At 39.7% G+C, this 136,303-nt stretch overlaps 2 protein-coding genes across 2 annotated transcripts; both read left to right on the top strand.

The window, feature by feature from the left end:
* Positions 1 to 1,709: 1,709 nt before the first annotated feature.
* Positions 1,710 to 57,747, top strand: TDRD9 (tudor domain containing 9; the record flags this gene model as incomplete). Its single annotated transcript, XM_082000804.1, has 33 exons — positions 1,710 to 2,384; positions 3,511 to 3,633; positions 5,903 to 5,983; positions 7,536 to 7,700; positions 14,747 to 14,850; positions 16,008 to 16,048; positions 23,309 to 23,363; positions 23,520 to 23,604; positions 24,299 to 24,356; positions 24,974 to 25,078; positions 27,030 to 27,127; positions 27,515 to 27,646; positions 29,126 to 29,288; positions 29,369 to 29,432; positions 29,897 to 29,960; positions 34,144 to 34,188; positions 35,088 to 35,141; positions 37,279 to 37,395; positions 38,360 to 38,467; positions 41,300 to 41,400; positions 42,159 to 42,332; positions 43,292 to 43,403; positions 44,745 to 44,957; positions 46,710 to 46,799; positions 48,793 to 49,053; positions 49,515 to 49,664; positions 50,743 to 50,813; positions 51,183 to 51,292; positions 51,449 to 51,545; positions 52,043 to 52,181; positions 53,286 to 53,395; positions 56,312 to 56,384; positions 57,652 to 57,747. The coding sequence occupies exons 1-33, from the start codon at positions 2,136 to 2,138 to the stop codon at positions 57,745 to 57,747; spliced, it is 3,708 nt and encodes a 1,235-aa protein (XP_081856930.1). The 5' UTR covers positions 1,710 to 2,135.
* A 24,315-nt stretch (positions 57,748 to 82,062) lies between these two features.
* ASPG (asparaginase) lies at positions 82,063 to 128,894 on the top strand (the record flags this gene model as incomplete). Its single annotated transcript, XM_082000022.1, has 15 exons — positions 82,063 to 82,374; positions 89,492 to 89,621; positions 93,123 to 93,234; positions 96,002 to 96,127; positions 97,596 to 97,679; positions 98,745 to 98,871; positions 105,489 to 105,601; positions 107,081 to 107,266; positions 110,227 to 110,340; positions 113,374 to 113,493; positions 114,599 to 114,694; positions 115,578 to 115,741; positions 121,991 to 122,077; positions 128,419 to 128,518; positions 128,841 to 128,894. Exons 1-15 carry the CDS (start codon positions 82,191 to 82,193, stop codon positions 128,892 to 128,894), a joined length of 1,797 nt encoding a protein of 598 aa, XP_081856148.1. The 5' UTR covers positions 82,063 to 82,190.
* Between the last annotated feature and the right edge of the window lie 7,409 nt (positions 128,895 to 136,303).

The raw sequence follows: 136,303 nt of genomic DNA, 5'->3' as shown, positions 1-136,303 counted from the left end.
AAGGGCTATGTTGTTGTTAGCAGGAATATGCTGACACTGGGATCTTTTTCCCTAGCAGCTTGAGATTTCTTGCAGCATTGGTCAAATCATGCCGAGCTGCTGATGTCTCAGTAGTGACATGTTTGTGCCAGGGGGAAGCCAGTCAGCCTTTGTAGAGCGTTGCTGTGACAGAACGCTATATATGAATTTTCCTGGGGAATATATTTAGAAACTTGACCAAAAGTATTTTAAAGAGGACAGTTAATATTTTCCAGGGATGCTCATAATATGTTCTGTTTCATTTGTTTAGTAGTGCTAAGTAAATCACTGTGCAATGATCACCTATAACTGTTGGATTACACAGAGTCTAGGTAAAGAACCTTTCTTATTGGAGAGTGTGGCTTCAGGAGAACTCTGTGTTTTAGTGCTTTATGAAACTCTTTTAATGAACTGTCCAGCTTTTGGGGTTTTGTTTTAGTGTGGGAATAGCTCATTTTGTAATCCTTGATACTTGAAGACAATTTGGGGGGGTTGGAGCACATTCAGGTATCGTACAGAGACAAAAAGTTGTTTTGCCTGCTTCTGCTTCACTGCTGTGTTAGATTGTTAGTAAACCTTTGAAGAAAGGAAGCTGTAACTGTGTAGTCAGTCAGTTAGTTTATAGCCTTTTTTTTTTACAGTAAATATTACCTTTGTAAAAAGAATACTAAATTTCTTTCCCACTACTATATGTATTTCATAGTTTTTATTATTTATATGCAAATAAGTAAGTAAATTTCACCACAGTACCTGGTGAAACTCATTTGAAATAGAAAAGCATTTCCCCTTTTCTTTTCAGTATAGTGGGGTTTTTTAGCCAAATTGTTTAAATATAACTTGCAAAATTGTTGCTTACCAAAGTCTTGTCCTGGTTTTCCCATCTACACCTGCTTTCACACCTGTTCAGTCACTCTTTTGTTTTTCATGGTCAAACTGACAGCAGGTTGCTGAGCAGAAATTCATGGTATCACTGTAAGAGTTTTGTCCTGTGTTATGTAGTGCTGATGGTGACTAACTTCTGCCAAGAGACTGCAGAATGTAGTATCACATTGAAGGATCATCATGATACTTACCACATGGTAGAAAATATATTTAAATGCCGCATGGTAGAAATATAGAGGTCTTTGTATCAAAGTATGGGTTACTTTGTACTGTGGATCCAATAAGCTTTAAGGCAAACAGCATATGGCTACGTGAATAAGGCATATTTTTTTTTTTTTAGTGTTGTCAAAAAAGTTCTTGGGAACAGGGGTAGATCTGGCAGTTGTAATAGAAACTATGCAAAAATAGTTTTTTTTAAATTAAGATAAAAGCATATAGAATTACAGAATTATATACATCCTTGATACTGACGGTAACTTATAAGAAGAAGCAGTGTCTTTCAGAGCTGCTGCCAGTAAAACAGCAGTTGCATAAACACAGAATATCTCTTCAATGTATCAATATTTAAAAGTATTAATTCTAATTGAGTATGTGACTCAAATTTGGTAGAAGTTAGGTTTCCAAATACTGTGACCATATTTTCCTGCTGTTCTTTCCCTTTCTCTATTGAAATAACTTACTCTTGGTTATTTGTATGCCTAGATACTTCATTGTCTCAGTGTGAAACAAGTGATTGGTCGTCTATACCAATAACTAACCATAAGTATATGGATATGCCTATAGCAAAACACAGGGAAGAGGTAATTTAATTGTACTTTCTCTCATTATGGATTAAAGCTGAATATTGTGTTTTGTTTTGTTGGTTTTTTTGTTTGGTTTGTTTGGTGTTTGGTTGGTTTGGTGGTTTTTTTCCAGAAGGAAACTTTGGTTCCTGTTTTAAGCATTGTACAAAACCTTTGTTCATTGTACAAAACCATTGTATAAAAATTCTTAGAGGAGGAAACATTGCTGTTATACTTTCTGTTTATAAATACTATTAAAATATGTCCACGAGTGTGTGCCCAGGTTCTTTTTCTGTGTCTTCTAATGTGTTTTAGGAGTCCAGTTATCTACAGATGCCTAGGAGATGACAGAAAATATATCATAGTGTTTTATAGAGATTTTATATGTGGCCTAGAAGCTATTGATATTTCAAATCTTCTCGAAACTTGTTTTACGTTTTTTTTTGTAGACTTATGAGCTTTCTTGAAAAATTGTTTCAGATAGTGTCTGTGATAGAAAGCAATTCAGTTGTGATTGTACAAGGAGCAACTGGCAGTGGTAAGAGTACACAGATTCCACAATATATTTTGGACTATTGCATTCAGCAATCTGTCTACTGCAACATCGCCGTTACCCAGCCTCGGAAAATTGGTGCCAGCAGCATTGCCAGGTGGATTAGTAAGGAACGATCGTGGACACTAGGTGGATTTGTAGGATACCAGGTATAAGAACATTTCAAATTCTATTTAAAAATACATAAAGAAGTACTATATCTTCTTTCTTCATTACCTTTAAGCATATCTAGCATATTACAGAAGTGTCAGAGAATCTGCTTATAAAATGGAATTTCAGGTTTCTAGCTGTCCCCTGTTAAACATTCATAATTAAGTGTTTAAGCTTTTGAAGTTGAACAACTGTAAATGCTAGTGAGACTCCAACAGAAATATTTAATTGTCTGCATTCTGATAATCAGACACATCTATATTATTCATCGTTGAAATTGTTGCAGGAGAACCATATTCTGTCACTTTGCCTTTAAACTCTTTACTTAACATACTTGATTTGTTTGATTTTTTTTTTGACATATCTGACAGATAAATGCAGTACTTTCATGCATTTATGGCCAGATTGTTTCATGAATGTCCTGTCATTTCCTCTTAACTTGTGAAAAACTTGAATTAGTTTCTCCTCCTGAGTTTATCTCCTCCTTTTGTTTTGTCAAACTTGACTTCAAACGCAGTTATGTCCCTCCATTTATAAACTTGATGCCACTTTCATTTTTTGACACAGATACGATGCTTTAATTGGCTCTTTGTCAATAATCACAATAAACTGCTGTGATCCTTGTGTCACTGGTAGTTTAACAGCAGTCTCTGGACTAGCTTCTCTGGGTCCTAAGGCCGAGGGGTTCACACTGGTGGTGGTGGTAGGAGGATGCTTATGGAGAGTTGTCTGCTTCAGGAGTCCTTTGCTGGGAGGAATACGTTTGTTTCTTCTTCCTCTCCTCTCTTGCTCTGTATATTAGTGGAAAGATCTGTGTGTGTACCTTTTAAAAGCCTTTGAAGAATTCTTCTCAGGCTAGAGCCCCCAACACGGAATTTTGATCTTTTACTTTATAAACTTCAGGGGTTTTAAAGTTGTGGGGTTTTTTAATTTCCCCCAAAGAAAATGTTTGCGGTTAACTGGTTTTGGGCTTTCAAGAACACATTTGTACAGACACTTTTACAAGTTTGAGTGAATAATTTTGGTGGATTTATGCTATGTTTCATTTTGGAGTTTTTAGATGCCTGTTCCTGTAAGTACATTGAATATCTTTTCTCATCTTTATTATTTTTCTCACTGTGTTAGGTAAGCTTAGAGAACATTTCCACAAAGGAGACAAGGTTGCTGTACATGACAACTGGAGTTCTTCTTCAGAAAGTAGTTTGTGCCAAAAGCCTAGCTGAATTCACACACATTTTCATTGATGAAGTAAGTTGATGGAAATAAGTTTAAATTTTGTATTAAGAAAACCACCTTCTCTTTTGTCTCTCTTACCATGCTAGAGAAAGAAAAATGCAGACATCTCCTTGTAAAGGTGCTTTGTAGAAATTGTGTAAGCTAATATTTCTTGAAATAGACTTGTCTCGGTGATCCTTTGAGCAACAAAGTTTAGAACTGAGGGTGTGGGGAGGATTTTTGGGAGCGCTTAACTTTTTAATATGAACACCTTGAAATGTTTTCTGAAATCCAACATGTGGATTTCAAGAACCTTTCCGGGTAGGCCTATTAGGAGGAGGCAGCTAGTTTTTCTCACTTGGCTATACAGCCCTTAGAAAGAGTCTTTACTCTTCAGGGATGTCCTGAAAAATAAAATAGCCCTCTGAAAATTCTCTGTTTTCTGGCTGGATTTACAGTCCACTCATGTGGATTCATTATTACTGCTGTCACTTCACTAAAAAGATGAAGAAAATACACAAGTTACAAAAAACCTACAAGTATATTTTTACATGTTTTTGTGCTTATTTTCTGTGGTAAGCAGTATTTGACTGTTAAACATAGTCAGATGTGAAATTGTGCTTTCACAAACCATGAATGCAAATGACATGTAAGGTGTAGGACTTAAATCTTGGGATGTAGAGTGACACAGAAGAGGATTTACAGTTTGGTTTTGTGGTTTTTTTATGCTGGTTTTCATTTTTATTCTGTTACGGTATTGTAGCTGAGAGTGACTTTGATTCTTGGATATTTGAGAAGCAGGGAGGCAATACTTGGTATACCATTAGACTTTCAGTAATAATGAAGGCTGTCATGACTGCGCTTGAAATGGCACATTGAAAACCTGGAAGAGCTTGAGCAAATATATATACTTTTGTATGAAGAAATTTTAGGACTTCATTCAAACGGACAAAAGAACCAAAAAACCTCAAATCCTAAGGAATTGTACCACTTGCCTTCATGGGCAAGGTTTGAGACTACTCATCAGAGTCTTGAAAACCTTAACATTTTTACGCCAAAGATAAGGAAATGCAGATTGGATGTAAGTTTAACAATACAAGATACATACACAGAGAAATGTTAGATTGTCCCTTTAGTTTTAAAAATTATTAATTGGATAGGAAAATTAATGAGTTAAGTTTTTGGGCCCCTTATGCAGGAGAACAGATTTATGCCGAGATTTTTCAAAGCTTGTGTTCTTGAGTGCTGTAATTTGAACTGATAGTATCAGCTTGTACCACTTCTTTCAGCAGTTACTAGCTTTCAGGACTGTGTTTTTTGCTTCCCCAGCCAAAACTCTAGTCCCTCTTGTTCCCCATATGCTACTTTTTTCTGCACCTCTACCTCACAGATTATGATCTTGACCCAATAGTAACCATTTTAACAACCACATGTTCTTCACTGCGTTCTTAATTGCAGGTCTCAGCCCTCTTAGGGTATTGCGCATATTTTGGAACATACCTAAACAAACCTAGGTCAAATAATCATGACTTCTCACAGCAAGACCATGCTGTCAGTCTGAAAACTGCCTTAGCTGAATTGTTTTTGTAATGAGGCAGTATTGAGTATATCTTTATGTTAGAATATGCTAATTACCTTACAGAGAATGAATCTTGACCTTTGAAGCTAGAGCTCCAGAAAAAGCTGCTGCACTTAAATATATTTAACTGTAATTCAAGAAAGGGATATGATAATGATTGATAATGTTGAGAAGAAGTATTTATTGAACTGTAAGGAGCAGTCTGAAAAGTCATGTGCTAGGATATAGAAAGAATTGAGTAGAAAATAATGTTTTAGAAAGCCTTTGTGTATTTTTATCGTTGCTAGAAGCCATTGGGAACAAGAGGTATCTATTCAATTTGCTTAGCTTTTAGACAAGTCAATGTAGTCCCTGCCTGAATCATTTGTGATCTTACCAGTACAATTGACTTAACCAACTTCATTATCACTTCAGCTGTTATTGTCAGCTCTAGTAGAACTAGTGGCTAGAGCTCACAATTGGTTTTCTAGTCATTATTCTACAATTTTCATTACTTAATATTGACATACAATTTTCACGAAGGGTGCTGTAGTCATGTGAACAGCTGTGTTGGGATTTTAAAATGTGATTAACACGCATGGTCTTAAAAGGTAAGTTTTCTTCTATGACAATGTATTGCTGTTCCAAGTTACAAAAATAAAACATGAAATTGAGTAGCAAAGGAAGAAATAATCAAAAAGAGCATAAATTAGTTATAATTAAATTGTGGCTAATGTCTTCCAGGTGCATGAGCGTACAGAAGAAATGGATTTTTTGCTTTTGGTGATCCGTAAACTGTTGCGTACAAATTCACAGTCTGTAAAGGTAGGTTCAAAGCATATTCTGCTACTTTTTCTTGCAAGAGTAAATTTTTACATGTTTTTGAGCTACAGAGGGCATGTTTTAAAGAACTTACTATAAACCTGTCATTATGTTTTACTAAAATATTTTGTTTGCCACTGTTCGTAAGCAAGCCAGCTAAAGGGCATTCTTTTCCTGGCTGCTATAATGTGTTCTGAGAGACTTTTTTTTTCCCCCTCATGTTAAAATGCATTAGTTTCTAAATTCTGCTTAAGGCTAAAAAAATGCAAGATGGATATTTGACTAGAATTGCATATTGGGTATTGAGGGCAGTGCTTATCCTTGGTTAAATAAGGTAGCATTAACTCTTGGAAACACTGAGCTTTTTTTTTTTTTAATGAGACAACATATTTGGAAAAAATAGCAAAAGCCAGTAATGCTGTATTGTAATCTCTAGGCAGAACTGGTAATGAAACGCAGCTGAGATTTTTCCATGCATGTTAGGTAATTGTGCTTTGTACTAAAGCAGAGTTTGCAGAGGTTTAGCATGACATATTTAGTCTTTGTCTTGAAGTAGTGGACTCTTGAATTGTGAGAAATTAATTACAGGTGATAGGCTAACTAGGTATATTTCTGTGCACCTACTTGGGACTGCAGAAATTTTGTGAGACTCTTAAGTGTTCCTTACGTGCATCGGTTAATTGTTCAGTTAATGTGAACTATTCTGTTCAAAACAGATATAACCTGAATCTACGCTGGCTATTTTAGTTGCTACTGGAAGAACATCTGTTTTCTTCAGTAAAATCCACTACATTGATTCAGACTCAGATAACTTGGTCTTTAGATCTTCCAAACATGCTCTCACTCACTGGAAGTGCCCTTCCAGTTGGCATAGGGCATGTCTGTGCACTTTACATCTTTCACTTTCTATCCCTTTTTCTTGCCAATAAGAAGACTCACTTGTCTTTCAATACAGACACAGTAGTGTGAAGCTATTCAGCCTTTCTTAGCACTTGGGTCTGCCTACGGAGAATACCAAATAATTTGATCATACTCAGTTTGAAGAGTTTGCATAAATTAGTTGAAACCAAGAGAAAACTTATTTGACCAACTTCAAAATTGGTACAGTAACATATTTAAAGCTGGGTTATAATTACAGTTACTGCTTTTATAGGAGTAAGCCCATCTTTTGATGGAGTTGCAGGCACTGATATCTAATCTGAGTTTAAAATACTCAGTGCACACTTTCTTTCTTTTGAAGACCGTGTAGAGATCATAAGCTTAAGGAAGAGTACAATAAGTTTCTAGGTTGAACTTTTACCACAGGAGAAAATTTTCCGTGTTGTCTGCCCTAGGCATCTGGCATGATCCATTCTCTTACAGGTGCTTACCTTTCTCCACATGCTACCTAGGGAATCTTAAGCATTTAGCTTTGTTTGTCTTAAATGTGCTTATGATACATACCTGTAGTAACCAAAATTAGACCATTTCAGCATAAAGAATAAGTGGAGATTCCAGCATAGCATGGCATTTTGTGTTAAAATTTGTTTTACATTTACTGTGCATTTTTTAACAGGTAATATTGATGTCTGCTTCCATCAACTGTAAAGAATTTGCTGATTACTTTGCACTTCCAGTTCATAATGGTCTGAATCCAGCCTGTGTATTTAAGGTAGAAGGCAAACCTTACGCAATTGAAGAATATTATCTTGATGATTTGAAGCACACTGTTCATTTCAAGGTATTGTAAATATAAATATATTTCTTTGGACCTGATAAGAAAGAAATTGGAATAGTCAATTAAATGCTGTGTAATAAAATTACAAATAATCAATTTCACGTTACAGTTCTAGAATTAATATATGATGATAAAACAGGAGTGTCCTTACCAGCAGCCTAGTTTTTCTTTTCATGTAACAGAAATGGAATGTAAAGGGCTGGGAATTTTAAGTAATAGGTGGCATTTTGTTTTGTAATTTGCATCCGAGATGAACAATGTCAAAATCTGTGCACAAAGTAATGTATGAGGATTTTTATATCTCTTTGAATAGAGCTGACAAACTCAGGGAATATTTCCTGGATTGGTTCATGTTGCTGTTATATATCAAAGTCAGAAAGAGTTAGGAAATTAAGAGGATCATCAGATCCTCTTATCAGATCACCAGATAAAAGAAGCATTTATTATTAGAAGTTTGATATTATGAAGTTGGCTTCTCTATCAACTGAGGCTCACATGCTTTGTATTTTTTCTTTTTTTTTAATAGTCCCGGCACTGTTATGTGGTAGTTTTGAACATATTTATGTTGTAGCCACATAGGCCACAGTGGCAAATGTGTAATTTTGAGTAACAAAAATATGTTAGAATCATAGATACCCACCAAATACTTGGTGGCCACTTAACAGCCTGTATGGCTGCACTAGAGAATTGCTGCTCTAACACCTAAGGAGGGTAGTAGTAATGGCTGAAGATTCATTTGCTGTTCAATCTTTAGCCTATAGAATGCATGGTGTATTTGTTTGTAGAGCACCTGACATGCTGTTGTAGCATGTGTCTGCATAGACAACAGATAATGAAGGAATAAATGTAAGTTTGAATTAATCTGCTATCTGTGGTTTTATAATAGGAGTTTGTTTTACAGTTGAGAAACAGCTGTGTAGGAATTTGAGTGTCTGAACTCCTTCAGTACTATGGTCTGAGGTGAAGTAAACACACTAAAGCAAAGTAGAAAAAATGCACTTAGGCTTTAATCGTAGCAATCACTCTAAAAATAACAGGGGTATGGGAGTAATTATTGGTCAATATTGATAATTCAGAACACTGTTGTAATGTTAATACAATGAAGAAAATGGGATGTACTTAAAAAGTGGCAGTATATGAACATTCTGTTATTCTTTAAGTTGCATCCCTCAATTCTGCAGAAGCTAAATTAGAGAAATAAAACAAATGTGTATTTCATGGGAAACCCAGAAGAAAATAATTGCTTATGCTGTGCACAGCACAAGCATTGGTTATGCCTGAACACAGGCAAGCTAAAATAAAAGGCTGTGAACTGTTGAAGTTTTAATGCAGCCAAAAAAATAAACTAAATGCAGATAGCAGTTGGCACATCAGTTTTTATACATTAGTATAGCAGCTCAGATAGATAATATGGAGGAAATTATGTAATACATGATTTTTGTAAAAAATTTTTGATGATAGATGACAGAAAAAAAATAAGCAAGAAATTCAGCAAGAAGTCTACTTCAGTCACGTTGCATTTGCCATAGCTGCACTTTGAGCTGAATGTCAGCTGCCACACCTTTCGCCTCAAAGATCACGAGCAAAAGCAACTGCTTTCAGGGCTTACACCTTTTTATATTTTTTATGTTCTCTGTGTATACGAGCATTTGCCTTTGATTTCTTTTTTTTAAAGTGTTCATCTGTTTCTTTGTGTTGTGTGGTGTTAGTAGCTATAGCCATTCTGTTGTGTAGGAGAGGAGTATGACTGTCCAAGAAGTTATTTGTACCTTAGGGCAACAAAAGAAGTACATAAGTGCTCTTGATTTTGATTTGCTGTTGGTGGGGGTTTTTTTGTGGGGGTTTTTGTTTGTTATTAATATATATGAAAAAAAGAAGAAATTGAATTAGAAAGCACTGATGTTTGATCTCGCATCTTGTTTCTTACGGTGCTATGTGTGAAGATTTTGTCTGAATAGTAGTTTTCTTTAAAAAAACACACTTAAAAACATGGAAGGTCTAAGAAGGTTTATGTAACATACTAATAAAAATGAAACCAGAGCCTGAGTGTTAAGGCAGTTAATGAGTTAACACTGCCCTATGGAAGCAGGGGCACATCTGTCATTACACTAAAATCAAAATCGGATAGATAGCTGCCCGAGGTACAGGCTTCAGGCTTTAGCTCTTAATATTTTATTTTTACCTATAAAAGCCTGTAAAATTCGCATAAGAATACAGAAGTTAAAAGAAAAAACAGTCTTTGCTTTTTATATAGAATTTTTCCAAATTTCCTCCTGATTTTAAAATTAATAACTATAAAATCAGATAACATAAATCATAATTCATTCCCTAAAGCATCTTGATCAGAATCAGTTTAGTTGTTTGTAACTGTCTCATTTGCTGTAAGGTACGAAGCTTTGTCCCTTCTCAAAAAAAAATCTTAGAATAATTGAATGTTACTGTATAAATGTAGGATTCTTTTATGAATCCTGCAGAGCTCTTGGCTTGGATGTGTCACTCTGTTATTTCTGTAGGTGATGTTTTAAAACTGTTTGAAAATAAAAAATTTCTTTGAGCAGTTCTGACCTGGATAATTTGGGAATTAACTGATATCAGTTATGATTTGGAAGATAAATAGAAATGTCAGTCATTATTTTTTCTTCTGTTTGCCTGTTTGCAGTAAACCCTTTGCTATGGCTAGGGTTTAGCTTCAGCTAGACATCTAGCTGAATCAAAGATAAAGCATTCCACTTAAATTGTTTTATTTGTAGGAAAGAATAAAAATAAGAGGGAAGGAAAGGAGAAGCACTCTTCAGTGCAACACTGGCTTACCCTTGTCTAGATAATTGTGTCATTTATAGGTTGCTACTGTTTAATTTTTGAGTACAGACTTATTAAAAGTAGTTTATTTTTCTTTTGGGTTAATGGCCTTTGGAAGCACATTGTTCTGGATATTTAACTGGATCATTGGTTAATTCTGTGAGCAGGGGAAGTCTAGATGTTAGTCTTTGGCAGTAGATCTGTGAAATACCACGTCTCTACTTCTTACTTAAGGCAAGAGAGTCACATTTTTGGCTTGCAAATGTAAAAACTCCTTCATATCCATAGAACTGAAGTCAGAGTCCAGATGAAAGGCAGTGAACCGCTGTCAAAAGCCATTCCAATTGTGTTTTATTATTTGTCAGCTCTGACTGGGCTTTTGGACATCGTTACCTTTTATTAGGAGTGATGTGGCAGCCTTGCAGCGTTAAAGAATACTAAAGGTACAACTGATAACAAAACTGAAAAGATAAATTTGACAGTTACTGAAGCAGGGATAATCTAAAAAGAAAAAGCTTATGTTCAAGCAGCCCAGAAAAGATAAATTCCTTAGTGTATCACATGTATTAGAAAATAAAAAAAGTACTACTGTCATGGTTTAACCCCAGCCAGCAATTAGGTACCACACAGCTGCTTGCTTGCTCGCTCCCCTCCAGCAGGATGGGAGCAAGAATTGGGAGAGTAAAAGTGAGAAATGTGGGTTGAGATAAGAACAGTTTAGTAATTGAAATTAAATAATAATAAACTGTAATTAAAAGGAGAATAACAAAAAGAGAGAGAAATAAAATCCAAGAATGACAAGTGATGCAAATAAAAAAAAAATGCTCACCACCAACCCACTGATGCCCAGTCCCTGAGCAGCAACCCCCTTGCCAACTTTCCCCCAGCTTATATGCTGACCATGATGTCATATGGTATGGAATATCCCTGGGGTCAGTTGTCTCAGCTAAGTCCCCTCCCAGCTTCTTGTGCACCCCCAGCCTCCTCGCTGGCGGGGTGGTGTGAGAAGCAGAAAAGACCTTGACTCTGTGTAAGCACTGCTCAGCAGTAACTAAAACATCCCTGAATTACCAACACTCCAGTACAAATCCAAAACTAGCCCCATACTAGCTACTATAAAGAAAATAACTCTATCCCAGCCAAAACCAGCACATCTACTTACCAAAACTGCTGGAATGGTGTCTGTGCTTTCTCATGGTCTAATCAACCTTCCTTGGAAAAGCATTGTTATAGTGGCTGTAAAATGCAGTTAAGCTCTGGGATTCAGAGAGTTGTATGCCTGAAAAGTCTCCCTGGCTGGTTGATTCAAGGGGGTGAGAGAAGTGGGAAGAGTATTGTCAAGTTCTTGCCAATGTCTTTTTTGATCCTCCAATCCATTGTCTCTAAAGTAGGTTAAATTTCTTAGGGTTTTCAGAAAGGAGTCTTTCTGCAGACACCAAGGTGACCTAGAGTTGACATGATGTGGTTGTTACAAGTTGGCTGTTCGGGTAAAGGTTGGAAAGCCAAGGACTGAGGTTACAGTAGCAAAAGCTGATCTAAATCACTGTTGGCACATTAATGATAGCAGTGGTGCTTTTGTGGTTCCATCATGAGCTGCTTTAGAAAGGGAAACTAGTAGAAAAAAAACTAACTTAATAGTTCAGATAGTTCAGTTTTCTGTGGTTTTAGCTCTCTGAAACATCTCTACTAGGTCAAATGTGTACAGCTGCAGGCAAAGGATTTTGGATCAGGTTAAAACAGTCTTGTCATTGAACATTGAATTTGATGTGGATATGCAGTCCAAGTGATGGAGCTGGGAAAAGAGCAAGTGAATGGACACTTCTTCCTATTGCCTTTTCTCCCAAGAACACTTGGGGAGACTGTGACAGATTATAGCCAGCACTGAGGCGAGGGTTTTTAGCTTAAAATAACTCTTTTCTTTCCCACATTCTTATTTATTCTTGGGTAGGTTTATAGGTAGCAGTAATACCTCTTTCTGGCTTTCATTTTGCTTTGTTAGATAAGGTAAGTCTTTGATATTCTCCTTCTACAAGACAGTCTCTTCGTTCTTCTGGTCATTGAAGTACTCATGATTTGCATCTGTTCAAGTTTCAGCTTAAAACCTGGTAAGAACTGCAGATGTATTATCAGTCCCCATTGGTTTCTCCAGCATCACAGGCTCAGTACGTGTTGGCTTCAAGTGTTCTTTTGCTTCAAGGGCTGACAAGTGTGCTGTCTGAAAACTTTGACAAGACTTGAGTCACTTCAAAGCGAAGGGGAAGTTTTGTACAGTGTCACCAACACATGACAGTCTTAGAATAACTTTTCCTGATTCATCCTAGGGTCATGTTTGCCTTTCACTCAGCAGCATGACATGGAAGGTAGTTATGTTCTTATGATCAAAGTAGCTGGTCCAGGTGATTCTTTATTTTCAATGAATATACCATCTGCTTGTATCCAAAATTGTAAACTTGGATGCATAGGTTTACATTGTCTTGCTGGATTTTATCTCGCATCAGACAAGTGAAGGACACATTAGATTAGTCTTATCAGTACACATATGATGCATTCCAATTTTATGTATTTCAATTGCTTTTTTTACTTTTGACCTCTTTTGCAGAATTTTCCTTTGCTTATATATAAACTGAATTGGAATAAATGTGTAATCCTAATTTTGTGCTTGGTTAAAATCAAAGCCCTTTGAAATGGACAACTGGTAAATACCTTCTGCTTTTTTTACAAGGAAACCTGGAGTATCTTAGTTTTGTGTGTAGAAGCCTTTAAGTTTAATTCTTGGCCATTCAGCTTCCATTTTGAATTTATTTCCAGGAGAGGCTTTTTCTTTACAATTTATATCCTTGTTAAATGTCCCTGGCTACATCTTATCTTATGGTGGTATTTATCTGCACATATTTACTAGTTACTACTGCCTACTGCTTTTTTATTGTTATCATGCCATCCAGTTATTATGGAGCGTTATGCTTAAAGCACAGATGCTCTGTTTTCACTGTCACTTCAATTACAGTACCATTCCTTAAAAGTGAAAATGAGAATTCCAACCCTAAATAAAGATGTATTTGAATGCTAAAATACTATTGTAGTGCATCAAGCAGCAGGTGAAGGCATCTGATAGGCTAGAAGAGATACATGGTATACATGTAAAAATGGAGGTTTGTTAGCAAGTGAGAATACACGTGATTTCTTAAAGCATCCATATACAACCTGCATAGAAAGAATGTAGACACTGATCACTTGAACCTATTTTTTTGGGGGGGAAAATTTTGGATGACCTAACTGTTAGATTTCAGCATAAAAGTAAATAAAGTATTTCACTTGTGGGTGGAGGAAGGGAAGAAGAAAGAACTTCGAAGGCATAATACAAAGGAGAGAAGTGCGGTTTGACTGTAGGATTTCTAATCATGTGAAGTATGTGGAGGGCGGATTACACTGTGTAATACAATTCTAGAAGAGTTAGAGATAGCAGTTAGTCCAGTAAAGAGCTTCCACTAGAATGAGGAGAAACCCTGACAATGAAAGGTGAGCAATGATCAAAAACCGTTTTCCCTACAAGGGAAAAAATGTGTAATACTATAGACCATTCCCAGGATATTTCTAGTTCATTAAGCATTTTCTTTTTAAAACTGAAACATGGTTAAGTTATTGTCCTGTGAAGACTTGATGGTTTGTGTTCTTAAAGCCCTGAGCTTGTGACAGAGTACTAGAAAACAGTGTAGGTACAACTCATCATGGTTGTATTGTGTACAACAGAACTATAGTTCTTTGACAGGGTATGACCTAAAACACAAGATCCATAAAAGGCAAAGACAATTCAAATGAGAAAGAGGTACATGATTTATTTACCAATTGGGTAGAGACCTGCATTGTAGCACCTGTGAGAAGGACTGTGCCTGCTTTGTACAAATTCCCCTCCTTGTCATCCTGTTCCCATGGGTTGCGCTTAGTCTCACGTACTTAACACTTCTGGATAAGGAGTATGTCCTGCAAACATTAAGGGATAGAATGTGGGCTAGTGCTTGTCTTAAGTAGGTAAATATTAGAAGTATTTCTTTAGCATTAGAATGCTAGGATGCATGAAGGAAAGTCATTATTTAGAAGGCAATGAGTGTTCCATATAGTTAACTTCTTTGTACAGCATCTGTGTTGCATCAGTTTTAATTGAAAAGCACTTGACCAGTTGACACACATGTGTGATCTACAGTCTTTTTAGCCTGTTAAATTGTGTTAATGTCAATACTTTTTTCTCCACACAGCTTCCTTCTCAAAGAATTGAGGAACCAGTGATAGTAAGGGAAATGTATGAAGTAGCAGTGTCTTTGATTCAGTCGTTTGATGAATTAGAGATGAAGGGCAATAGGTAAGATACAGTTCAATATCTGGAATCAGTGGTCCTTCGGAGAGGTGAGACACTAATTAAGGAACAGCAGCACCCCATGTATTATAGCTATTAGTGGTAACTTAATTTTCTGTGCATCTCTGCTTTTATATATTCGTGCCATTTCTACTCAGGTTAGTCATACTAAGACTACGTGTATGTCTTAATGAATGCCCTGTGTTCCTGAAATACACATTTTAAGAAAGCAGTACTTAAGCTGACCTGAGCAGTTATCAAGTGAACAACTGAAGTACAAGTGTTGATGGAGGTACATAAATATAATAAATTTGGCACTAACTTTTTAAAAATATAGTGAGTACTCAGCTTTTTTCTTCATGATTTCTTTTGATCTTTTCAATTAAACTGTTTTACTGTAGTTTAGAATAGATAAATTAAACTACTTTTTACTAATAAGCTACCTTTTATAAGCAGACATTGAAAGCATTAGCACTTCAGCTTTCAAATACTAAAAGGGCTATTGCAAACATCCACTGTTATGAACATCCATTGAAAATTATACTTTTCATTCATTATGTAATTTGAGAATAGAGACTTTCAAGATGTATGAAAAAAAATTTGTATCAGGAATGATTACTACCAAAAATGAGTTCTATATTATATTAAGGTGATTTTTAGCTTCTTGACTTGTAATGGGTAAACTTAGAGGGAGACATCTTCAGTTAATGTCATGACCTGTAGTTCTTGATAATGGTTAGCTTTCTTACATGCTAGGCTTCTGTTAAAGGTGTCTAGTGATATTTTTAGAATGCAAGAGTATTACATATACTTGAGAAGTTACTGAATAAGATTGCATAAAATTCTGCTGTAGTATACTGTCTTTTCATTTTAAGATCTTTGATAACATAATTTTGATTAATTTCATTGGTAAATAAGAATGTTTCTGTTTCAACATAATTTTGAAGACAAAACTAAGCCTGAAAATCTAGTTCAAATTTTTACATAGTGTGTTTTTCAGAAAGCATAGCTGCAAATATTGTTTTGAATTCAATTTCTTCATGTTACAAAAAATGTGCAGTTCTGCTTTTTCTTTCAAAATAAAATATCTTGATGATAAAGTAGACTGAGATTGTAAAACTAATGAAACTGCATATTCTTGTTAGGGAGAAAAAAACTTTAAGTGTTACATCAGAACGTGGAAGTGTGCTAGTTTTTTTACCAGGTGAGTATATGTTTTAATAACTTTCCCTCTTCTTATTTGTCATCTGACAATCTTTCTGCTGGTGCTTCTTCCAAGGATTTCCTAAACACATATTTAACTGGGGTTTGTTGGTCTATTTCGGTATTTTTCTTGCAAACTTGTTTAAATATGGCAATAATTGGAAGAGCAGGGAGACAAAAATTAAGACTTTGTGCATTTTAGAAATTAAGTTACAGTAATAGAATTAATTTTACAGTTAAGCTACAGAAATGCAGTTGCTCAATTTTTTAGATGAGTTATTAAATACTGTATGAAGTTCCTAGGATTCTTTTAGAGGGGTGTTTTTCTGCATATAATGTAGTCTCTTCCCTAGATTTTATTTAGATTCTTGTAGTAAATGTTAAAATTCACTTTTTTTCTTTCCATATATGTTGGTTGGTGTAGTAGGAATGCTCAGAAGCACACAGGGCAACATTGTATTTAATGATCAGAGAACTAGTTATATATAGTTTTAGTCTTCTTTAAACAGTAAACCTAGGTTATCTTACACAGCCTCTAAAATCTAGCTAAGGGGTTCAAGTAAGAATGACTACCAAAACAAAAGCATACAATCATTTTTGTGTAACTAGGCTGCAGCCTCAGTTTCCTGAGCGTCACAAACCTATTACCTGGTGCTTTTACATATTCTTTTACCTTATGGATGTGGAAGTTTGCTAGTTGAAAACTTTGAAAAGACTTGGGCGCATTTTGGTGGAGAGTCACCTCGGAGTCAGGAGCCTCTATTTCCTTGGGCATAGTGAGGTCTGTCCCTACCACGACATTCTAATGCTCTGTAAAATCTTTCTGGATGTCATTTCCCTGCTGTGTTGAGCTTAGCAGTAGACATGCTAGTGCTAGGGCTGCAAACACAGCACACCAGCACAAAAATGTACTGCTCTTGCAGGGTGGCTTTCATTGGTGGGTGCTCCCTGCCAGCTAAAAGGTGTTAGAGCTGCCTTTCTTAGTTACCTCCACTGTGAAGGTAATGGGTAGAATCAGTGGGACCTTCATCGTGTCAATGTAGGACACATTCCAGTTTGCCATTAATAAAGTAGGGAGACCATCTCTGTTGCCTCTGGCCTTCCATATTGGTGTTTGGTGTGCTTTCAGACTTCCTCAGGCCCTCTGAGTCTTCAATTCAGGCTGAAATTACTCTTCAGCACTTTCAATTCCCAAATCTTTTTTGTCTTTCACTTTGAGGTGGGTTTTTTACTGCACTGCTATCCCTGTTGCCTTATAACTGCAACTGATAAATTTAGCAAATGTATGTAAACAAAAATTTTCATTTTATGAAAACCTGTGTAGATAGTGCTTTCCGAATGAACTGGTACTCGGGTTTGTTTTTTCTTCTTGTTGTTCAGTGCTTGACCTTGGCCTGTTTTATAACTGGATACTCAAGACTGATCTTGAACACAGGATTAGCAAATAATCTCTTGAAATTTTCTGGACAAATAATCTGAATAAATCTGACAATTACAGAACTGGAGAAAAAGGGAAGAGAACGTTCAGTTTACAAGACGGCAGCTGAGACAGAGGTTTGGGTAAAAATAACCTCCCCATTTAGGACACTGATTTGAGATGCCTAGATTTTTTGAGTGCTTAGAATTACATAGCTTTTTGTACATTCAAAATAACCGTCCCATTGACATTTCAAGATGAGTAGGCATCAGGAGCCAGAAGGAGTAGTGCTGTGCTGAGGAGTACTGTTAAGTGATTTTTGCCCGCTGTCTTTGTGGAACTCAGTGATGGGGCAGAATCCATGTCTATAGAGCAGCTGCAGCTGTCTTGAGTAGGATGCCATGTTTTCCCTTCCTGTTTTAATTGTCTTGTTCAGTTCTTAAATTATTTTTTTTGATGCTACGGAGTGATTCTTTACAGATAAGTCTCCTCTTCGAGGAGTTAGTCAACAGGACCACCTGAGACAAGGGAGCAGAACAGAGCTGGCAGATCTTTAAGGATGCTTTCCATAGAGTGTAAGAGCTCTTGATCCCTAGGTGTAAGAAATTGGGAAAAGAAGGCAAGAGACTGGCATGGCTGAGTGGAGACCGGATGGGCAAACTAAAGGGCAAGATGCACAGGCAGTGGAAGCAGGGACAGGTATCCCACGATGAGTACACGGACACTGTCTAGTTATGGGACGGGATCAGAAGGACCACGGCGCAGCTAGAGGTGAACTTGGCAAGGGACACAAATAATAAGGGCTTCTACAGGTATATCAGCCAGAAAAGGAAGGTCAAAGAAAGCGTACCTGCCCTGATGAGCAAGACTGGCAGACTGGTAACAATGGATGAGGAGAAGGCTGAGGTACTGAATGACCTCTTTGCCTCAGTCTTCGCTGGCAGTGTGTCTTCCCACAACTCTTGAGAGGATGGACTGCAGGATGGGGACTGGAGGAGCAAAGTCGCTCCTACTGTAACAGATCAGGTTTGAGATCACCGGAGGAACCTGAACATGCACAAGTCTATGGGACCTGGTGATATGCATCCCAGAGTCCTGAGGGAATTGGCTGATGTAGTTGCCAAGGCACTCTCCATGATATTTGAAAAGTCCTGACAGTCAGGTGAAGTCCCTGGAGACTGGAAAAAGGGTAACATTGCACACAGTTTTTAAAAAGATAGCAAGGAGGACCCTGGGAGCTACTGACCCATCAGCCTCACCTCTGTGCCTGGGAAGATCATGGCACAGGTCCTCCTAGAAGCTATGCTAAGGCACATGGAGCACAGGGAGGTGATTTGAGACAGCCAGCATGGCTTCACCAAGGGCAAGTCCTGCGTGACCAACTTAGTGGCCTTCTATGATGGAGTGACCACATCAGTGGACAAGGGCAGAGCTACTGATGTCATCTGTGTGGACTTCTGTAAGGCCTTTGACACGGTCCTCCACAACATCCTTCTCTCTAAATCAGAGGGAGATGGATTTGATGGGTGGACTGTTGGGTGGATGAGGAATTGGGTGGGTGGTTGCACCCAGAGGGTAGTGGTCAATGGCTCAATGTCCAGATGGAGATTGGTGACCAGTGGTGTCCCTCAGGGGTCCATGTTGGGACCAGTACTGTTTCATATCTTCATCAATGACACAGCAGGATCAAGTGCACCCTCGGCACATTTGCAGGTGACACCAAGCTGAGCGGTGCGGTTGACATGCCTGAGGGGCGGGATGCCATCCAGAAGGACCTGAGCAAGCTCAAGGAATGGGCCTGTGTGAACTTCATGTGGTTCAAGAAAATCAAGTGCAGGATCCTGCACCTGGGTTGGGGCAACCCCTGGTATCAGTACAGGCTGGGGGATGAAGGGGTTGAGAGCAGCCCTGCTGAGAAGGACTTGGGCGTACTGGTGGCTGAAAAGCTGGACATGAGGTGGAAATGTGCACTCGCAGCCCAGAAGGCCAGCCATATCCTGGACCGTATCCAAAGCAGCATGGCCAGCAGGTTGAGGGAGGTGATTCTGCCCCTCTACTCCACTCTGGTGAGACCGCATCTGGAGTCTGTGTCCAGCTCTGGAGTTGTCAGCACAGGATAGACATGGACTTGTTGGAACAGGTCCAGTGGAGGCCACAAAAATGATGAGAGGGATGGAACACCTCTCCTGTGAGGACAGGCTGAGAGAGTTGGGCTTGTTCAGCCTGTAGAAGCGAAGGCTCCAGGGAGACCTTAATTGCAGCCTTTCGGTACTTAGAAGGGGCCTATAGAAAAGATGGGTACAGACTTTTTAGCAGGGCCTGTAGTGACAGGATGAGGGGTAATGATTTTAAACTAATAGAAGGTAGATTTATACCAGATAGAAGGAACAAATTTTTCACAATGAGGGTGGTGAAAGACTGGAACAGGTTGCCCGGCAAGGTGGTAGGTGCCCGATCCCTGGAAATATTCCAGGACAGGTTAGATGGGGCCCTGAGCAACCTGCTGTAGCTGAAGATGTCCCTGGTCATTGCAGGAGGTGTGTGTACATGACCTTAAAAGACTCCTTCCAACCCAAACTATTCTATGATTCTGCATGTATTGATGTATAATTCTTTAGACTTTTTAAAAAACAAATTGGAAAAAGCTGTCAGACCATGTTGACTGAATCATCAGTGAGCTACACCTTCAAGTAGGTAATGTGCTTCTGCCAGACCAGCTGACAGGCTTATGAAAGCAACAGTAGGTTGTCATCTACTTCAGGAGCTTGCAGAAGGTAGGGATGGCCAGATTTCCGTGTGCTTCACATGCGCTTGCTGATGGCAAGAATTGCGTGACCTAAAGCTTTATGGTTTTCTTTCAAAGGGATTCTGTGGTTTGTTCTCCTAAGCTTTTCTGTCTTCTGCTGCTGTCAGTCTCTTTATCTGTTTTGTATTTTCTTTTCACGTCTCCATGCCCCGCTCTCCTTACTGTTCTGGTATGTTTGCCAGGCAGGTTTTGTTACTAGTTAGTTTTTGATTTCAAGATCTGTCTCTTCTGGTCACAGCCTGTTTTTCTGTAGGCATCATGATCAACTCTTGCTATTTCCAGAACTGGGCAGCAGATACTGCCTGCTGTGTCTAGTCAGTAATTACTAGACTGATTAATGATTACTACTAATATTGGTTATGCAGAGTCTGCTCCTACCAGTCATGGATCAAGCTTCTCTTAATTGTTTTTAAGCATAAATTGGATTCAAGCCTTAATGATTTACTCAAATATGTAACCAGGCAGTACAGCAAATACAAAGCATTAGACAGCAAGATAGTCGAGCAGTACCTAGTGAGATCGAGTAGGTCTGGCAGGCTGTGTCCAAACAGACCATATCATGGTGTTCTTGTGTTTTCCCTGTATCTTTTAAATACATGCTGTTCATAAACAGACACACTTTTTTGTGTGTTACAATAACCTTAAAAAGTGGTAAGTTTTGTATTTCCCAGTCTACATGTTTTTCTCTACAGTGCTGAAGGTGTTTTGCTTAGAGCCTTAGGTTGGAAAAGGCCTTCAAGATCATCAAGTCCAACCATCAACCCAACCCACTAAACCATGTCCCAAAGTGTCACGTCTACATGTTTTTTGAACACCTCCAGGGATGATGACTCCGCCACCTCCTTGGGCAGCCTGTTCCAATCTTTGACTGCTCTTTCAGGAAAGAAAATTTTCCTAATATCTCGTCTAAACCTCCTTAGGTGCAACTTGAGGCCATTTCCTCTTGTTCTATTGCTAGTTACTTGGAAGAAGAGACAACACCCACCTCACTACAGTCTCCTTTCAGGTAGTTGTAGAGAGCGGTAAGGTCTCTCCCAGTTCCCTCAGCCGCTCCTCATAAGATTTGTGCTCCAGACCCCTCAACAGCTTCGTTGCCCTTGTCTGCATCCCACCTAGAGCCATAGACTTGTGACTGTCCAGGTGGCATAGCAGGCTGTTAGCTGCCTCCTGCTGGATTATGGGCAGTTTATTCTGCTCTCCATCCCTGTCTTCCAGCTCAGGGAGCTGAATACCCTGAGGATACCTGGTCTGGCTATTAAAGACTGAGGCAAAGGCAGCATTAAATACCTTAGCCTTTTCCTCATCCTTGGTGGCAACATTCCCCCCTGCATCCAACAAAGGACGGGGATTCTCCTTGGCTCTCTTTTTGTTGTTAATATATTTGTAAAAACTATTTTTATCTTTTAGAATGGTGGCCAGATTGAGTTCTATCTGGGCTATTGCCTTTCCAATTTTCTCTCTGCATGACCTAACGAGATCCCCATATTCTTCTTGAGTTGCCTTCCCCTTCTTCCAAAGGTCATAAACTCTCCTTTTGTCCCTGAGGCCCAGCAGAAACTCCGTGTTCAGCCAGGCTGGTCATCTTCCCTGCCACCTTGTCTTAGGGCATATGGGGACCGCCTGCTCCTGCGCCTTTTAAGACTTCCTTCTTGAAGACTGTCCAGCCTTCCTGGACCCCTTTGCCCTTCAGGACTGTCTCCCAAGGGACTCTCTCAGCCGGTGTCCTGAACAGGCCCAAGTCTGCCCTCTGGAAGTCCACGGCAGTTATTTGTGTTCTCAAGTACTCTTACTTCATTTGAGCTGTGATGTAAATTGGGCTTCCTGGCTGTCTTTTTTAGGTTCTAGTGACATTGCTTTTCCCCTGTAGTAGCTTTACAGAATGCACATCTCTGACACTTTTAAATTTCCCTCTGGTTGCCCCACCACCCCTGGTTTTTTTACCTCTTCCAACTCACCCTGACTTCTTTATGCCTTATTTATAGTCCCTTCCCCTCATTTTCCAGTTGCAGTCTTTCTGACTCCAGTACTTGACTAATCTCCATGTTTTCCTGCAATTTCTTTTACCGGCCAACCATGTATCACCATATTGGCTTCTTGTTGAATCTGTTTTTTCTTTTCTTGCCCCAGTTTCCCACTTTCTGTCCTGTTTCTCTTGCTTACCTGGACTCGATCTTGTTTTCCAGCCTATCACATACCCTTTTTTTCTTCTCATTTAAGTTATTCTCCCCTGTTCTCTTTCCTGAAAATGCCTCTCTTCCTCCACTTGCATTTGTCTTCCTTTCTTCTCACTTCTGAAGTCAAGTAGCAGTTGTCTAAAGAGTGCAAGAGATTCCACAGCCAGGTGCTCAGACTGCAGCTAGCCTCACTGAAAATTGCAGCAATCCTGTACTGCAGTTAGAGTAATTTTATTTGTTATCCAACCGGGAAAGCCCAGTGTTGGACAGATTTTTGAAAATGGGGCTTTTTGATTTGAAGTCTCAGTAAGAAGTAAACTAGACTGCTCAGAAAGGTTTATGCCTGAAGAGGTATTCAGAAAGACAATAAAAATCCCTTGACTGTAAGACTTCCCCTGGCAGATGTGAAATCCATGACCCCACTGGAACTGCCAAAGGTAAGATGGTTAAGACAGAAATAGATAATTTTTTTTTCCCCTCTTGGCCCTGCTCTTGGAAACAGCTTGTTTTGGCTGAAATATCCAAATTTATCCTAAACCAGACATTCAGCATGTGGTGAGTGTTGTCAGTTGTAAGGTACTGAAACAAGAGCTAATAATGAGACACTGGCAGATGGCCTTTATATCTGATACTGTCACTTTAGTAAGTGTAAAATTATGCAAGATGACTCTTGAGTCATTACTATTTCAGTGTTTCAGTGACACGTTATTACATTTACTGTTTAACTCTCCTGCTGTTTTATTATATGGTGAACAGGAGTTAGTAATGAAAGTCAGTTAAGAATTTAAGTAGACATCAGAATTGGTTTTAGAATTGTTTGTGATTGCTAAAAAGAAAACAAACTCTTGATTACTTTTTCCCTAGGTTTGAATGAAATAAGCTACATGCACTCATGTCTCTCAAATATGTTTAACAAAAGGTAAGTTAGACCATGTTTGTTTCAGTTTAATTGAAACTTGAACATGAATCCTTCATCTGTATTGAGTTCTAAGTACATAATATGATTTATCACAGAGGTGTAATTAATTTTTGTATTCTTGCATCAGTAAATATTTTACTAATGTATTTTCTTTAGGTGGCAAGTGTACCCACTTCACTCACGTGTGACACTAGAAGAACAAAGTAATGTATTTTTGACTACAGTTCCTGGTTACAGAAAAGTAAATATTGTTGAATCATGACTTTTTTATTAAGTATGTGAAACCTTTTGCTAGAGTAATAATAGCAAATAATAATGTACATAAATGAATATTAGCTGTGCCCACTCAAACCATTTTGTGAGGGCAAAGCAGTTTTGTTTCTTTCAAGATGTAAACTGATTGCTTTTCTTACCAAGTTGTTGCTTTAACTGGCATTTAGACCTCAGGAGAAGTGCAGTAACAGGAAGTTATCCTTAAATTACTGTGTGACACTGTTTTTATCCTTCAGAATAGGTTGTGCATGTCAATTCTTGTACCTGCAGGATAGTTGTGTGCTGCTGGTGGCACTGCATAGCAACGTAGCCCTCCGGTATGGGGGTCTCTTACCTGCTTTGTACCCCACATTTTGGCTGGTGTCTTGGTTTTCTTTATCACTGCTAATAGTGTGATGTTTTGTTATGACAAAGGCATAAGGAAATATTTCCATTCTTCATCTATTTTGTCATATACTGTACTATTTTATTATGCTTTTCTGATCTTAGGACAATACCAGCTTTCTTGTGGTATATTGCTTTTTTTAATATGCAGAGCAGAAATACTGTGTTGCGTTACGTTTATATTTCTTCATAGCAAGTTGGATTTTTCATGTAGAAACATTAATGGGAGTAATTTTTTCTTCATGCATTCATTGCTCATTTTTTGTTTCAAAACTCAGATTATTCTATCTACTAACATAGCTGAGAGCTCTGTAACAGTTCCTGATGTTAAGTATGGTAAGTCATCTAAATTTTGTGGTTCTGTATACACTGTATTTGTAATGCTTTCCTTACTCATGCTAGCCTAAATCTCTCTAACATGTCAGTTTTACAAAGTGTTGCTGTTGCAGTTTAATTTTGACAGTTGTTGAATTCTTTCTTTTGCAACAGGGAACAGTTTTAAATCTGAATATATGAACAAATACTAGATCTACTGAGTGGGTGTTGATTTTAATCTTTACTTGAGAGGGGAAAAACAATTTTAAATGCAGTAACAAACAGAATCAGACCTCGTGTCACAAGTACCTTAAGCTTCTTATTCACATTCTGACTATATTTTGAAGTAATTGTGTCAGAGTAAGCAAATTCTGATACAGAATGTCTAAATGCAGAAATGATTGCCTCTTAATGCTTGTCATCTGCACTAACTTTATTATATTTATGTTAAAATCTATTTGCAGTTTTGTTAGTATTCAGAGTATCCTGTCTGGTTTTTTATAAGTGTTCTCCTTACTAGTTTTCAAATAATTGAAACTTTCCTTTTCTGATAACACAAAATCAACCAGTATTTTTTCCACTGCCATGAGGAAAAATTGTTTTGTAATAATAATAGATTTTTTTTTTTGTAATTGCAGTGATAGATTTCTGCTTAACTAGAAATTTGGTTTGTGATGAGGAAACTAATTACCAAAGTTTGAGACTTTGCTGGGCATCTAAAACAAACTGTAATCAAAGAAAAGGTAAGATGATGATAGGTAATGGAAAGGGATTTTAGAAGCTAACCTTCATGGATAATTCTGTGTTAGTTTTGATTTTATTAACAGTAGAAAGCACAGACTATTTTTGCCATGAATAGTTTATACAAAAACATAATTCCTTACCATGTCAGGATATTAAAATGTGATTCAGCACTATTCCTGAATGTTTTATTTTGTTCAAGTATTTTTCCAGAGGAATGTTTTGTATTTTATTGAAAAATATTAAAATTCATGGACCGTAAAACTTACAGGGATTCCTTGTTATTTAATAGTAATTTTTTTTATCTCGAGCCATTTTTAAAAAGAGGAGATAATGTACTGCTAGGTATTTGTTAACTACTTGTGAGTTTCAGTAGTAAAAGAAACTTCCATGTCTATTTGTCACTCTTAAATCAGTTGAAATACCTACAGCAATGTCTCTAATGTAGGCCAGTGTTGGTAGCACAGGGTTAAATAAGATTTCATATCAGCTCTTCTAGTAAGACAATAGTCTTAAATATCAAAATGTTTTTGTTTTGATGAAAAAGATTACTAAATAAATTCATAAATGATATCTTTAAGTATAAAAATACCTGTATTTTCAAATATTGTGAGGACTTCACAATTAAAGCTTTATTTCCATTTCGTTCTGGGTTGGTGTAGGTTTTGAGAATCATCCAATATACAACTGGTGTTTTGTATAGCAGACTTGGACTTATGCATATGACTTCAAAATAAGGCCTAAATCTCCAGTGGACTATCCCACTGAGTGGAGCACCCTTTAGTTTGTTGAAGTGAATGGTGTCTGGAGTCGTGAAGATAGACGTTCTGAATCAGTGTGTTTTCTGTAAATAGTAGAACATAAAGGTGTTTAGCTGTTTGTCATGGTGTAAAAGTTGTTTATATGGAAGGTCATTGCTAGCTATAGAGTCAAATAGGAAATCCAAGTATACTTATTACGTAAAGAAATACAAATGTGAAGCGTATTTACTCTGCTTATAGAATCTTCAGCTTGGGGTTATGTGAAAACCTGCATTGACATTTATCTATATTAAATTTAGATTTGGTAGGACTTTTAAGGAAGTGTATTTTAGGGCAGTATTTGGCCTACAGCATCCTGGCTTGTATCAGAAATAGTGTGGCCAGCAGGACTAGGGAAGTGATTGTCCCCCTGTACCCAGTACTGGTGAGGCCGCACCTTGAATATTGTGTTCAGTTTTGGGCCCCTCACTACAAGAAGGACATCGAGGTGGTGGAGCCTGTCCAAAGAAGAGCATCAAAGCTGGTGAAGGATCTAGAGGAGCAGCTGAGGGAACTGGGGTTGTTTAATATGGAGAAAAGCAGTCTCGGGGAGACCTTAACCCTCTCTTACATCTGCCTCAAAGGAGGTTGTAGCGAGGTGGGTGTTGGTCTCTTCTACCAAGTAACAAGAAATAGAATGATAAAACAAGACAAAACGGCCTCGAGTTGCGCCAGGGGAGGTTTGGATTGGATATTAGGAAAAATTTCTTCACCAAAAGGACTGATCTGTAGATGTGGCACTTACTGTTATGGTTTAGTGGTGGACTTGGCAGCACTCTGTTAGCGGTTGGACTTGATGATCTTAAAGGACTTTTCTAACCTAGGGGATCTATGATTCTGTGTCTTTTCAGCTGAGAAAGATAGATGCTGATTTGAGGCCAGTTATGTCAAAGAGGTATTTGGGTGAAATACTTAAGTAACTCTTCTTTTAGTTACTGCTGCTATGAAAGCAACATGATTTCATCTGATCCTTAGGTAGGAAAGGATAGAGAGAATGTCTCCTCTGGGCCCGTCTGCTGCAAGAGAGCAGAATATTGGTCAGCTTGCAGCATCAGCTGTTGCATGCTGCTCGGCTGCCTTGTAGATGGATGGGTTTTGAACAGCCTCAAACTTTGGCAGTTTACAAATTAGTGATGTGTTCTTTTATGTAAAGGTCGTGCTGGACGTGTTTCCAAAGGGTATTGTTATAGGCTTGTACACAAGGACTTCTGGACAGACTTTATTCCAGAGAAGTCAGTACCTGAGATACTGGTAAGACTTTTGGGGAACATTAAGAATTTTTTTAACAATTTTCTGTGGTCACAGAAGAGACAAAATAAAAAATTTTGCTTTACTTTTCCTGAAGACAGTGTACGGTTTGAATAGTTACTAGTATCTGTAACACTGAACAGAATTCAAGTTGATAAATAACTGACAAATACCAGTCCACATAGTTTTCTTCATTGAAGGTGATGCATTATAGCAGTAAAACAGATATGGATTAGAAATAAGCAATCTGTTCAAAAGAAAAATATCATTAGTTACAGAAAATTAATTTCAGGTTTTACTAAATTGTAAGCTTTAGCTTATTTTTCATGTAAAACACTTTGTTACTTTCCTGCCATGGGAAGTGTGACAATAACATTGTCTTCCCTTCAGCGTTGTCCATTGGGAGCTACAGTCTTAAAAATAAAAAAGCTTGATATGGGGGGACCAAAAGCCTTGCTGGCAACAGCTCTTTCTCCACCCAGTGTAGGAGACATTGAACGTACCATACTTCAGCTGAAAGAGGTAGGCATTCTTTTAATGGGTTAAAATCAAGGTAATAAAAATGTACTGTGTAAGTGTTTTTTCCCTGGTGTTTAAAGTAGTAGAAGCCTTTATTGGAACCCAAAATAAGAACTGTGTGTAGAGAATCTTCTCTTGCATTTGGTTGTTTGGTTATTGTCTTCTTCAGCATAATTTCTGCAGTCACTTCATTAAAACAGTATTATAATTTCATCAGAGTGTAATGATACTGTTTGTGAACTAGCACCTTGGTGAAGGAGTGTCTTAGGGTGGTTTCGAGAATTCCCGAGAAGGGTAGACACATATACACAGAGTACAAGGAAAAAACAGTAAGCATTTTATTAACTACCAACATGTGTTACACTAAGGGTATCTTGCAAAGCAATTGTCTTACCGACCTGAGGACTGCGGAAGATGGCCCATCCGTACATTCTTGTGTTGTCCTGTGCCGCGTGCTCAGCCCAGCAGTCGGTAGGTGCCAGCTTTACGTGGATGTCCCCACGGAGGCAATGATGGCCTTGCCGTACACCGATCCCCCTGCTCTTCGGGAAATCCCAGTATTTATACACTTGCAGAGGAGCGGGTTTCGACACACATGACCAGTGAGTGCCGAAACACGCCTCTGTTGCTGACTCTCAGCATAGGGAGCGTATGGCACATGTGCCCGCTGGTCAGGCGCACTGCACACACCATAGCCATCCCGTCTGTTGGTTCGTAGGCTCTGTACACACAGGATATTATCAATCATGCTTAAGCCAATAGCAAGATGTTGCAAGGATTCCTACCTCCACGTCCTCCCCTAGTATTGTTCAACTTTCTTATCTCTGTGGGAAACCATCTGGTTTCTCTCACGCAGCCTGTTATCTGCTTCTCACCCAGCTACCTGTTTTTCTCACTGTGCTAATGGCGGTGTTCTCATGGGCCAAAAGTCCATCTTTTAACCCCTTTTGCTGCGGTTTTCTCACTGTCTACTTCTCACTCAGTGTCCAACTACAGACCAAAATTCCATCTTTTAACCCTCTGTATACAAAGAGAATGGAAAAAAAATAAGAGAACTTGAACTCTGTAAGTGAAATTGTTTATTAATAAGTAGCAAAATCACACTCTTACACCTTATGATGTATAGGGCTTAGCCTGAAGATCCCCATCTGACCTGTGCAAGGAGGTTGGTGATTTTGCTTTTCAATTATAAAGGTGAGGCAGGGTAGAACACTCATTGCATTAAACTTTTTCTTCTCCAAAGTGCATAAGAAATTATATTCGTATACAGTAGCTTGCTTCTATAGCCAGCATATTTAGTAGAAGCTTTGGTTTTGAAACACTAGGCTTTTAAAATTGATTTAAGAACTTACACTTAATTACAATTTTGATACTAATTGATGTGGCTTTGCAGTAATTGCTTGCTTCTTGTCTTGTTTTCTTACAAACTGGACTTATTTACTTTGTCAAGTTTTAAAAGTGAATACATTTTAATTTCTCTAGCTGGGAGCACTTACAGCTTGCATACAAACAGAAGAAAATCCACATGATGGTGAGCTGACTTTCTTGGGAAAGGTATTGGCACAGTTGCCAGTGGATCTGCATCTTGGAAAATTGATAGTCCTTGGGCATGTCTTCGGGTGCTTAGAAGAATGCCTTATTATAGGTAACTGAAAGATCATGTGAGAACATTTCTGTGAAAACGAGTGATTTGCAGGTTTTCATTTTGATTTGTTTTTGTTGTAGCTGCAGCACTCTCTTTGCGGAATTTTTTTGCAGTACCTTTCAAACAGCATATCGATGGATACAGGTATTACCCTAGGTGTTTTACAACTTCCTGAGCACATTTGGGGGCGCAGGACTAAGTTGACCACTAAATATAATTTTTCATGTCATGAGTCTAATTTTCTGTCAAAGTGCCAAGTAGTGCAAAAAGGAGCTTTTCCAGGGCAGAGATACTGAAATCTGTTTCTGTGTGAACGAATCAGTATCAAAGAGCTAAGTCATCCTTTTCTGAGTACAAGACCTGATTCTTCAGCTTTGCCTTTCTGATGTGAACATGGGGTAGTTTTTTAAAAGAATTTTAAAAAAAATCCTTGGTATCTGGCTCACACAGTTACCTTCAGCAAGAAGATGTGAATAAGAACAAATAATTACAATAAAAGTATTGACCTTGCTTATTGAAGTCCTGGAAGATGTAGCATTCTGAGCTATATAATATATTTGATTTTTTTTTTTTAAGTTGTTGATAATTCTTTTTGTTTTTATATCCAGGAACAAACTGTTTTTTGCTGGGAATAGTAAGAGTGACTGTATTGCAATTGTGAATGCATTTAAGGTAAGTCTTTTTTTCCACCTTGTTTTCCAGTGAAATCTGATAGACCAAAACAGAGCTCCTCACCTTTGTAGGGTCAGTGCAGCATTTGTGCTTTGACGGTGTTAAAAGTTAAAACCTTCACATTACTCCTAGCTACTTACTGATACTTTTTAAAGGCTGTGTCCTACTGTATAACACTATTAGTTCTGACGAGTTCATTTTTACCACTGTGAAGGAGCTGCACAAGTTTGTACCAAAGTAAGGTGCCAAGAAATAGTTAAACAGGGGTTGCAAGGCTCGGTTTCTGGGTATATTCCCTATTTTCCAATCTCCTATGGCTTTTGAGGTATTTGTTCTACTAAGCAGATGGAAAACAGCATGAAGAGTGGAGGAGAGTGAGAGTATGCTGCTTATCTCAGTCTTCTGCTTCCTAAAAGTAGGAGCAGATTTTGAACAAGATAGGAACCAGAGGCTCAGGTTCCCTTGACCCCCTGTGATCCTTTCAATAAAGGAGCTGTTTTACATGGGGAGGCAGATTCTTTCCAGTCCAGGAAGGTTTACCTATGTCATTCCAGCAACTATAGAATTGATGTCTCATTGCCTCCAACAGAACAAATGATGGCTAACTGGTAAGCAGAATGAAGTTTCTGGAATTAATAACTTGAACTGCTGAACAAGTTTCTAATGTAGCATATTTGCTCTCTGTGTGCTGCTGATGATCCCACTGCAGCTGTTACAAATCTTAAGAGATTGAATTCTTCTGAACTGTAATATTTACTAGTACTGTGCCTTCTCATGCTTCTCTTGAAGGTCTGCTTGGTTTATTTTCCTGTGTCTTAATACTTGATCTGCATTTGCACTGCTTCAAGACTTCTTCCCAAATTGTCTCTGAGCCTTTCTATGCGGGATGATAAAATCCCTGTCGTGGACAGCAAGAAATTTCTATTTGCTGCAGACCTGTGTCTTCCAAATTACAGCTACTGAGAACATACAGCCTTCAGTGGTTCAGGAAAGTCTTTGATCATACCAAGTTCTGCTTCCTAATAAACCAAAATATTTTAGGAAAATATCAGAGTTTTGGGGCACAGTGTTTTGCATCAACCTTGGAGGTGTTTAAATGCTGTAAATAATAAAATAATTATTATTATCTAAGTAATTAAAATATGATTTTTTAAAAAAATAAATCTCATAAAGCATTTATTAATTTATCTAGACCAGTAAGCTTGTCTGCTGTAATTTATGCAATTAGCAATAATCAGGATAAAATTGCAGTAAGAAATATTCTAGGTTTTCCAGAGTGTTCCTTATTTGTTTTGCTAAAATCTCATCTTTCACCAGATAAGTCATGTGGATGATGTCACGTTTCAACTCAATAAGAACAGATTTACATGGGGACATTCTTAATGTGAATACTGATTGATACAAAAATCACACTGAGCTGCTGTGGTACAAACTTGCTTCATTGGGCTAGCTAAGAAGTTACACTACATGTAATAGAAGGTTGCCTCTTTTCTCTTATCTGTACTGTTTTGCTTCGGGTCAGCTTATTTATCCGTATAGGCTTGCAGTGTTTGTAAATGATTGTTAGTATCAGCCTAAAGCAGGACTGAGGTGTTTTGTCTCAGGCAGTGAATGTTAATAACCTGATGACTCTTCATCTTTTCGAAAATTACTGTAGTTTTCCTGCTACTGTGCTTTTGTGTGGGCAATCCACTGATGATCGCAGGAAATTCTGGTTTATCATAAGCCCACTTTAGTCAGGGGCTGAAAAATTTACAGGTTTTCTGTGGCATTTATCTCTCTATTGTAATAATGAAAAATAAAATGCCAGAGATGCAGTGATATTGGTAGCTCCCTTTTAACAAAGGACATTGACATCTGGTGAATTCTAGCACAGAATGAGTTTGGTGTCCTTTCTCCAGACTTCATAGCTTTGACTCTGTAATGTTTTATTCTGTCCAAACGGGATTTTTCTATGCGCTTGGCTGTTTGGTAGCCCAGTACCACGGACAGAGGTCGATCCCCCCAGTTACAGCGTAGGGAAGACTCTGCTAGAGTAACTTACTGTTCAGAATCCAATATTGTACGTTATGGATGGTCTGATGTGTTCTGGAGACTCTAAAATCTTCAGCTGCAGATGTAGTTTATTCCATTTTGTGCATGGTGACCTCTTTACTTCCATGAAAGCCGACTTGTTTTTCTGTACTCTGGTGTCAGAATTTTATGAAGCACACATGGGCACATATGCCACATGTACACACTGGTCCTCAGGCTCAAGTGTCATCTTTGCTTAATTCCTCTTATTCTGCTGTATACTATATTGCCCTCATGTCCTATTAATCTGAAGGTCATATTTCTATAAACCAGTATGTTGTCCTGGAGAATAAATGCAAACATTCAAACAGAGCTTCCTGTGCAGTATCTCTATGTGTGAGTGATGTGAAAGCTTTATGTTTGATGGCTGAGTGTTAGAAAATAACAGGAAATGAACTTGTTTTCAAAGGCCCTGGTTCAGATTAGATTTCTTCCAGGGTAGGCTGAAGTTCTGTGAATCATTAGCATGTCTTTCTTAAGCCCTTGCTTATGAAAAGTTTTCGGTGAATTGGAAAACGTCAAAAGCTTTGGTAGTAGAAGGAGGAGAATCCAGGGAAGTAAAGGCTAATCAGCCTTGTTTAAGTGATATGATTTGAAAAATAGAGAGTTTTAAAAGAAAAAATAATGTCAAAAAAGTGGAGTTTATTTTTCTGACATATTATAAGTCTTGGGTATGGAAGTGGTGGATGTTAAAAGCATTATTTAAAATCAGCACATCAGACAGCCTCAATCAAGATAGGGAAATGCAGTCTGCCTGTTGAACTATGCTAATAGTGTCTACAGTAAGACAGAAAATTGCACTATGAGGTGGGGGGTCAAACTAGAAGAAACTGATTATGCAGGCATCTGTTGTAGATTTCCTGCCTAATAATGAAATTATTTTCATTAATATCCTGGGTATGTTAATTTCTTTTCTAGCCCTGTTTTCTGGGAGACATCCATGTCAGAATTGCATCTGAATCAGTCAGTTCACTTAGTTTTGTCTCAAAGCAAGGAGAAAAGAAAGTTTCTGAAAGTAGCCTGCTTTATTACAGCATCAAATCAAAGCATCCAAGTAGTTCTATTTATTTATGAATGTTTGCATGTGTTTTAATACTCAGTCCATCTCCTTTCAAAACTAGGTGGATAGCTTGTTGTATGTTGCTGTGCTGTCAGGTGGCTATTATACCTCTCCCAACACAAATCAGGACTTACTCCTTTAAAGCCTTAGAACATAACATGCTCAGTCTGCTTTTGGAATGTGCCGGGATCACGAATCTCTAAGCTATGTCCAGAAGTTCAGTGACCTAAATGCTATGTTTCCAATTTAGCTGCAGGACCTGATGGCAAGTTTGAGGCAGTATATGTAGTTGCAACTCATCCCATAGTGCTTAAACTCCTTTTCAGTCTGTAGATGTGGCATTACATGCCATAACCTCTGAGCTGACGTGAAGGCAGAATAATTGTCGTATTACAGCAATTCTTGTTCTTTAGCATGTTGTGGTACAACTTTTATAACCCTGCCACACTTTCAGCCCTCCAGTAATGCATTTTTACAATTACATTTTGCAGCCACACCATTTTGTATGCTCGCGTATGAGCAAAGGAAGACCCAGAGTTCTTGCCCTCAACAACATAGAGTAAGACTGTTCATAAGAGTGAGAAGTATTTATATCTGCTTAGGAACCAACCAGGCAAGCATTGTATTAGACTAGAATCATTAAATAATTAAGGCTGGAAAGGGACTCAGGAGGTCTGTAGTCCCATCTCCTGCTCAGAGGAGATTCAGCAAGGAGGTCAGGCAAGGTTATTCAGGGTTTTATGGACAAGATCCTCACAAACCTGATCTATGTTGGCCCTGCTGTGTGGGATGTTGGAACAATTGATCTGAAGAAGTCTCCTCCAATGTAAATTACTGTGATTCAGATTTCCTTACACTCCTTTGAGCTTCAATATTTGTAGTTTCTGTTAGCCCAAGGGCATCTCTGTTTTTTAAACTGGTGTTAAAAATATTATCTTCAGTATAGGTATGGAAAAAGTTCATAGTCTTAAATGTCACACTAATATTTGTAATCATTATTACTAAAGTACTACAGTTTGTGCCTGAATACTACACCACTTCTTTTTTCAGGCATGGCAGGCCTGCAGACAAAAAGGGGAGCTGAGACATCCCAAGGTTAGTTAAACTTTATTTCTTCTTTTCTGTTCAAGGTTGGTGACTTCAATGCTGGAGTATTTTATATTCTTAGTATGGTATTTTTGCTAGCAATCCTCCTTTGTAATAGTTATGACTTTTCATAAGTAAATAGAAGCATGTTTGAGAGAACATGAGTTTTTTAATCCAGTGCTGAGTATTTGAAGGTAATTCCTTATGTAGTTCCTTTCACAAATGGATCAACAGTGGCCAGAGGGCTTGAAATCCAAGCTGAAAAGGGAAAGTGAGCTGTAGTTGAAATATTTTTAGTATGCCTAAGTGTGTCTGTTTTTTTTTAAAGAAACACACAAATCTTTTCCCCCACCCCCTGAAAGATGGAAGATCTTTGTGCATCAGTCACAAAAACCAGTAGTATGTGCACAATAACTGCCTCCAGTCTTTCTTTTGTATGTATAAGATTAAAGCTTTTTTATTTTTCTGCTTCTTTCAGAGTATAACGTGCTTTATGAACACTAGTGCGTAACATACACTGAGTTATAATGAGTAGCCAAGATGGCCAGAATCTGTCTGACAGTTATGTATCCAGATAAAGAAGTTCTGGGGTTTTTTTGAAGGAGTGTCCATCTTGAAATAGATTCTGTAGTAGCAAAACAGAGGAGTTGGGCTTGTGGGTTTATATGAAGAATTTAGATGACCCATAGCTGCAGTGGTGGTAACCAAAGTATAGTTCATTAGTCAAATATATAATTGTCTTCTATTTTCATACATGTCATAATACTGTGAAATCAGATCAAATTCTTCCATCGCTGTATATAACTACTGTTTATGTCTACACAGAAGAATGACAGAAACCTTACTAGCAGTAGAAGAAACAAGTTTCTAACAATACCTGCATTTGCATTTTTCACTTTCTTTTCCAGGAAGAGCTTGAGTGGGGTCGATCAAATTGTATTCATATCAAGAAAGTCAGAGAGGTATGATGAAATAGATAATCACTTTTATAAGCAGAAGGACTTAACTTTCCTTATTTTCTACAAGTATTAAGATTTGTACTGCCTACTGTACTATTATGTATCTATCTATCTATAGATGTATATTTTCTTTAAACTGAATTTTTAGGTTTTGTTTCTTATGGGGAGGAGAGATGGTACTATTTAAAGTTGTCGAAGAATACCGGGACTTCAAGTACAATTTAAGACAGATCAGACAGAAGCTTTATTAACTATGATCATAGTGAGCAAACATAAGGGCAGCATTTCCCCCTCTGCTCCTCTCTTTTCTCTCAAGTGCTTGCAAAGACTCCATTTATTATACTGTTTCAAAGAAAGGAAAGAAGTGAGGAAAATAATTCTAATGTTAACAAAGGCCAGTGTGCATTCTTGTGAAGAATGGACTTCAGATAATCATTTATATGTTAATAAGGCAGAATACCTATGCCTGGGATGGATGGACTCTAAGTAGCTTGTTAACTGCCACAGTTGACACTATGGAGAGATGGTTTTGGTGGACCCTGTAGGAGTGGCACATCCAGTATTATCTTAGCTGAGAAGTCGGGGTTGGAAACAGACTGCTAGCTTTTAGGCAAAAGGAATCTTCCTTTTGTTAGGATAAACTTCTTAGCCAGACCTCTCAAATATTAAATAGTTAATAATTTCACACTACTTTGTGGTGGGAAATTATTAATGTTTAACGTATTTGTAACATTTTTTTAAGAGACCTTCAGTATTATTATTTTCAGATACATTGGTTGTGGTGTGACTGCTGTTACATAATTTTTGTCTTAGGATAATTTTAAGCAAATACAGTTATATAATGAGGACCAGGCTTGAAAATTTGTGGGGCTTTGTTGTTAACATTACTGCAGCAATTAATGAAAACTTTGCATCAACAAAGGGCTTCAAGCTTAATGTGTTATGTTGAGAGGGGAAATAAGTAAAACTCTTGACTAACTGAGATTGGCAGAGCATGGCCTTGCTCATTATTTCAGTGGGTCATACCTTTGGCATGAGCAGTGTAGGGCCTGTGTTCAAAAAGCACCGGGGCGGGCAGGGGAAGGCTTTCTATAGTAAGCAACCAACCATCTGTATAAGAAATGCCAATGGTTTTTTAGCTTCTGTCTCGGATATTAAGGAAAAAAAAGATGAGGAAAAAAAAGCAAATTGTGTAAAAGTGGAGAGCTGAAGGATCAGTCTTATAGGATAGCCTCCTGGGTAGCTGGTGTTCTGTTGGCCCAATTTCAGGCAATTCAAGAAGAGGTTGTGCATGACCTAATAGTTCAGGTGTTTGGACATCTACACTAACACTTAGTAAGAAGTTTTGGGGTTTTTTATTTGCTACACTTTCAGGTACTAATCTTATAATCCCTTGTGTGAAAGTGGATTTGCAAAACTGAGGCAGCCACACAGGCTGGTTTCTTATTATGGTACTTGTTCTATAAGGAAAATAACAGGAGTCCTTAGTATCCTAAAACTGCCAGTAGCAGAAAGGAAAATGTAGATATGAAGCAGTTGAGCAGACTGTACTTGTCTACGTTTGCTCCAAAATCATTTGGGACAATGAAGGCATTCAACTGTGTGGTCAGAGGACCAGTAGCTGCTTATGGAAATTTCTTGGAAATGCTTAGGACTGAAAGCTTAACAGAGCATGTTCTGCTCTAGGACATAAGTTTGATCTCATTTAAAGTCATCACAATTGTCTGCTGAACCGAGTTTGCAGCATGTGTAGTCACTGCTACAGTTAGGTGCAGAAGTCCAGGTTGGTGTTAGCATGTTTTTTACCTTTGAAGATAGAAACCCAAAATTATTTAAATGGAGTATTAGTGTATCATCTTGTAAAAGGGTATTTCAGTTCCCTTTCTAATTTTGTTCCATATCATATATGCATAATATGCTTTGCGACTGCTATAAAGAGATGTCAAGAAAACTGCTTGAGTCACAGTACTGAAATTACTTTCTGAAGTAGAGATGCTAAGCAGTACATTAGGTGAAATGTATACTAGTGTCACCTAAAAAGGAAAGGGAGTTTGTCCACTTATTCAGACTTTTACTAACAAGATTTTATTTGTGGATGATTTTGATCTGTTTAATATGTAACTTAGAGTTCAAATTTCAGGTGGCAGAGTTATTTCACAACTTGAAAAAGCGAGTCAGAGCATTTAACATGTGTATTAATGCTCAGCCATCTGCCATGGATCAGGAATGTGTATACAAACAACGCTTCATTTTGCAGGTAATGCTTTATTGACTTTTCGGGGGGATCCATTATTTACAAAATTTATAACTGGATTTTTATATACTAGTACTGATGAACTAGTATTACACCTGTATTTCAAAAATCTCTGTAGATTTTGAGATTGCAGCTGAAAAAAAAATCTCTTCTTGATAACTTAAGGGCAACTCATGTTACTTTTAGTGGTTCAGAATTCACACTACATTGGTCCTCTGCTTGTCCCTTCACTTCCAACAGTTCATCAAAACAAAACCAAGTCATTCTGAGATGAATTAAACTGTATATCTAGACTAATCTTTGCTAAAGTCATAAAAATACTCTAAAGAATGATGAATTGTGTTGGAAGGCTAAGAACTAACAGTTTTGAAAATGATGTTTTTACTTGTTCTATGTGCTGTACTTGGACCACCACTGGCTTGGTTAGTTCTTGAGGGCAGCAGGAATTAGATGTCTTTCAGCTATTGTACCTTTGTCAAATTTCCAATTAAATTTGTCTTATTTGGACTGATTGTAAGTGATTTTATTTTCACAGACTTATTTATCATTTCAGTGGCAATCGGTTGTGTAAGCAGTGAACTTTTTAGAGCAGAGTTGTTAAATACTGTTAAGATACAACATGAAAATCAAACAAGTTTCACGTAGCTATTTTATGTGAATTTATTTAAAACTGAGGCGCTTGAAATCAAGGCTAACAATTACAGTTTCCATAGAGCAAGTCTTCATACAAAAATATTAGAATGTTGTAAAAATGTTCTAGAAGTTGAACTCTTCTCATGCTAGTATGTTTTTTAAGGATTTGCATGAATTAATGTTTAGTCTGAAATGACAGTAATTCCTGGAAAGAGGCAGGAAAAAAAATCCTCATATGAAGATCGGTCAGTCTCTCTTTATGTTTCTAGCTTATCTCTTTTTAATAAACTGAATATAATCTGCTGTGTTTAAAAAAATATTTTCTTGATTTCAGGTTGTAATAGCTGGTGCTTTCTATCCAAACTACTTTACTTTTGGAAAATGTGATGAAGAAATTGCTGTGAGAGACCTTGCTGGCAAAGATCCAAAAACCACTGTAATGGTATGTTAAGAAGGTGAATGACAATAAAGAATCAGTAATAAAAATATGTAGGTTTTGGGTGGTATTTTCAAGTTTTGGTCTGTCTTGGGCAAGGACAGAAGTAATTATCTACTCTGATCCTCACTTGGTCAGTTGCCTTCTCTCCCATCTCCCTTTCTTCCAATATAATAAACATTGTGTGGGTGGGCAATTTTAGAAGAACTCCTACTGAGGACTGCTTCTATGCATTTGATTGCAAGTCTTGAACAGGCAAAAAACTTTCATAAAACTAATAAAATATTTGAAAAACAGAACAAGACTATCAAGGGTACCTTTTTTGTGAGTATTTATGGAATGTGTTGTTGCAACTTTAATGTTACTTTTTTGTAATCCACTTAGTGCATGGCCTACATGCTTTTTGCTTTAAGGTTACTCAGGTATTGCACTCTGCTTTCTTATCTTCTGCTTTCAGAAATATTTTTTATCTGATTTATGAATAAGTCCAAGTTTGAAATGGCTGTGTTGATTTTGCAAAATGGTACACAATCTAAACTAGGAAAATGTTTGGTGTGGCTGAATTAGGTATAACACTATAAAATAACCATGACCTATGCTTAAATAAAACAAACCTACAAACAAGTAAGACTCAAACAATAGACTTGTACTGACAGAAGAGAAAATAGTTAGATGAAAAGGTAGGTGAGAAACTCTCAAAAGCTTACTGCGAGGGAATTTTTTCATGCTTTACTACTTACCCAAGAAGAGAGGCTAGTTCTATACTGAAGGAGATGCTGGCATGGTGATGTGTGTGCACACATTTGTGTACGTTTTTGAAGTTTTTAACATATTGTTTCAGGATATGGAAGCAAAAAAAAAAAAATCCTGTTTAACAGACTAGACTCAATCTTGTGGAATAAAGACAAGATTAATCTTGGCACAGCAACATTGATTAAGATGAAACTGTTAGATCTAAGGAGCTATTGGCTTTTGATGTGTGTAACTCTTGATCTACTGATATATCAACTGCCTGTTACCTTAAAGGAAGAAGTAGCTGCTGTGTCTTCATCAGTGTAAATGATCTTCCTGGGCACAAGTGCTGCAAGTTTCTAAAGCTCCCAGTTCAAGAGACTCTTCTTATAGCCATATGATGCTCCTAATGGTGTGTGCCAAAGCTATAAAAGACAATTATTCCTCCCAGTCTGTGGTCTCTCTAAACCTGTGTAAGATTGTAATAACCAAAGAGAAGAAAACACTTGTATAGCCCCTGAAAAAGACTTCAACATGTAGAAGTTTAAACTTGCTAGCTCAGAGTTCTGTGATTCCGATGGAGATTCTGCAACTTCCTATGGGATCCCACCTACCCGTTCCCTGAATAAACCAAACTGTGCTGTCCTAGGCTTCAGGATGTGTATTCTGCTACTTGTCTTCCTCATTCTCCTCAGGATCTTGAGCTCCCCTCTTTGCTGGTTGCTCCGGCCCACACTGCTGTTGATTATTACTTCTGTAACAACTTAGTTCTACTTCGTTCGGTAATAGCAGATCTAGAAGAGTCCTGTTTGGCTCATGACTGGTGTTAAGTTACTTTTAACACCCTTCAGAAATCTAGGAGTTTGTGTCCTGCCCTTCTAACAGCTTATCAGGGAGCTTATTGACTCCCTCTAAGATGCAGGGTCTGTGATCTGGAGACCTCTGCAAGTTACCTGAAGATCGTCTGCTTCATCTTGACTGGTGCTTTGTTATGAATTCCCACCTCAGTGGACAACCTTTACTGATTTTATCTCTTATTCTGCCCCACAAAATAATGGGGCAGGATAAGAGCTCTGCTCTGCACTTTACATTTGACCTACTCCACTCACAGGGCAGACCAGAAGGTTGCTCTTTGTCTATCATCCCCAAGAAGCATGTATCCACCCATAAGTGTCCAAAGAAGGGCAACGAAGCTGGTGAGGGGTTTGGAGCACAAGTCTTATGAGTGGCTGAGGGAACTGGGGTTGTTCAGTCTGGAGAAAAGGAGGCTGAGGGGAGACCTTATCGCTCTCTACAACTACCTCAAAGGGGGTTGTGGTGACGAGGGTGTTGGTCTCTTCTCCCAAGTAACTAGCAATAGGATGAGAGGAAACGGCCTCAAGTCGTGCCAGGGGAGGTTTAGATTGTATATTAGGAAAAATTTCTTTACTGAGAGAGTGGTCAAACATTGGAACAGGCTGCCCAGGGAGGTGGTGGAGTCACCATCCCTCGAGGTATTTAAGAGACGTGTGGATGTGGCGCTTCAGGATATGGTTTAGTGGGCATGGTGGTGTTGGGTTGATGGTTGGACTTGATGATCTTGAAGGTCTTTTCCAACCTTAATGATTCTGTGAAGTGCTCTACAGTTGTGCAAGCTGTCCCACCATACCTCAGTAATTCAATACGTGGTAGTTCTGCCAGGACATGCAGGGCTGTAGCTCCTCCTGTTTTCCAGGCTATACACTGCCTAGGATGTAGTTCCCAATGGTGGACAGGGAAGCATATGAATCCATTGTTTTTGTTACAAGCAAAAGGAGAGATACTAGACAGCTTATAAGAAAAATTATCAAAGAAGCATATACAAATGAAGCTGCTTCATTTATAGTTAAAGAAAACATTTATCTAGTGGTTTGAGGCAGTAGGGCAGCATTAGCAGCAAAACTCTGATTTTATTATCTTCTGAGATTTTTAACTTTATACTATATAGCATTTTTGGAATTTGTTTGGGTTTAGATTGCATATCACTATTGCAGCTCAAGTGAAGGAGAAAGCTAAGTATTTAGGTGAACTTAAATAATGCATTAAAATAATTGAATGTATCCGAATCTAACTTCTTTTTCTTAACAGCTGAAGAATATTCCTCCCTATGGATATCTATACCACAGACAGTTGCAGTCACTGTTTAGGCAGTGTGGGCAGGTAAAATCTATTGCCTATGATGGATCAAAGTAAGTATAAAATACTTTAAATATCCTGCCTTTCACATGTTCTCAGTTAGGAATCTAGTAATCAATTTCCTTCTTTGTCAATGGTGCACTGACAAAATTAGTTTATTTCTTCTCATCTCTTTGGAATCAGTAATTTATTTTTAATGTATTGGCTAGAGTAAGAAAGGTGGCTTTGAAGTTTGGTATACGTTAGAGTAACATTAGGTAAACTAGCTGAGTTAGAGACCACCTTCTGTTTTGTCTCTTCTGTTGTCTAACAGTGGACCATAACTGCAGCTGATCTGTCTGTATTTGTTTTTAACTTGTATACTGAATTTAGCTCATTTGTACAGTCAGATGGCTTTGTGCAAAAATGCATGTGTATGTTTTAGCTAATTTTCCAGCTAACTGTGGACTGCAGCTGCCCACAGTTGAATTCATGTAGCCTTTCATATGCCTTTTCCAATTTTTAATTCTTTTCTTATTCAGATATGTTTTCACATCCTTTCTATTTGTATTAAATACACTCAGTAAATTTGGTATGTGCTTGTGAGAATGTTAGAAAGTTTTTATAACCATCATCAAAATTCAAGTTTTAAGGTGCATAAGAGCAGTAGGCAAAGCCTGTGAAGAACATACTTGTTACTGTTTGCTGGCCTGCTAAGATAAAGACAGGGAGAAGAAATGATGGGTTTGTGTTGGGTTTTTTTGTTGTTGTTGGGTTTTGATTCCTCATCATGTATTTATTGCAGTTTTATTTGGTGGGTTTTTTTGAACAGGGCTTTTGTGGAGTTCTCCCGTAACCCAATGGAAGGTTTTAAGATTCTTCCTGCAGTATACCTGTCAGTCAAGATGTCACAGCTGAAAATTCCTCTTGAGTTGAACGTTCATAATCCAGATTACATTGAAAGGCAATTGCAAGATGTGAGAGCTGCAACTGTGGAATCTCTAAGGTAATTGTATTGCATACGGAAAATGGGTTTCTTTGCTGTGTAAAGTTGAAATGAGCTCCATAGGATTCGGTGAGCATTTCCTTGGCAGTATCACCAAGGAAGACATGTTAGGTTCAAAAAACCAGATGTGTAAACTTTGTGTAAGCAGAATGTTTTTGCAGGACTAGAAATAACACGATTGTCTTAAATAAATACTGCTTTATAGTTAAAGGTGTTTTACTGTAGTGAGTCCACACCTGCTTTTGCTGGAAAAAATCTGGCCCATGGGTTTCATTGTTATATACGCTGTCTGTGATTCTCAGCTTCAGGTCATACAAGCAACTTTGCTAAAAGCAGTCTGCCTAGTTCCCGATTGATTTGCAGCCATTTTAATATTTTAAAATAAAAAATCTAACATAAGAACACAGGAATGAACTGGAAAGGTTAAAGTGCAGGTGAATACTTTACTTACAGTTGATTCTACTTAGCTTTTAATAAAACATTTTAGCAGTTTCACTGTGTCCGAAACCACACTTAAAGTCTTTTTGAAAATTAATTCTTGAGGGACCCAAGAAAGAAGTCTCCTAGGTTGGAAGACTAATTTTAGAGTTTTTAACTTTGTCAAGTAAAAGGAACTTTGTATGTAAAAAAGATAGGTAAGCTGAATTCATCTTTGTGCTCTAGTGTACTCAATTTATTAAAAAAAAAAAAAAGCTTAGAAGGCATACTACTTTGGATTTCTAATAAGTTGATGGCACAGTTGCTTCTTGCATGTATCTTCCTGTGTGTGTTCATAATGGAATTCAGACAGTTTCTCTGTAGTATTTTAGTTCTGCGTGGTCATTTTACATTCTAACTGAATTAATATATTTCGAAATAGAACTCATTAAGTACATGCTAGGGAAGCAAATGAAAGCAAAAAACTTCTGAGTTTTCACTTGAGTGAAATATTTAGCATCTTTATTCCATAAACTTTTTAGAGTAAATGTGGACTGTCGGAAGCAGACAGTGGAGCCTGTGGAAATCTCATTTGGTACTTTACACCAGTCAAAGATGATCCCAAATCGTCTTCTGTCCATCAAGATAACAGAGGTAGAAATGTTTTACATCTGAAGTAGGTCATATCTAATAATTGGTACCTAGATAACTTTGCAGAGATTAATATCTGACAAGCTTAAATGAAAAGAATGGGTACTGATAATGTTTTTAGCACAGAGGTATCTATAAGAGGTATGGAGAATATTCTTGGTCTAATTCTTAGTAGTTCTTTGTTAAACAGTACTTGCACTTGACAATTTGTGGGATTTGCTGGCAGTAAATGTTAGTTGGAAATAGGCATGAATGTAAAGAGTATTAATGGGAGAAGTAAAATATTTGCCTACACTATAGAAATGAGAATCAGTAGATATTTGGGCCATTTAGCTGGTTATTATTAACTTTTCAGTTTTCTTCAGAAACTGTAAATTTGATAAATGAGATGAATTAACAGTACTGCATGCTCATTTGGTAAATTTTGCATGCATAAAATACTGTGTTAGGGGAACATTTATATATAAATACTTCTGAATTCTGAAGATGGGAATTTTTGAATCTTGTATTAACTATTGTCTTCTCAACAAATTGAGTAGCAAGCAATACATATGCTGTTGAAATAAAAATAATAATTAAAAAAATCCAAACTGCTGAGTGGAAATTGTAAGCTGAAGTATTAAAACAGCTCTTGATAGTAGTGACATGTTTATTTTCTTCATTTTATTTATCTAAGTGTCTTGGATCAAAAATGTTCATGCATTTGATCAGATACATTCCAATCATTTAGCTAACTATGCTACTTCGGTTTAATACATCGGTTTTAATGGTCGTCTGTATTGTAAATAAAGATTTTTTTTATTACGAGCAATTGATCAGAAATGGTATATGAGTTCAGTAAGCCATTTGAAAAGGTGACTTATTTTATTAAATTTGATTTAAATAGCAGTGTGTTCTTTTCAGTTTCCTAAAGAATGGCTAATCGTAACATTAACACTGCCAATTTGTTGATAGATGTAGCTAACTGGTATTCTTTCACTAATAAAAGTGCACCATATCTGTATGTATATGTCTAATCAACTGTATACCTTGTATTTTCTATATGTTGATTTGCTTTAGAAAAAATGGAAGCAGTCTTTTCTTAATTTTCTGTATTTTAGTAATGCTTATATCAGAGTCTGTTTAGATGAAAAGTGTCTTGCAGTTGCACAGCAAATAAACATTTTAAAATAACATCTAATTATGAGAGAGAAACGCTCCACTGCATTTTTGCAGTATATAACATTTCTCTGTGTGTGTCAGGAGTCAGAGTGCTTTCATCTATTTTGCTCAGATGTGTTTTGTATTTGATGTAGAAGAATAAAATAAATTAAATCTGATATTGTCTGATTTTTATACTTTCAGATAGTAGAAGTTGGACACTTCTGGGGTTACAGAATAGATGAAAAAAACAGGACTGTACTCCAGGCTCTAACTGCTGAAATTAACTACCAGAACCTGATGGATTTGCCAGTGTCTCCACATCCAGAGTTGGTTTGTCTGGCACCTTTCACACATCTGGAAAACAGAGGATATTACAGAGCTCGTATTCTGTATGTTTGTGGAGATTTTGCTGAGGTACAGTAATATGTCATATTAAATTGGTAGGATGTGATTGGGTTAACAATCTTGGAGCTATGCGTTATTTTTTACAAAGTGCTATGTTCATGATAATTACAAATATTCTAGTAAAGAAATCTGTATAACTAGAACTAAAATAAAACCTTAATAGAATGTTGCCAGAATAGATGAATTAGTTTGTTGCCAGAACACAGGAATAGTTTAGTATGAAATTGGGAGGTTGTTGATGCAGTAAAGTGTCTGTGCTGAAGCAGACCAAAGCGAAATAAAGACTAAAACCCACAGTAACTTTGAAAACACGGTAAGGAATGCGTAGATCAGAGTCCAGTGCTGTGTTGCTGGCAGCAACCCCATCACTTCCTCTTCATAAATACATTGAGATCCATCTGAAAAGTTTAGCTTCTTGCTCCCACTGTATTGGTAGTTTTCAGTCATTCATGGCCAGTTTGTCTGAGCTTGTTGTTCTGCCAGTGTTTCTTCCCTGGTTTACATAGGTTTTCTTCTTTCCCTCCTCTTTGCCCTTCCCTCCAGTTTATTGTCTATCTTTTTCTTCCTGGACTTTGTTTTAATAGTTGAAGCAAGCTGCACTGTTTTTCATCTGACATCCTACATTGACTCTCTCTTCACCTGATCTCCATCTCACTCCTCTGTGTTGTTTTGGCCTCAGTTTTCTGAAGCAGCATTATGTATGCTCCGGTACTTACAGTTCTGCCTTCGCTTATGCAATGCTGCTAGTATTCATCTTCCAACACAATGTTTCTCCTCTACATTCAAAAATATTTCATGTGTCATATGCCACATTTGCCTTTTCATAGCTTTTTAGCATGGGCCACCTCTTGGTATCTTATACTCAGTTTTGTCTCCTTGGTAATTTCCATATAATTAGAATTTATAAATAATAATGGAGTGTTTATATCCAAAATTGTTAAAAATTCTAAAGGATATGATCTTTACTTCATGCCATTTGGTTTTCCCCATGCCTGTTGAGTTCTTGAGTCCATTCAGTGTGATCTTTTTTGTATCAGTGTTTATGGTGCTGAGTTCTGTATCATGAGCAAATTCATCGGAACGTTTGGCTTTTTGTGCTGAGATCAGTATTGGAAATGAGTGCCACAGTTCAGGAGTGGTATTCATTTTTCAGGCCAATACTTTTCAGCAGTTAAGGACAGACTGTTTTTTATTTTTCTAAGATTGGCCTTTGCACAGCCCATTCTTCCTTTGAATTTCTTGATTTCTTAATATTGTTGAGTATCCCCACTATAGAGTTAATACTGAGCATGGTAATCTGTTTAAAGTCATAGAAAACTAGTGAATAACAGCGCTAATCTCATCACTTCCTGTTTTGCATTTATAACCAGTTATCCGATCCATGTTAGCATTTGCTTAACTAAAAGCAATTATTAGGTAGTACCACTTCTTAACAGTAAGTAAAGTTATACAGACTTAATTGCTGGGGGGAGAGTTAGAGCCTTTCAGAGAAATTTGCCTTTTCTAGGTTTAGCAGAGTATTTGCATTACCAGTGTATGTTTAAGCCAAGGAATCAAATAATAGACATGATAAAGTTTGACCTATTATTTTTGACATGATTTTATTTGCATGTTTTCCAGACTCTGAATTTGATTCCATATCACTTGACAAGATTGTGTTGTACTGTAATAGTTAAAATTAGGTTGTCGCTTTCCTTTCCACTGAAGGTAGCACTTTTAATGTTGTGGAATCTCTGTGGATGGTCTTGATTCTTTTTCCAGGTTTTTTTTGTGGATTATGGTAACAGATCAAAAGTGCCTTTAAAGAAATTAAAAGAGATTCCAAGCAGTCTTCGAGAGCTTCCTTTCCAGGTGAGAGTGATGGCCTTTGCTGCTTAATAGATATTTTTCATGTCTGGTCTGTCAAACAGAAATGTACTTCAAGTCATAATGCTTTTCAGAATTAATAATGAAGTAACATGTGTTTTGCTAATGGGAGTGCTTACAAACCACCTTCACTAACAGGTAGATAAATGTTTTCTATAGATGTATATCCACAGAGCAGTAATTCTTATGTGTAAGTGAATTGCACTGCATTTCATTGTAGAGAAATGTTATCCAGCCTTTTGTTTTCATGGGCATTTGCTGGTGTGGGGGTGGGTAACAAAACAAAAGAAAAAGCAAAAAACAACCAGAAAGCCTGAACTTGCTGCCTGACTGGATGTAAAAAACATTTGTGTTCGTGTTCTGTTTGTTTGGGTTTTTTTTTTTTTTACAGAATGTTTGAATTAGTCCTGTTTCTGTGGGGACAACATAGTGGGATCTATCTCCCACCTGTAATCACTGGAACAGCAAAAGGAGAGAGGAAATTGCTCTTAACAATTGCCTTTTGCTACTTGTTGCTTTTGGTTATCGGTTTCTTTGCTGTCCATCAGTTATTTGAGAAGTAGAAGTTCTCTCTAGGAGAATGTTGTTCTGGTTCCTTTATGGCCTGCTAATATGCAAAGCTGAGGAGTGACAGACTGAGCAGCAGATCAGCTTTGCTTTAGTCTAAAGAACCTCTGTGCAAATCAGAGGCTTATACAGTCTAGAAAACAGCCCGAGAGGAGAAACTATCAATGACTAGTTTAATTTCTTGCTTTCTGCTTAAACCTAGCTGCTCATACTACAGATAAGTGGCAGCATAGTATCTCTTCCGGTCTGCATGGCACAAGTCTGCTGTGGCAAATATCTTGTGTACAGTTACTGTGCAGAGTATTTTTGCTCCATCAAAGCGCCTGCTCAGCTACACTGTTAGTTACAGGACAAATACATAGGAGGTACCAAATTTAAATTTTGCAAAGCTAGAAGTCCCTGTTCTTGCTTTGTGCTGCTTTGCTAATCTTTGAACTACTGGCTTTACTTGGATCTTCTCAGACAGAATTCTCTTGATATTCAAACAGTGATCTGTAACACAAATCTGAGGGACTTTATAGCTAGTTTTTCAGAAAAATAATTCTATTCAGCTACATTTACAAATAAAGTAGCTAGAGACTGCAAGTGAAATTCAGCTTCTCAGTCCTTGTTCAGGTATGTTTCAGCTAATTGAAACAGGTATATCGTACTAACTTTATCTGAAGTATTTAATGATGACAATGAGAAATAAACCAGCAGAAGTATGGTTTTGTTTTATTTTATTTATCTCTTCTTAGTATTAGATCTTGACAGGGTTAATTTTGTTTGGTTTTCTTTTATAATTGATTTTTAAAAAGAAGTAGAACTAATTTTGGCAAGAAGCATCATTTTTTGTGTTTTCTTCAGATGTATTAAAGGAAAATGTATTTTACTTCTTAATGACGATTTTTAATGATAGGCTAGGAAAAAAAAAAAGTATTTCTGTTGTAAATTCATTGGAAGATATAATTACAGATGGTGATTGTGGAAAGGGGTCAAATGAGAACTTAATTCTCTTGCCTGTCAGGGACAGAATAGCTGCAGAGGTCTTGCCAAGTTTTCTGTTACCTTAGTTGAAAATCACTGTATTGTAAAGTTTTTTCCAGAGAAAATATCTCTGCACTCTTAAAGTTTTAATGTGGATGGTGAAGTAATACCAAATTAACTTTAATTTATGCTCTGTTTGCTCTGATTCATTAGCAATTATGTACAATATTGAAGTGATGTGAGATCTAATGTGTAGCAGCATTGGCAATGACAGAATAGGAATTATGCCAGTAGCTTTACAGCAGTCCTAGGAATTAACATAAGCCACTGCAATAATTATGAAGTCATTTATAGTTATTATTTCAAACAGTTTGTTGAGAAAATGAAAGCTTTTCACGCTGATTCTCTGCTCAGGCAAGTGTTGTTTTCAATGTTTTTGCACTAGGCTTTAGAATTCAAGATATGCAAGATGCGTCCATCTGCAAAATCTCTTGTATGTGGGGAACGGTGGAGTTACAGTGCTAGCCAGAGATTTGCCTCACTAGTAAATGGCTATACTCTTCTAGTGAAGGTGTATTCACTTGTGCACGGTGTTCTGCATGTGGATGTTTTCCGTTACTCGAGGTGCAAAGACCTTGTGAATATTCGAGATGTGCTTATTGAAGAATGTTACGCTGAACTAGCAAAAGAATCATATGAATCGCAAGTATGTATTGAGAAAGCTGCCTCTACTTCTCTTACACTGATTTATTTCAGCTCAGGCTGTCTGAAGTCCTGAGAAGTTGAGCTGAAGTCTTGACTAATGCCATGGGATTAGGCAAGATTAATACTTGAATGGGACAACATACTTTTATGTGTGTGTGCATAACTTGTATTGAACTGTTGGACAAAAGCATTGCTGCCTTGAGACACCTTTTGAAAGAGATGTTTCCCAGGAGATAAAAACAGCAGAGCAGTTCAATTGATGACATTTTGAAACCTTGAAATAATGTAACTGTTTCATAGTTTTAACTGTCTTCCATTTTTATGTTTTATATAATCTGAAAAGTGAGAAGAACATTGTTTTTTTTACTAGTATGCATGTTATTTGTGCAGGACCTTTTTTTAAAATTTTTTTAAACACACACAGGTGTTTCATGGTTTTAACGCTCTTACATTGTTACGTAGCAAAGCCATGATTTGCTGGAGGCATTATTTTCGGACGAAGTAAAGAAAGATGAGAAAATGCCTGCATCTTCAAGAGAGGAAGAAAAGCATCACATGGAAAGATTGTTAAATGTGTTTTCTGACAATAAATCTGGTGCACCAACCCATAAGGTAATTTGAGTGGTTGGTTTTAGTATGTCATTAAATGACCCTGCTTCTCACATTGTTAGAATGGAGATGAAGACTTGAAAGTACCCTTAAAAACCAAAGCATACTTGATGCCTTTCATAGTGCATTCTACCTTTTGTTGGTAGAAAGCTGTAATGTGACCACCATTGCAGACAAGTCTATTGCAACTTCTAACAAAGTTTTGAAGCATCACCTAAGAGCTAATGACTGTTGTAACACATTCTAAGGCAGCACTTCAAACCACTGCAGAACGAAGATAAAATTGAAAAACTGAACATAATGTTTCCACACGTGATAGTCTTCATTATATAAGCTACTGCAAAAAGCAAGATTACAACCCTATAAATTTTTCAGAAAATTTAAACATGGTTTTTACTATACACAGTGTTTCGTTCTTCCTCAGATAGCAATAAGTAAGCAGGTAGGATAGGTGATGCAGTGAACACTCCAGTAACTGATAATAATGAAGCAGTGGGTGTTTCTTCCAGTGCCAATTCCAAAGTCTGAATTTATTCTTATGTATTTTGAGATACCTAGTCACTACTAAAGCTGGAATATAAAACATGAAAACGTGTGTCCTGCTCTGCATTCTGATTACAAGTTAAGCCTTGTCTACATTGTAATTCTTCTCCCGTTTCAGACCTGACAAAGTTTCAGGCCTTCAAGCACCTAACTGTGCTCGATTTACCCACAGGAGTAATCCTGTTTAACTACTCACTTCCATAAAGTGAGGTATTTTGAAGACTAAAGACCTGCTTATGTAAACAAAAATGACCCTATTTTGTTAGGTGCTCTATGAAGTCTAAACTTGTGGGGTTTTTTTAAGCCAGAGGAAAGTCATGAATCCCCAGCACCTGTGAAAATATTTTTGGTTAGGTGCCTCAACAAGCAAAGTTTGCTTTAGATGGATGAAATGAAAATACTGTTTATCAATTTATCAATTCAGTGTTGCTCAATACATGCCAAAATGTGTGTTGGTTTTTATTTAGAAAGTATTTTGTTTTGGAGACATCCAGGTGCTGTCTAACGAGAATATAATTTGTTCTTTCTCTTTTTGAAGGTAACAGTTTTTGGCCCGTTCAGTCCTTATGAGGTGAAATGCTACAGTATGACTAGAGTATCCCAGTTCAGGTATGAGAAGACTTTTACTGTGAAGCATAGGCACGTTCTCAGCAGTTATTTTTGATAAGTATGCAAAAACTATCCTAGTTACTCCTACAGATTTTTACAGAACTTTTATTCATTGAAAAGACTGAAGTAGTCAGGCTTGAACTGCATTAATATGCACACTATTGCCATGTAAAATTTTAAAAGTAGTTTTATTAAAAATGCTTTAATGTCTTAGAGAGAGATTATTTATCGCTAAATGGTATTCAGGTAGTCTTCAGCCAGTAACTGCTATCCATTGTGGTTGTATTGTGAATTTGAAATAATTCTTTTTTTACATCTTTGTATAAGTTTTGATTTTTTTTAACATTGAAAATGTTATTTCTTCCCCAGAAGTGCTTTCATACAAAAGGAGAGCATAAACTCTGTTGTTGTCCATGATGCTCCAGAAGATCCCTTTCAGCAATTGTTGGTTGCTGCTTCTTTATCAGCAAATGCAACTGGTAATGGTTAATAACAATTTCTGTAGACTTTTGGTTTTACATGAATAGTCCTATGAGTAAATATGTCACTGTAGTTCTACATTACATCTTTTTTGAGGTTTCATTTTCATTAGATACTCCTTAGATTATGTTTTTTATTTGTTTGTTTGGTGACAGGTTCTACTGTTATTTTAGAGGAAACATCTTTGATGCCTCCTATTCCTGGCCTGCTTGCACTCCTCAGCATGCTGTTTGCTCCTGCTATAGAACTCAGGTATTCATGCATTTTAAAAAGTGGTGATTCTGTTTTTTTTTTTTTAGGACCTTCACAAATTGGTGGCAGACTTTTTTTTTTCTCTCCTTTCAGCATTTAGTATATTCTTTTCCTGCTCGTGTAATTCTTGTATCTTTTGTCAGTTTCAATGCAGTATGTAGCTAAGGTTCTTGTTTCAGGTACTTACGAATTGGTGCTGCAGGCTTTATCCTCACAATAAGGCAATACAGTTAATTACAGTTTCATTTTGCCCATGTATGATTTTCTGTTTGAGTTTTATGAGTATATGGTTTCATAACCAGAACTTTAGTTTTGTTTCATCACTATATTTAAAAAAACAGCATGACTAGGTGTGAATGCCTCAGTTGTTTCAGGTTCTTTAAAACACACCTGTGTCTTGCTTGGCATGGCTTACACAAATTCATTTAAGTCTCTCTTCATATGAGTTCAGTTTCTTCATCTCTAGGTGAGACTGTTTTCTTTCTTTTTTCATATAGGGTTGATAAAAGCGGAAAGTATTTTACTGGTGTTCTGTGTGGTTTGGGTTGGAGTCAGACTTGTGGGGCTCCACTGCTTCCAGAAAATGACATGGAGCTGACGTTTGATGTGCATTTTGGAGTTGAAGACATATCAGAGGTAAAACATGCATAAGAATTTTTGCTGTAGTGGGAATTAAGTAGAATTCAGTGCATCAGAGCTTGTTAAATCTTAGAGTTAGTAAGAAAACTTGTTTTTAGCTGTGGTTTTGGGTTGTGGTTTTTTTAGTATACTACCTGTTTATGACCCTGGATTCTTGTTGGAAAAAAAGTTACCCCCTCCATATGCTTTGAACAAAATAAAATACTATAAAAAAAATACATTGTACCCTTTTCAAAACAAAAGCATTGATTTTGCACTAGTCTTCTTAGTTATGTTCTTAGAGTTATTGTGGTTTTTACTGATTAGCCTAGCATTCCTGCTTTGCAATCTTCAGTTTGATTTTTTTACAGCTCTGATAAGTCATCTGTATCAAGCTACTTCTCCCAGAGCAGATCAAGCAAACAAGCAATAAAACCCCCTGTATTCCTCATTACGGCCTTTTTGCAACACATAGACAGAGATCTGTCAGAGGGAAGTATGCACATATACTCTGCTATGCAGGACAGTAAGCTGTATGTCACCTGTGCTTCAGATTTAACATGTGCTGTAGACTGTGAAGGACCTCACATGCCGAGATTAGTTCTATGTACAGAGCAGGTACATTAGGTGATGACCAGTGGTTTCGAGAGGCTTTTTAAGGACACAGTGGACATGCTGGTGCACATACGTGTGAGCTATTGTTTTCTGAAAGCACTGACTTGGTGTGTGTGGTGTTTGTATTCATGGCACTAGCCAGAATGGTAACACCAGGCTGTTGTGCATGTGAAAATTATGAACAGATGGGGAAAATCCTTAAAACTTTTACAAAAGGAGTTCTGTGGTGGAAAAAATCTGAGCAAGTGGTAGCCTCTATGTTTTGTGGCATATCTGAGTAACTTGAAGATTGTCATATCAAGTGGCTGAACTTTAATGTCTTTGACCAGCAGAGATGCATCTGGAGGATGAAGTGTTTCTAAAGCTTCAGATGTTTTTGTTCGTGTTAATAATATTCTACTTGAAGTTCAGTGGTGCGACTGCCACGACCACCTTTGTCAGTGTAATATAATACAGAACTAGTGCTGCTTTAAAGTGCTTTAGATTCTGTCACTGGTATTTTTACAGATAAACATCCTAAGGACAGCCATTAATAAGCTGCTCTGTGAATGTACAGCATATTCTGGACAAGAGAGGATGACACAGCTGCAGGAAAATATTCGTCAGAAACTTCTATGGTAATAATTTTGTAGAAATAAGATGTTCTGTTTAACAGCCTCAGCAAAAACAAAATAAATGATTGCTTGAAGCATAGCTCAGATTAGGCTTTGGGGAAGTAATATATGTTCTCATTTAATGAGGCATTTCATTTACTTTATAAATAAAGCAGTGTACTCAACAACTTTAGACTTCTTGTGGAAGCACTGGTTCTTCAGGGAAGCCTGATCACTTAAGAGTCATAAAACCTGGACTGTAAAGCCTGTTCTACAGGATACCAGTTCTGATATATCTTTGCTTTGTGCACCCAGGACAAGGCTAGTAAAGTCCTATGACATAAGAGTGCAGAAGGATTTAGAATTCTTTCTCCCTGTACATTAAAGTTGAATTGTGTGTGCTGCCTTTCCTCCCTCAACAGACCTGTGTAGGATAGGTGTTGGCCAAGTTTTAATTGCTGGAAGCCCCAGATTAATTTACGAACTGAAGTAAGGCCACCTGCACTTTTTTTCCAGGAGGCCTCCCAGCTTCTCATAACTGAAGCAGTGGTTCTGAAAAGACTATTGTTAGTCAGTGCAGCCAGTCTTGAGAATTTTTTCAGCTTGCAGTGAGTGGGAAGTGTTCAGGGGTGCTGGTTCAATGAAGTATCCCAGTAACAGCTCCTTCTAATGTCTGCCACTGCTGAGCATGCCGTGAAAAATCTTCCCTTGTTTGTAAATGTAGTGTGCTTTTTAGTGCTGTGTCATCAGCAGACTTTTCTCATCTTTAATTGGCTCTGTATTGAAGAGATTTCAAAAAGAGCTCTGGCTCAGCCATGAATTAAGAGTTATGTTATGCTCTTGAGTATTGGCCTCATCTCTAGGAGATGTGACCTTTTTCATGAATAGATCTTTTCTAAAGTAACTGTATGCCAAAGTGAGGCACTTTCTCATGCTGATAAAGATCAGAAGCCTTTAAGCTTAGCTGCCCTTACCCTAGGTTATCAAAATGATTATCAGAGCAGCTGTTTATGCTGAGTTTTCAGGTGTTTCTTGGTATTGCCTGTACCTGCTCAGTTGATTTTTTTTTTTCCCCAGCTGTGAAAAAAAACTATTACATTCCGTTTAGTTGAAAGAAAGTACCCATACTTCTTATTTCCAAATTTGAAAGAAAATTCAGTGTGGTGCATTTTATAATAAATTAACAAGTACAGGGAGAAGCCTTACCTTTTGAGGCACTGGAAATGAAATTAAAAGAGCACAAACAATTGCCAGAATATGTGGAGTTACCTATTATATGTTAGCTGACCAGCAGACATGTTGGATACGACAAAGGGAGCAAGGTGATTATTTTTGTTTTGGGCACTACGCTGTGTGTGCCACCAGCGGGACGCACTGCTGCTCTTCTCTGAGTCATGGCAACTTCCAGCCAGCTGTTGCAGTGGGTTGCGTGTGCCTCCAGAAAGCGGTGGCACACCTTCGCAAAGGCTGCACCTCAGAGATGCACGCTGCTTGCGCTTTCAACTTAAGGAGCACTAGTGCAGGCTGATGGTGAGCTGTTTGCATTTCATGTCTGCAAAACTCTTGGTAAAATACCAGCTGTCAAGCATACTGCTGATGCAATATTTAATTTCCCATTTGTGTCCAAGTACCTCAGGCCAGCTGGTGTCTGCATTGCCTTTTGACACTGCTATGTAGTACCATGCTTAGGCTTCAAAGCTGGGTGAAGATGGCTGATGTGATTCATGTGGTAGTAAGTGTAGGGAGAAGTCAAAGAAAGTGGATAGGCAGAAAGCAGAAAAACCACAAAACCTCTCTGGAGTTCACTGTGACAATAACAGGAGCTCATGCTTGGACAGCAACAATGCATGCTAAATTCAAGGCACAGTAATGTCACTGCTATTTCTTTACACATGTGAATACTTGCTACTGTTTTTAATACTGTTTGCTACTGTTTTTTAATAGTGTTTAATACTGGCAACCTTTTTTGGGTTGATTGTTGAGATGTCTCCAGCCAGCTGGGAGGGGAAGGAGCAGCCTGCACAGCTCCTTGGTGCAGGTCCTCAGTGTTGACATGTTCCCCAGTTCAGTCAGTGCTGACTGCCTGACTCAAGTCATTCTCATCAGCCTTCTGGGCTGTTTTTCTTTAGTTTATAACTTTCTGCATTAGTGTCTTCTCTCTTGGAATCCTTGTGCTTTCACTGTTTCTGTTCCAGTGATCCTACAGCTAATTTTTTTTAACCTTTTTGAAGAAAGAGACAATCTGTTTATTGTCATGATGTCGTCTTTTCCCTTGTGTAAAATCTTTCTCTGTTTTCAATATTTTGTTCCGATTGTACTTTGTTTTATGCCTTTAGAAAAAACCTAACCTTTCGTTAATAAGAGCAAACATGTAAAAATTTAGCCTGAGCAGTCTTTCATAACTTCTTTCCATCGAAAGCTAATTTATTTACAACATGTCACCATGACTTAAGACTAAAATCAGTGTTTGAAAAACACATCTAGACAGAATTAATGAACGTCTACTACCGTTGTAGTTTGCACAGCTTGAGGAAATAACTGGAGCAGACAGACAATCTATAGTAATTGAGTTGTCATGCAAAACAAAATATCCTAAAAATAGCTGTATTATACATTCTAGTGAATAAGCATGCATAAAATTACAGAATAAATGACAGTTGCAAATTCTAGTACTTAAATTTTTTAAAAAAATATTTTCTTTAAAAGAAAATACATTCTGATACACTTAACATCCCTGTGACAATTTGTATTTTGACCTCTTGCACTAGAGGGGCAAAGTACAAAGAAATGAACAAATAAGACTAGATTAACAAGGAAATTCTAAGATTCCTTCAGCACAGGCACCTCGTAAATGCCTAGTTGTAACTAATATAAAAATTCCTTTGTATGTATTAATCAAATACAAGTGTATTTCTTAAGGCTATTTTTATGTAATTTCAGTTTAATCTGCAAATCAAAACCTCGAGATATAATTGTTCCTACATGGTATGAGAAGCCATATACATGGAATCAGGTAAGGGTATAAAGATAATTGTTTTGCTCTTTTTTTTATGTATGGTTAGTTGAGAGCTCTAAAAGGGAGAATTTCCTTTGGAAGGATGTCTTTTTTTGAGTATTGAATTTAAAGATACTGAAAGCACTACAGAGTTGGATTTAAGGTGTAAGAACTATTGTGTATACATCAGTCTCTACTGATACCCTATTTTTGTAGACCATTTAGTTTGGGTCTTTTGTTTTTTAATTTTGTGTATACAAATATTTAGCCTTTTCAAACAGAACACTTCATGAATTTTGCGTTGAGAGAGACTGAAAAGGCAATTTTACATTTGTTGGAAATTAAAATTTTGTAGTATTCTATTAAGCAGCCGTGGCCTAAAAGAAAAAGATTGATGCATGTTCCTTGTTTAAGATTTATCTGAAGGCAGTGCATCTTAATTTTATTTTGAGTTGCTTTGCTTTCAGATGGCTTTTCCCTTCTAAGACAGAAATGTGGCTTGCTTTAGAATGAATGTGGTGAGATCAGATAGGGCAGTTTTCTTGAAATAAGGGAGGGTTTCATAAAGCTGAAAAGTCTAGCTTCCTACTCTGTTAGGAATCTTACCTTTCTTTCTGTAAGGGCCTCTGCAGGCCACTAGGTTTCCTGATGAACCAGTACATTTTCTTAAATAAAAGAGCGTGAGGAATTACTGAGTGCAGCAGTAACATTTCTGCTCACATTGTCCCTATGTCTCTCCCACCCTGATGCATATAAATTAGGGGATTAGGTCTCCCTTCCTGAAAAGTTTGACAACAGTGAATGAGCACCAAGGGCACATCTTTCTAGTAGTCATTCACTGAGGGGTTAGTGTGTCGTGATATACTGCCTTGAGCCAAAGTGTTTTGATTTTCCTATTTCAAATTCAGTTGTCCTTGGTCTATATATGTCTATACCTTGTCCTATAATGAAGATAATCTCCTATTCAGTATTATTGATGTTTAGCTTTTTATAACAAGTTAATGTATAGGCCTTGGGTCTGAATCTGAAGTCTGAAGAGTCTCAGGACATCTTTCTTACATCATCACATAAAATACTACTGGTGATGCTTGGGAATTGATTGTGGAGTGGTATTCTGACTCGGGCAATCCATGAGATAGTGTTTTATAGGACTGGCTGTTACAATGAAATCTGTGGCATGGAACTGAAATGTCTGTATGATTTGAAACTGTCAAAACTCTTTCTTAACTACGTTATGTAGGAAAACAGTATTAAGAATGCGTTCTGACTTTCTTCTTTTGATCAGGTGGATTCTCAGCGTATCATTGACCAGTCTGAAAAGCAGCATGAAAGAGGAATTGGTCTTTATCAGCTACATAAGCTTGTTGTGTTGAATGTTTAAATATTTCTAGAAGTCTTTCAGAGGAAGAGGTATTGCAACTAGTCTAAAAATTACTTTTGTCTTCTGTATAATCCTTGCGTGTTTGTTTTGCAAGGCTGTTCAGTAAGATTAGTGTCAGTGTACTAAAATACAGTTTGGAATCTGTTAATGTTTTTTTAAAAAGCTAAGATTTGTTGACCTAGAGCAGACGAGTTTACTCATAAAACAAACTGACTTAAAGAAGGATGTAATTTTAATTTTAATAATACTTCTGAGCAGGTTTATCACAAGGTATGTGAAAGACAAAGCAAATCTAGGTTTAGTTGTTCATTTTCTGCCTAAAAGCTTATATGCCATGGGGCATGGTTTTTTGTCGTTAACTGCAAGTTGCATTTTCCTGTTTTCTTTGTCATTAGTTTTTCAAAAAGCCATACAACAAAGGTGTTTGGGTTTTTTGAACCAAAACCTAGAGGTCAAAGGAAAATGATGATCTAGATTATGTTCTGATACAAAATATAACTTCATAAACTGGGTACAATTTTTTTCATTAATTTTTCATGCAGTAGCGTATAATATATGGTTTATTTTCCTGTATGGCAGAAGAATGCTTTTAAATTACTGATTTATGGCACCTTTGTTTCATCCTTTCCTCTTATTTTTATCTGAGAGATCTTTAGCCCTAAAAATGAGGTCAGTGGCTTCAGAATAAAATGCATAAGTGAAATAAAATGTATTTCTCTTCCCTTGTGCAGTCATGCTTAATAAAAGCTATATTTAGTTAATAATGGTATGTGATTACATTCACGAAATAACATGAATACAAAAACAGTATATGGAGAAGTATTAATCTTTTCACTATTCACGCAACGATTTGAAGATCATGATTACCCAGTCATCCTCTGAAGGACAGAATCAATGGTAACCATAAAAAAACATGGAAGATTTGGGGAAAATAAGGGGATGCTTTTTAAGCTGTACTTAAACAGAGGGGCAATTGTATAATAGGCAACTTTGATGGCTTATTATAAGCAATACTTCCTTAGACCCATTTTACTAATTCTTGTGAATTACAAAACATCATACTTTATATAGAGATAGTTGTAGTAGAAAAATTGCATCTCAAGTGGCTTAGACAACAGTATTTCTTAGCTGAGTGTTGAATGCAAATTAAGTGTTGCAGTTAAACACTTTTGGAGGCACATGAAATAGGCAGAATGTCAAATTTTTGCTTTGCCTATTAATGATGGGAATTTCTGTAGGAAAAGATAACTTGGTAATACCAAAAGGCATGATATAAATAATGTGACTTATCGCAATTCCTCATACAGAACACTGAAATTGAGAGTTGAGGGGAATATTTTCCATATTTAATTTTTTTCAATTCTGTGTGTCCTGGTCTGTTCGTGTTCCTGTGGTGCCACCTGGTGGGGTGTTACTGATGGGCTCCTTGCTCCCTTTCGAATGTCTGCTGAGTGTTGTAATGCTTTTGGTGAAGAAGAGTTACCGTGTAGTGGCTTATGTCATAATAAAACTGAAAGGTTTCTACTCTTGTCCTTATGACGAGAGAATGATAACTCCCCTACAGTCTGGTAACACGTAACCTACCACTAGTCAATTGAGAAATGAGAATGGTGTATTAACTCTTTAAGAGCTCCCAATTTTGTCCTGAGTACATAATATGCCTGCAGACGTCATACATGACAGACTATCCTTGAAGGACACAGAACATCTTACAAGTATGCCTTGCTGGGAAATGTTACTTACTGACAGATGAAAATGCTGTACTGAAATTTAAAAAGCAGCAGTTGTATTTTGTGTCTATGTAAGGTAAACAGCTTCAGGATTTCTCCCCTTAAGGTTAATAGTATATAGCACTGGAGAAAGAAGTATTGTAAAATAGTAGTGTCTTTGTATGGCTATAGAGCTGATCCCAAGTCAACCTTGTGCCTTTCAGGGGTTACTCCCGTAAAAAAAAGGCCATGACTGCTTGTCAAGATTCTTTTTATCTCCAGGTGCTTACCAATATCTAGCAGAATGAATTTTCACTTGCCACAATTTATTAGTGATCATCCATATTTATTTATTTCTTCCATTACGGAGTCCAAGGTAGAAATATTTGAATCTATAAATGGTTAGATCAACCCTCTTGAATGGCTCCAATAGTAATGATAAAGAGACAAAATGTATTGATAGGTGCTCCACAAGTCTGAAAATGTGTGTATTCACTGTTATTCATAACTTCCCCCACAGCTACAATAAGATCAGGTAGCAGCTTTAAATCAAAAGGAATTTTTTGCCATTGCAGGTGAATAATTTTGGAATCTACTGCCATAGGCTGTACTAGAAACCAAATATATAAATAAATATAAAAAGGAATCGGAACTCCAGGGAAGGCAGATCCTTCAATACCTGTTAAAATCAAGGAACTTGAACTTCCTACCCTACTGGATTCTAGAACCTAAGCAAATACACGGAAAGAATGCCTATATGTATCCAGGCGTTTCCTTTTGGCAGATATAAGGGTGGAGTTTATTGTTTACATAGCCTTTTAAAGATGCTGTAACAGGTCAGACTAATAATTCCATCTGTGATTGAAACATTCTGGAATCAGCAATAGTAGAATTACATAGTGTGGATGATCACTTATAGAATGAGATGTCATTTAGCTAAGTCTACACCAGAGAGTGTTGTTCGGGATATGTAGTCTGTGTTTCTTGTCTTACTCTTCCACTGCCTTGTAACTCTGTTTACATAGGAATCTGCAGTGGAAAGGAGGTGGAGGCACAGCTGGTGTTCTCTGCCCTCAGGTCTTCTGCAGGACTTCCAGGATGCAGGTGTGCCATGCAAATACAGACACTCCTAGCCCAGGATTCCAACAAGAACATAAGGTGTATGAACCTCAGTAGCTGTATGTGATTATGGACAATTACATCCTAAAAAAACTCTGGTTGCTACGTGATCAATGACTTCTCATTTCTTCTGTAAATTAGTATCTGAAAAGAACTTGAGTTAATTACAAATCATTTGAGCTGATACTGGATTTGGCAAATAGCCCAGATACTTTTTTTAGTTTACACTGAAATCTTGCGTTTTTCCTAGATTACTACTAATCTGGTTACATTTGGATTAGAACAAATAAGTGAGATTCACAGAAGACTTTTGCCAGCCTATTCATTTAGTCTTCAGATCATTAAATAATAATAACAAAGTGTCCTGGTTTCAGCCAGGGTAGAGTTAATTTTCTTCATAGAAGCTAGCGTGAGGCTATGTTTTGGATTTGGGATGAGAAAATGTTGATAAGGTGCTGATGTTTTGAGTTGTTGCTAAGTACTCAAGGACAGTCCAGCTTCTCATGCTGGCCTGCAGCGAGCAGGCTGGGGGTGCACGGGAAGCTGGGAGGGGACACAGCCGGGACAGCTGACCCAGGCTGGCCAAAGAGATATTCCATACCATATAACGTCATGCTCGGTATATAAAGCTGGGACAAAGAAGGAGGAAGGGGTGGAGGGACGTTCGGAGTTATGGCGTCTGTCTTCCCAAGAAACCATTACGCGTGACGGAGCCCTGCTTCCCTGGAGATGGCTGAACACCTGCCTGCCCATGGGGAGTGGTGAACAAATTCCTTGTTTTGCTTTGCTTGTGTGCGCGGCTTTTGCTTTATTTATTAAACTGTCTTTATCTCAAACCATGAGTTTCCTCACTTTTACTCTTCCAATTCTCTCCCCCGTGCCACCGTGGGGGAGTGAGCGAGCGGCTGCATGGTGCGTAGTTGCTGGCTGGGGCTAAACCACGACACAAAGGATAGTGTTAAAAATTATAAGAGCGTATGAAATGCAATACCTTTTGGAACTACAGTTCAAGAGATGCACTATACGAAATCTGTGACTCTGGAGGAAATTTGAGAAGCCTAAAGTGGAGTGATAAATAAGCTGTATCTGAGAGAGTCCATCAGTTTCTATTTGTGAGGGGTACAGCAGCCACTGATGCGGAATTTGTTGGTGTGGAACAGTTTTATCGTTAGTTTGAAGTCTGTCATTCTTGCCACAAGAGACAATGATAACATTATTATCCCTCAGTGACGAGAAAATGTGTTCATAATCTCTTCAAGTTCTTTTAAGCTATTATGAACACACAGTGTTGGGTCAGCCCAAGCCAGCTGCTTGCATTCAGCATCAATATCTTTCTTCAAATAAGTACATAAATCATTCTTTATCACTCAAATTATCCCTGTATTTTTCCTGTGTCCATAAATGTTGCAGAGTAAGACGGTTTCAAGAAAGATGTCTTCTAAGAAGAGTGTTGGAGACACATAGAAGAGTGTTGGGAGACAGGGAAAATGATGAAAAATGAACAGTGAGAAAGCAGTGTGAATGTGTGACTGTCCACCTCAGCTGGTGGTTGGCACAGGTGAGCGGCAGGGGAAGGTCAGGATTGCTCAGAGATCGACCGCATAGCTAAGCTTCAGGGTTTTGTTTTGGAGGTTCTGTATCTAAGGGTCACCCACAAAGCCTTTTGGGAGAGGTTGATAGGGGAGCTGGGGAACAGAAAAGAATCTGCTGTGGATCTCAGCGTAGAGGGAGTGCTGCTAGTCAGATGGGGCCTGGAGTGCCCAGGCTTCCTCCTGGCCCCAGCTTCCATTTTCAGTTCCTTTCAAGGTGCACTTGGCCTCAAATCGTATTTCTATTAACTACAGCAGCTGCTACTCCAAGGGGACAGAGGTTGCCAAAGATGAGAGAAACGGTGTCTCTGGTTCCTAAATTGCTGCTTTATTGTGCTCGAGAGCACTCGCCCTACGGTTATCTCGGTATAGTTGTATTGTTATGATGAACACCTGTACACAGTGAAAGGGAAGAAGATACCATTATTAAAAACAAGCAACAAACCTGGACAATTTTAGTCACTCAGGTTTGCCCTAGGGAATCACGGACAGGACTTACACGAGCCTTTAACATGCCTCTGCTTGTGAAATCGAGCCATTTCAAGCGTGCTTGGCCTTCCTGGTGGAAACTCGGCACTGATCACAAAGCAGGGTTAGGAGCTTCACGTTTCCTTCCCCAAAAAGCGTGTCAGTGGGACTGTGGGTGGTTTGCATGAGCCCTGCAGATTCCCTGCTGAGACTACGGACGCTTGGAAAATGGCAGTCTGTGCGTTCCACAGTGGGTGTGAGCGTAGAAATCGAGATGAGGATGGATGTCAATTGAAAGTGATTTACTTCCAAAGAAAACAGGGCTGTCCTTTTTTAGCTGTATGTGATTTTAAGAGGCGCAGGTGAGCGCACGTAACTCGTTCAGAAACGCTGATCTTTTCTAGCGCAGTTGGGCTGTTGTGGGCATCCGAGATACCTATTTCTAAAGCTTGCTCGTGGATTTTACCAGAGCTTTTGTTTACAGCGCAGACATAGAGTTGACAGTTAACAGGAAAAGGAAGGCGGGAGACGGAATTTGAATAATGAAGGTATGAAGATGGTATCCTAAGGTGCCTTTATGGAGCACAATGGGTGCGTGTTGCTTAACCCATGGTCAGACGTCTCAGGTTTATTGACACTAACCACCTCACTTTGGCGTAACTCTGACATGCCCAGAATGAGAACTTTGCGAGACAAAGGGCTGTTCAAACGGTCACACGGATGATGGCCCAAGTGAAAAGAACGGCCTTGGAGAAGCTACAGAAATGCTGCAGCTTGCGAAGCGAAGGTGAGACTTTCCTCTAAAACTGAGATTTGTGCGGGATTTGTATTATTTTGGGAAAGAAAAACACTGTTGTTTGCAACCAGTAGTGAGTCATGTAAGTACATGACACCTAAGAACAGTCATAAAAGTATTCCAGGAAATAGTCTTCCTGCAGTCATCCTGGAAGTTTTGGTGAACATTTATTTATGTTGCTTCACAATAGACAAGGTGATTGTCTAGCTACATTGTCCATCAAAAATAATGAATACATTTTTGGATTCATTTTCATGGATGACCTTCTCTGAGGGCAGGAACGATCCATTCCAATGAGCAGGAAACCAAGCAAAGGTCGGAGGCGGCCTACATGGATGAACAAGGAAGTCCAGACAGAAGTCAAGCACAAAAATGAAGTGTACAAGTGGTAGAAGGGACAGGTGACCCAGAAGGAATATAGACTTACTGTCACAGTGTGCAGGGATGTTGTTATGAAAGTCAAGGCCCACCTGGAACTGAATTTAGAGCGGGATGTGAAGGGCAGCAAGAAAGGCTTCTACAGGTAAAAGAGCAGCAAAAGGATGATGAGGGGAAGCGTGGGCCCACTGCTGGATGTCAGGGCACCTGGTGACAAAGGACATAGAAAAAGCTGACCTTTGCCTCAGTCTTTACTGGTAATATTTGCCTTCAGCAATCCCAGGCACCTGAGACCCATGGGAAGGTGTAGGTCAAGGAAGACTTATTCTCACTGGCAAAGGATGAGGTTAAGGAACATTTGAAAAAAACAGACACTGACAAGTCCCTGGGACCTGATGGGCTGCACCCATGAGTGCCAAAGGAGCTGGCTGTTGTCATTTGAGGGCACTCAGTTATCTTTGAAAGGTCACGGCAGTCGGGAAGATTCCCAAGGAGTGGAAGAAAGCAATCCACTTCTACCTTCAAGAAAGGCAAAGAGGAGGTGATGGGGAACTAGAGGCTGGTCAGCCTCACCTCAGTCCCTGGAAAAGTGGTGGAGCAAATAAACTTGGAAGCTGTTTCCAGACATAGGAAGGTCAAAAAGGCAATTTGGAACAGTAGCCACAGATTTATCATGCTTGATCAACCTGATAGCCTTCTATGACTAGATGACTGGCTCAGTGGTGAGGGGAGAGCAGTGGATGTTGTTTGTCTTGACTTTACTATGGCTTTGGACACTGTCCCCCATAACATTCTCATAGCCAAACTCATAACATATGCGCTAGGTAAGTGGACAGTGAGGTGGTCTGAAAACTGGCTGAACTGCCAAGCTCAAAGGGTTGTAGGCAGCAAAACAGGATATCTGGCTGGAGTCACTAGTTATGTACCCCAGGTACATAATTCAGGTCCTACCCAAATCCTATTTCCTATTATACGTCCTAACATACTTCATAGTCCAAAAAAAAATCCTAAGGAGAGGTCTTATCAAAATTCTCTAATCAAGACATTAGGTCTTCGAACTGGAGAAAACCAAGCAACACTCTACTTGAAATACTCAACTAAATTATTATTTGTCATTTTAGTATTTTTTCCCATGGTCAGTCATGTGCTAAATAATATGCCTCAGAGGTAGGATTCATCCTCTTCCTGAATTCAGCTATCTAAAAGACAGGTATCTAGTCTCAAGTAATTAGTTTAATAATTAGTAGTTCATTATTTAATAGTCACCAGAATTTTCTGAGAGGCATAGTGTGCGTCCAGCATTCACAATGGTTGACCAGGAGCTAAAAAAATACTTAAGTTTTTTGTTTGGTTGGGGTTTTTTTTGTTGTTTTGTTTTGTTTTTTGCATTCTGCTGTGTTCGATCTGCTGACAGAGAATACCTAGGTCAGAGTACGTGCTGTGCCATCAGTTCCTCTCAGCCTGCAGCCCCACCAGTCGCTGATTACAGCGAGAAGGGACACAAGAATGGGAAGCAGATGCTTTTAGTTGCATGCAAATGCTGCGGTGGTTACCAGACTGTAGAAACTTGCACGCTGGGTGGTGCAAGTTTAACTCCCCTTTCTTTGACAGGTGGATGGGACCCAAACTTTTCTGTCAGGGCAGAGAGCCCACTGAGATGACAATGGCATTGAGGTATTTCCAGGTTAAAAGGTAGTGGTGGTGAATCCGCAGGAATTGCATGTCTGCCATAGGTGTCAAGTCTCAGAGAAACAGTCAGTAATGCTAAAAGCACCAGTGCAAGCGTGAAGAACAATTCTGATATGATATGAAATACTAGCAGAACTCGTAGGTGGACTACTCTACAAGAGAGGCTGCTTACCTCTGGGTTTTTTCAGAGCATAATAAAGCATGTGCATGCAGTCGTCCCCCCTGAGGACATGGAGTGTGCTGTAAATAACATGCGAGCTTGTTGGCAGGAGGTGAAGGCCAGAGTCAGAGCACTGATAGGGTTAAAACAATTCTCCATTCTTGAGCACCTGTGGCACAAGAAGAAAATATGGAAGGATATATAAACTATCAGTCAAAGAGAAAAAAAATCTGTGAAACATAACATAGCTTTTGAATAACGAGTCAGAAATACCTTCCTTAGATTTTTTTTCTTACCTGTCCTATTTCCCAAGCTGCATTAGCAAACTGACCTGCTTTGAGGTGGATTGGAGAAGATGCTGCCCTCCATAGGAGTTAGTTTTCATCCACTGAGGTCTACAACACTAGTGGTCTTCTGCTGATCCCAGCTTGATAATTTTTGGGATTGTTTTTCATCCCCACCTTCGCCATCCTCCAAATGCTGTAGCCTGTGGCTTGTTTTCTTGTTCTGCAGCCTGCCCAGTCCGTGGTTCTCCAAAGAGTCCTGTCTGCTGTGCCTGCAGGCATGGTGATCTTCCCTTGCAGATGTTCTTCCTCCCTGCTCTAGGGAAATCACTTGCAAGGAACTGACTGAGAGGCATTGTTCCTTTTCTTCTATTCATAGTTGTCTTAATCACAGCACTGTTGCTTTATTTTTTCCTATGTTGCGTTCATTATGCTGGCTCAGTAGTTTTAGTTTATCAATTCTGCATTCTGTTCAAACTCTGCCAGAACGCCAACATAAGTAACTCAATGTACTGACTGAGTTTAAGTTACAATAACAATTATTAGAACAATATGACAGTCATCACACCAAGGTGTTACTAACTATGCAGGAGGAGGGAATGTGGAAATGCATCTTTATCCACAAGTTAAGTTCAGCTCAGTTTCATCTCAGGTCTGTTTTCCCTTGTTGCCTTGAGATCTTGTTTGTTTAGCAAGTCATTTTTCAATCTTAAAATCTCTCAGAAATTCTCTGGAACTTCACTAGTTCTAATGTTTATGCACTGACAAAGACAACGTGTTTCAATATTTCTTATTACGCCTTCTATGTGTAACAACACGAGAAAGCAAGAAACAGGAGTGGTGCGCTGTCAAATGTGGCGTTTCCCCAAGGCCCTCTTGCCTGGCCTTCCCGAGCCAAACGTCTTTGCTGTATCCGAGGAAGTAAGATCCTTCCCAAGAACTACAATAAAAGCAATGTTGTTAAATTCAAGTTCCCTTCTAGCTTTCTGAGAAGTAAGACCTACCTAAAAGTTCAGTGAGGCAGATACCACGCGCAAGTGTCAATGAACAGAACCTGCGTTCTTAGCTGCTTACAGTGTCCAACAGCATCAGAGCCTTACACAGCATCAAAGACAGCCTTCAACGTGCAAGCAGGTATTCTGGGGAAGTTCACAGTTCCTTATTCTGTGAGGGTTAGAAAGAACCATCCTACCCTTCACCGGAGCCCTTGAATTACCTTGCTTTAGAAACTAGCTGGGTTCTAGACTGGCTGGAGCTCTTAAAAATTATGTTTAATTGCAACTGTTAGGGTGCTTGCTACAGTCCTTAATATTGGGTGTGTCTAGTTGGAATTAAATAATTTTATTATTATTAGTTGATATTTTACTAGCCACTGACACAATTCAGAGTTGCATAACTGAAAGACCTGGGCCCTTGTTGGTGGATCAGGTACAGCACTGAAGAATCTTCCTGGGTGCAATGCGGCTGATATACAAGGGATCCATTCCACGGGAGTTCCCTAGGCCTGTAACCTTAGATGTTACCACACCAGGGGAACTTGGTGTGCTGACTCTAGGAGGAACTGTACGGAGGGTGGAGCGGAGTGGAGACACCGTGGCCAGGCTCTGTGAGATACAGAGAACTTGAAGGTACATTGGAACCGATAAGCTGCATATTCACTACCCTGAGCCAACGGTCTGTCATGTTTTTGACAAAATGCTGTACTTGGAGTGAACTTTGCTTATTGTAATATCATTATAATACTAAAACGCACACCCCTCTCAAAAGTTACTCACCTCCCAAGGTGTGACCACCCCTCAATGAGCTTGCACACTGAATTTTTCCTAGTCTGTACCTTTAAACGCAAAGCGAGAGAATTCTGCACCAATCCTGATAAAGGTATGTATGACTAGAGTCACTCAAGCTCCACCTGCAAAGTAAAACACTATAAAATAGTGTGAAAAGAGCTGAATGTCAGGGAAGATACCATCACTCCTGACTTTTAGGATCCACTGACGGGCTGACCCTCTCTTCCCCCCCATTGGGACGCCTTTGGGTAAGATTCGAACACTCGGCTATGCCGAGTGAATCCCCGGGAACTTTAGGAATCTCTATATGGAGTTGTTTTATTACCCCATGCATGTGTAACCCGGCTGTATTTAATTTATTACACGTGCTTTGCAGACAGTGAATTTATCACCGGCAATCCAAAAGAACTTGTGCATCTGTTGCTTCAATAAATCGCACTATTGATTGACTCAGCCGAGTGTGTTGTCCCTGAACGCGACCGTACCTCAGTGCGGCCGTGTCAGTTCAGGAGGTGTCCGGCTGAGCAGGTAGTGCGATGTTAGTAGTGCATCCGGACCCGTGATAGTCCAACGAAGGTGTTGGGCGCGACCGGACTACTAACGCTAACTTTGGGCATCACTCAGAAACTAAGCTCAGCCGCCCCCAGTCCCTCCGATATCTGAGGATCGACTGGAAAGCAAGGGGGTTTAGTTTCTGCCAAATTGCTCTGTCTCTTAACGCAACACACGGTCCAGACTTTTGTACACTGCCCCACCACTGCTTGAATCAAGAAAAATCTTGTCTCGCATCTCTTTTCCTGACACTGAAAGGTAGAAAACCACATTGCAGCCACTCCTTCGTAGTGGAGGTCTACATAATTTCCCTTAGCCTCTAACTTTCTTTACAGTAACTATGAGAGAACAAGACAAAGGTCATTTTTTCTGTAAATGCCCTTGAGAGCGCTAACAGCCTCTCCAGCCCAAAAGTTCCTTTTTATTCCAATTGCAGAATGGACAAAAAGATATATATATATATACACACCACACATCTCATGTTCCCCCCCCAGCTCCAAATAAAAGAGAATAAAAGAAGTGAAAGATCATGTCCAGTACCTCAGGGTACTTGGCAATTTTTGCCAAGTCATCTACTGTCACGTGACATGAGTCAAACAGCAGTGCATATTCTAGGATTGCATAGATAATCCTTCTTGTGTTTAGAGAGACTATAAATTTTATCATTAAAAAAAAAAAATCTATTGTAAACTATAGCCATTTTACTACTTGTTACAGCAGGTAATGTGGCCCTAAGTCAGTCTCCCTAGGTTTCAAAAGAGTTTGCAGTAGCTTTTAATTTACTACAGACAAAAGCTACTTAAGATTACATTAAAACTTGTTATTGAAATGATTCTGAACTGGGATAACTTTTATCAAAGGTAGCCAGCTAAAGTTGACTGTACATCAATACTTACCATAAGGTAAATACAAGAATTATGTACTACCATGCTAGATCTAAATTAAATAGAATTGGATTTATAGATGTCAAGCAGTCATGTGAGACTATATTGTTTTAGCAGAAAAATACAGAGGAAAAGAAATTAACGACTGTCTCGTGTCAAATAAATCGAAAACCAATAAACTGAAATCTGGCAGCAATAAAATTAAGACAAAAACTTATATTTTAATACAAAAATAATATCATCACAAAGTTTTGAGTTGAACTTGCTATCTCGCAGGTACACATAGAGGAAGTATGCAAGAAGTCCCTTCCTTTCTGATTCTAGTCTGTGATGTGAGGGTTTACAACACCCTATTACAAAACATCCATCTCTAGAAGTGTTTTGCTATTGTTCCTGTACTTCACCTGAAAGCATCCACTTAGCAAGTGTGAAAATCTTACTTCCAGAAGCACTCGTGTATTCTCTGGAAGCTCACAAGTATTGCAGGCTGTGCTTCCCTATGTATTTTCCTCATCCTGTAGCACTGGCATCCTATGGAGGGTCTCTACTAATGTATTAACTGCAGTAACTAATGTAATTTTAGGACTTGCTATCAGCAGCAATCACTTTTGGGTTTTTTCCCAGTGTATCTTCTACATCTTTATCTTCTACTTCATAAATAAAATCCAAGAAATACCTATTCCTTAGAGAACATGTAAAATAGTGTCAGGTTTAAAGTGTGCCTGTTCAATGCCCAACTGAACTGGTGATTGGGCAGGAGTCTGTTTGCACATGATCGCTATCTAGACTGAGTAAAACCAGTTCAACATTTTAAACTAGAGAAAGCAGAGGAACTCCCTACAGCTACTTTCTGTGATCTCTTGAAATACATGCTGTGGAAGATACTGTCAGTATCAAGAATTCTAATCAAATCTTATCTACTTTCCTGTCTTTTAAATGTGGGCTTTCTGTCCTTATTAAAAAGATAGCCCAAAAAAGCCCCAGAGGTACATAGGCATCTTCTGTGCTGTTCATTTACTGATTATGCAGTCTAGACTTTCACTACTAACAGACGAAAAAAGAAAAAAAAAAGGCTTTGTAAATGTTGAAATGCTGCTGGCAGCTGTACTGTTCCTTTTTTAAACACAGGTATCCAGGGAGGAAGTTACCCCTGGGTGTTTTATTCTCTGTTTAGGAAGAAAGCAAAACGAGAGAAAAGTTAACAAACTGTGCCCCCCCCCCAAGGTGCATGAAGACCAAATATAGGAGCGAAAAAGAAAACCATCATGGTGATGTGTTTGTGGAACACCTGGGACTCATCATTGACCAGCAAGAAGGCAGACATTTCATAAGCATTGCATGAAGGGGATGTGAACTCATCCAACTCTGAGACACCAAGTTTTGACTGCAGTTTTCTGAGGAGAAAGCAGTCTCTGCACTTTTTGAAAGTTAAGAGAAAACATATACCTGCATTTGGAGCATACTGTTTACCTCCCTCCTTCCCCTGAACCAGGTGACATCCCCACTGCTCTCTGTCCCCAAGTGACTCACTGGCGGGGAGGGACTTACCTGGGACAAGGAGTGAAGGCCATAACCCTTCAGGAAGGCACATGGTGCGCGCAGCTCACTCCTGCCCCACTCACCTCAACCTGCCTGCCAGCTCACCATTCCGATGGAGAGCCCCACCGTGAGCATCAGTACCCCCTGACTGAGCACCAGCACCCAAGCTCTGCTGTCTGCCTGGGGTGCTCCGCTGGCTCGGGAGAGAGCCAAGAGCTCATCCCCATGCCAAGAAACAGCTGCCAGGACCTCCATATCCCAGCGATGTGAAGTCACCAAGGGGGTGACTCCCCTCCCTTGAAGGGGTGACCTCTGGGAGGGTCCTGGTCCTGTCCTGCAGGATGGAAGAGCTCCCTCAGCAAAAGCAGCAACCACCACACCCTCTGCCTTCCCAAGGGATTTAAGTCGTAGCGTCTCCCAGACTACGCACTGAAAGCTAAATACAGGCGCATCAGATGGAGACGAGAGAAGCACCTACCTATGTGGCTGCGCTTGGTGCCTAAGGAAAGAGCAATCTATCTTTCTGTGGATTAATCAGATAATCACAGAGGTTGCCTCTTCCCTCAACACTCCTTTGGAGGATTAATATATGCCTTTCTCCTTCCTCAGATATATCTTCTTTGCCACAGTTTTTTTTCATTTATTAGCCTCTTTGGAGTTTCGTCTGCTTTCTCCAGGTTCTTTTACAGAAAGAAAACTCCCAAATCAAACTTCATTGATGCTGTGGGTTTTTGTTTTTCTGTTCAGTTTGATCCTTTTCTACAGGCTAAGGTAGACAAAAAACACCCTGTTACTATGCCCTAAAAACATCCTAATTATTTTCCAAAATCAGTCTAAGTCCTGTCAAAGTCTATGCCAACGCTGTATCCTGGTTTAAACTATGCTTCTATCATTTATCCTAGTTCTCATGGCCTGTTTCTGCATTTGTATGCAGACTGACATCTCAGTTTATTCTGTTTTATGGAGTGTGGCAGATGTTCACAATCCTCAGCGTGGCATGCTGTTTCTGTTTTAAAGATACACAGGGGAATGGAGCCCTAGGAATACGCTGTCTCCTTTAAAACTTAAATAGCTCAGCAGTTTCAAGGACCAATCCAGCTATCGCCAGATCTATAATTCTGAACTTGTCCACAGAAGCTCCCCTTTCCTCATCTGCATTCAAGTGAAGGCTAACTACTTCTTAATCAATATAATAAAATAAAATTCAGGGGCAAGGGGGGGAAGCCCTGAAAGTGGCACTATTGACTGTACACAACAGTGTTTTTCTTTCCCAAAATAATACAAATCCCGCACAAATCTCAGTTTTAGAGGAAAGTCTCACCTTCGCTTCGCAAGCTGCAGCATTTCTGTAGCTTCTCCAAGGCCGTTCTTTTCACTTGGGCCATCATCCGTGTGACCGTTTGAACAGCCCTTTGTCTCGCAAAGTTCTCATTCTGGGCATGTCAGAGTTACGCCAGAGTGAGGTGGTTAGTGTCAATAAACCTGAGACGTCTGACCATGGGTTAAGCAACACGCACCCATTGTGCTCCATAAAGGCACCTTAGGATACCATCTTCATACCTTCATTATTCAAATTCCGTCTCCCGCCTTCCTTTTCCTGTTAACTGTCAACTCTATGTCTGCGCTGTAAACAAAAGCTCTGGTAAAATCCACGAGCAAGCTTTAGAAATAGGTATCTCGGATGCCCACAACAGCCCAACTGCGCTAGAAAAGATCAGCGTTTCTGAACGAGTTACGTGCGCTCACCTGCGCCTCTTAAAATCACATACAGCTAAAAAAGGACAGCCCTGTTTTCTTTGGAAGTAAATCACTTTCAATTGACATCCATCCTCATCTCGATTTCTACGCTCACACCCACTGTGGAACGCACAGACTGCCATTTTCCAAGCGTCCGTAGTCTCAGCAGGGAATCTGCAGGGCTCATGCAAACCACCCACAGTCCCACTGACACGCTTTTTGGGGAAGGAAACGTGAAGCTCCTAACCCTGCTTTGTGATCAGTGCCGAGTTTCCACCAGGAAGGCCAAGCACGCTTGAAATGGCTCGATTTCACAAGCAGAGGCATGTTAAAGGCTCGTGTAAGTCCTGTCCGTGATTCCCTAGGGCAAACCTGAGTGACTAAAATTGTCCAGGTTTGTTGCTTGTTTTTAATAATGGTATCTTCTTCCCTTTCACTGTGTACAGGTGTTCATCATAACAATACAACTATACCGAGATAACCGTAGGGCGAGTGCTCTCGAGCACAATAAAGCAGCAATTTAGGAACCAGAGACACCGTTTCTCTCATCTTTGGCAACCTCTGTCCCCTTGGAGTAGCAGCTGCTGTAGTTAATAGAAATACGATTTGAGGCCAAGTGCACCTTGAAAGGAACTGAAAATGGAAGCTGGGGCCAGGAGGAAGCCTGGGCACTCCAGGCCCCATCTGACTAGCAGCACTCCCTCTACGCTGAGATCCACAGCAGATTCTTTTCTGTTCCCCAGCTCCCCTATCAACCTCTCCCAAAAGGCTTTGTGGGTGACCCTTAGATACAGAACCTCCAAAACAAAACCCTGAAGCTTAGCTATGCGGTCAATCTCTGAGCAATCCTGACCTTCCCCTGCCGCTCACCTGTGCCAACCACCAGCTGAGGTGGACAGTCACACATTCACACTGCTTTCTCACTGTTCATTTTTCATCATTTTCCCTGTCTCCCAACACTCTTCTCTGTTCAAAAATTATTTTCTGCCTTCATCTACCCACTGCACAATGAAAATCCTTCCACCTCCCAAAATCCCCTGCTGGGTATATCTCTATATCTGAGATTCCCTCAGATAACCCTGTCACAATATGTGTGCATAAATTATCTGGGTTTAAGTAAAAGCAGGATAGCAGCAGTATGTACAGGGAAAAAGAAAACACGTATTCTTCTATACATGGATGAGTCCTGCCAGCACCACCTGCCACACAGCTGCGTGTTAATCTGCAGAACATGTTTGCCCCAGCCCAGGTCTTTCTCTTTGCCCAGGAGGAACAAGGAAAATGTCACCCATCACTGTTGCCACTCATAAGAAACAGAAAGCACTTTGAGATTATTGTTTTGCCAAGGCAAGAAAATGGCTTAACGCAATGCACAGCATAAAATATGTCGGCAAGTGTAAACTGGGGGCTCAGTTCTCAGTTTATGATCATAATGAAACAGAAATTTTGGAAGAGATAAATCGGTGAAGATCAACGCAATTGCAGATAGATGGCTTTATGACACTACATTGGCAATTAATTTCAGAACACAGAGCTCTTTAGAAACCAGTTCATACGAAACATGTATTTCCCAGATGTTTTATGTATTCAAATGAGTCACGTATGGAGCAACAGTTTGTGACAAAGACAGATGTGGTGCTACTCTGCTGAGGAATGCAGTGCAACTAACTTCTGAAAAAGCAAAATTAGTGTTGGTTTGTTTGCTTTTTCCTTTACAAGACTACAGAGGAAAGAACAAATTGACAAGATGTAGGTTTCAGTTTCAGCTTGCTACAGGTGACTCTAGTTTGTAAAAACCCAAGAAGGTAGTGGGTCAGTGGTACTACCAACTTCACATATAGTACTTTCATATATAGCATATATGTTCTTTGGCCAATTTAAAAGATTGTCTTGAAAGACAATAGCCTTTTTAACTCTGAGTCAAATAACACAAACTACTAAAGCATTTAATAATCTGACATAAGTCTTAAGAACATATTATCTCTGATGTGATTCCTTTGTGAAGGTGCCTGTCATTGCCAAGGCAACTTGGCTATTAGTTTTGCCTTTGTAGAAAGGAGAGTTCAGACCAACAGGATTCTCTTCGTGTCTTCCCTTTTTCATTAAAAAAGCCTAGGCTTAAAAGCTCATTACCTGCTCTGAGTAGCACTGCAGAGGGACAAAATACAACAATTAAAACTGCTTTGAGATCTGTGTTAGAAATAAATGAGTGAAGTGGAATGTGTTTCTTTGATACATAATAAGAATTAGCCACACATTTTTCATGCTTTTGAAAAACATGGTTTCCTGCAGCAGAAATATGTTTGCTTATTTAGAAAGTTTTGCAGTGGCTGTGTCCATACACACAGTTAAACAACGGCAGCTGGAGTTACTATGTAGTTCGTTCCTGCCTTCAGACATTCCTGGGTTTTGTTCAGTAGCCCACAGTTTATATAAAACTTGGCAGAAAACTGCTAGCTGGGCAGTTTCTTTTCTGCACTGACACAGGTGAGTGCATACTGAAAAATTACAGGATTTTGTGTCTCGATAAATGTCTGTATCAAGGTGAGGGGAAATGGCTTTATTCTATTATACTGTATGAGGGAGGAGGGAAAACCAACTATTTCTGCCTTCCAGAGATACCTTCCTTTGCCCTTTCTTTTTCCCCACTCAGGGGTCTCCCAGGATTTGGGATTGAGGCCGCTGTTCTGTGGGTGTCTCACTCAGCATAGGAGTTGATTTCAGACCTTCCCACCCTCAGCCTTTTGCTGCCATCTCTATTCTTGCCGCTTTTGATTGTCCAGCGTAACAATTACTGGGCCTTTGCACTAAGCTGGATCAGAAAACCAGCCCAGATTGGAAACAGTCTGTACTTCAACCTTTTTTCCCCCAGGATTATTTTTTAACCCGCACTGATTTTGATTACCGTCCAGTGTTCAGGCCTCTGGACAGCTGAGCATGAAGTGATGTGGGATGAGAATGAAGAGACTGGAGGAAAGCGGGAGGTCCAAAATCTGCTCCCTTCAGCCCTGCTCCCAAGGGAAGCACGACTTAAGGGACAAAATGTGGATAACGAGGGGGAGAGAGAGCTGAGGGGAAAGTTCAGCTGTAAATTGAAAAAAAAGAGGAAGCGAGGGAGAAGCAGCAGTGACTAAGACTGCCAGGTACTTGTTTCACCTAAACCAGTCCAGACAAATGACTAGTCCTTTTCGTGAGAGAGATGCTGTTGACCCCTCTTTTTGTAAGACCCTTTTTGTCAATTATTAGGAATTTTGTGGATTAATGTCCAGACAAAAAGGAAATTATCTTATGCTAGCGCTGCTAGCGCTTCCTGTCACTTAAGCACAAGCTACATTTCAGACATCCTGATGATACTGTTAATCATGGTCTTGTAAATTGTTCATGCTAGAGCCCATTGAGGGCTCTGTGAGAGTCACGACTGGGAACGTACTCATTTGAATACATAAAACATCTGGGAAATATATGTTTCGTATGAACTGGTTTCTAAAGAGCTCTGTGTTCTGAAATTAATTGCCAATGTAGTGTCATAAAGCCATCTATCTGCAATTGCGTTGATCTTCACCAATTTATCTCTTCCAAAATTTGTTTCATTATGATCATAAACTGAGAACTGAGCCCCCAGTTTACACTTGCCGACATATTTTATGCTGTGCATTGCGTTAAGCCATTTTCTTGCCTTGGCAAAACAATAATCTCAAAGTGCTTTCTGTTTCTTATGAGCAGCAACAGTGATGGGTGACATTTTCCTTGTTCCTCCTGGGCAAAGAGAAAGACCTGGGCTGGGGCAAACATGTTCTGCAGATTAACACGCAGCTGTGTGGCAGGTGGTGCCGGCAGGACTCGGGCTTCTACAGCTAGAAAGCTGTCTTTGGGGAACAAGAACTACCAGCGATGGGTTCCACGTAACAGAGAGGCAGCAACATCTTTATCAATGGGCTTGCAAAATTATTGAGGGAGGCTTAAAGTTAGGTCCATCAGTGAGTTAAAGCATACACCAAACAGGGCAACACTGGAGGTTCTCATCCACCCAAGGAAGCTGGACAACCTGCCTCAAGTGCCTGTATACTAACGTATGCAGCTTGGGAAACCAACAGGAGAAACTAGATGTCTATGTCCAGTTGAAGAGTTGTGATGATACGGGAATTAGAGACATGATGCGAGAGTTCCTGTGAAAGAAGTATCGTAATACATATATACAGGATCTTTTGCAAAGATGGTGAAGATAAGGCTGGGGCTGGTTTTGTGCTCTATTTAAAGGGATGCACAGAGTGCTATTGACTGTGGTTTACAGGGGTTTTGAGAGCTTTCTAGTCAGGATCACAGTGAGCGCTGCAATGGCAACATCATTGTTAGTGTCTGCTCTAGGCTATCTCATTGATAGCAGGTGGGTGAAGCTCCCCTTCAACTAGGGAAAAGTTGTGTCTTGATCACAGGTTCTCACAGGGGACTCTACAGCTGCAACATCTGAGAGGGCAATGTGGAGGAAGGACAAGGAATCAAGAAGATTTTATGGACATCAGGGACAATTTTTTTGACAAAGGTGCTGGACAGGCTGAATACAGGAGGTGTATCCTGGATCTGCTACTCACAAACAAGAAGGAACTGGTCAGGGAATGACAGTCAAGGGCAGCCTTGGCTGCGGTGTCTGAGATAGCAGCGCTTAAGATCCTCAAAGGGTGCAGCGGTTTTTGCTGGGGATGCAGGGACTGCCACGATGGGGATTTTTCTGAGACAGCAGGTGAGTCTCAAACAAACAAGAGTTGATTTATTCTGCAGCTACAAAGTAATCCATCTGTTACTAACTAAAAATTAAGCATTAATCAAACATTAGTCAAGCCTTATTAGGTATATGATACTATGAGTCTGATGCAGAGTTGCTGGCACCAATCATTACTATCTTTAGTTCTTGGTATTCCTGCAACTAAGGAAAGCAAACAAGTACTACAAAGTATTTCTTGCTTTCAGTCAAGCAGTTCTGTGGTATATCTGGGTGCAAGGCAAACAGGACGTGTATCACAAACAGGCCTTCATATTACAGAAGACATGGAGTAGACTAAAGGCTCTGACTTTAGGGGAGCAGACTTTGGCTTCTTCAGCAATCTAGTAGGCAAGATATCTTGGGAGGCCATCCTGAAGTGCAAAGGAGCCCAGGAGAGCTGGCTGACCGTTAAGGGACAAACTAAAACAGAGTAATGGTCCAACCTGAAATATAAGGCAGGATCTCAAAAGGCTGGAGGAATGGGCTGACAGGAACCTCATAAAATTCAGCAAAGCCAAATGCACAGTCTTGCACCTGAGATGGTGTTGTGGTTTACCCCAGCAGGTAGCTGAAACAACCCCACAGCCGTTCACCCTTCCTCCCCTCCCCCTCAGTGGGATGGGGGAGAGAACTGGGAAAAAAAAAGGTAGAATTCATGGGTTGAGATGAAAACAGTTTAATAGGACTGGGGAAAAGAAAAGAATACTAATGATAATAATAACCATAAAGGAATATACAAAACAAGTGATGCACAGCACAATTGCTCACCACCTGTGACCGATGCGCAGTTAATTCTCTAGCCACAACGCCTCCCTGGCCAACCTCCACCAGTTTATATACTGGGCATGATGTCATAGGGTATGGAATATCCCTTTGGCCAGTTTGGGTCAGCTGTCCTGGCTGTGTCCCCTTCCAGCTTCCCGTGCACTCCCTGCCTTCTTGCTGGCAGGCCAGAGCGTGGGAAGCTGAAAAGTCCCTGACTGCTCAGCAACAACTAAAAACATCAGTACGTTATCAACACTGTTTTCATCTCAAATCCAAACCACAGCACTATAGCAGCTATCAGGAAGAAAATTAAGTCTATCCCAGCTGAAATCAGGACGGATGGAATAACTGCATAAATCAGTACAGGCTGGAGACTGAAAAATTAAGTAGCAGCTGTGCGAAAAGGGCTTGGGGGTCCTATGGACAAGTCGAGTATGAGTCAGCAAAGGGCTCTTGCAGCAATGAAAGCTAACAGTATGCTGCGCTACATTAGCAAGGCAGTTACGGAGTGCATAAAATTTATTTCTGTTGGAATTGTAAGTCACAGAAATTCGAAGCAGAAGAAATTGCTTGGACCATCCCATAATATGTATTTTTACCTTGAAATTGAGTTAAATTTTATTCAAAAGTTGCAGCACAGTGTACAAATTAAGTTCATATGACCTGGAGCCATAAATCCCTGCCATTTTTGTACAGGAAGCATGTTCTTCCTTTGGCTTACTGTGTAACTCAGGCACTTAAGCTACATGTTTTGCCTCACGCTACTTGCGCAGCAGCTTGTTCTCAGCTCCTGCAGACTGTGCTTCTCAGCAGTTACTGTCCTCAGTGACTGGCTCATTGTTTCTTAGCCAGTTACTGTGCTAATTTTGCTTTATAATTGTCCAGAAATAACAAATCTCATGACAACAGACCTCAAGACTTACCAGATTTCCTTGAAACCAACTTCAGCCTCCTTATTCTTTATCTCTCACAACTGAATCTCAAAAGAAACTACCATATACCTTCCAAACGTGAGTCTTAGAAATAAAACTAGTATGTCAGCTAGACACCAATACAGGGCTTAATACAGCTAATTTTGTTTTATGCCAGAGCTTAATCTGCCACCCTTCCCACAATTAGCCTCTTTTAAGTTCCAGAGTCTATATGACTACATGACTCTAGCTTTTTCTGTAAAATATCTGTAACGTCACCTTTTTCATCACACTCCCCACTTCCGTTACCTGCAAAATCGCCCTCTAATCCAGATGCATCAATTATTTTTACCTAGACACTAAACCCTGAATTTGTATTTAGTTTTGAAGCCTAATGCTTCTACTTTGATACACTTGAGTTGAAGAAGGGTTTGTATGTCTGAAAGGTTAGGAAGACTGTTGCAGGAAGACAGAGGAAAATTTGAGAAACACCGTTGATGACATCGTTGATAACAAACAAGTGAAATATAAGCTGGAGCTCAGTTAAGCCTACAATCTAGAATAGGATGGACATGAGTCTTCTGTTCCCTAAACTGGTAATTCACCACTGTTTCTGTGATGATATTTATTACAAATAACAGCTCTTTCTCACCAGTTCAACTTTGTAGGTACTAAGGACTGGAGTAACTGCTGGTATTGTACGACTAGAAGACATCACTGTTTTCCATAGCCATATAAATGTCAGCATTACTCCATCTATTTTGATGACACTAGCAATTCTACTACAGCATTACCATCACCAGGCCTATGGGCAATACTACTGCTGCCATTTCTCATGGAGCACTGAAATGAGGTAGATGTGTATACCTTGACAGTGTTACCTAAACCTGTTTCCTCTATGTTCTTCCCTGCATCAGCAAAGACTCTAAAGTACCCCTACTTGTGCTGGTTTTGGCTGTGGTAGAGTTAATGTTCTTCATAGCAGCTAGCATGGGGCTATGGTTTGGATTTATGCTGGAAACAGTGTTGATAATACAGGGATGTTTTAGTTCTTGCTCAGCAGTGCTTACACAGAGTCAAGGCCTCTTCTGCGCCTCATACTGCCCTGCCAGCAAGCAGGCTGGGGGTGCATAAAAAGCTGGGAGGGGACACAGCCAGGACAGCTGACACCAAGTCACCAAAGGGAAATTCTATACCATATAATGCCATGCTCAGCAATAAAACTAGGGGGGAGGTTGGCAGGGGAGCCACTGCTCGGGCACTGGCTGGGCATCGGTTGGTTGGTGTAAGCAATTGTTTTCATTTGCATCACATGCCTTTCTTGGGTTTTGTTTTTCCTTTTCATTACATTATTATTATTATCATCATCATTATTACAATTTTATTTCAATTATTAAATGGTTCTTTCTGAACCCACGAGTTTTCTCGCTTTTCCCCTTCCAATTCTCCTCCCCCCATCCTGCTGTGGGGGGAGTGAGCGAGGGGTTGTGTGGTGCTTAGTTGCCTGCTGGGATTAAACCACAACACTACGGCATGGAAAAAGTCCATTTCAGGATCATGCTATTCAGTTCCTGGCGATAACCAGCTTTTTGCAGATACGGCCAATGACAGCAGAGATGATCATCAGGATAAAACAGACAAATATTCGGAGCTTCTGAGGTTGAGGTAGTAAGCTTCCCCCTCCTCTTTATTCTCATTTCTTTTTCAGAGGTCCCAGCTACATGGTTAGAGATGGTATCATCATATGCACAACTGGGCATCTCTGTTGACCATTAGCTTCTTTTTCCCTGAGCACTTTTGGCAAGACTGTTGAGAATCAGAAAGTATCTTTCATAATTGCATGTTGGATCTGGCTGTATCAAGAATCATTTTGTGGTCACGGGTTTCCAGGAAATACCAATCCTTGAGGGTGAATGTCCCTTGAGGGACATTCAATTTATTAGTTTGTGGGCTAATAGTACCATATAGTGTACACAAGAGGACTGTATACGGCTGCTTGATTTAACTAAGAGATCAGTCTGGATAGGTTGTGGTTTTGCAGGCTACCGATTGTTACTCACCCCAGAGCTCTCATATTTGCCCAAGGAGACCTTTCCAGCACAACCTTTATGTTCTGTAGTACAGTTGTCTGCAGGCAGTATTGTACCACACTGTCCCCATTTGGCCCAGGGCTTGAAATGCAGCCTTTCGGTGGAAGCTCTTTCCTCTCTCACAAGAAAACTTGGATGAAAACCGAGAGTCCAGCTCAGATGGGGCTCTGGGCAACCTGATTTAGTTGAAGATGTCCCTGCTCACTGCAGGGGTGTTGGACTAGATGACCTTAAAAAGTCCCTTCCAACCCAAAGATTCTATGATTCTATGATTAAGAAGCTGAAATGGAGGGCAGGGGTGGCTGCCCATACCATGCTGCCTAAAAACCAGGAGATGCTTGTTTTGGAGTGCAGGGACATCTTCAACTGGAGCAAGTTGCTCAGAGCCCCATCCAACCTGACCTGGAATGTTTCCAGGGATGGGGCATCTACCACCTCTCGGGGCAACCTGTGCTGGTGTTTCACCACCCTCATGGTAAAAAATTTCTTGTTCTATCTAGCAGAAATTTACCCTCTTTTAGCTTAAAACCATTACCCCTTGTCCTATTACAACAAGCCCTTTTGAAAAGTCTGTCCCCATCTTTCTCATAGGCCCCTTTCAAGTACTGGAAGGCTGCACAAGTTCCCCCTGGAGCCTGCTCGTCAGCCTGAACAACCCCAACTCTCAGCCTGTCCTCACAGGAGAGGTGCTCCATCCCTCTGAGCATTCCTGTGGCCTCCTCTGGACCCGCTCCAACAGGTCCATGTCTTTCCCGTGCTGAAGGAAAGCAAAGTTTACCCCCTTCTCCTCTCCGGGCCTACAACGCGCCACTGCTCTTTGCTTCTCCTTCAAGCACGCAGGACCTTGACGCTTCCCCCGGGGCTGGCGCTGCCCCGCGGCCGCCGCGGCGCAAAGTACAAGGGGTGGTGCCGCAAGCTGGCGGCGGTGCCCGGGCTCGCCCCGGTCCGGCCCCTCTCCCACCTCCCCCGGGGCGAGGGGCCCCGCCGCCCCCTACGCTGTACCTCACGGCCGCCCGCAGCCCTCGACCTCCATCCGCCGCCTCCCCGCGGCCCGCTCCGGAGGGCGGGCATGGCGGCTCTGCCCGCCTCTCGGGGCAGCGCCGCGGCCCGGGCAGGCCCCACCCCGCTGCCTGCCCGGCCGGCGGGGCGGGAAGGGGCGGCCCCGCAGCCGCCCTATAATTCGCCTTTCGCCGGACGGGCGAAAGGTAGCGGTTCCTGAGGAGCGGGATGGAGACGGCAGCGGCGGGACAGCAGCCCGCGGGGGCGCGCTCTCTGGGCAGAGCCCTGGCCGGCAGCCGCCCCCAGGAGCGCCCCGGCTGCCCCCCGGGCCCCGCCGGCGGCTCGAAGGCCGAGGCGCGGGTGCTGGTCATCAACACCGGCGGCACCATCGGCATGGTGCAGGACGTCAAGGGTGAGGGGGCTGCGGGGGGAGCGGGGCGGCGGAGGCGGACTCCGCCTCAGGGTACGCTGCGAAACCGGCCCGGCGTGGGGCGCTGGGCTGGGGGATGCGGCGCTGCTCGGCGCGCGGAGGCTGGGGCTGCCGCTTCCTCGACGAACAGCCTTACTCTGTGACCGCTCGCCCTGGTGCGGGTTATGATTCAGCATCCCCGCTTTCTCGTAACTGGTATGAGCAATACTAGAAAGGTGTGTGCCTTCCTCTATTCCTCTCTTCCTACCAGCTGGTTATTTCGGTAGCTTAGGTGGTAGGCATCCTTCTGACACGTGAGTTGGAGCCGGTTTTGGCAGAGGGCAACGTGTTTCCTGAAGTACCCTTTTTACCCTCCTTCGCACACCGAAAATGAAACCAGCTTAATTGTACCGGTCGTGCAGTCTTTTTTTAGCCCTAAAAGAGCCACCATCCCAGGCTACTTGGAGAGCATGTGCCTCACATTTCCACTGGGAAGAGCGTGGGCTGTTGGAGGTTGGTGGCCAAGTCAAGGATTTTTCAAGTGGTGACCTGGCAGGCGCAGCTGATGTAAGTGTGGTAGCTGCCAAGTGTCATAATGAGCAAGATGAGATGCAGCATCTGTGCTCACCTGCCTCTGAGCAGGCTTCTGCTGCTCTCCTACCAGCTTTTGACTTCCTCCAAGAAATCTCTGAAGAGTTCTGCTTAGCGAGGGAGGGTGAGACTTGTGTTGATGGAAAGGCTAGACATGCCAAACCCCCTCCCACCAGCTGAAAAATGTTTAAATCCAAAATTCAACTCTGTGATGTCTTGGTATACTGCCTGCATTTTACCTGAAAGCTTCTTGGGTACCTACAGACATACGCTATGTGTTTTCAGGTGCCTCTCAATATCAACCCCTAAACTCACCCAAAACCCACCCCAGATCCTCTAATCCAGAAGCTGGTTGGAGTGGCCCCTAAGCAGCATTGGACCCTCACTCAGTAGGCACAGAACCCAAGGGATGTCAGAAACATCAGCCAACTAATGTGCCTGGGGAAAAGAATGAATTTCAGCCAGATCTGACTTGTTGCAGGGCTGTGCATTTACCAGTGCTGGTATAAAGGGAAAGAGAATAATGTATGGGCTGGGGGAGAGAGAGAAGCAGTCCAATTTTGATGAACATCTATTCAGTTTCCTTCCCCCTTCACTTGGGGGGCAGGGGAGCATCCCAGGGCTCCCAGAGCCTGTGTCTAGGTTCACAAACGTGCATATTTGTGTTCCCTACTACAGAATTTCAAGTCCCTGCCTACCATTTCAGTTACTCATTTGTAGGATTAAAACACTTGGGGCTTTACCTCAGAGCTTCCTAGAATAGATTTCTTTTTTTCTAATATATATCCCTCCTTCTCAGAAGACAGTGGCTGACTGATCCTTACTGTAGTAGGGAAGATGCTTTGAGGGGTTGTTTTGCCTCTTTTTTTTTTTTTTTTAGAACTTTTACAGATTAAACACAGAGATGACAACCATAAAAAACAACAAAGTCTGTGTTTCAAATAACGTGTTGACTTTTCTCTCTCTGTCTGCACTGTTTATACTAAAATAATTTCCTACTTCTATTGTCACAGCTTCCCAAACACCTTTTTTAAGCAAATAAATTAAAATCACATGTCTCATTCTTTTATAAATGAACTCCATAACCTCTTCTCCTCTAGTATGCCTTTTTTTAATTCCTTTTGCTTAACAAGTGTCAGTCATTAAAGCATGTGCAAACAGTTATGATCCAATGATGCTGTCTTGCTACATCCTGGTGAAGGTTTCAACCTGCTTTTCATATACAAATCTAGCAGCAGAGCAGCCAGACTACCTCTTTCAGAATATTTGGCAGTCTTTAGTATTCAGACAGAAGCTGGTGAAAGGGCATGGGAAAGGCAGCATGCTTCAAAGGAAAAAACAATAGATGCTCATTTCTTTTATTAATCAATGGATAGAAAGTGCCTGTTTACAACCATACCTAGAACTACAAGTGTTTTATTTCAAGCAGCATTAACAGAAGTAGTTTCCTTGAGCTGCATGAAACCTTTCATAGCAGCAACAGCTCAAAGTGAAGGGATCAAGCTAGATTTCTAGCTAGCTAATGTCTATCTAGGCTTACAAGCTTTTCTATGACCTTTCCAGTTGCTGGGAGAAGATGTTTCATTTTTAAAATCGGTCAGTTTTGATAGGCCTAATGTGTTCTGCAAGGAAAATGGTCCTGTGCAGAACTGCCTCCATGTACAAGACTGATACAATCACATTCCCTGGGCTCACTGTGCATGTATGGAATGATTATTTGCCATCATGAGATCTGATTGTTATCTTCCTGCAGAGATTCTGCAGTTGACCTGTGCATGTGTGGCAACTCCAGCATGTCTTGGACCTGTTGGACTTTCTGCACACCTATAGGGTACCTATGCAGGAGTCATTTCCAGAAGATGGATAGCCTGCTTCTGTTTATGTTGGGTGACAACCAGACTCAGTTGCAGACTCTCTCGGTATACATGTTTTTGTTGTCAAATAAGCCATTCCGGTGCATTTTTAAAATTTCTTCCTTCTACTTATTTGATCCTATGGCAGCCTCTTTTGTCTTATCAGTAGCTCATTTCAGAAAGAGAATCTTACTGCACTCCTTCGTGAGGCTACGGTGATACTAATCTTTGCATGAAGTTTGTGCTTGTGTTCTTCCTGGCTGGTGCTTCTAGGAAAATCTTTTCCTCGGGCTTGTGGGCTGGATCTCTTTCCTAGCTTTTACCTGAAATATTAAGAAAAAAAACACCCAACTAATACAAGTAATCTAAGGGGATCTAGCTTAGCTCTACTTATCTTGGCATAGAGTCTGCCTGGATAACTTAGTTAATTTTCATCTTGGATACATCTGCAGAATGTCTTAAAAAATGTTTAAGTTCAGTGCAAGCAATTACCAATACATCTTTTCTAGATGTACTAGACTGCCAAAGGACTGGCTGCTGTAATCCAAACCTTTTTCTGTTTGCACCTCACTTCTGAAAGCTCCAAGTACTACAGCTGCAGAAGTGAATCTTTTAGAGAACACTTTCCGCTTCTCTGATTTGCAAAATGTAGTCATTGCTTTTGGCATTTGGCACCGTAGATGTGTGTGGCATTTGTATGGATATACAAGTCATACGAGGAGCGGCTGAGGGAACTGGGGTTGTTCAGTCTGGAGAAGAGGAGGCTGAGGGGAGACCTTATCGCTCTCTACAACTACCTCAAAGGGGGTTGTGGTGAGGTGGGTGTTGGTCTCTTCTCCAAAGTAACTAGTGACAGAACAAGAGGAAATGGCCTCAAGTTGTGCCAGGGGAGGTTTAGATTGTATATTAGGAAAAATTTCTTCACCAAGAGAGTGGCCAAGCATTGGAAGAGGCTGCCCAGGGAGGTGGTGGAGTCACCATTGCTGTAAGTGTTCAACAAACGTGTATGTGGCACTTCAGGATGTGGTTTAGTGGGCATGGTGGTGTTGGGTTGACGGTTGGACTTGATGATCTTGAAGGTCCTTTCCAACCTTAATGATTCTGTGATATATCTGTAGGTAGAAACTGGTTTAGTGAAAACCTTTGCATTCCTCTTCAGCACGGAGAGTTTGTTAGGATTGGGGATGAGGACTTCAGCATGCTGATGTACAGTATGCTCCTTCTCCCCAAAGCCTGTTGTTTTTTTGGGTGCAGAGCCCTACTGACACGGCAGCATCAGACTTTTTCAGCTCCCTGTTCCCTGCTGCAGCACAGGTTCTAGGATATCTTGATGGGTAAGTAGCTACAACTCTGTTTTCTATAGCACCAGAGTGAAAGGCAGAGTCCTCAATTGTAGATGAGGCAGAACCATGCTTGTTCTCCTCTGTCACAGTTGCTTGTTTGCTGTTCTGCCTTTGTCCATCCACCTTGTGATGCCGGGGTTGGCCAGCTAAAGAGGGAAAGGACAGAAGTTGATGAGAGCTATTTGGACAAATTGCACAGCCTGCCTCTTCTCTGCAGGGGCGAAGTTGCTTCAAATACTTGCTTAACAAGCTTGGCTCACAAAAGATGTTTTCCATGCATAATAAAGTAGAAGTGTTCTTAAAACAGTTGCACTTGAGTTCCCCTGTGTTTGCTTCTTGAAGCCGTAAAGCAGAAAGCACTGCTAAACGTGGATGCATTTAGGGGACTGCATAGGTTGTAAGTGGGTCATCTTGGGTACATCTGCAGAATATCTTAATTTTTTTTTTTAAAGTTCAGTGCAAGCAATTACTAAAAAATCCTGACAGATTTGTGACTAAGAGAAGAGATGATGAACTGCCATTTATAGAGAAGGGATTTCAGAATATTAACCTACATCAGCTCTCCAGTTCCTAGGGCTAATACAAAAAATAAACAGGCAAATCCATTGTCAATAATTCAGAGCAAGATGAGCGTTGGACAAACAGAAAAATAATCAGAAAACATGGAAAACACCTGAAACTGGGCTGCACTTCAGAACCAAAATGACTCTATGCCCAAGCGCAGCAGAAGCGTCCATTTGTGACTAATCTAGGACCATCCTTAATAGGAAAAGCAGGGATTATAGCTGAATGAACGAAACATCCAAAGCTTGAAAGCATGTTAAGTATGTTTTGTAAAACAAAGTATTCCAGAAGGAATGCAAACTGCATTGGGTTTGTGTGGCACGGTTTTGGTAGTGGGGGACTACAGGGCTGATTTCTGTGAGAAGCTGCTCAAAGCTTCCCCTGTGTCCGATGGAGCCAGTGCCAGCGGCTCCAAGAGGGACCCGCCGCTGGCCAAGGCCGAGCCCATCAGTGATGGTGGCAGCGCCTCTGGATAACATATTTAAGCAGGGGGAAAAAAAACTGTGGCAACTGCAGCCAGAGAGAGGAGCGAGATTACGTGAGGAACAGCCCTGCAGACCCCCAGGTCAGAGCAGCAGGAGGGGCAGGAGGGCTCCAGGCGCCGGAGCAGAGGGTCCCCGGCAGCCCCTGGGGAAGCCCACGGGGAGGCCGGCTGTGCCCCTGCGGCCATGGAGCTCCACGGGGGAGCAGATCTGCACCCACACCCGGGGAGGACCCCACGCCGGAGCAGGGGGATGCCCGAAGGAGGCCGTGACCCCGTGGGCAGCCCGTGCTGGGGCCGGCTCCTGGCAGGGCCTGTGGCCCCGTGGGGAGAGAGAGGAGCCCCGGCTGGAGCAGGTTTGCTGGCAGGACCTGGGACCCCGCGGGGGCCAGGCTGGAGCAGCCTGTTCCTGAAGGACGGCACCCGTGGGGGGCCCAGGCTGGAGCAGTTGGTGAAGAACTGCAGCCCGGGGGAAGGACTCACGCTGGAGAAGTCCGTGGAGGACTGTCTGCTGTGGGAGGGACCCCAGGCTGGAGCAGGGCAGAGTGTGAGGAGTCCTGCCCCTGAGGAGGAAGAAGCAGCAGAGACAGCGTGTGATGAACTGATGGTAGCACGGGATGGTTTTGATCTATTGTGCTCTGGGTTATGGGCCTGGCACGCTTCCACCACACAAACAAATCCACTCAAATGCTGGTGCTGTCCTGTGGGAAAGTTGGCTGTGAAGGGGCTTGCTGCTTCATTCATCAGGAGGGAGATTAGGGAGTTCTTAAGGATTTTTCCATCAGTTTGGAAAGTAAATGGAAAAAGATAGAAATATTATTGAAAATGCTCTCTCTGTTTTGGGGTATTTTAAGTGAACTTTGCTGTTTGAAGATGAAAAAAAAAAATACTGATGCTAACTTTCATGGGAATCGTGTTTAAACAGAAAAACTAGGAAGTGGGAGAGAATTACCTGGCCTTAAATGAAGAATAACTAGAACTAGCAGAAGTAGAATAATGAGGTTTGAGAGTTTGCCATCTGAACAGGTGGTATAAAACGCATTCACTGAGACTAAACTGGACAGCAACACCAGTAGAATCTTGAAGTCCAGAAGGAGGTACTTCTGACATTTTGAACAAAAAATCTCTCAAGAAGTCAGACTTAAGAAAAACAGTGGCTTCTGACTGGACTCCAGGACTGTTGCTGTCCTTCCTGACACAAGGCATTGGGAGATGAGTTGCAAGTTAAATTCACAAAGGAACTCAGTTCTATGATGCTGAGGATTGTAACATCAAAAATTTAGGTGCCTTTCTGGCTAACAGAGAATGGCATGTGGATTCCCGTCGAAATACCTGGCTGCAACCAGGACACCTGCAGATCCAGCAAACACTGAATGTACTTAGGCTAGTTTAAGCCTTAACTGCTTTAGGGCCCCTGCCACAGAGAGAAAGCCAACATCACGAGCAGGGAGAGGGTGAATAGAGCTTAAGGTGCATTCGTGCTTTTGACTTTTTCCATTCAGCAGCTTATGCACCTTCTCTACCTCTTGACAATTGGGATGTTCAGTCCTAAACCTGCTGGTGGAATGTACCTATTCAAGAGTGAGTGATTAGAGCATTAGCATTTAAGACTTCTTGGAAGCTGAGGTTTCTCTGTTTTTGTGTATATAGAGATCTTTGCCTGTATCTGTCAGGGCTCAATACCTGCTGTGGGATTTGTTTTAGCTTTATTTTTTTCTCTATGGAAATGCTATTACCATTGACAGTGTGATGTAACATGGCAGCTTTCCAACATAGTTATACGAGTACCTTGCTGTTTGTGCCAATACTGCTGTAGGCGAAAAAGCTTATGTAAAAATATCACGGCTTTATAGTAGAACATAATGCTCAGTGTTTTGTAAATCTTCTGCCACTAGGTAGAGAATAGCTATGGCAAATGTAAAAGAGAAGGGTAGCTTTTTGCTACAGTTGCAGAAATTGGCTTCCTGCCCCTTCTCCTGATCAGGATTTGCACACAAGCAACAATTAAAAATTGTTAAAACATAAATATTTGATATGGAGGAGATTTATAACATTATTTCTCTTAAATAAAGGATTTATTTGTTTCAAGTCAAGAAAAAAATAACTGCATGGAGATTTATTGGTTATATTTTGGTTTTATGTTCTTAAACTGGCAATAGACTGTTTAAACTTAATTTGGAAGAATGGGCAAACAGCTGTGTAACTTGACTTCTTCCCTCTCTAACTGTGCCACTCACTTCCTTCCATCCCTGCTCCTTTATTTACTTCCTTTATTCTTTATTTTTAAGGACTTGCTCCTGAGGCCAATAAATTAGTAAGCAGCTTGAAAACAATGCCGATGCTGCATGATGAGGCATATGCCCAGGAAACAAAACTGAACAACTTCCATGAATTTCCAGATAACACATTGGTGCTCCCGTAAGTACGTTTTCCTTGGGGAGAGGGAGGGTTAGGAAGTATCTTGTTAATTTTCAGATAATTACATCTCTGAACATTTTATGTGAAGAATCCATTATGCGATTAGCAAAAATGCTTATATTGACTTAAAAGGAAAAAGCCTACCATGTCTGGCACTACAGAAAATATCTGTTTTGATGTATTTGTAATGAAGCATCTTGCAACTGCTTGGGAAGTAACTTTTAAATTAGGCAACAAGTAACCATTCCGGGCAGCTTAGTCCTCCATTTTTTTCTGGTTTTGGATATTAATTTGCTATTGTGCAAACATACAAATTTTCTATAGAAGTTAAGAAAACTATATATACAGCTCTCTGTGAATTATCTTTGGCATATGTCTGAAAAAGTAGCAGCTAATTAATGTATCCATGAATAGGCCTCGTGCTTTAATTCTGCAGGCTGCCCGTTTTTAAAAAAATCCCAAAAGCTGATTGTCTTTCCCAAACGTATGCAACATTATGATAATAAGCGATGGGCTTATAATTAATCTGCATTGCTTCTTAACTGTTGGGCAATGATTAATAAGCTTATAGGTTTTATTTAGAGGGCAGTATGCTAATTTGAGATACCTCCCAGCTGTGATGAATGACTGTACCCCTGTAAACATGTTAACTTTGCACAAAGGGTGATTTTATACAGTCATTCAAAAATAAATGGGACTATAGCTGTTTTGCTATAAGAGTAAAAATTTATATTCTTTAATATCAGGAATCTTTTAGGAGAAAATCAGGACACACAAAGAAAATGTAAGGTTTATTAATTTCTTTCTATTTTGTATTGAGGTCTCTGTGTAAAGCTTTTAAAAGTAACCATTTAAAAGGCAGATGGCAGGAAAAGGGGTAAAAGGAAAAGAAATGGACTCCCAGTGGAGTAGTATTGATGTGAACATACAATTTGTGTTAAATATGATAGTTATAGGAAAATGGAGCTCTGTTATGATACTGTGCTTGTAACCAAGTAACTTTTAAATACTTTGAGGGATTTCAAATATAACAACTACGTTAATATACCCATTTGAATCTTAAGTATACTTCTCCTGGCATATCTTTTCCATGAAGAACAGAAAAGCTTAAAACAATCATTAACATCAAAAGCTGAGGTTTAAAAAACAATCTTGTCTTGCTTTTCTCGCACTGCTTGAGCGCTGTTTCTGGAGGTTGGTCATGGCAATTTGCCACTTTGTCTTTTGTGCTAGCCGAGTGATATTTTAACTAGGCCGCTGAGAAATATTGTGAGTTTGAGGGGAGAAAATAGGAGTATTTTGTGAACTTTGTATATCTGTGTGATAACCTTGATCCAAGAGGAACGATATGATCTCTTCTTAGAGAGAGGCATCAAAAGTCGTAAACTAGGCTGGTCTCTGGTGTCGGTATGTCATGTTTTATTTAAACAGCACGTCCTCAGGGGAGCTTTCTTGTCACAGATTTTCAACTGACTTCCAAAGTTACTCTTAGCAAGTGTAAATGTGATATCCAACAAAGCAATTTTTCATATGAAGTCTTAACTTCTTAGGTACAGTTTGTCAGTTGGTTATGAACGAAAAATACACATTGTTTAAATGCTCTCTCTGCTGTACGCAGCTGTCTTGCAGGCCTCAAGGGTAGTGGGTCTGCAGATTTTATTAGCTGATGAATTGATAATTGACTCTTGGTTTTGCATATTTTATATTGCTATAAATATATACAAGAATAGCAAGAGGGAACAAAACAGTACTGTGAATACCGAGAGAAGGTAATCAACTTTTCTGTGCTCTAAGCACCTTATTTCAGGAACTTTTATGCATCCATGCAGTATCCTGGTCTTTTCTATAGCCTTTGTCTGTCTACCAGTATAAATGTTGAAGTACCTATCACAGTTACAGCTGGCAGGTAACTTTTCATCATCCTCGGGCAGTGGAAAAGCATTAAGAACGCTCTGAAGATGATCCTGTTAAACATGGTCCAGGATAGCTCTGCTTGGAAGAGCAAGTAGGAAGTGCAGAGCTGGCCCGATAGCAGTTCTTTTGTTACCTGCTTGTTGGCCACTGCATTGCTAAGTAGGAACATATTCCAGCTAACTTGAGAATGGGTGAAAATGATGGATATTCTATCCTCTTCTAAGCTTCAGAAAGGTAGCAGAAAATATTAGTAGTAGGGTTCTTTTATCACCCCAGATCTTAACTGCCAAGTTGAATATATATGCAGTTGACCTTATTCTGAAAGGTTGGAAAGTTAATGTGGAGAAATGGGCATGTTTTGTGGGCTAAAACACATGCTCTGTTTGCAGTCCACTTGGCTGGCAAATCAAAGGTCTTAGAGTCAGATTTCCTGAGGTAGGCAGGTGGAGAAAGGGAGACCCATGGCCCTTGGAAGTAGGGAGAGCAAACAGCATGCTTAGAGCTAGGACAATCCCACTGTGGTTCCATAGCCATAATTTCCTTTGATAAGTCCCTTCCAAATTTGGGATTGTGGACTTCTGTCAGATGTTTGAGTGTCTAAACAGTTCTTAATCTTTGGTCTCCATCCACTGGGCTACACACTGCATGATGTTTGACAGTGTTACGTTCCTCAGCCCCACAGGTACTTCATCCTATTGCTTGACTGTTCAGTTTTGTTTTGTTTTTTCCCTTGCGTAGTTCCTTTGTCTTGTTTTTATTGTACTTAGAGTAGTCTTTTTCCCAGCTGTCAAGGTTGTGCTTGTTCAGTGGCCAATAATTGATCGCCAGTGAGTTGTTTGTAGTTCTGGGGCCCCTGCTTTCAACCTCTGCCAGTATTTTAAGATCTTTGCTATTATCACATGCTTAAACTCCGCATTGTAATGAGAAACAGCTGGTACCATATAGCAAACTTTCATAACAAGGTGACTACAATAGGCTGGGACTGGGGTTTTACAAAGTTAAATTACTAGCAAAGGAAATACTGTTTTTACTGGGTCACTGGGCGGCAGTTTACTTGAAGATTTTAACTAACCAAGAGAGTCTTCTTCTGAAATCTGAGCTCACAGAAACTGAGGAAAGTGGATCTTCTAAAGGCCACAAAAATTAAGACCAGTCATAAAACCCTTAAGAGAAGATACTCTTTGTGTCAGGGAAGAGTATCTATTTATAGGGTATCTATATTTATCAAAGGGTTGAAAAGTTGTTGCAACTCTTCTGTTGACCCCCTATAAACCTTGGGAGCTTTACAGATTCCTCTCAATAGCTTATGAAGAATATTTAAACCTTAAGGCTTGGTACTGACTTTTGTTAGAACTCAGTTCCAGACTTAGACAAAGTAAATCTGGGTTCTTCTTTTCTGTCTTTAGCATTGCCATCCCTTCCCTGCCTCCCAAATTATATTTATTATTAAATTAAATTTAGGGATTTGTCTTTTAAACCACATCAAGCCATGAACTTCTAAACTTGGAACTTAATGTTTCAAGTTTAAGACCATTTTTTTGAGTGATTTAGGAGTAATTTTTTTCCCCCAATTCTCTTTCTTCATAGTGTCTCTAAGCAAAACAAAAGAATTTTCTACACAATCCTGGAGCTCTCACCACTGCTTGATTCTTCCAACATGACACCAGAGGACTGGGCCAAAATTGCAAAGAAACTTGAGGTACTGTGGTGTGGGATAAGATTTAATTTGTGGCTAAACAAAAATAGCAGCATATTTAGTATACTTAGCAAGATAAAACAGTTCAGTAGTGCTATACTGATATATTTGTTTATTTGAAAAGTAAATGTTGGGTACCTTGCTTAGTTACTTGCAAAGTAACAAGTACTGTGCTTGCAAGACTTGCCAAAGATTTTTTTCTTTTGAAAATGTTGCAAACTCATTAAAGTTATACAGTTCTTCTAATGATAAGCCATGTCATGATTCTGTCAAAGACAATAAATAGAAAAATTGCAGCTATGATTGAATAAGGTATATAATATGTAGGTTGATATGTTCTAAAGCATTGACTGTCCAAAAATGTTGAATAAAATGCTTAGGTGTAAATGACTTAACTGAAGGTTCCTTAGTTACACATCATTTCAGTGTTCAAATAGCTTGATAGTTGGCTATTGACGTAGAAAATAGTTTCATATCTCTATGCCTTTCTTACTCTGGACACAGACTGACTTGACTAGCTCTGGCTTTGCAGCCAGTGGAAAAAAAATGCTATCACGGTTAGGTTTCCCATACTGGGAAATGTCTAAAGCCCTAGATATTTCTGCATATGTAGCTAAATTCATTACATCCTTCTGTAGATTAAAAATCAGCATCTCTCTGTTCCTGTCCCCTAGTCTGAACTTAGCTGTATGCTTTTAAGAAAGTAGAAACACGAAACATTTAAAATACTTCACACTAGGAATTCATACATAGCTGATAGAAATAAATAACCATGGGCCTAGTAAAATATTGCTCTTCCACTCCTGCTCGCTCTGCGATAGTGCACTTTATAGTGTAAATTTTCTTCTTCAACCAAGCTGTAGCACTGCCTGCAGACAGTATAATAATGCAGGGAATGATGCTGAAGATTCAGGTAACAGCCTTTCACCTTTAGGTCTTCTGATCCTGAAGCCACCAAACTAGGGATGATGCTTCTCCTGTGGGAGAAGCAGGGACGAGATGGAGCTGGCGTACAGGTGGACAGCCTGTAGGATGGAGCAGGGATGCAGCTGGGAAAAGCCCAGGGCCAAGATTATAGTAGCACGAAGAAGGCAATGCCATGCTGAAAAGGAGAGAACTTGCCTTTCTTCTTTAATGGCACATTAGTTTTATCACAACTCCTGAGCTCAGAAGATGCTTCTGTCTCATACACAGAATGAGGCTTCTCTGTGTGTACAAATACACAGTATGTGTAACCCAAGTGAAAAGTGCTGAGAAGGCGGGGGGAACCAAACCTTTAACCGTCCGGTTTACCTATAGACATTACCACATTGTGTTCATCTTGGGCATGTACTTGGCACAGCTGTAAGGTGCTGATGACTTTCCAGACTGAAACATTCTAAGGTGTTTCTGTAGGATAACTCCTTAATTGCCAGCCTGATCTCTTACATTATGAAGCTTAAACTAAGCTATGTTCTTTCACATCTAATAAGGTTCAGAAGGCTGAAAATATTCGTGAGCATACTGATTGAGTTGGAGAGGACAAGTGGCTATTTCTGTGATCTTAGCCCTTCTAGAAACTTACTTATCTTGTTACTGCATGGGTGAATAACTACAGCATGCTTTTTGCATCACGCTATAGTTTAGCCTACAGAAAGATCTTGCAACACTGGCTGCTGTTCTGCGTTAGAGATAGGCAGAAATCCCCTGAAACTTCCAGTAGGTAGCAACATGTAGGCACGAGTATCAGTGAAGAAATAGCAAAAGCACAAGTAGAAATCTGCAGGTGAGTTTGGAGGTGACCTTATTAGCAGGAGATGCCAAGCATGTGTGCCTACTGTAGTGTAAGAAGTGTAATTAAATTTAATTAAATTGTTTAATTCTATGGCACCCCCCCTTTTTTCCCCACCCTGGCACTTCATATATCTGCTTAGATTTCTGTGTAATCTTTTCCATGTTACCAAATTACATCAGAGATATCAGTGTGTCTCACTACAGTCTTCATTATGTGCATCACTCTTAAAGTAGAAGAACCAATTCCTTTTTCCTCCAAAAGCCAGCAGATTACTTTATTCTGACAAGATGAACTGTGCAATTCATGGCTTTGCATGGAAAAAACCTCCTGTGTGGAATTGTACGTAGATTAAAGTTGTTATAAAATTCCTTTCTGCTTCTGTATGTACCTGATAGTCTAAGGGACTTCTCAAAAACCAGGAGACATACGTGCATTGAGGAACAAGAAGCCTCTTCATCTCTTTCTGCTGTCACATGCTGCTACAGAAAACATGATTCTTCAACAGAAGAGGGCACTCTCACACTGGCAGTTTGCCTGTCTGCCACCCGGATTAAATGGACTGTTTTTTCTATATGTTATGATAGCCTTGGTTTGCCTAATCTGTTCCTGTAAATGGTGTAATCCCTAAAGTAAAAGCAGCAACAAGAAATCAGACTATACAGCTAATTTGCATATGTTAACATTCCTGTTTAAAGCCATTGCTAAGCTTTTCTTAATTAGCAGTCTTCTGGTTTAAAAATGCTGCATTAATATGTATACATAGAAGAATCTCTTTGACTGTTCCATAATTAGAATTACTGGCTCTAGTGCTTAGTGTCCTATTAACCCTTAATTGTATTTAAACTGAAAACAGGATAACTTTAGGAGGAATTATGTGTGGTACCCTTTAAAGTATTATGCTGTTGCTTGCTTCAGTGAAAGTAATGCAGTATGTACCTCATTTGCTGATGCCACTGCATTGCTCTAACAATGTGAAAACTGTCTCTCCATCTCCAGGAGCACTATGAAAAATATGATGGTTTTGTGATCCTTCATGGCACTGATACCATGGCCTATACAGCTTCAGCCTTATCCTTCATGTGTGAGAACCTGGGTAAAACTGTTGTTCTGACAGGATCTCAGGTAATGGACTTAATCTGAAGTTAATCAGAAGCCTCATTTTTGTTTATGTGCAAAACTAGGTAGTATCCTGATTATCGCTGTACAGTTTAGTAGTACAGGACAGGCCTCTGGCTAGGATGAATGGTCACAGTGCCGATGGAAATTAGTGAGAATTGACGGGCTCACCAGCTGAGGATCTGCCCCATAATTTTATCATTAATGACTTTACAACTCTGTACCAAATCATACCAGTAGTTCATTATGGCTGGGGCCAGATGCTTCAGAGAAAGATATAAGAGCCTGTCATTGGCCATTGTGTATTAATCGGTTTATAAGAGAAGCGTCTTTCCAGCCTCAGGTGGCTGCTGGTTGTTAACTGTCTTTTTTTCTTTTACAGCCCCGAAGCTTATTACTTTTTACTTCATCAATTGTTATCCTGTCTTATGTTACTCATTGTTGCATTCTTTATCATTTTTTAATCATCTGTAAGCATTAGGTGCATCTTTTGATCATTCTGTTCCACAAAGCATCTAACATGGTCTGTTTCCTTTCCTCTGAAGACTACACTTACTAATTTTCATTCTCTTAGCTGGAGATCAGCCCTTTGCATATTGTCTGAGGGGGAGGGGTTGTCTTACTAGAATAGCTTGCTTGAGCGTAAAATACAGCTCTAATCACAAAAGGGAGATGAAACATCACACTTTAAGGTTCCCCTCCCCCATCTCTTAACTCCCTTTTCACATGTGGTCTATTTGAAGTCAAAATACAAAAGTCTAGGAAGGAGTAGGCTCCCACTTACTGTCTTGACATGGGGCAGTCTAGTTGTGATACATCATATTCGAGGTTTTACTTTCTTTTTGGCTTTATTGCTTGGAGATCTGCCTGACACATGATCTAGCAATGGAGCGTGAGATTTTTTTTTCATTGCTGAAAGGAGCTCTGACTCTCTGTTAATAAAGAGGCAATCTGAAAAGGCATGGAAGTCATCACTCAGCAGACCAGATTTCTGTTTTTAATCTTGTCCTTTTCTGTCAGTAATAACCTGCTGCCTCAGTTTTTCTATACTATGAGGAAAGACGGTGCAAGAGAGCTGTTGAGAAGCCTGTAGTGGCAGTTCTGTATGATCTGGGGCTCTTGCTTTTTCTCTGTACAATCACTTCTCCCATTTTCAGTCACTTAACTATGCCTGCTTTCTATTTTTTATATATTTCCTGAATCAGTCTTTTAATCTGCTTAATCACACTAGAATCATTCCTATATTCGCTTTTAAGCACTTAAATTATAAAAGTCAGTTAAGCACAGAGGGGAAACCCTGCCATCTGCTGCTGTCTAAAATAGTTTGGATGAAGAAGGAAACTTTATTTGTCATAAATCATTGTTACATAAATTATTCATGTATTTGTATTGCATACGTTGGACTTTTTTTTTTTTTTCTGCTGTGTAGGCTTTATGTAAGGGACAGGGTGTAATTTCAGTCTCTGCTCTTCAGGTGCCCATATACGAGTTGCAGAATGATGGCCGAGCCAACCTTCTGGGGGCACTGCTCTTTGCTGGGCAGTTTGTGATTCCTGAGGTCTGTTTGCCTGTGAAGACTATCTTGGAAGCTGCTTTTCTCCCTCTAACTAGGACACATACTTACATACTCAAAGTATCTGGTAGGCAGTAAGGAATTGCACTTAAACAGGAAGATAAATGGATTCCACTGAGGTAACAAGTGCTTGCATGGCAAAGTACATGCTGTTTTCTCAGGAATTCTACCCCATTTTGCCGGTGTATAGTCTATGAAGACTATAAAATGTGAAATGTATCTTGCAGCAGACTTGAAATCGGAGGTTTCCTTGCGAATCTGTGGGATGGGAAACACCTGTAAGTCAGTTTTTTGATTGAAAGTTACTTTGAAGTTCTAAAGTTTCTCTGGAACTTCTAGGAGTGTCTTCAGGCTCTAGTTCATGAAGTATCGAGGATGATATGTGTAATGGATGTGGAAGTACTTCCATGGTCTCAGCACCCTGCCTTTGAATATGTTGGTGCTGTGCAGCCCAAAAATCAGAAAACTGGTCGGTTACCCCTCATTTCACCTCTGCCATGCTCCCAAAGCCAGTTCTTGTGAGAGAACAGTAATAGCTGACTGGCCAAGATCTTTATGACTAGTAACAACTTCAGCGTATATCTTTTCCTTCAAATTCCAGTTGACAAACTTCAAGGGTCTTGAGAAGGAACCTAATTATTTATGTATGGTAACTCCTTTGAAAGTTACCCTCATTTTCACCAGGCCTTTTGTTAAGGTTTTGGACTCAGGATTTAGATATAACTGATGAACTTGTTAAAAAGTCCACACAGTTTCTTTCCTCTATTGCTGAAGTGGATTCAGGCAAATTTGCTGTCTCCTAGACTATGCCTCATGAGAGAATTACAAAACTAGTTAGCTCTTAACTTGTTTTGTTCTTAAATTCTTAAACCAATGTGTGACAAATGTGCCAACTCTTTTTGAAAGGTTATGAGTTGTAAACATCTACTAGCCTCTGAGTTGCTTTAAAGATTTAGAAAACACTTTATAAAGCATGGACTGCAGTATTTATCTACTGAATCTTTTAATTACTGGCTTATTCATAGACCTGTTTCTTTACTTGTCTTGCAGGTGTGCCTTTATTTTTATAATAAACTGTACAGGGGAAATAGGGTGACTAAGGTGGATGCTGGGAGTTTCAATGCCTTTTCCTCACCTAACCTGCCTCCACTTGCAAATGCTGAGGTTGATATTACAAGTAAGCAACATCATCTCTTAAGCCTTGTAATTTATGCCACATGCAGTAGAACTCTAGCTGAAAAGAATCTGTGCTTATGTAGTTGAAATGCTGTTTTTATACTCAAATACCTTTGAAAGCTCTGTAGCTTGACTGCACTTTATCTGCTCTGAAATTGTTTAAATATTAGTAAGACAGAATTTGTGACTCAACAGCATTTATCTATTGAATATAGATGTGAGCTAGACTGACTTTGACTAAAGATTCAGACTAATGAATGTTGCCTCTGTTTCATGAAAATGCTTGCTCTGAAGATAAAAATGAGGGAGTGAGGACTGAAAGAACAAGGAGTTTAATCTTGTTAATGACCATGCTGGGTTCCGAAATCAGGCAAAAGAGTCATTGCAGAGTACTTGCATCTTCAACAGATTCTCTGTTTGATGCATGTCATTGTGTAAGACGTTTTACTGGATATTTAGGACCTGTCTAAACTGCAAACACACTGAAAAAAGCAGACCTAGAGTATGTGCTGTGTGAAGTTTTTTTTCCCCAAAACTTACTCAGGCTCCCTGTGATTTCTATGTGCCCGCTTTTTAGGGTGGGGAAAAACTACATGAAGATTTCAGTACCCATTTGCAAAGTCATTAGCACATTGATGTCTGTTCTTGGATGAATGGCATCCTTCCTTTGGAGAGGGGAGAAGAGAGACATGATGCCAAAATCTAGCCAAATGAGGAGCTGCCAAAAAAACATAATAAAGGACAGTTTTAAAAAATCTAACATGTTATGTGAGCTGCTTTTGGATAGGCTAGGTATATTAAAAAGGGAGTAGGACTTGGTGACAATCTCCATTATTACAAAAAAGTGGGAATAGGTGGGGGTTCCCAAATTCTTTTGCTAGGTGCTGTTAGTGGCAGGAGGAGATGTAGCCCTGTGCCATGCAGCATGCCATTCTGAATGGTTTCTACTACTAGAGACATTTCTGCAATTTGGAAAAATAAACCTATCCCTTCCACCTAGTGAGTGGGAGTTACTTAAAGTTTCAAGATCAAAGTGCTTCGTTTGTAGCAGCCAGATAGAAACCAAGGAAGCCTGTGAAATACTGTAGTGGTCTGTAAGACATCTCTCAGGTAGAGAGTCTGCCACTGCTGTATTACTATGCTGTGTCAAATATGGTGTATCTGAAATCAACAGAAATGCTGTCAGTTGATTGTTCCCGTAAATTGGGGAAAACCTTCTTTCTTGCATTTTTATGAAATGCATCAAAGGGGATATAAACAAATTCCGTTTTCTGACTGATCAATAATGAAAGCAAGCTGCAAATTGCTTGCTATTTCTCTCTCGGATTTGAATGAACTGTTTTGTGATTCTTTGTCTGTGGTAAAAAAATGAGAAAGGTGTTAAGTACTTCCCTTGTCCCATATTGGGTCCCATTATCTTTTCAGTAAAATGTCCCATTGAGATCAGTGGGGTTTTCTGATTTAAAAACTGATGGTGTGATAGGCTCTATTTTTATTTGTTTCAGTTGATTACCCAGTTAGGGTAGCATCATTTATCCAAGATGACAGTGTCAGTATTGAAGGATTGTTTCATTTTGAAAAAACATAGTTTATAGTACGGGCAATCTACTAGTGTTGCTTTATTTTGTCCAAAGTAATTGTTTGAAACATTGCTGTCTCCCTTGAGTTTGCTTGTACAATCCTCATATGAAGCTTTCATGGAGACAAGGAACCACCTGGGGCTTTTAAAAACAAACTAAACAAATCTAGCAACTTTTAAATTTTTTTTTTTTTCCAAATGACACTGTATAGTATGTCTTAATCCTGCTGTAGACAGGGCTGACTGTAGACAGGGCTGACTCTTGCTGCTTCAGCATTATGGAGAGCAGCGTGATGATGCCAGGGGGCATAGGCCATGTGCAGAAACTCTTCTCAGGTTTCCCAGTTATAACAAAGCTGGGAATGAAAATTCCAGAGGAGCAGAGGGAGAGAGGTGACAGGATGGAGGGAGTGGGGAGCCTGATGGGATCATGGGTTGGTACACAGGAATGAGGAGAGGACATGCTATTCGAGGTTAGGCATACCATATAAAAGCAACTGTCTACTTCAGAGCCAGAGAGGAGAGGGGGAAGCTTAGTTGTTTTCCCTTCCCTACACTAGCTGCAGCTCTCTTCTTCATTTTTGATAACCATTTTTCACCCCGTTCCCTCTTCAGGTAAGGCTCCCAGTGGATTTCTGATCCCATCAACTGGCTGTGTTCCTGGCCAGATCCTTAACTGTCTTAGCAACAGCTAAGAGTCCTGTTACCCAGTTTTAGACAAGCAAGTGTGTCAGCTTCCTTTTAATTTAGCCGAAGAAACTTCTGTAAAGAAGTGAAAAATTGTAGCCCGGTCCTGAGTAAGAAACCCAATGCCAATGGGAAATACTTTGGCAGCAGAATCAGAAATTTCTGTATGAAATGAACAATACAGAAATAACGAAAAATATTTCTAAAATCTTAAAGCTTATCAAAAGACCTTGCCTTAGTTCTCCCATATTTTGAAAACAGGGGAGGAAACACTGGAAATATGTGAAGAGTCTCAGTATATTTCATAACTGCTTACTCTGTTCTCGATTGTCCTAATGAAGCAAATACGAAACTTGCTTTGTTACCACGTCTGGACTTTCTTCATCACACATGCATGTAACTTCTGGGAGTGGTGCACATGTACAGGACCGTATGATGAGAAACATAACTTGTGTACGGGATGAACAGAGTCGGTGTGACTGTGCATGTAGATGTGGTGCAGCAGAAGGTTAGAAGGCTCTTTTGGGCTCATCTACCCACCAGTCTCATTAGAGATAACGTATTCATCACTGGCTAAGTCTGTGTCTTGGTTGGCAGTTCTGGTTATTTATAGTAAAAAGCCGGAGTCATTTATGCATTAAGGCAATGCCAGCTCTCTCCATTGAAGTGCTCTTGGTGTCGTCCCCCTCCTTATAAGTAGGCATGTTGATTCTTGCCAGGACACCATTCAATTTAAATATTCATTTCAAAAGGTGTGTGTTGATTGTTTTCTAACAAACTGCCAAAAAAGGGGGTCTATGTTTGTTTGCCTCATTCAGGAATTTGCACCCATAGGTTGGCCCGCACTCCCCACCCCTTGGCTGCTACCGTGAATTGTAATGAACGCCAGGGCAGCTTATATAATGCTCACCCATAGCCCTGCAGAGAAGGGTGAGAAGAAAGCGTTGCTGTTTGTCTGGAGCTCTGCAATCACGAAAAGCTGTATTTCTTGTTTGATTTCATAACTTGGAGTTCAGTCACCACTCCTAAGGGAGGTGTCGCTCTTAGTTGCTGTTCTCCGATTATAAGTTGAAACCTGCTTTGTGGCATAGGCGCTGTTTAAAAAAAAGGGGGGATTTTGCCACTTTCTAGGCTGTGTAGAGCTGCTTCTCTTTTCTATTTTAAGTCAGGTTGATGTTTATTCCACACTAACCCTATCACCATAGTTCTGTGTGTGTTTGTCTGTGCGTGTGAATAAAGCTGAATAAGATAAGGATGTATTTTTTTGAGCGGTCATTTTAAAAGCTGTAGTGTTTTGTAAGGAGGGGGAGATTGAAAATAGCAGAGTATTGTTTATGCAATGGTTTTTTTTGGAAGAATAAACAAAAAGCCGTAGTATCTCGTATGCAGTCTTTTTGAATCATGCAATCTCTTCTATCCCAAGCCATTTTGGATACAGTATATAAATAGCCATTACCTCTTTATTTTATGTACATTGCATTAAAAACTTTTTCTGCTGTGCAAGACGAGTAGCTAGCTTACGTTTGTTCCTCAGCTTTGTATTCATATTTACATACTGCAGTACACTATATCAGTTAAACTCCTTACAAGCACAGGCCATCCGAGTCAGAATGGGTTACTGTTTTCTGTGTTGTGCCAAAACTCAATATCCCTAATTAGTCACTCTTATAATACAAAAAACTGTTATGAACACCGGTATATACAGCTTTCTGTACTTCATCTGCTTGTATATGAGTTTCTTACTTAAGAACTGTTAGTGATTCTGAAGACTTGTTCTTTTTGTTAATTTAAAAAAAAAATTGCAGTGTGGTATGACTATAGGCTGTAAGACAGCTGGTTTATTCAGTACAATGAAGATGCTCGAACTTAGCTATGCAACACAAATATTTTTCCTTTTTGTGAATATGATCTTGGAGATGGAGGATGCAAAGGGTGTGTTCTAAATTTTCCCCCTGCATGGCACTCTGCCTCACAACGGTTCTGAACAAATCTGAGGTGAAGTTGGGCTTTTATGCATATTTGTTTCTGGCTCTTGCATCACACCTGCCTCTTGTTCTGCCTTTTAGACTTGTTTGTCTAATGGAGAACTGACATCTGTGGAGTCTGCAGTACCCAGCACCTTATGTAGGCTGATGAGCTTCATGACCAAGGGAACGTTAACTCAGGGACAATCTTTAATTCTTTTTTTAATATAGTTTGGAATTACATCACTGTACTATGTCTGCATGCAGTACATTTATCTTGAAGATATGTTATTTGGTAGAGCATACTCCAAGAGTACAGGTACAGGCCTGGTATAGGTCTGAACCTATCCTCTGATCTCTCTCCTTGGTCTTCTACTTTTGGCAATATCTTGGTGATCCATGCCAAGGCAGGTTTCCTCCGTTCATTCTTCAAGTTCATTACAGGTATTAGGGATGCTAATAGTATGCATTTGTGAAGTTTTGGCAGGGGCTCCTAGCTTATGGAGGATACAGGAAAGAAAGCTCTGATACAATTTTACTGTCATCCCTTTTTATAGAGGAGGCTACTTTTAAAGAATTAATCCGTGTGTTAGAAGGTTGAAATGATTGTATTTATTGCTAAATACTGCTGCTTCTTAAAGCACAGTGCTCATGAGTGAACATGGTTAGCCAGGCCTATGAACCTCAAGCAGAACAAATGCACGGCTTTCTGCACTCACCCGTGTATGTCCTACAGGTCTCTAACTTGCTCTGGAAAGCTCATGGAGGCCTTTGAGAGCTACTTGGCAAACTATTAAATCCAGCCAGGTGGTTTCAGAACCATGCTGGCCAGCTTAGCACAAAAAGAAACTGTAGAAACGGTCTGTGTTTCTAGTCTCCCATTCCCAGAGCATTAGGAATCCACATGATGAAGTGTGGCTGGTTGGCCAAACATGATGCCATGCGAACTGCTTGTGACCTGTTTAATGACTTCTGGTATCTTTTTAGCAAGAACATACAGGAGCTCTAGTTGCTTACAGGACACCACGACAGGAAGGGAAAGTTTGTAAAGTCTTACAGGTGACTGCTGTTTTCTGTCCTGACTTAATGGATTGTGTAGTTTTTACCATCTCTGGTAATGGGGCAATAGAGCAGGCTTCAGTGGAGGCTTTTTAGATGTACTCTGAATTTTCTTGCAAATGGCTGTCTGCTGATTGCAAGAGATTGCAACAGTAATTGGTGTGAGTAACTCTCTGCATGGCTGAAAGCAAGTCAGTATTATGCACACAGATCTTTTATCTGTCTTGCTGCTTGCAAAGTTTCTCCAAAATCTAAAAACCTTATGTCATGATGGGGAAACAGGTAGCTTTATGGCATGGTCTGCTTTCACTGAAGCATGATGCTCTGAGCTGTTGGCTGCTGTTTGTTAAACCTCTTCCACTGTCTTGTAAGAGCCGTCAGTGCTACCAGTGCTGCACTCCTACACTGAAGCAGTGAAATTTTGAAATCAATAATGCATGACTTGGTGTCTAATAATGCAACACAAACAAATTATTAGTTAAACAGCTGGCTTCTGGCTCTAAATGTACAGTCAGAGTTAATTGAATCCTTGCTATTTTATTTAATCGTTAGTAACTACCTAATAAACTCTGGAGGTGATTAGCGGCAACAGTAACTGCATTTGTCATCTCTTATGTCTGGGAAGATGAAGGTCTGTTTTCTAAACATGAATCCAGGCTGGTGTCAGGCCAACTACATAACAGTGAAGTTCAGGTCAGTGTGCGACAAGTAAATATCTCACCTATGCTAAACCTGCACACTGCTCTGTTGGTTGAGGCTTTCCGAGGTGGGAGACTTGGCACTAACAGGACATGTTCAACATTGTGAACTCATCGGGTCTAGTACTTAGATGCTTTTCACAGCTCTCAGACTTATCTTTTGATGAGGTATACAGCTTTGTGTCTGATAGATCATCCTGTTCACTAATGGGCATTGAACTAAAATATCCCATTTGGAAGTCTTTGCTATAAAATGCTATTAAATTGATGTATACATGTTAAATATCTCCTTGAAGAGCACTAACTTAAAAATATTGACGAGTAATGCTGATATATCTCAGAATCTAGACTATTCTGGAATTAAAGCTAAAATATAACACAGTTGAGCCTCACCTGGATGTGGCCTTGAAGACACATTTTATGGTTCCTGATAAATAAGGTGTGTTAGATCAGCTGCTATGGCTGCTGTCTTAAAAGGGCCTTTATTTCCTCTTTTCAAAAATACATTGTCTTTCATGAATTGCCTACATAAGAAACAGTTTTAAAGACAATATTTTAAGTATGAAGTGCTACAAGGGTACTTAACATTATGTCTTAATGTTAAATTAAAAAGACTATTTCTCTTCAACAGTAAACTGGGAAACGGTGTGGAGAGCCAATACCAAGAAGAAATTTCGAGTTCACACCAATATGAACAGGAATGTTGGGCTTCTGCGAATCTTCCCAGGAATCACTGCTGCTGCTGTAAGTGTCACCATTTTGGAAGTGGGTGAAGTGATGCTCAAATACTTGATTAGTTAGCTGAAGTAAAGGAACTGCATTGTTGTAGCAGTGGTTGGGGTTTTGGATGGGAGGGAAAGGATCTGTTCTCTTCTGATAAACATTTTTTGGAATATCAGGGCATTCAAAGACTATTTTCATATGTCATAAACTATTTACAAAAGCTTTTCTGATACCTTTTCTCTAAACTACCTGGGCCCTGAAACTTAAAATTAATTTCCTATCAGGGCTCATAAATAGGTCAAGTGTGCTTTTCTAGACAGGTGCAGGCTGCAGTGGCCATGGAAATGCTCTCTTCCTGCATACTGAGGCATATTAATAGATATCTTGTCAAAGAATACACAATATACTGGGTGGAGGGGAGTGTGACTGTTTCTACAACTCACGCTTCTTTTTTAAGGTTCATCATGTCGCACACTGATGGTTAACATGATCCTCAGCATTCATACAGAGCTGAAAATGAAAAGTGGGATTTTTTTGCCTTTAGAAATTATTTTGCAGAACTGTGATTTTAGGTAGATTTGTCTTTAAATTTTTGTCTAATACTAGTTCCATTAAACTGACAGGTCTTTTGTGGCTGTTGCCATCTTAAATTGAATTCAGTAGTTTAAGCAGTACTCCTCAATTATATTACTATTCTTTTTAGGTGAATATGAACAGATGGAAAAGCAGGGGTGTGGTATATTTACAATAAAACACCAACTACATAGTTAGCCTCATGGGGGCTAACAGTGTATTGCATTTAGCATATGTGATCAGCAAGGAAATGTCTACGTTGTTTACAATACATCTTTCGAGGAAGAGGACTTTGCCAGGCATCCTCTTGCAGTGAGCCACAATAGCTACCTCATTAACAACTGGCCCAGAATGAACTAGTGCTTCCTTTCTTTCTGCCTTGAATTAAATCAACTGAGTTTTGAGTTAAAAAAACTCCAGGCTTCATTAGAATGTTTTTTCTGAAAGGTGAGACATCTCTGAGTCAAGCAGACATCTGTTAACAAAACTCTTTTTGCTAAAGTAACAAATCTAGGCAGGGGTGGGTTCTAATCTCAATTAATGATTCTGCATTTATTTCATAAGTGTAAATCTACCCTTTTGTTCCACCATGGTGCAACAGTATAGCCTGTTAGTGGCACTTGAACAATAGCATTCTTTTTCACACTGAGGTCATGACTGTAGAAAACAGTTTATTTTAAAATCTATCCCTCTAGGAATTTTAAAGGAAGCTAGAGAGTGAAATTCTCATTTTTTTTTAAATGCTTATTCTACAGTCCCAGTTACTGCAAATGGGGAGCACAGAAGGACATAAGAAGACTGGAAGGCATGAAAGCCTGTAAGACTGTAACAGGAATAGACCATTTTCAAAAACTCTGTGCCATACATGAAAATCTTAATGCGACTTAAACACGTCTTTTGTCTCTTTCCCTGTCTTGTTTTAAACAGGTAAAAGCATTTCTTCAGCCTCCAATTGAGGGCATTGTACTTGAAACTTATGGAAGTGGCAATGCCCCAAACAACAGAGAAGACTTGCTGGAAGAATTGAAGAAAGCAACTGAACGAAAAGTAGTGATTCTAAACTGTACCCAGTGCTTACGCGGGTCTGTTAAAACAGTCTATGCAACAGGGCAGGTAAGGGTTGTGCAATGATTTCAGACTCTACTGCGTAAAAGAAACATCCCACTGGTACAGCTAGATTGTATGCTTCTAATAGTCCCAGTGAATAAAACTTTAAAGATATTGCTCATAAAATAATGATATCTGAAAAATCTTGAGCTGGAAGCATTTACATATGTATCTGCAAACAAGATCCTGTTATTCCTAGTCTGAATGGTTGAAACAGTCAACTCAAATCCCAAACTAGCGATTGCTTGCTCTTGTTGTGTGCAGCACTCCAGGATACCTGGCGTTAGATTGGTAGTATCTCTCCCAAAGGCATTCCTCTGAGCTACAAGCTAGGTGAGGGGTCAGATGATCAAATAAAGTAGTATTTGATAGGCCAGCAGTTACTTAGCTACAATGTAAGAACATCAAGAAAGCCTGCAAGTCCAAGCAATATTCCAAATCCCAGTTTTTATTTGACTGGAAGTACAACTGAATTCAATGAGAGACTGGAGAACAGTATGTAAGGAAGTGTCTGTCTTGCGGAGTGGAAATCAGTTGTGTTTAACCCATGAAGACTACCTTAAAGCAGACTTTGTGTAGATACTGTTAATATTCAGGGCATTTTATAGTGAGTTTGTGTATTAAGACATGACATCGCTGGGACTAATAAGAGCTCAAAGCCATGTAAAAGTATGTGTTGCATGTGGTAGTGTGAAGGAAGCTGGTTTAACTGGCCTTTATAAAAAGGCTAGCCATTAAATAGCCAAGAAGCACTGCCAGAGGGTGACTCATTCTCCTGTTTTAGACACCTGGTTTTGTTCAGAGCAACCACCTGTCTGGCAGAGCCAGCCTCTCCAGTGACTGTAAGACAAACCTAGATACTCCAGTCTGGTGCTGAAACCTGCCTCTTTTAACATTAGTTTTGACACAGCTTTAGATTATATTTGCTTCAAGAACACATAGTCTGTTTTGAGGAGAAAGGAAAAGAGACTGTAAGAGTCTCTTTATACCTCTTCAGTATCCAAACTTGATATTTTCTGATACAAGCAGTCATTTGCGTGTTGGTAAAACATTTACATAACTTAATGGAGATGTTTGAGAAGTATTAATTTTTGCAAAAATCCTGTGTTCTATAGCAGATATGATAGGAATACATGGATTATATAAAGCAGTTCACACAGAAGGAAGAAAGCAGTTAAGTCGATAAAAGACACCAAACTTATATTTGAAAAACAACATGAAAATGAAGCCTAGCTTTTATGTGATGTTCTGCTTGATGTAAACTGCTAAAATGCATGGAGGGAAGAAAAAAAAAAACTTTTCTGGACTCTGGTTAAAAGAGCCTCCAAGTAGACACCTCTAAAATGGCTTTTTACGCTCTGATCCAGACTTGATATGCTGAATTGAAAGATTTGGCTCAGGTCTTACTGAACCACTGTAAGGCTGCGTGGAAATGTGTTCACTTCTAGCTTCCACTTTTTATATGGAGCATGTATGATGTTGTTTCAGCATCCATTGATGAGGCTGTCCTGTTTTCTTGGCATCTTTTAAGGATAACAGTGACAGAGCCAAGTCCTACAAAATTACTTCATGCTTGTTCTTTCATTGTCTTTTCATAAGGAACTGTTCAATGGAGGAAGTTTCATGGGTGAATGCTGGAAATGTTTACTTTACTTAGATTTTTCTTTAAGTAAAATCTTTCACAGGTCTTTGCATGTGGCTATATGAATTTTTTACTCATTCAAGCTAGCCTGGTGGGTCAACTGAGTCCCTGGTTTCCCTTGAAGTGTTTGTTTTAATTAACTGAGTGTCTGGCCTTTGATCCATCTGCACAGTAGAAGCTTATAATTGAAGGAACTTTAGGTATAGGAAGGAAACTGGAAAATCCCTTCCTCCTTCTTTTTCTCAAACCTGCTGAAAAAGCCCTAACTGTTCTTTGGTTAGCTCTGCAGTATAGAAAGTAATTCTCACCTTCCCTATGTATGTTTTCCCATGGGACTTTAAAAAATGTTAGTCTGGGGCTCTTGGAGGTGGCTAATGAGCTGATTAAGGCTCTGTATCTTGCTAGAAATATTAGTTAAGCCACAACTAGTTTCAAAGCTGAAGTTTATATAGAAGGTATTTAAAAGTAAAATGCAGTGTAAAGAACCTACTGCAAGATGCTTAACAGTGAGGCATCACATTATGGCAGTGATGATGATCTGTGGTTTAGAGAAGCCTGAGTGTTTGCCCAGGTACAATTTAGTGACAAGAGATCTGAAATCTCCTTTGTCTTTGCTGTCTTGCTCACTGTAGACTTATGGGGCTTGTTGACTGTAGAAAAAATCTTTCTGCTTTTTGCTGTGGTTCAGATAGTTTATTTTTTTTTTTAACTTTCAGAAAGATAAGTTAGAAAGGTCGTCTTTTGCAGTTGTTCTTGTCAGAACTGTGTAAATTACATATTTTAGTTGTATGTTCTAAATCATACACTGCTAGCGCAGTCTGAAAGGATCTGAAAACACTCCTGCTGTGAGCACACTGTAGTGCTGGAATTCATCCAAAGCAATGCCCCATAAAAGAATGGTAAATATGTCTGTGTGAGAACAGCCTACTTGGCAATGTTCAAAATGCCACTGGGTTAAAACAGAGTAACTGCAGCTTTTCAATAAAGGGAATCTGACAACTCTGCAGATAGCTGATATGGACCTGTAACCTTTCCCTTTTAGCATAGTAAGTGACCGTGGCAAGCGTTTGGGTGAATTCTTCAATGTTACTGCCTGAAAAGGAATTTAAAGCAAAAGTCATCTTTATTCAGCTGGCTCTGGTATTTGCTTCATATTTAATAACTAAAATTACAAAAATTACAGTGGCAGTAGGAGGAGCAAGAGAGTGGAGGCATGGCTGCATACTGTATTCTGTGTAGCTACTCATCATTCATACACATTTTCTGTTCACGCAGGTATTTCTGAATGCTATGCTAATTGGAATCATTATTCCTTTTTATTCAGACTCTCGCTGATGTTGGAGTAATTCCTGGAGGTGATATGACACCAGAGGCAGCCCTAACTAAACTGTCATACACACTCAGCAAGAGTAAGCTTAGCTGGGAAGAGAAGAGGCAGGTAAATATTTCAGTATGACCTTGAAAGGCTTTAACTTTCTCATCTGCTCTGCTAACTTCTGCTTAGCTGAATGCCTTGAGCTTCTCCCTTGCATTTAAGAGCAATTGGTTCAAGAGCCATAATGTGAACATCACATGTGTTTTTTTTTCCTTAAGGAAAATACTGTTAGGCAAATGAGTGTACATAGATTGGTAGAGGAAAGAATTCTCTCCATAAGTCAGATGAAGACTGTGGCTGAGACACAAAAATGCCATATTTAAACAATAGTAGTCTACCTTGGACATTTCTGTACTAAAAACCCATACGTAGAAATTCATATGGGAGACAGAATCCCAACCCTACTGAAGTCAGCAAAGATCCTGTCATTGATCTTGGTGTGTGAAAGATTTCATCCAAGACTTATTCACACAAAGCTAATTCTGAAAATAAATATTGCCTACAGCCTCTTCCTTTACAACGTTACTCATGACAGTGTTAGATTTTGTTTCTCTAAGAGGAGATACACTTTATTAATACATTGAAAAAGAGAATTATTCCAAGAACCAATTGTAACTGATCTTAAAATCATATCCCCTTTAACAATATTCTCGCTGTTCATTCGTGCTTAATCAAGGCTTTTTCCTCGAATTATGTAGTTATATATACCATTATATATCCTCCTTTTATACGAGGAACATAGAGCTCTGAATTAGGAGAGCAGCAGTCTGCAGGAATGCATGTGTTTCTATGCTTGTATGCAGTGAAATCATAATCCTCACACTTTGGGAGATGACATCATGATGAGTCACTCTCTAGACTTAAGTATTGCATGCACATGTGTATCTTATGATAGTGTTTTGTGTTTTATTAAATCTTAAACAAATTTGATCGTTACTTCATGCTCTATATCTTCCAACCAGTAGCAGCTCTTGAGACAAACGTATTTGAGTACCTGTGACCATAAGTGGGGTAGCTGGGAGTACCACTTACTGTGCTCAGAATCAGTTTCAGACTGTGAGCTTTCAGTTGTTTGCTGAAGTTCTGGCCCTGAAAAATGAGAGGAGGAGCTATGTCTTTCTTCGGTGTGGATGGCAAGAACATACTCCATGCAAGAACATGCTTGACAGACAACATAATGCTGTGTGAAGAGTAGTGGTATTGCATGTGTTTGTGTATATACACTTTAGAAACCCAGGCTCTTCACGGGTGCCCCTTTGGTACACTCACTGACCCTGGAACACACATACAGTAGCCTGTTTTTTTAATGTAGACTTTAATCTTCTTGCAGAGAGGATTATTTGGCCTGGGATAGGAGAAACTTTCCCAGCTGGCTTCCTGCCTTGGTGTGTGAGTTAAAACTTAATTTGAGATCCAGGTTGCTGAGGTGAGATAGCTGATTTACTCAGGTGAGGACTTGGTGACAGGATGTTTTAGGTACCCTTGGCACAAGGTACTCCTCTATCTTCATGTGCTGCCCTTTGGAATGTGCTACAGAGTTTTTGTGTGGTGGTGTTGGAGTTCCTTTATATGGTCTGAAAAACAAAATATCTTTTGCAATTTCTTTGAGTTAAGCAGGATCGGTTTCCTCATTTGACTCATTGTACAGACCCACAAACAATTGTGTTGGCACAACTAAGGGAGCAGCATGCTGCATTGCCTGGGCAGGAATGAGTGGTAGAGACCAGGAGAAGAAGAAAGCCTGGAAATATGTTGTCTGTGGCAATATCTTCAGCTAAACATATCACCAAACAATAGTCTCCCAAGAGACGGAAGCTCTCCTGAAGCTGGCGTGGTTATTTTAGGATTCTCTTTCAACACGAAGAAGCAAAGAATGTGCCCCCAGACACATGCAAATGGCTGCAGAGCTGGTAGGACTGAGTAAGGCACACAGGGCTTTGCACTGGGTGCATTTAGCACAGGTGCCAATTGCTAAGGTTACCTGTGCAAAGCAATGATCTCAACCTGTCAAACTCTAAAAGTGTGCCAAAGCAGTTGGTATGCTCTGAGTTACATGTATATGGGACTCTTCCAGCAGACAGCTACAGTGTTGTCAGCGCTTGGAGTTTTGTTTTTTTTTATTAAAGGGCATGCCTAGACATAAGTAAACCTGGGGCATTCCTCCTTCCAACATCACATCTGTTTCTTGCAAACTTTCACAATCCTGCTTTTTAAAATTCTAATTGAAATAACTACGTGCTTTATAGCTGCATCAGCAACCTTTTGTGAAAGAGTGCCAGTATGTAAAATTGTCAGAATTGAGGAAACCAGTTACTTTTTCTTAATGACTGGCTTCTCTCTCTGTTCTCCAGGTTTCCCAAAACTTGTCTTTTGGAGTATTTTCATTTCTTTACTGCCATATTCTAGCACGTTCTACACAGGAATTGGCTGACCTTTTTTTGGTTTGCTTTTTTTTCCCCTGGTTATATTGGATGCACCCATCCTGCAAACTGTTACATGCCCGCTTCAATATTGAATGACTAGTACTACTTTACACCCTCTGTGTTCAGAGCTGGCTCCATGGCCAAGTTTTGACAAAATCAGGGCTAGTGGAGCTGTTTGAAAATCCATTGAAATACGTGACTGTCCACAGGCAGCACTGAGCTTTGTTTTGAGGCCTACGTACACAGTCTGTGTATGAGTACTGAGGTTTGGGAGTGCTGGCAAAAGGCAGCATTTCAGAATATTCTGGTCTTCAGCCTCACTCTGCTAATTACTCAATATCTTTGTGTTTTTAAGTCGGCTGCAGCTTACCCCACTAGGGAACTTTTGTCTGCATACTCTAAAAATTGGGGTGCTTTGTTATGTGCTTATTTTGGTTTCTTTGCTTTGGAAGAAAGTCTTATTTGCCTGCCCCCCCCTTTTTTTTTTTCCCCTTTTGTCTTTTCAAACTTGCAATCTTCATGGGACAGTAACTATTTCTTTAATATTTTGTCTGCATTCAATTAGTTTCCATAATTCCTCCAAACAATTTTCTAACTTGATCCTAAGGTTTTTTATTATACTACTACCATATTTTTCCTCTGCTAACAAAGGATTTGATTGCTTGCTTTTCAGATGCTGAGTGAGAATCTAAGAGGAGAAATGACTGTTGTACCCACAGGAGCCAAGATCTCTCTGAGAGATAGCAAGTTTATTCAAGTGATTGCCAAATCTCTAAGTATCAGCAGCAAGGAGGTATATACTTAAATATTTAAAACTGAATTCATGTAAAGCTGTGAACTCAGTTAAATGAACGTAGCTTAAAAATGAACAGTAAAGCTGAAAGAAAAATGGAACACTGGAGCTTTTACACTATTTTTTTTAGTACTGAGTGTCCCAGCTAACCAGTTGGGTTAGGGAGAAAGGACACAATGACAAGCATAACATTAAAATGTTTTTAATTAAAAACATGTTAACTTTTTTTCCTCTTTGTAGCCCCATCTTGAGTTTATTTTCTTGGCTGGCTGGTTGCAATAATAAGCCTCAGACAGTTGCTGTAATTCAGGGTATCAATGATATGAAAAAGTGCTTTGTATTTTTGTGGTCAAGTGTATTGACAGTTTGGAGCAATCCAAATAATAACAGGTAATTATTAATTGTACATGCAGTCACAGAAGGCTGATACTAAGGAAGCATTACATAAGCATGATTTGTGGTGTTTAATATTAGTCCGTCACAATTGGAACATCAGCAAATATATTTGGATTGTCCTATTGATTGTAAGATACAAGTATTTGGTTTTCTCTTGGCTTGGTTTCAGGGAAGATGGGATTTTTAGTAGCTAATGAATACTGAATGTATGGTTCTTCCTCAGTAAATGTGAGGAATAGGGGACTTTCTAAATAAGAGGCCTCTGGAGCTTGTCAGTGGAGGTTTGGAAGTACAGGTTATACAAATATCTGAGGAGTCACATGAGTAAAGTTGATCCAGTCTTGAAGAGACTGGACTATATGGTCTTCTCCAGCTCCTACTAGTGCTGTTTCTCTTACTGTACTGATGTGTAACTATGGCATTACAGAGATTGTAATTAGTGCGTGCATCTTAAATGGTATATATAGATACCAGGTAATTGTAGTGTTGCCGGGGAGGAATATAAATCTTCATGGATAAGAGACCGACAAAATGTAAAACACACATGAGACTTCTTTCCTTCCAAGAACTAAATGCTACCATTTTTAAATAACCAAATGACTAATTTGGAAACTTTACATGAAAGCAAGGGCAGTGTTTTTATGACTTGGACATCAATCACATTAGAGGCGAGGCTGATATTAAATGCTTAATTTTATTTGTTTCTCAGGAGTTAGAAGCCGTAAGAGATGCATTAATTCCACCTTTGGCTTGTGCTGCAGCTAAACTGGGTGACATAGATGCACTAAGAGCCATAGCAGAAATGGTAATGTAAAATAAACAGTTTGTACAAAACATGATTTTTAAAATAGAGCTGTAAATGACGGGAGGAAGCTATGCTCACTGGGAAGCAACTACCTAAGTCTTAGAATCAAGGTGCTTTGACTAATACAGTTGGTTTCTAGGCTTTTCAGTCTTTCCCTTTCAAAACTGCTGTGTTCTTTCCCCTATCTGGTTCTCAGCTGTTTACATTTTCTTTTGAACTGTGAAAATACAGGGAGATTAAAATGCAAGTTCTTATCTGCTAACTTTGGAACACTTTAAAATGGTTTGTGCTGCTTTCTTTTGCTTAACTTTCTTTATGCATATTCATAGTATCCAGCTTTTGGATGTAAATCTGTCATGATTAAAAAAAGAAACTTGAAAATTATATATAAGCAAAACACAGTGCAGTGCTAATACAGGATATTTGGCTCTCCCCGTAGCTCTAGCTTCAGTTATACCTGAAAAAGAAACCAGCATTTCCCTTCATCTTCTACACCTCTTGTTTTTTCATCTTTGCCTTGGTTTACTCTACTCTTGAGACTTTGGTAATGGGCCTCTAAAAAGGTTAAATATATCTTGAAAATAACAAACTAAGACAAATAAAATTAGAAGACTTTAGGCACAAAGCTGCTGTACAGTGTAGTGCAATAAAGAACATATCTGAAGGGGCTGTAATGAGAATATGTGTAGAGGAAGGAACATGCAGAAAGTGGAATAAATATCTTTATTGGTGCTAAATTAACTCTACAAGATAAACTTTAAGTTTGACACACTTAACATTTTGATGGCAGAATTTAAATGTCGTGTATGCATCTACTGTTGTACCAACAACTTAATGTGCAGACATTATCTTTTTAGCATGCAAAGGATCTGTCCTTTTGTAGGGTGGAAACCTGAGCTGTGGAGACTATGATGGCCGAACTCCACTTCATATTGCAGCCTCTGAAGGGCATTTACCATTAGTTGAGTATTTGTTGACATCTGGTGCAACTGTTTATGCTAGAGACAGATATGGATCTACCCCACTGATGAACGCAATCAAGTTCAGGTAATAAAATAATTTATACATCACTCCAAAGTTTATAATCCTTCTATCATTTTGGATTTAAAGTCCATCCCTGTATGTTGGGCTTGTTTTGTCTCAGCAGTCATCTGTAAATAACAGCAGTTAAAATAACACAAACCAGCTTCATTTCAAAGGATGTGACTAGCCTAAATTAAAAGATTTTTCTAGAATTATATGAAATGAAAGCAAACAACTTGGTATGCCATTGAGAATTTTAGCATAAGGTAACATCACGGCTTTCTTGCCAAGTCTTTGTCCATAATTTCAGGACTCCACTCTTTGTTATGAGGCTTCCTTTATAAAACCGAGCCAAACTGATCCCTCCTTTTGACTGTCAGAAGTGCGAGTGCAGAACTGAGGGCTGTCTGTTTTCTTTCTGCCCTCCCCTTCTCATCAAGACCAGACTATTTCAATTGGCACAAAATCTACCAGTAGGTTGACATGTTTTAATCTTTCCCTTCCGCCAGTGCTTTCCTGAGTATCTTGCTGGGTGACTGGTTTTTTGATTTTTTTTTTTTTTTTTTTTTTTTCCTTCCCCTTCCGCCCACTCGTAATTATATGGGATGGCTTCATGGCTCTGCCTGCTTTGTGGATTTCCTCTTCCTGTTGTTCTGGATGTCAGCAGTTCTTGAATGGTAGTCACAGACATGCGATTTACTGGTCTTCTCCCTGTTGTATAGTCCTAAGGAATAGCCGTAGCACAGAATATAAAAGTTATCAGTTATCAAAATTTAATTTTAAAACAGTTTATATAGCCTGGGGATTCATAGAGCCATTGGTCTTCTAACGTGTTAGAAGCTGCATGCCCTAATCTGTTCTTGTTTCTTTGATCCACTTTCAGCTCCTTATCTCATATTCAGTCTATATGATGGCAGGAGAGAAGCTTTTTTCTGTAGAGGTTGGAGTGATAGAATTTTCATGGTCTTCATGGATGTCTGTCCCCAAATGTTCCTACAACTTTCTAATGTTGACAAGCTCACCTGATCTATCAGGCTGGAGTTAGCTCCCTGGGAGGTCTGACAGTCCTGGTTTTGCATAGGCTGCAGGAGTAACTTGAGGGGTTTTTCTGTCTCAAAGACCAGATGTAGAAAACTCGACAGGCTCTGTGAACTTGAGACTTGAAGTCCTGTGTGGCCACATTGTACTGCTGCCATACCTACTGCATGGTCCCATATGGCTTTGCAGTTGTTGCTTTATCTCGTGAACATGCCCTTCAGTGGCAAACCCTTAAAGTCTTAAAGCAAAAACAAGCCCAACAGCAAATCAAACAAATAACCTCGCAGTTGAATAGAGGTGGCTCTGGTCCAATGTGAGAAAATTCTAAAGCATTAGATACCATTAGATGTTCCTGCAAATCAGGCACCTACTTTTTTTACCGCACCCATCTACTGCCTGAGGAATTTCACATGAGCTTGTTGTTTGGATTCCTAAGCATTGCCACTCCTATGTTAGACTCCTACTATGACTCTTAAGCTCTTTAAAACTGCACACCCATTTTGATATAGGGAATTGTAAAAGGAAACTGCACCATAACCATTTTCAGTTTCTCTTTTTGTTTCTACTGTTGGAATGAGAGGAAGAGTTGACTTAGAACTAATCTCATAAATGTGTATTTATGAGCTGCTGTATACTCACACTGCATTTCACACTGATAAGCGTATGAAGAAGAATGGTAAAGATCAGACAGCTGTATATGTGCATAATTAGATGCCCACTAAAAAGATTTCTGATACAGAAATATTTAAATTCTATTTATTAAACAGTTGCGTGCTGAAAGTGGAGAGATTATCCTGATGCAGTGTACAAAGTGGCAGAGAGGGAAGGGAGAAAACTGATCTTAATGAGCAGTCAATGCTTTAAACTGCTTAATACTGTAACTCTCTCAATTTTACTGAATATTGCATCAGCTTAATCCCACTTTCTGAGAATTAATATATTTGTTTAACTGGCATTTAACTGCAGTACAGTATCTACTCATCTTAAAAATAGCTTTCTTCCAGTTTTTTATGTCACATTTCTCAGTGGCTTGCCTTTTAACCTAGCATGCAAACCTATGTAATGATGACTGATTTCTCTCTTCATTTAATAATTTGTAAAGATGATCAGGACTTATGTCTCCTCTTAAAAGCTTTTTAACATAGCACTGTAAGCTGGTAGACCAGCAACTTGATCTATATCGATGATAGTCTCTTAAATTTTTTGTCTTTAAGTGACTCTTTTTGTTTCTTTAGATGGTAAAACGTGGAGTCCCTTTCTAAATAAGAAATAAACTACTGCATTTCCGCTCTTTCATTTGTAACTTTGCAATTTGCATATAGCTTCATTCACTTTATGCATGAAGCTAAACAGACCACTGTTAATTTAGGCCAGTTGCTTGACATATCAAAATTAGTAGCATTCCTTTAATTTCTTAGAGTACCCTCAAGGGATAATTCATTTTCAAAACAATAGAATAATATTTTTTTAATAACAGAAACTCTCTAAGCAGGAAAATGTCTTGAATAAAAATCGTGTATATTTTATGTAGCAAGAGCACTTCCATTGACTTGTAGTGCAGTGGTAAAAGGTTGAAAATGGGGAGTTGCTCATACAGTGCTGTGAGAACATCAGATTAGAAGCAGTAAAATTACCTCCCACGTAAATATGAATTTAAATACTTGATATTTTGCAAGGTTACATTTACATTACTTCAGGAAATCTAAGGCAGAGTGAAAATCTAACCACCACTGGCTCCAGAAGTGCACTGAAGCCTGTCCTTAGAGTATTTGAGCATAAAATTCCCACTGATACCATGCAGAAAACCGAACAAGTGAAACTAAGCTGATCCTGCCGTAACCATTCCAGTTGCTAGGGGAGCAAGCCTTAAAAAGAATGAAGCCAGTCAAGTTTGGATATACATTACACCTGCATTTCTTTAAAGAGAGTCGGTGGAAGGTGTGTACCCTAAGGCCCCAATCCTGCAAACTCTTACATGCATGTTAATTTCACATGTGTGATTCATCCCTTTTGAAGTTGATTCACTTTTAATAAATGTCTGACAAGTCAAGCCCTAAGATGATACGTACTGTGCGGCACCTTGATTGCCATGAATCCAGAGCCCTCGTGAACCAGTAAGAGTTTGGATGTCTTTATCTGGAACTCAAACTTCACTCATAGCAGTGAATGTTGAAGACCACAGAGGATTGTTTATTTTGCTATTGATCCATTCAAATATTAGTATGCATTGGGGTTTTTATCGCCAGTGTTATCAATAATGAAATCTAGCAGGGAGGAGACACTAGAAACAATTTTTGTCTATTTGGGTTTTTTTTTTCCTTCAGAGAGTGGATGAATGACAGTGGTAGTATCAAAAGGCTAACTTCAGTAACATATGCAAAATAGCATTGTTCCTATAGGCTATGTCTGACCAAGAGCCACAGTTTGGTAACAGAGCCCTAAGAAAAGGGAGAGTCAGGAACAGGTGACAATAGCTCCTCATGGTTTTGCTTATCAGGTGGGGCTAGACCGGACAAGCAGCTGCGCACCCCAGGCTAACATGGTGGTGTTGGCCTTCCCTCTACACCTTGAACTCTCATTGTCCAGCAGTTGCTCTGCTCTTAGTTTTGTGCTGTCACCTTACAACTGAAATCACATTTGAACTGTTCCCAAGACATTCATGGCTCATGACATCAGCTGAACTTCGGATCAGCTAAACAGTGACCCTTGCGAGGCTTTTGTAAAGCCACAGGAGAGCAGCACTTAAAGAAGCAACTTCTAAAGACCTCTCATGTACCTAAGACATAACAGTATCAGAAAATTCACAGCCAGCCTCTTGAAATATGCATAATGCTCTTGTGGTGGGTACAAGACAGGAGAAGTGGTACTCTGGATAGGGTTTAAGTTTCTGCAGAACGTAGATACTGCTTGGGTGCAAGTAGGAACAAGCTGTAGTGCAACTTACCTCCTGCATAGTTTTCATGTTAAGTGATGGGAATGTGAGAGGTGGTCTGTTTACTTTCTTGGACAGATCTGCTCTTCATAGTCACTGTACTAAATTTAACACTTAAGTTGCACATTACTATTTGTCCCTATTCTTCCTCTCCCTTACCCTCCCCTTAACAAGCAGTGGTATTCAACATGTCCTCTTCTTCCCACCATACCAAGAAACATGATTTTGAGCGATTCCCTGTTGTTGTACAGGGACATTGTTCTTCTATTTTAAAATGTTTTACTGTAAATACTTTTCAATGCTTAAAAATGTATTTTATTTCAAACCACTTTTTTCCTCACTTTAAATTTGCTGTATTTATTTTCCTGCATATTTAAATTTGCTGAACGTGTGGCATAAATGTTCCCAAATCTGTCTGTATCAAAGATTTAGAGAGTCCCACTCAGAGTAGTAGTGGCTATGTGGTGTAGGTGGGACATGAAGTGCTTTCTGGAGGGAATCTCACTACCAGTGCGGAGTAAATAGTTACAACAGGGGAAAAGACAAGCCTGGCTCTTTGCTGGAATCAAGAGACACAGACTTCATAAGGGGAGCATAGTGAGGGAAAATATTGCACAACATTACATACTTTACTGCCTTTTATATTTTAATGCTGTCCCATAGCAAAGCTTTTATTTTGAAAAGTGCTAGTTTCATGCTGTGATTTCAAGCATGAGGTGGGAAACAAGGAATACTCCAGGGCAGTCATTGGAGAATTAAGCAGACACTCACACTCCCCATGTTCAGTTCTGTACCCAATGTGATCTTGAGTGAACAAACATGTTCTCCTTTAAACTATTTTAAGTCAAATTTCTTTTCAGCCAATTACTGTTCTGCTTAAGACTGAACTAAAATTTTTATACCTGTAGAATTCATTCTTCACCACAGATTGAAAAATAAGAAACCGTTCCATTATTTGCTGGCTCAAGGAGATGCTTGTGGATGACTAGCCATGTCATAAGGGACCAACCTGAGAAAATATTTTAGATAACTGAACAAACTTCCAGCATGTGCTGTTCCAGCAATGCCTTGCCATGAAACAAAGATTTTAACATTTTTTTGGCTCTCAATTGAAACAAAGTACGATTTTAAAAAATCTGTCTGGTGGGTTAAATAACCTATGCTTGAAAAAGCAAAATGGTTTTTATGGCATCTGTACGGTTCTTTGTTTAGTTTATAAATTAAGTTCTTATATGTTTCATATAAGCTTATATAGGCTTAATATGGATAACTGTAAAGTAACTTCTCATTCAAGGTGGAGTTTCCTAAAAAGAAGCAGAGGGATTAGATAAGCAGTTTAGTCCAGTTCTAAAATGGGAAGGCCCATGGCTACCTCCAAGAAAATGTAAGTCATTAGGCAGAACATGTATGTGAGCTTATTTTTTATTTTTAATTAATACAGGGGAGCTTTCAGGTAATGGGTTGGAAAAGCCCATGTATTTCCTATTACAGTGATATGTCTAATTCTTTATTTTGAATTGTTACCTTATAGCAGCTTAAGAGGAACTATGAAACTATTCCTGATCTACTGGTGTCATCATGCTCTTTCTGGAGAAAAAAAAATGTGTTTGGATTTGTAAACGCAATCCTTTGTTTAGCAGAGGAGCATGCTGTCACCTCCTTTTTGAAGTAGTTCTAAACATTTCACTAGGTCACTTGTGAAAAACATATTTTGCACATTTTTCATCTGTCATGTTATTTTCTACCCATGACAGTACCTTTAGAGACCAGTCTTTTCCATAAAATTTCTCAAGCATCTGACTAAGGAGTTGGCTGGTAGTGCTTAAATATCTGTTTGTCCCTTTATCTCAAAGGAAAGGACAAGGAAGACCTCCTAAAGATTCCAGGTGGAAATAAATAATACAGGTATTGGGAGGAGGCAGGTAGGAAAAGATGTGCTTTTGTGGGAGGTTTGTAAGAATACTTACCACAATTTTGGAAGCCATAAAAACTCAATTAGTTTCTGCATTAACCCAAAGATTCATTGCTTATCTGCAAGACATGTTTTATTTAAGATTGATATATATGGGCATTGTATTCTGTAAAATACAGGAATAATGCTGTGTAATAAATGTCCTCACTGTTTGCATGCATTTCAATCACTAATATTTCAGGTGTTAAATTAAGCTGGTTATCTGATGGTGGTGAATATCATGTAAGAACTTTCACTGACTGTGTATACAAGTAATGCTGAATTTAGGGGGGGAAAAAAAAACCCTACCGGTCAATACACTTTCTCTGTTTTTTCTATTCCTTTCATAAAGGCGCATACAAGTGATTAATTTGTTACGAGAAACGGGAGCGCACCTTTCAGGCCATGACTTGGAGAACATTGGAACAATGCTCTGCGGGTAAGTGTGGTAGAAGGTGAGGTGGACCTAAAATTGGGATGGTGGGGGATGTTTTTTTCAGAAGAGACTCTCAGAATGGAGAACAGTGTGTAGACAACTTCCAGGAAACAGTTGGGTTCCTGGCACATCATGTGGCTATTTCTGTGCTAGGCTAATAATGAGGAAACAAGTGAAGCGATGAAAATAAGAATCAGCTCTCTATCTTGGAGCACCAGTAACTCAAGAGAGTTCCGAATTAGGGAGTATTGTGGGGATAAGTGAACTGGAAGCAAATATGCCCCATTTTTTCCAAGCACTTTCACTGAGGAGTGAAAAGTGAGGAGGAAGCTGTGCAAGGTGTGATTTAGTAGCATCTCTATTTGAGAATAAAGCTGCACATGGGGCATCACTTCTATTTTCTTAAAATCCACTTTTCACTTACATGGGAATGGCTTCTACTCTAACTAGCATATAACATCATTCTTAGAAATAACTAAATCAAATCAACAAATATTTTTAACCCCAAAACTTTTGAACAGCTGCTCACCGTCTCTAATTTTAAGAGGATATAATCCTCTGTTAAAGCTGGTTTTCCATACAGTTGCTTTTGACATAACGTGGTTTAATGATATGGATATATATTATGAAAAGAAATAGATGCTTGATTTTAGTTTTTTCCAGTACTGGTCCTGAATTACAAATTACTCTGAAAATTGTGAGAAGGTTTCATGTATTTCCTAAAATTACTTATAGTTTTTACTTAATTTCTTCTCAAAAGCAAACAAAAAACCCCTGAGTACCAGCCTTTATATCAGGACTTGGCAGGAAACCAGGAGGCTTGTAGGGACCAGCCAGTGCTGTATATTGTCTACAGAACTATAAGGTCAAGGTAAAGCTTATGTATGTTCTGTATAGAGACTGGACTATGTCCTTTGACTAATTCTAGAATCAAGAAGTACTAGCTGGAGTGTTTCTGTTGTCGTGCTCAGAGGAGACTGGGTAATAAGACTTTTACCATGAAGTTAAAATATGCGCTTCCCAGGGCACTGCAGGTGATAGGACAGAACTAAGCCCTTGGTTTGCATAGTTCCCATCTGCCAAGAAGGTGAGAGGAGTGGCTTAGGGAATGACATTCCTCTGCAAATAAACTGGTCCCTTACTTAGCCCTGGTGCCACATGCAGAACCAGTTTGGCTAGCTGACCTGGGAGTATTATGTCCAAAAAAAAAAGAGAACAAGGGTCCTTTAAACAAAAAGTGGTTCTGATGCAGTTTGTTGCAGCGTTTTAAGGAGGATCGTAAACCCTGCATCTGTATTGCACAATCTGTTGTTCCAAGCTGATACTTTGATAATAAACATTTAAGATATTGTGAACTTGCATTGATGGTAATAAGTTTAGTATAAAAACAACGTAAGTCTTCCAAACAGAGGGTGGGAGTGCATGCACGTGCAGAGGCTGGATGATGACCCTCTCGGGGTGAGAGGGGACAAGGCTCTCCCACTTCGGTGTAGGTCAGGAGCCAGGGCCATGACTCTCTCGCCGCTGGCAGCTGGAGCAGCGGCCGTGGCCGGAGGCATGCCCGCTGGCAGACGTCACTGCAGCGCCTGCACGAGGAGTGCAGCCAGCCGGAGGCAGCGGTCAGGCTTCGAGACAGTGCTCAAGTGTCTGTGAATGGTGGCTCTTCCATACACTGCCCCAGCAGAGCTGAAGGGCTTGCTTTCCTCTTACTGTTTTAGAGGGCCTGGCATAGTCTTCTGCACCAAAGTGGACTTTTTCCACAGAGTGTTATTCAGATGCATAAAAGTTATGAAATTCGAGGTACTGGTGTTTGTCGTCCTGCCAAAATGTCTCAGATATTTCTTCTGGAGTATCCGCAGATGACCCGGCAGATACACTTATTTTTCCAGCATACGCAGGCTCACTTCTTTCTCTTACTTCTTACTCCTCCTTTTAAGCCTTCTCTTTGCAGGCACTAGCACCTTCATGGCAGTCAAGGTGTTCATGTGGTCAAGCTGCTTATAGAACAAGCTGTTTATAACACCTTCCCTCTGTTTAATTTGAACTATTTTCCTACATCTCTTCTATCTTGTAATGTGCCTTAAGCTGCAATTTGTACCTGTCTGAATTTGTCACCAAGGCAATTCTTGGGGTATAGCAGGACAAAGCTGCTTGCTTTCTGATAAGCTCTGGGTTCCTGCACTTAGCTAACTTTAGCTTTTTTCTCCCATACAGTTCTCTCTGAATTAGAAGCTACAATCATGTTTCCCCCCTTCCTACTTACCTGTCCTCAAACAAACTGGCTTTCATAAAAGACCATGAACAGTGATTTTTGTGTTCTAATACTGTCTCCTCAGCTTCCTTCTGTTTAGACTCATTATTTTAGAATAGAATAGTTCAGTTGAAAGATTTTGGAGATAAAATAAATGTGCTCCTTTGGCATTGGTGATGTTTGAAAGGGAAAGGAAGTACCTACCAGGACTGAGTTGGACAGTACCCGTGGAAACTCTTGTGTAGGAAGTAGAGATGCACAAAGGTGCAGCCAAGATGATCTAGTTATTAAATCCTTCATGGTTTCATTTGCTGCTTTGTTTTTTTAAGTGAGAGGTGTTAGTCTGATTTTTAGAATCACTTTGCTGATGTTTGGTATCTGGTTCATGTCTTTGTTTTGAAATAAGAAAGAAGTCTCAATATTAGTAATCTGTTAAAAATGTCAGAATCTCTTCTCATATTGCAGTAGTATTGTCATCTGCCTGCAAAACCAAACCATGACGAAAGAAATTGGGACGCTAAGACTTATTCTGAAGTTTGTCAAGTTCTGGAGTTGGTAAACAGTTGGTTTGTGTTTGTTTTTTTAAAGGAAAAAATTGAGATACTCTGTACAAAGTCTGTACTTCACAAAATAGGGGCATAAAGCCAAACCAGTTTTCTCCTTCATATTCTTAGATTTCATAAAATGATACAATATAACATACAAGGATGCAGCCTTTCAAAATCAGCAACTTTCAGAATAAGATGCCTCTTCAATTTAACAGAAGCTTGGGGAGTAAAGTGGGGAGAGGAAGGATTCCTCTGCAGGAATTGGGACCAAGCTTTTAATGCCTGCTATCTTTCAAAGAAGTCTGTCTCAACTGAGAGAGATGTGGAGACACTAGCTAAGAATAGCACTCCCAAATGTGTTCAGGATAGAACAAACCGTGCCTTGTGCTGGACTTCTGACTTGCTTTTTGAGGATTTTCATTTTTTAAAAAAAGAAAAAAAAAAAAAATCTTTTCTCATCTGTTAGGGTGATGATACACCTAAAAAAACAAAGTCTTTCCTGATCGCTGTATATAGACACTGAAGAAAGAGAATTGCTGAAAAAGCAGAGCTTTGTGTCCCTGGGAAAGATGAAATCCTCGTACCTGAGGGGGCAGGAGGGAAGCCCAAGGTGTCATTTCACTGTACTTATTACTTCCCAGATCTAGAACTGCCTTGGCCCTTGTCCTTCTAAACCCTCTGAGACCTGAGCAGCTTCGCTTCTGGTACCTTGACAGTAACAGAGCACCTCTTAAACAGCAGGTCCTGTAACTGAGTTTGCTTGATGCTAGTGTGACAGGAGGCACAAAATCAGAGATTGTAATTGCATTATCACTATTCTTGATATCTTAGCCCTGTCATCATCATGGCTACGTTAGCCGTGATGAAATGGTGAAACAGGTATGTAATAACTTTTTCTAAATGTAAGAGTATCGATAGGCAGCATACCTAGGATTATCTACTGTAAAAGGTATCAGTCAGAGTTTAAAAATGTGGTAGGTAGTTCTTTGTCAACAAAGCAGGTTTTAGACATCCTGATAAGTATATACGGAAGTTATTTTTATTCCATTTGATGATATAAAAAGTATGGACTTCCTGCTTAGAGGATGCATTTGTGGTTGGAATTGCTGGCATAAATGTCTCTGAGAAAAATACAGAGCAACGGTCCCTATAGTGTATGTTGAGAGGTCCTATGTATACATTGGACTATTTGAGGTATGCTTACAGTGTGTAAAGGAAATACAGATGCATTTACCTTGACTGTGGGGATCTGGAATTGGAGAAAATGTTTTGTGGTGTTCTTGTTTATAATCAATTTAGTGAATAGTAGGTATCTTCTATTTAGAGTGGTAGCTAAATTTTCTCGGAAGGTACATCACTTTTTGCTCTCTGGGTCACGGTCTCCATAGAATACATTTCTCACCTGATCAGTAAATGGCTGCTACAAAATTGAAAATACTTTTTTGTATTTGGATTACTCATGTCACAGAAGGAGACCACAGTGTTGACCTCTGGCAGTGAGGGTTAAATTGCTCTTTCTGAACAGAGGCTATTAGGCAGTTAATTTTCAAGTAAGTGCAGTAGTCCTTGTTTGTTGCTTACAGTGATGCTAGCTGAATGGCCCTGGGTATGTAGGTTGGTAATATTTCTAAATGTGCTGGTCTTTGCCCAAAGTGGTTTCTGCTTTGCACGTGGCTGAACAATGTGATTCTGTTTTGCAAATACAGTGCTTTCCTGTCCAGTGTTGGAGACGTTTGTAACTCTCACTTGCTAGGTAGGCTTTTTGTTCATTTTTTCCTTTAATTCTGGGACCTTCCAGTGTCAATGGCAAGAGATTTGTCTCTCAGTAAAGATAATTCCTGTGTTTCAGAAGCAGCTGCTAAGAAATTTCTTTTCTGCTTTACTACCACTTATTCTTTATTATGGCTTACTTTTCCCTGCACTTTCCTTAAGGACTTCCCACTGAGCTTCCTGTTAGACCTCTTTGCCTTTCTCTGTTTCCGTATTGCTTCTGAGGGGCCTTTTTTTTGTCATGGCAGTTTTCATTAATAACTTATTGTTCCTTTTCTTCATGGTGTCAGTCTGAAGCACTTTTAAACCTCATAGCACCCCACTGCCGCTTCCCGGTTCCCCAAAGGCCCCAGCTGCAGGTCTTGTGCTCTGCCTCAGGGTTGGCTAGGGTTGCACGGAGAAATACAGATGGAGACTGTTTTTGCTTTTCCTTTTCCTGCCCAATCTCTGGGACTGCTGCAAGCAAAAGCCTCTCTCTGACTTCCTCCTGAGACTGCTGCAATTAGAGGCTTCCACTCCCCTGAAAACATTTTTTTTTCAGGTACTTAAAGAGATTTAATCAACAAGTGATTTCAGCCTAGCAGAGGAGTGAATGTTGCAGCTTTGCTTTCAGGGTTTCTTCTGTAAGCTTAGTGACTGCCCCTTTCATCGTCCAGCCTTCTCCACTCTCCACCAGGTCTGTCTGGCTTGGTTGTCATACCCAGGAGCTCATCACCATCGTCCATCCCCGCTGCATGCTGTTCCCTCACAGCGAGTACTGTTTAAGGCAGCAAGCTCTGAACTTAAGTTTGGGGAGGGTTCCCCCTCTCTTAATGAGATTCAACCTCAGTTGAAGATTATTGGCGGCCTTCTGCTGAAGCAATTTGTGAGCACATGGCCAGCTCAGGTCTGAAGCCTGACAGATGTAGGTATCTTGAGAAAACTGAAGGTAGTCCTGCCAGCCTTGCTGTCAGTTCAGCCTGTCCACAGGCTTGGTATAGACAGTCATGCTTTTGCGTATGTACAGGCTGTTAGCCCTTCTTTAAAAACAAACAAACAAAAATCTTAAGTATTATGGATGAGACTACCAGCAGATGTGAAGAAACAATCTGGTGTACATTCCTCTGAAAACTTTAATTCACTTATTTGTGTATGATTAATTTTGATCCTTTCTATTCCTTGCTATACATGGCAGATAGAGGTCATCTTTAACAAGCTTTTTTTTCCTTGCTGCCCATTTGAATCTTACAAATCACTTTATAAAACTCAAAAAAATATAGCTGTGTTACTGGCCAAATGATATCACATAAATGTGCTGTCATAACTTCTGATAGCAACCATAGTTATGCAAACTTGTGAAGGGGGTTTCTTAGTGGTTTTAAATTAGGCACACTGATTGCTAGCACATCTGCTTGTGCTCTCACTTGCTTAGCTGCATCTTGATTTAGCCACTGCCCTCCCCCCAACTCATTTCATGAGATAAATATTGTGTTGTGAAATATGAAACTGCATGACTTTTTTTCCCCTTTGGTCATAGTCACACCCACTATGTGAAACTAGCCTGTTGTAAGTACTTATAGCACAACCCTATTAATTTAAGGAACTGATTCATCAAGCTGGGTTGCTTGCTCAGCTATTCAAAGCTGTTGTAATAGTGTTCCTTTACTTACCTTTCCACCCTGGCAGCCATGTTGAGCCTGTTCTGGTTCAGCGTTTGCTGGCTGAGCTAATTAACAGGGCCCAGGATCACACTGAGATGGATTGAAGGTTTAGAATCAATATTATTATTTTTTCAGCCTTACAGCTAAAGGTGATGTGGAAGGGCTGTATGCCTGGTACCTAGCTGGTGCAGACCTGGAGCAACCTGGTTATGATGGCAGGAGTGCCCTACAAGTAGTAAGTGTGGATACGGCTGTATTCCGTATGGCGTGCTAGCTGTGTGAGTAATGACGCATGCTGTCAGAGCGTATTAGTTTCGGAAAAGTAAATGCTGCTTTGGGGACTATAAACTGGATTAGAGTTTGTTACAAACTCAAGTCTGGTGCTGTTCTGAAGTAATAAATTGTTGGAGCCAGAATTTTCTCATCTATGTCAGTGGAATTAAAATTTAAATTGGATTTTAATTATTTTGTGGTAACATATTCTTACTTCCCACAAGTAAGTATTTGCATGTCCTGGTGCACAGGATGGCAGGATTTATTCATGTTTCTACTTACAGGCGGAGGCTACAGGGCGTAAGGAGGTTCTTGACTTCTTTAGACAAAAGCAATAAAGAAGGTAAGATCTCGTTTTCAGGCGCTAGATTTCTGAAACATACAGATCGGCATATACATGTATGAAGGGGGATTTTGTGTTTAAGCCCTAGTTCACCCTAGGGCATCTGGGTTCAGCTGCTGTCCCTGCCTTAATTTCTGATATGACTCTGAGTACTTTAGCCCCACTCTACAAAGAAGGATTAATGTTTATTCCTCTTTTAGCCTGAGCCTGGAAGTGGGTTTTTTTTATGGTGCGTTCCACAGTGTGGTTCTGAACTCGGTTGGGAATCTAAACGCTACCAAGATAAAACCACTGAGGGCAATGTCTTCTTCCACTGGCCCATTGCAATAAACACCCCTCTGTCTTGTCTGCATTAGGGAGGAAATGCCTTTTATTGGGCACTTTGCCAGGCCTGGTTTTCAGGGTGCTGTGCCCACAGCGCGGGAGCGTACCCGTCTCCCGTGGAACCACGTAGCAATGACAGCCGTTCGGCTGCACAGCCTCCCACTCGGGAGGTGCTGCTGTGGTACCTACAGCATTCCCACGTGTCCCCTCTCTCTAGCTTTCAATGGAGCAGCGTACACCAGCCCGTCTTCTAGTGTAATGTAGTCAACCTCCATGGGAAACGTGGGGCAGATCCTTAATAGAGAGGAGTGAGTTGTTCTACACACGCAGGCTGCAGAAGGCTCCCTTTCAGCGAGCGCCTGCCGAGGGGCTGCTCCCCGTCCGGGCACAGGACAGGACATGGCCACGGCCTCTCTTTTACTCAGACCTTAGATGTAGCTGCCTGGCTGTCACCAACGCGGACTCCAGCATCAATCTCTTTCGTGCCGCTGACACACAAGGTGTGTTTCCCTAGCTCTGTGTGTGTGAGGCAGGTGTGAGCCTCGTGTTCAAAGCATCAGAACTGACAAGTCTCTCCATAGGAAACTTGTCTGGGCGTTTGACCTTCTCCAGTGCTGTGCTGTAACTGGAGACATTTAAAACGCTTGCCTTTCATTTCTCAGAACTCCTTTCTGATGCAATACTTTGTGGATTTCACTATCTCTCCTCCAGTATATTGGCAAGTCTAATCCCAATTTAAATATTGGGGGGAGATGATCTCTTTTAGTTAATAAAATGAAGACAAAAGTAATTAAAGGTTTTGCTGCATCCATGGCTGCCTTGCCACTTGTGTGTCCCATTTGATCAATGTGAATGAATTAATGTGGATGTACGTGGGGAACTGCAACTGGAACAACAGCAATTTGAATCACTGTGTGCGGGTCTAAATGAACACAGGACAGAATCAGGCATTTTGCTTCATTGTAAACTTCTGGGATTTTCTTTGGTTTTAGCTGATATTAGGATAATTAGGATTAGATATAATCACAGTCTCGAGCATTTAAATGGAAATTTCCCAGTGTCCAGGATGAAGATGTTAAATATATTTTCAGAATATGAGTTACATTGCAAAGGGATTTCCATTTTCAGTGAAATAGGTCTGCAAAAGTCACTTTTCTTTAAGTGGGGAGTGAATGTGTTAAATCCTCAACTCCTGCATGGATCATCTCTTAATTCCTTTGGACTGAGCCACCAGTAGTGTAGGCAGTCTGAAGGAAGTCTTCAGTACCGCCTGAGAACTTGCTTGGCAGGCTACAAGGTAGTCTCTTCTTGGGAAGGTTTTGGATACTGCCTAGTTCTAAACATCCATTTTCTCTTTTTCCAGAGGCTGTAGAAGATGGTCACTCCTCTTCAGAAATACCAGCTTTGAACATAAATGGTGTTAAACGGTTATAGGAGGAAAAGAGGAAAGGAGCAATGATAGCTGCACTTGGAGCATACAGGAAAGCTAGAGCTTAGAAATATTCTTTATTTAGGATCACACTAAGTTCTTACTGATTTTTCTAAAAATTATTTGCTTTATCTTTTAATCACTTTTTTTGAAAAGAATTTATTTTTAAACACGTGAGGCTGGAATGTATTGCCTTTACTGTACAAGTTCTGTTTTGTAAAGAGGCCTTTTGGATCTTCTTACGTTAAACCAATGAGGACAGTATTGCAGGCATAGGAAATGGAAATGCTGTGATGAATTCATACCAAGAAAACACAGTGGACTGTGCATTTCTGGGTTTCAACTAATAAAATCTCTAAGGAACAATGTTGGTTTCACTTTGGTTTTTGCAATGGCTTGTATCACTTCAGTTGCAATTATAGCAATTGTGAGTGTCAGTGCAAACAATTGAATCAGTCACAGGCATCTGCCTGCAGTTGTGTACTAATCTTCACCAATGTGTCACTATAAAACCTCACTTAAAATGAGTAGGAGGCAGATGCCATAAAGCATGTTTGTGGGACTGTCTAAGTGAATTGATTGTTTTGTTTCTAATAGCATCTTTCCCACATCCTGACCGGAATATTATCAAGATTGCTACATGCTGGACACATAATTCTTTGGACTGTAAATGTGATCTCAGTATCAACAGACCCCAAGTTTAAAGTCCCAACACTTTTGGATTAAAGACAAAAAGTAATATATCTTTACAGCTGTGTCCGCCCTAGAATATGTAAACGTAAAGAATACTTCAGGCAAATGCATATGTTGGAGATGGCAACTTTTAATTTCACCTACAGCTTCTGCAATAATCTATGTGGATTTTCTATCTGCTCCATCTGAAGGGAATCTTTGAAGTGCAGATAGTTTTTTCTTTTTCCTCTTTATACTCTTCAGCCTTCCCACAGCTATTCTTATCATGGAGAAAAGATGCATGGACTACTTGCTGAGCCTGCTGGTATTAAAAGATTCCCAAGTTATGTTGCATATCAGATCCCCCTAAAACAAGGTAACTGTGCATGTAGTCTGAGGAAACACTGTATATGCTCCAGTTAAAAACCAAAACCATAAAAATGCCTGATTTTTTTTTTTTTAATGTGATGAGTAGTGTGCCTCTTCACTACAGTCACAAAAATTACAACTATGTTGTCTCATTAAAGGTTTGTCTGGGGACAGACTTTTTAGCAGGGCCTGTTGCAATAGGGCAAGGGGTAATGGTTTTAACACTGGCCCAGGTTGCCCAAAGAGGTGGTAGATGCCCCATCCCTGGAAACACTCAAGGTCAGTGTGGATGGGGCTCTGAGGAACCAGGTCTAGTTGAAGATGTCCCTGCCCATTGCAGGGGGGTTGGACTAAATGACTTCTGAAGGTCTCTTCCAACCCAAACTATTCTATGATTATTAAATAATTGAAGTTACATAGCAATAAATGTGCTTTACATTGAATAAAATTGATACAGAATTAAGTAAATGAGATCCAACATCAAAAATCAGGCTTCAAATTCATCACCTGTTTGGTGTCTTATCTGTAAACACATAAAGGCAATGTATGTACAATGTTTGAAAATCTTTACAATCAGGAGAAAAACCATGCGCAGACCCTTCTTCCTATGGCATTTAGACCTACTATCTTAACTCTTGCCTAATCAGTAGTCTAAAAGTTGATGCACTGAACTAGGAAATCCCTTTGTAAACTTCTCTGCAAATGACTTTCTTGGGATTGGAATTTTTTTAATGATTCTCAGATGCAATAATTGTCCATAGCAGCATCCATTCTTCATTTCTGTACCAAAATGACTGACTGCAACATATACAGAAGCATCAATATTTTCCTTATACTTTTCAATAAGGGTTCCTCTGATGTACAGAAAACTTCCTAAACAACAACATTCTTGTATTTCTAAAATACATCCACCTAAAGTATGAAACATACTTTATTTTTCTTTTGAACAAAGAATGGTATTCTGGTGTGGATTACTGCAATAATAGGTCTCAACAGTAAAACTGAAGGAGGGGGAAGAAAACAGACAACCATTTTCTTTCTGTGTATGAGCCAGGTGAAGACATGAAGGACAACATTCAGAAATGTGATCCAGTAAGAAAACTTTTAGTTAGAAGCTCATAAAGCTAAAATGAAACGGTTTGGGTCATGTTTACAGTGAGAATAAAGCAGTATTAGCTTCTTTCTGACAAACCTTTACAGAAATAGATATCCTATTAATATGTTACCTTACATAAGATTGTGCTCCTGCAACTTTCTATTAAATTTGCAGTTTGCCTTATAAATAGACCAATATCTAATGGCAAACACATGAATGCAAATTTAACATTTATTGGAGAAACATCTGCATGTCCTTTATATATGTCAAAATGTCATTTGAGAGTAGTTAACTGTTTAAAAGTATTAAGAGAAACTGTGTATAGGGTGCTGTGGTTTACAAAGTGGCAAGAATCACCCAGTCAAGGACAGAAACTTCAGCTCCTGATTTGGTGTCGGGGACAAACTTCAATAATGCTTTTGAGATCCTGTGTTTGTCTTGTTCATCTATTACACCCTTTGCTTTCTGCAGTGGATTTAATAATCATAATTATACTCTCCTTGACTCTCTTATGATGAATCTATTTGTGTGTAGTAACCCTTAGGCTTTACACAGTTACTGGTCAAAAGCAAAATCTTGATATTAGTAAGAAATGAAAATTGTACCTATTTGTTTCTACCTGTTTCAGTTACTGTAAGCAGCTGACTGTCTTTCATTAAAGTATGCTAGACATTCCAGGGGCAACTTAATTTTTTTTAGCATCCTAATATTTCTCCTTTAGATCATTCCTGAAAACATCAAATACAGTCTTCTTTTTATCCAGCTAGCTTCTGCTTGGTAAAGGATTGCAGATTAAGCAGCCGCACAGGGCCATTACTAACGCAAACACACCCGTTCTGTTGCTGGGCCTCGCTGCAGGTCCATTTCCAAACTTCTGGAACAGCTTGAACTCCAATTACCCAGGGTGTCCATGTATCCTGTCATAGCTACATCCAATTATAGTTCGTTAGATCTAACACATACTGTGAGGATCATCTGCAGATCTGTGCTTGATGTTTTGTACACGTTGGAATAGCATGGTAGAAGCTGGATGAGGTTAGCTTTGCATTTTTTTGGTGCATAAAAGCTTGTGATATTTTTTTAGAATCAGTTTTTAATGCTTATTGGAACATAAAGATGACATTTCAGGCTCCGTTAGAAAACGGCAGTGGCTCCCATTCTTTTCCAGCCTCAGTCTAATAATGCAAGTGTTCGGGCTGTACCTTTCCTTGCCCTACAAAAGCACCAGCAGGTGAACTGCCATGGCAGGAGAGTGCACGAGCTCCTGAGGCAGCCTGCTACCGGGAGAGCGTCCGCGAAGCTGCTGTGGCTCTGCGGCCATCCTGCTGTATACAATTTCAGCGATGACTATAGAACAGCATAAAGGCATCGTCAACAATGTGAGACTCGTAGCCGCTGCACAAATGTTGGATCTGTTTCCAGTGTTGAATCTTTTAAGTTGCAGTGATGTTCTGGGAATGAATGCTCGTGCTGGAACGTCTGCCGCCTCTCCACAGAGGAGAGGCTATGAATGCCTCCTGTAAAAGTCAAACATTACATCAATTCTACAGCTTTCTTCACTGGAAAGGCAACACCCAGCTTCCACTTTGTTTCTTTTGCCTAATGATCCAGCAAATACTGCCAAGGGATAGGGACTAGTTGGCCTATGTCAGCACTTCCCTAACACTGCAGAAAGCAGAGATTTGCACAACTAACATGTCCAAGTTCCTGTCTGATTTGAGTTACAACTTTCCTTTCCTGAACACAACCACTTTCTTTTTTACTGATGTCTGAAAACATTAAGTTTCTGTTTGGAGAGTCTCTTATAAAACTTTTGTGATGGAAGGGCATTCTTAATTATTTGAAAAATCAGCATGTGCCTGCTCTCTTATTGCATGTTGTCTTGGTAAACTGTTAACATCTGTCAAGACTGGCTGACCCACTGACAGACTGACTGTGTCTGATCAGTACTTGCTGAATTACATCAGCTGTTCAGCAAGGCTTCAGTATCTGCTCGTTCTTCTTAAATTGCTAAATAACTCCAATTCTGCACATCTTAACTTAGAATTACTACATTATAGGATGTCTCACTTGCCTCATACAAGGATTTGGGTGTTCAGCAATGAGTGATAATGAAATCTCTCATCTGGAACTAAACCCCTTTATCCTCCTTGAAATCAGAGTTTCTTTATTTGCAGTCTTCTGAATGGTGTGATCTACTGGGATTCTTCCAAAAAGATTGTGATCTAGATGGAAGATTCCTCCATTTTTAAGGCGGGTTCAAGTAGTGAAATGACTAATGAGGAAAGTGTATCCCTTGTACATAGAAGATAAAGCATGCCCAGTTCCACTCACACACAAAATGTTAATGGACACATAGCACGATCAAATTCAGCCATAGGTGTAATCCCTTTCTCCAGGTACCTATGCTGATCCCTGCATAGGACCTACCACAGCATGTAAGAAATAAAATGGTTTTACTTTGCAGCATCACAATTTGTTAGGTCACTGAGATAAACCTGAAGTAATTGCATGGGTGAAAACAAGAATCATAAAGAGCTGATCAAATGTGGCAGCATATGTCATCACAAACATTGCTGATACGTTTGTGTCTCTTCCAAGTGGACTCTATCAGCAGTGTAATCATCTTCTAGACTAGTAGGACAAGTCTTTCCACGATTCGTTAACAATGTTTCATGACACTGTGGTGTTTGATTCCATGGTTGTAACAATACTTTCATTTTAGTGACTCTTTTAGAGCTACTAATGTAGAAAGCTTATAAGATATGTAAAATACTCTACTGAACCATACAAATGAATCTGTGGGACTCAAATATTGCCATCTTAGATAGTCCATGAGTCAGAATAAAATCTGGTACTACCAGATTTATTATTTGTGCAAAGTGTCTACCTGAAAATTACTTTAGAAACTTCATTAGACATACATTTGTTTACCTGTGATCAGGCGAATGGGAAGAAGCAGAAGCCTGCATCTCAGAAGTGTAGTTGAGACAAGTATCCTGAATCAGAGCAACAAAATGAAATATCTAGCATAAACCGCACAAAATAGCACTACTTCATGTGGCTCTATTTGGAAGAGTTGATACAAATCTCACGGCCAAAGGATTTGGTCCTTGATGTCCAAATCTATGTTGACGTCTGACCAAAATTGTCGCTGACGTAACAGGAGGATGTAACAAATGGGGATGAGACTCCTCGGCAGGCTCCGCTGGCAGGGAGGAGGCAGTGCCCCTGTCCCCCTCATCCAGCCCTGCCCGGGCTCGCCTGTTCGGGCACGCTCAGCCGGTGCATATCTTGCGCACTCCCACTGGCGTTTTGAGCTCCGCACCGGCACCTCCCTCCCACTCCAGGATGCTGCACATCAGAGGGAGACGTCAGCCAAAGCCATGGGAAGGTGCCAACCAACAACATCCTGCAGCTTCGCCCCGCAGCCTCCTCCGTGCACAGGCGCTGCCAGGCTCCAGCAACGTGTGACCTGATGCGTGGCATGTTGCACGACCAGACAGGAAAAGGC

This window comes from Phaethon aethereus (assembly GCF_964289735.1).
Source record: "Phaethon aethereus genome assembly, chromosome: 5".
NCBI classification, from domain to species: Eukaryota; Metazoa; Chordata; class Aves; order Phaethontiformes; family Phaethontidae; genus Phaethon; species Phaethon aethereus.
This window is presented reverse-complemented; position numbering and strand designations above follow the sequence as displayed.